Below are 132325 nucleotides of genomic sequence, written 5' to 3'. Positions count from 1 at the left end.
TGTCGAAACTGTGCCTGCGTGAATTCAGGGTGTCTAGGGCCTAGTCAGGTGACCACGTATGTCACCTTTAGCCCTCTTCACCCGGACAACTGTATGTTGTCTAAATTTCAATAAAGTCAAAGTCAAAGATTTTTTATAGCTTCGTAGCGTGAATGTCACCCACGCTGCTTCTGGTGATGACTGCGAGGACTGCAGGAGACAGGAGGAAATGGACGCACCTAATTGCGATGCATGTTCATATGTCGTTGTGTTTTCTGATGTGTTCTTGCCACATCTGCTGAGCTGTTTGGTTTAGATGTGTTCCTACTGCATCTGGTGAGCGGGATGTAAAAGGTTATTCATCTGGGAGGCATTGTGCCATCGTTGGCTGCACCGACAACCAATCGAAAGAGGAAGTTGCTCTACAAGAGCCCTGTGATCAACGCTTGTGGAGACACAATTTGTGGTAACCATTCAAGGTTAGCGTTTGACGAAGGTCTGGGGACAGGATGGGCTGGACTATATTAAGGGATGTACATGCGTATGCAGAAGCAACTCAAACAATTGCCTATGACTTCATAAGTGGGGTGCATAATAGGGCGAGGGACTCGAAACCTGCAGGATGGAGAGAGCAGTCCCTTGTATGCAAGATTGCAGGCTCCCTGCTGCATGCAGTGTATTATTTGGCTCGCATGTTAATGGCAGCATGGTCTGGGGATTGCGAACACTTTCTCACCGTCTTTAAAGAAGGTTGCGTTGCCTTTAGCAGCCACGTATAAATGCATTTATGCTTTTGGGCAATAACACCTAGATAAGAGGAAACAGGCTTGTGCTTTCTTTCGACAGCTGAGCATATATTGCACTGTATGCATGACTGCTATGGCTTCTGTTTGGTGACTGCACGCCAGTTTTGCTGTGTATGTTAGACAAGCACCAGCTAAGTGACGCATGACACACATATGCATAGCGTAACATAAGCGTATATCCAAAACCCAGCACGAAAGCAGGAAGTGGCAGCACGGCAAGGACTAAAAAGCGAGTGGTGAGGGCTGAAATGAAAATAATGTTGGCAGAAAAGGTGTTCTGTAGTCATCCGCAATAAACTATGGGGATGAAATCTATTGATAAACAGGCCACTTGCAAAGAAAGGGAAAGATGCCAAGGCTCGGGTTGGAGTGCGCAGAGCGTTGTAGAAGAATGTGAAGTGGGGAGAGTTGAGCAGAAATCAACACGAAAAGATTTTGCTATTTTGCACCAGAACGACACCTATGACAATGCGCATATAGGGATGGTTGATTCATTTTTTTACTCGATTAACTATTAATCATTAATAATTTAGCCTTTCATCGATTAATTGCTTTCGATGCAGGGTTTTTCATCGATTAATTGATTAATCAAAATTTTGCTGGGCAATTTATAATGGCTGAAACAAAGTTATCTAGTTTTGTATTTAATGTTCGAGAGGTGGAACCAAGTTAGAAATACAAGTGTAGAAAGTTCGATAAAGAAAAATCATTAATTTGTTAAATAGTAAATATAGTTGGCACTAGTGGCCGTTGAAAACATAGACAATGGATGTATGTTATAAAACGGCACTTAGAGCATACATGACACTAGTGAATTCATGTGCAGTGCAGTTAAACAGGAAATTAAAAAAAAATGGTAAAAGTGAAATCGACTGAAATATGCAAGAATTTGCAGTATGCAGCGGGGAAAAGAAGGTTACTGATTTAGGATTTTAAGCCACGTGCTCTCTTCTACAGAGTGGAGGTCAATTGCCTAGGATGTTTGGGTGAAACCGACACCTTCTTTAAATGGTCACACAACCAGCATGCGAGAACAGACTCTCAGAAGCTATAAATTTGCTGGAATCGACATGAACACAATCGCTATGTCAAATGCATGCTCCAAACTGGCGCGAATATGCTGCGTCACGTCTTTAGTGGACTGAGAGTGACACCACCATCAACTACAGGGTTTATGCCTTGAATGGGGCTCTTGCATTGCCCAGGGGGCGCTGCGAAAAAGGTGCTAAAAAGCGCCCTCTGCGCTAAAATGGGTCGTACCAAGCTCGGTCGTCTGCTTCGGAGAGCACGTTTACACTATGGACCCGCCACTTTCGGTTGTGTTGTTTCACGGCCTGCAGCGAATATAGGGCGCCGAAGATTTTTTTCAGGGGTGGCACGCTGCGTAAAGGCAAGAAAGAATGCAGTGCCGAATACGTGTGGGCCGTTCAAGAATTGGGCGGCGAAGCTTTAGCACCGTGTCAATCGCAAGCGAAGCGAGTCGCGTACGAAGTGGAACTTCAGGTAAGGTTTGCACGCTAGCTGCTAGATTCAGGCGCACAAACGCGAGGAAATGCTTGCTATAAATGAATCCACAGCGGCGATGAGCAGACATCATGTGTACGGAACTGCTCGAGCACACGACGGCACGCGCCGCGATGTACGAACTGCTCGAGCGCACGATCGTACGCGCCGCGACGGCAGCGGTCTTTCGACATGCCGCGAAACGGCGGGCCTCCTGCAATCTTTGTTGACTGCATGCCGGTAAACAAGTAGTTATGCCTGCGTTGTAGTAGCGGCCATCTGTCCTTTTTAGTAACTGGTAATAACTGATGCAATGCATATGAGCTCGCTCGTACGCCGCTCGCTTGATGTCGGTTTTAATGACAGCGCTCGAACATCGATGTGCTGCAATCAATACTGCCTGGCTGCGTTGCCTCAACGTGCTGGCTTGAGATCAAGGTTGAGCGCATTTAACTCTCTTAACCTGTGCTGCTCGTAGTGGAGTAGTGAATTGTCATCGAATGAGCCCGACCATTTGTACTCATTTTCACACACCTGGTCCCTTCACCAGTTCACATCGGTCGAATTGTTAATTGTCGCTGTGGCCGGTTCTCGAATCGTGAATTACCAGCCATGCCTGCTGCTATGTCGGTCTGCTGTCGGGACGGTAGGTGCAAAAGACCGAACATTAGAACGCAGATAATCAAGCAAGCTACAAGACAGGCGAAGCAGTCAGCATGGCGCGAAGTTTCGCTTACTCAGCGCGACGAACTGCAGCTATGCAGCGCGCCCTACGCTCCACTTCGTGAGGCCTTGAAGGAAAACGGCAGAATATGATGTTGGGATTCAGGCCTTCTTGTTCATGGCAGCCCACGACGCAGAAGTAATGACGGTGACGCCTTCTCGAGGCTGGGCTAGGTCTCTCCGGATCGGCGCCACCGATTCCGTCTGCTCCCAGCATTGCGTCCCACGGCACACGGAGAGCCCGTTTTCGTTAAACTATAGGCTGCGGCGAGCTCGCAGCGTGGTCGGAATGGTCTGCGAGAAGTGACGAGCCTTTTCGCACTCGCAACAGGGCAGAAAAAAGTGCGAATCGACGCAAAACTCGGCCTAGAAACGTGCTTCGCCACAGCCAGGGCTCAATACGACCCAAGCTGGTACGACCCAGATGTCGTTTCCCGCGCTGCCACCAGGCGCCGCTACTATACCTCAAACTCCAGCGCAAGACGCCCATTGCGAGGGCATCTCAAGCCTCCCACTTCGGGTAGCATGTGCGGTGTGAGGGAAGAGAGAGCATGCGCTCGGTTTGGCATCACTTGATACTCGGAAAAGCAGTCGCCCTACCCACGGTGTGCACTACCACAGCAACGTTGGCCACAGTCGCCGCACTTCTCGTGCGCCGCCATTCTAGTACGATTTCAAAATTTTCGCGCCACTCATGTCAAACTCTCGTAAACGATTGATCAAACATGTCCAATCGAGTAAGTCGATTATATGAAAGGTGGACATCGATGAAGATTAATTGTTTTGAAGGATACCGTTAATCGATTAATTGTTCATTTATATTACCAATAAACACGCGAAATGACTATGTAAAAAAAAAAGAAGAAAATTACAATGTTACTTGACTATTGGGCCATAGAGAAAGTGATTGGGTCGTGGCTGTCACATGAGAAATGCGACACTCTTTATTGGCTCTTGCTGCTTGGACCGCCAAATTGGACCGACAAAGTTTGTTCTTTATTCTATGGGACCGGACCGCCGTCAAACCATATCTATGGTCAAACATTGTGTTAAGAGGTCTTCATTTTAGTGCGGGATGCCGGGGCCGAAGTTCAGAACTGTGCACAAATACGGCAAGAAACGCAAGAAAGCGCTCCTGAATTTTCGGAAGAAAGTGCCACAAATATCCGCAAACGTCGCAACGAATGAAACCGTTGCTACACCAGACTCCGACGTCGTCGAGGCCGCTGTGGAAGCTCGGCAGCATCGAAACGGACTGCTGGATCCGGATCCCGGCAGTGGTGACGGTGGTGATGCCGACCGAGTGCAGGCTGACGAGGAAAATGTCGCTAGTTCGTCGTTAGTACGTTCAAGCGACGGCAACACGCGTAACGGCGATGCGCACCCTCCGGCGACGGAGTACATGATCGTTCACTTGGAAGCTATCAGCCGGCTTCTTGCAATGACAGTATGCCGGACGTGCAGGGGTAACCTCTCGGTCGCCAGAGGTGAGCGGGAATACGGCCTCGCCGCGAAATTGTGCATTGTATGCAGCAACTGTGGACTCACGGACATAAGCGAGTGGAGCTCCCCGCGGGTTGCAGGTACGAATGCGTGCAACCCCTTTGAAGTTAACGTTCTGGCTTCTCGTGCCGCGAAAAGCGTGGGACTAGGTCCAACAGCACTAAATAACATGCTCTCAACTATGGGGATATGTCGCAAAAAAGAAGGCCGTCGCAAAAAAGAACGCTGTCATAAGACCCACTAAGAAGACGCGTCTTTAAATTGAACCCTAGCTGCTGCCGGTTGCTGGCATTGTGCTTTCCGATTGCGTCTTGGCAACCCGGCCAAGTAACATCACAATTTCGTTCAGTGAGTACACAATGCGCGGGGTACAAAGCGAATAGAAGCCCACTTCATTGAACACATGTGTGATACTGTGCTTTATGAAACATCCAGTTGGTAGTTCTGAACTTAGTGTCACACATTCCTTCCCCCATCTTCTTTGGCTTCTGGATTGGATTGGCGCGGCTCGCTACGTGCTTGCGCGCGCTTTTCCGAGCGCAGATTGGTGTGCGCCTGGTTTCTGCACTAGGCTGTTATGCGATCGCTTTTTCGAGCGCAGATTGATGTGAGCCTGGTTTCTGCACTAGGCTTTTGCACGATCGCCTGCTTTTTGCACTGGGCTTTCAAAAGAAGTGAGCGTCGCTTACTGCGGAAGTGCAGCGCCGCGGGCCTACCGTGTATGGAAGCGCGCAGCAATGCCGGGAAACATTCATACAAAAGCAAAGGGTCAGAAAAGTGCGCTTTATTTTCCATTACTATGTCACAGTGGGTAGCGCCGTGCGATCGCTTCAAATAAACGCAGAAACGAGTCCTTGCAGCGCATGTGCCCATTAATCGATGCCCACCATAGCCATATCAGGTGCGACTCGAGAAGCTGTGGAGTCACCCTGTAGCCGGCGGAGTCGAGGTAGCGCTTCACCTTCTGCCAGTAGCTTTCGATTTTCTGGGTGTGAGCGCCCGTGATTGGGTCTACAAAGTTCATGCTGTGGTTAACAGCCTCCCATTGCAAATTCAGTCTTGCTCCGTTATCCCCCACCAAGTTCGGGATGCAGTTGTATGGGGCCCATTCATCACTGTGGATGGTGGTTCCCGGTTCAACGTTGGCTGCAATAATGGGGCCTAGCGTCGCCGCGTCTCGTCGGTCGACCTTGAATAGTCGGAGCTCCCCGGTGGTCACGCAGATCATGCCGAATACCCATGGTCCACGATCTGCAATGCCGCCGTAATTTTGGCGGTTCGGCGGAACGTTGTCGCCCGTCATCAGGCGGCCTCGATTGTATTTTCGCTTGCCGCGAAGGAGGCATTCATCAATTTGCACAATCCTCCCGGGGCCACCGAGTGGGGGTCGCGCCATGCAGCTCGTCCCGCACGACCTCACGAGTGTAGTTCCTCCAGTCGGCGATGACATGGTCCGACAGATTAAGCAAGTCGCCGGTCATCTCCTTCATGAGCCACGTGCCTATGTTTTTGCTCACGCAGTACGTGAGCCAAATCACTTGCCGCCTGCAGTAAGCGACGCTCACTTCGCCTTTTGAAAGCCCAGTGCAAAAAGCAGGCGATCGTGCAAAAGCCTAGTGCAGAAACCAGGCTCACATCAATCTGCGCTCGAAAAAGCGATCGCATAACAGCCTAGTGCAGAAACCAGGCGCACACCAATCTGCGCTCGGAAAAGCGCGCGCAAGCACGTAGCGAGCCGCGCCAATCCAATCCAGAAGCCAAAGAAGAAGGGGGAAGGAATGTGTGACACTAAGTTCAGAACTACCCATCCAGTTTGTTGCCAATTTTCCTTGTGCCCACGTGTGGGCCTGTTCTGTATAAATATGTTTATAGTGCCCCGATAAACCATCACTTGCAACCTGGTATTCGTTCTCCATTTCATGTTGTCTTTGTCATTAATCCACCAAAGGATTGCGTGTTGGCTACGAATTTCCAACTAGCCAAGTGCATATGTTGAAGCTGTGCTCACTGCCTTTCAGCGTTCGCTTTGCTGCCATGGCTTGTACGCAATTATGCTGTGTGGTTGCGAGCACCTAACTTTATACCATTCAAAAGGAAGCAGTGCATGTGCATGGACTTGTAAAGGGTACAAAATATTACCCCACATAGCATGCTTAAGGATGTGTTGGCAGAGGTTTGTGCAACCTTGCGCAGTTTTGGAACCTTGTGCTAAGTTTGGAACCTAATTGGAAAACATTAGCTGACAGGGCTTAATCGCAAAGCTCACTGACTTCTGTGTGATGGGTTCTCATCTTTGATGTCAAAAACATTAAAGGAAAACAAAAAAGCTGCTGGTGGCTACTTACCATGTGACATCAGCAGAGGAGGCCAGATTGCACCGTCTGGCTGTCTATAGTGAACTCTGTAGTGGGGGGGGGGGGGGGGGTGCAAATGTAATGGTGCGGCTGCAGAGTGCCTGCCCAAACATCATTACAACCTCCCAGACCTTGTTGGCCAGGCACTGTTACCTGTATGCTGGCACCTTGCGTTCAAGGACTGTTTGAGTCAGTGCCAGCCTGAGAACACAAACTGCAAATTTTCCTGCCACTCTGTAATTTGGTCATCAAGTGCCGAAATAAGGGTACACAGCAATGACTGTCATTGAAACTTCAGCTATTGCTAAAGCCATTGTCTGCTGAATGTCTACTTCGAAGGAGACCTCTGGGTGTGGATATGCTAAATAAACGTAATTCTTAGAGTTTGAGAGAAGTTTTTTGTTGTTTGTTGCTGGGTGAAGAACATTTAAGAGACACTTTTTTTTACAGGATGGATAAATAATGTCACAAATATTTGATGCGACTTAGAACTTGGCAGCTCATATTGTGACCTGGTGGACCAACACATTATTGGATCATGGCGATATAACAACTGAGCATGCATGCATTTCTCACTACGAACACTGCTTTTCCCTTGTGAATCTTTATTTTGCATTTTACTTGTTCACAATTTTCCGGTAACCCACCTGTGGTGCCACGGAAAGTGAGTTTCTAGTCAAAGGTAAAAACGGGCGCTCCCCTATGGGAGCCGAAAGGTCTTGTTTTCTTTTATTTTAATGTTTTTGGTTGAGGTCCATTTTTACCTTTGACTATGAGCATCTCTGACCAGACAAGTTCTCGTTGAACTCTCAATTTCAAAGTGAATTTCTTATTAAATGTTTCTTAGTGCGAGCAATCTTTTTCAAACTCTCAGTTAAGTACTGGCATTCGCCTTTAATGAGACAATAGATTGGCTGAAGTAGTTGTCAGCATTGACCAACGGACCTATCAATTGTAGTGCTTCATGTTGGGTCTGGGTAATGAAAATCATTTTGATGCACTGCATTCTATCGTGAAGAAAATGGTCTGATGACTGGACAAGAAAGGAGGCAGTCACGGATGCAGTGCTGTTTTCTTCTGATGACTGCTCTCCACTTTTGTAACCTTTGTATTTTACTTTAGCACACTAGCATTCCGGAGATTGAAGATCAGTGTCACCTTCTAACAGTGGCTCTGTTCATGCAGGCAACAGTTTGCTTAGGTTTTAAAAATTCTGCACCCTCATGCCTGTGTTTCTCACTTTGAATCACATTTGAGTTCTTTATTCATACAGTGTGACCTACATCCAACACATATTTTAAAAAAATATATATTTTGTTTATAAAGTACTGTAGGGACGAAGTCCAAGCAGGCAGGGTACTATGAAGTATGAAAAATAAAACACTGTAGCACAATGTTTTTTAAGAGCTGTGATCATGAAACTGTGTATTAGACATGCTAACATGTGAAGCACAAAAAACATGGATACTAAGATGCACAGAGTTAACAGAACGTTTAGGAAAGATGCTTATTATTCTCTTGGAGGAAGCTGATTGCAAGTCATTCAATGTTCACAGAAAGATTACTTGTATGAGTTAGTTATAACAAAAACTGGTGTTCAAGAACAAGGATGGTGGTTTCTTGTTTGCCTAGATACTAATGGTGACACATATAAGGTCAGGCCTAGTGAATGTTTCTTGTAAGGAAGTTGCAATAGTAACTCCAATGTAAATCTTTTTCTTTGATCTTCAAGTAATTATTTCTCACTGTTCTTTTTTTGGAAATTCACATTGGTGAATCTGACCGAGAGCGCTTGTAGACGCAGTCGAACCCAGATATATAGAATCTGAAGGAGATCACAAAAAAGTTAAATATATAGGTAATTCGATATATAAAATAAAAATATTATACAAACATTTTCAAGGGGATTTTATAGCTGTTCGTTCTACACAGTAATATGTGTTTAATAATAATAATAATATGTGGGTTCGATAGATCCATGGTTGGCTGTAGATCTAATTCATTTGCATTGAATGGTGAACCACTTAAAACTTTTTATATTATCCGCACAGTATACAGGTCCTATGTATGCTAGAATGGCACATTTGTGTTTCACCCGTATAATTGAAAAATAGGTAAGAAGTTTAACGCTAGAAAATGTGGTTTCTAAAGTGCCTATGTCTAAATATAGAGAGCTTACGGTACGCAAATGAATGAAATGCTGTTCACATAGTAAGTTCCATGATAAATTGGTAGTTCTTAAGTACTTGTAAGTAGAAACTGTAAGCAGAGATAGGGAGCCAAGGAAGTAAGTATATGAGGACATTTTTTCTTGTAAAAGGGAGAATGACACATTTGTCATGTATATTCAGAATCACATATCCCATTGACCACGTCGGTTCGCAATGATATTCAGGTTAATGTTTTTAACTAGGTCATGTACTGATTGTTGATACAAGTTGTTTCTCCATATAAAATGTAATTGTTGGTAGACAGTTGAAAATTGGACAGATGAATTACTTTTGACAATAAGAAAATGTGCCCCAGAAGACAATGATTCAAACCAGGTGCACTTAGGAAAAGTTGGCAGCAGTTTAGTATATTTATTCGTTGGCAGTGTTAATGCTGATATATATATATATAGTGGGTGCCATATACAAGGTCGGACCTGAGGGGTGAGGGGCAGTGGTGTATGCCATGCAGTGCACAATATCTAGCTGTCAAAAGTTGCCACTTGGGCAGAAAACAATCTTCTTGCAAAAAGTGTGCAGATGTAGTGTCGGCGTATTCTGCTGAACTTGCATCTTACTGCTTCTGAAAAGGACAAAAGGAAATATTTATGTAGTTGAAGGTAAACCATGTTTACATGTACTTAGAAATGTGAAATAAACGTACTGCTTTCTATTCCCTGAGACATTGAGGCTAAGACGTGCCTCTGCATTATGCCGATGAAGTTTATCAGGACAAAATTATTATCGGTGCTGACTTATTGCGGTGTCATATGGTCACTTTTGATTGCCACTGGGCCCAATATGGATAGAATTTCTCTATCGCGATTGACAATGATCGCTGCTACATGGCACAGGCACTTACTAAGGGGAGGAGCCGGGGCCCAAGCCCCCTCAGAAGTTTTCGTGGGGGGGGGGGGGGGGGGTGGCTCTGCCCCCTGCCTCGGCATATTTATATTTATTTAAAGGTACATCACAGGCTCCAGTTGGACCATCGAGTAATGGGGGATTATACAAAATTTTTTAATTATTATTTCCACTGTGAACATAACATACTTAACTATATGCACAGGACAAAACACTCTTATATTTTTTAAGGAGAAGTGGGTGGCCAATTATCAATTACTTCTAATGGTATGGATTGCCTGTGCCTAGGGAATGAATATGTTGCTGTGTGTTCACCTCGCTTCGAATTCCTTTGCTTGTTTTTTGGCCCTATAAAAACCTGCAGACATCAGTGACTGGCATGTGAAATGCACATGAATGATATGTGTCTCAGTATTGTTTCTGTTTCCAGTAGGCAATGCTAACAACTCGTGAAAAAAAAAAGAAACTCTTCTAATAATTCTCAGCATTTATTAGGGATGGAAGCATCGCCACTTGCATGCACAGGTCATAAATATATAAAATTCACTCGGTAACCGAAATGACACCAAGCTGGATTCACTTGAAATCAGAATCCATAGCAGTCATGCGTAGCAACACTTATACTGGGACTCGCAGTAAAAAGAAGAGGCTGCAGTTTTGCCAGAAAGGCGAAGCCGGGTTAGTGACAGGGAAGCATAAGACAGTTACACGAATAAAAAATCTTACTATGTAAGGGCTGCAGCTGTGTAAGGGCCACCTTCCCAATTAACTTGGCAGCCAATACATTTTTAAAAATCCAACTGAGAAGTAATCGCACTTGGTGCGAGGAAAATATTTCTTAATTGTATCTTTGTGTATTAAAACTTTCACAGCATGTTACATGGCCTTTTTCAATGATGTGCATTTGTTCAAATGTGCACAAAACACATACATACCCCTAACATGTTTAGCTGAATCCGCTTGTTGCATGGCTCCTCCGAGAGAATGTGAAAGTGAACTGTCTCCTACTATGAGGCCTTGTAAATACTCATATAAGGCTGTCACTTCAGGGAACCATTCTTCGAGGTCACATGACATTTATTCAAGTGCAACTAGAGTGCAGTTTCACAAGAAATTTTCACAAACCGGACAGTAAGAACAATGGAAGCAAGAAGTTTACAAACTTATAGCTGTGCACCAAGAACAGATATCACAATTCTGTAAACTACATCCGTTAGAGCATCCAAAGCAAACAAATTGTATATATCAATTTATATCTTACGTGAATTTGTTACAATGTTTACGTAGGTGTTGCAAAAATCCTACTCCCATATTAGTGGTAAATTTGAGATTAATATGTGTCATACTGCAATTCTGTCCGCCTTACACTTCGTTTACATGCCCACGTCTGACGGAGAGGCTACTCGTGATCTGGTAAGCCGTGGAGTTCCTCAGGGAGGAGTTCTTAGCCCAACCTTATATAATGGGGCGCTGATTGGCCTGGTAAGTGAACTTCCAGCTCACATCCACATCGGTGCATACGCTGATGACATCTGCATCTGGGCTTCTGGTTCAACATGCCCATATACAACTGCGTGTGAGATCACAACGTGCTGTGTCATCTGTTTCACTATACCTACAGCATCAGGGTTTGCTCGTAGCTGCTGAAAAGCGTGGTTGCATTCACACGCAAATATGCCTGCCGCTACTCAATCTCCGTTAATGGTGTTGTGATACCTTATGTCTCCCACCACAGATTCCTGGGCATGGTCGAGGCATGTTAACATGCTGAAGCAAAAACTTGCTCTTTTTATGCCATGTTCTTCGCTTCGTAGCAGGCATGAAGTGCGGCCCCATGGAGAGCTCCTTACTGCGACTTTATCAGTCTTTATTCATAGGCTACAACATTTGGTACAGCCTCCCGATACTGTCAAACTTGAGCATTTACCGCTTGCGGACATTAGAGGGGGCGTTCAAGCACAGGCACTCAAAATATGCCTTGGCTTGCCACGGCGGGTCTCTAACAAAGGCACAGTTGAGGAAGCCTGCGTCTGGCCATTATCGGTATGCATGTCCCACAAACCACTTTGTGTGTATTTACACTTACTCACATGACACTATCGCCATCCAATGACGTCGATTCTGCATGAGCGGCCAGACTGCAGTTTCACAAGTGCACTCCACCGCCATCTACCCCACACAACATCAGGCTATGCCCTTCCATATCACTCCCTCAAACCACTGTGGGTGATGATTCAACCTTCAGTGTGCCTGCATGCCCCCAGCATACTAAAGAAATCATTGGTTCCCGTTAGCGGACTGCAGCAACTTGCTCTTGCATAAATCTGGTCAGAATACCAGACCTATGTTCATGAGTACACTGCACTGACAGATCCACGTCACAAAAGGCATCGACAGCAGCTGTGGTGATATCCGCTGAGTTGAAGTTTCGTTTTAGACCATAATTCTACATCAACCCCTGCAAAGCGTGTGGCCATTAGGGAAGCGATTCGTCACATCTGCTGGGAATGACCTCAAGAGTGGTGCATCTTCACGGACTCGAAACGTGCTACAAATTTGGAAATGCTTCCTGTGCCACGCTGCCTATCAGGCTCTGGCACTGCAGATCACCGAGCTCCTTTCATGCGCTAAAGAAAAAGACCACTGAATAATGTTCCGATGGATACTGGGACACTGTGGGCTCAATGGTAATGAGATGGCTAATTCTGAAGCAAGGCGTGCGCTCAGCAATGGCCTGCGAACTGTTGTACTGTTCCCTAGACCGGACCTCACATGCCTGCTGTCGGAATTAATGAGGAGTGCGATGAGAAGATACTGGGCCCCGCCAGATGCTCGCCATGTCCGCCTTAAAAGGCTGGATCCCACTATGCATTTTTCTTTTCCTCATGGAATTCTATGCCCTCATGCCTGCCTGATACACAGACTACGTTTAGGCGTCGCTTTCACGTGCAGGTACTTGCAGATCATTGGACATGGCGGACTCTCTGGGCTGTTCAGCGTGTGGCGTTCTTGAGACTATAGACCATGTGCGCATATAGTATGCCCTGTGCATGCGTGCGAAAGACACTTGCAGCTACCTTGAGGCATTTAGACAGAAGACCACGATCGGTGGACCTCCTGCTAGGCACATGGCCAGAGAGTTGGCAGACGATAGAGGCAATGCATGCTTTTTCACGTTTCTTAGGTGAAACAGGCCTGGACTCGCGCTTGTGATGGTAGAACTTATGCGATGTGTTCTTTCATGTCGTTGCTCCCATCATCATACCCCATTGTGACCCTCTTTCTTCTCCTTTTCCCCTTCCCTTGTAGCAGGCCAGAGAGTCCACTTTCTGGCTGACCTCTGTGCCTTTTCCAATCAATAAGCTTATTCTTGTACGCTTTAGACGTGCTATTAGATGCAATTTACACAATCGTGATATAATTTTTCATTGCCAAGTTACAAAGTTGCAATCTTGATAGTTGCATTTTCTGAAAATTGGCGATTTTCAACAATTTTTATTAAAGAATGGGTAGCATAAATCGAATAATTGCTGCCGTTATAGTCACTAGCTTTTCACGAATTCTTTTAAACATAACAAATCTAAACAAATTTGGTGCAGTAGTTGCCGAGAAAAACGATTTCTCTTTTTCAGTATTTTTAGATAAGAGCCCTCGAGCTAGAAAGACCCGAGCTATACTTGCTTTAAAGTGGTGCCACGTAACCACGGGCTGTATCTTGCTGCAGGGCAAGATCAGAATAACTATTCTGTGACGGGGAACTGGATCAGTACCTGCAATTAATTCCCAACGTCGTACCTGAATAGTAACCATATAATTGCTGGTCCAGAGAGAATTAGCTGTGCGTCATGTGGCTGATGGCCTGCTATGACCACAGAACTATACATATCTGCACGGTAACTGGCCCATATGTGGACTTCTGCCGCCTGCCAAAAGGAAACGGTACATGGCTTGCAACTCCACTGCTTTGACTTGGTGTTCTCTAGGGGCAGGTCAGCTAATTTGACGGTGCGGCATTGCCTCTGTCGCAGTGAACGAAAGTTACGCAATGCAATGTTGCGAAACTGGGTGGATACGCGCGGCTGTTGTTGGTACGTACGTGCACTGAAACAAAGACCGAGATGCGTGGGCATCCACATGCAGCTCACATTTAATGGACGAACGTGGTGTATGCGAGAAAAACACATGCACTTCTTAATTTATCCTTACTGTGCGCATTTCATTACTGCATGTTTTGTTTCCACATAGTGCACGCAACTAAGAACGAAAACCGTGATGTGCAAGACGGAAACTGGGCGAGTTTCTTTTAGCTTATTTGATTCAGCCAAGTTTCTCTGCGCCTTCTGCACCTAGGTTCGCCGAGGTACAGCGATGCACCCTGCACCTCCGTGCTCGATTGAACGGGGTGCAAGGCAAGGTGCCGCCGCGGTGCAGTGCGCCCTTGAGCCCTGCAGCATAGAGTTCAATTCCCTTTCTCTATGCCTGCAGTGAGTAAGCAGTGAGTGGGTGCAGCCCGGCATGCCGAAACTGGCACCACCTGCGCCTTTTCATTTGTGGTGCCGAGGTATTTTTTGAATCGAAGTGTCATTGATGATGTAGAACGGCGAAGCGAAGCAAGTAAACAACTGAAACAATATTAGATCATCAACAAGATTGAACAAGTTTATAAACAACAAGCAAGAGCTTCAAGGGGCGTCGTGACTTCACTGGCTTCAGTGCATGCTTCACTGAAATGCTTTTGTTGTTTCAGTCAGCCTCAGTGCAATGAGCATCAATCGATTATGATGTTTGATGCCAATCGGACGTGCTAAAGTGTGTATTCAACTACAGAATTCGTGTTCGGCTTTTGACAATGGCTAGAGAAGACTTTGCCTCCAGCTTTAAAGTTCCAGTCACGCCTAGAGCGTACGACGCGATACAAAACGTTGACGTTGATAGCTTGGCTGCTCTGCCAGAATGGGAGCTGCGGCCTCTACTTCCATGTCTCGTTCGCATGGCGTTGTGTTCCCCTCTGGACCAGCGAAAAGATTGGGGACAGAAGAAGAAAACTGTGCTGAAGATACTCTCCGGCATAGAGCTCGTCAATTCACTGGTAGCCCTGTTGTCTATCGATTTCCACGCGCTCGAGCTCGATGTGAAGAAGGAACAACAGCTTCGGTAAAACTGCGCGCGTACTCTCTGTTGCTCGTTTGAGTTCAGGGTCGTGTAATACAATTCCCCTCCCACCCTTCTTTTTTTTCTTTTCCAGATTGAAACTTGGACCCCACTCCGGGGACAGCATATTGGTATCGTCACTCCAAAATTCCTTGGCACTCGAATTCGAAAGGAGTGACGCTGCCAGGAAGTTGCGATTGGTGCTCAGCGAACTTTTGGCTTTCATTGCTCAAGTGAGAAGTGTTGCCCGCTCATTGGTCACTCAACCCTGCCGCCGTCGACTTGTCGAGCCTGTTCATTCAAATTGAAAAACCGCCGCAACTGAACGTAGTGGCCTTGGGAGCAATTCAGACATTTGACGTCTGGATTCGGCTGCGACAGAACTGATGGGCCTTGACAATTTTATCAACTACAACGCACGTTCGCCATTAAGACCCCTTGTCTGACTCGGATATTAGTTGTACCTATTTTTGCCTGTGTGAGATAGTTGTCTAATGTTTTGCATAGATCCACAGTATTGACCAGAAAACTGGTGACTAACTTGACTGACATCATCTTGTATTTATGCAGTCTTCCATAATGCATGAAAGAAAAAAAGATAGTAGGTTTACTTCTCCACATAACTAGGAAAATTTTATTGTTAGTCTATGCCACATATGCATTGTACTTAAAAGCCACCGTGCTCGTTCGTTAGCTATATACAGTCGACATCTGTTAATTCAACCCCTGTAGACCATGCAGATTTGGTTTGAATTATCCTAATCTCTAGTCAGGAGGAACGTTTAAAATGCACGGGTACCTCTGAGTATTGAATGAACTGAAATAAATTGTACTACACTTCAAAACCTACAGTGCCATCTACTAACTTCAGTGCTCACATTACTAGGTCAAGGATAGCCGAACTGAAATGGGCACGAAGTCGTCGGACCTGTTTGACAATGATGTCTATCTGGATGAAGTTGCAGACGTCATGTGCATTGCTCATGCAGGTAAGTGCTCTGATGTTCGACGTGTAGTCAAATGTGGTAATGACAAAGCAGCACGAACACCTTCATTATATCCACTGTTTGGTAGAAGCACATATCCTCACATTCCGATATTGACGAGAAACATTTCAGATTTGCTTCAGTATGTCCAATGATTTGTTGCATCCATGATTGCTATATTGAGGTTTGACTGTACTTGGCAAGCATGCTGAGCAGGCATAGCGTGCGGAGGCGTGGTAACAGCATGTTTTATGAGCAGCATTCTGAAGTAATGCTGATGTTTTCAGGCAATATTTGCTTGCAAATTAGGCTTTGGAATACTAGGGGCATCAGTCTTGCTGTGAGCAGAGTCCTGGTAAGATAGGAAAGACAACAATGAGAGACTCGTGAAGTGCCCTCCATGCTACTTGTGATGTCACAAGATTCGGACAGTGTCTTCTTGGGACTTTAGTCGGTGTGTTCATAGGTAAAAAAGAATTACATCGCATTCTAAGCGAATGAAACATGCAACATTGTTGTTATTTTATTACTTTTTCTGAACAACCGACCTAGACATGTGAAAGTACTTCCAAATTTTTGATGTAATATCTAATGTACCAGCACTGTGATGCGAGAACAAAAGTCAAAAAGAAAAAAAACTTTGCCTTACACTTTCTCTTCTGGTAACCAACCTTTTCTTGCCAAATCAATTCAAAGAAGAATACTTTGCGTAATAAACACAGTGTTGCTTATTAGTATCCACTCAACGAAGCAAAGCGCTTGCGTTGTTTCAACCTCCCCTGGCCTGTGCCATTTCTTTCAGCAAGGCTGTGTTCACATGTCGTGACTGCATATTTCTTTGATGCACCATTAACTGAAAAAAAAAATGCAATTTCTTTCAGAGCTCCCAGGAATCCTGCATATTCAGGACATTGCAGAGACGCTAATTCACCTCAGGAATGGGCCAGACCTCCTCTGCCGACTCATTGCCAATGCTCCGGACAGCTTTTCTGAGGGTGAGCAAGCAGTATCTCTCATACGCATGCATTCAGCTAGTGCATTGTTGAGATATCTCAACAATGCACTGACAGTGTTATGGGCATCGCACCCTGATGGTGCGCGAGATGAGACCGAAGGAAAACCGTGGTCGCTTGCCTGCGCCCATTAAAAAGAAAAAGAACGATTAGATTGTTTTAGCTTGAGGTTTACTGTGTATTCCACTTAGACCAGTGTTGTGCACCATGATGCGGTACGCACACAGCTGCTCAGCGAGAACGCGGGTGTGTGTGTGGACAGTGCTTATGCCAGCAGCAGCAGTAGCTAGGGCAGCAGAACGCTGTTTTGGCCGAGCGGATTGAGTGGAACGTGACTTTGCGTCCATTTGGTTTTGTCGTTCTTGCAGCCAAACACACTGCACGTCTCTGGAGGCCTCCTAACCCTCTACGTGCAGGACGTGCATGCACTGTCAATACCAGTGCTGCATGACAGTGCGAATGCACTGCGATTGTTTGTATAATTCCTATTGCAATAAAAAAAAAGGGAAAGAAAAGGAGGCAGCACTTGTGATTTAAACATAGTTTGAACACTTGGCTCTAATATGGGAGAAGGCCGACGGGCGGGGCTGGGGGGGGGGGGGGGGGCAATGTTGCTTGCACTCGCTGGTTGAGGCAGTGGTTCAGAGCTCCTGCTCTGCTGTGGGATGGATAACCCACCCTTTTACACCATCGAGAAAATAGGCTACCCCTCTACTCTTAATTTGCTTCTTTCTCTGCTGCTACTATATCCTTTCAAAGAATACTTGCAGTGAAGTATTCCCTGGAGGTGGTGCTCTAAAACTACCGGTTTGTACAGTCATATCGTGATATAAAGAACAAGGATGAAACGAATTATCAGATATAATGAAGGAAATCTAAAATGTTTCTTTCCTTTATCAGCATGTCATGAATATATATATGCTTATAACAAATATCGGATATAACAAAGGTATTTTCGTGTTCTGCAACTTTGTTATGACGTGTTTAGACTCAAGAAAAATTTCAGTGTGCTCTGCTTAGGGGCCTTTCAAAGATTAACTAAAGAAATTTTTTTGGCCATGTCATGGAGCAGTTCTATATACTATCTCTCTTTCCACACAAGATATAGTTGTACAGAAGTGTACAAAGTACCTCAAATAAGCTTTAAACACAGCATTAGAGCCAAAACAACTAACCAGTCAGCCTACCACAGTGGACTGACTGGTTAGTTGTTCATTACGACACTGCTGGTAATGTTATGACGTGCACATTCGAGAAACAGGAGCACTTGCAACAATCCTTATACAGTGTGTTCATGCACACCAGATTCAAAACATTCATGTGTGACATCACTTGTAGGGAAACAAAACCCATCCTTTAAGAAGGTTACATTGCTACTGAAACTATTATGCCCAGAAACAGGTTAACCTTTAACATATTTTAGTAGCGTCCGCTGTTGGGCTAGTTGGTACATACAGGGCTTTTAGAAATGGTTTTAGGTGCAAAATAAGACACGGACAGTAGAATGACAGACACGGGCTGACATCTGTCTGTGTCTGTTGTTCTCTTGTCCGTGCCTTACTTTTTGCGCCTAAAACCATTTCTTTGACATTTTGTTTCACAGCGATAATAGTTTTCCAGACGTCGTTCAGATGCAGAATCACAAGGTGTCAGTGCCCGCACTTCTGTGCCTGTGGTGACACGTTTGACAAGAGCACTACGTGGTAAGAATTAATCCTGAGTGCTCCGCTGCAGCGTCCTCATGACCAACTGCGCAGTTTTGGGACGTTAAGCTTCTCAATTAATTACGTTACTAACAAGCACAGAACTGCCAGTGTAGGTCATCCATTTTGAGGGGACATACAGAGAGTGCACACACTAGTCTTTACATTTAATTTGTGGACGAACTGTATCTAAACCCTCACTTGCGCTGTTTTATGCAGGATCCACGTGCCTGTGCGAAAAACACATTGCAAATTATTGTTAATTCTTGTGTCTATAAATCTAAAGTTGCCCGTTAGCTGTTCGAACAGGGAATAAACGAGAGTAGAACAAACTTTTCTGATTAGTGCGCCACTGATGTGACTTATTGAAATTACCATTACCCTAGTATTGTTAAGCACAGGAGGTGTAGGAGATGAGTGTGCTCCCTCATTTTCCTTGTAGTGTGCCTTGCCCTGATCTCCAATGGTGACAAGCAGGACGAGGACACAGCAGGTGGCTGTGTGCGCATGCAGGCGCTGCATCTGCTGTGCAGGATGAACCCAGCGCAATCACTGGTAGTGCGAGCCAAAGCGGTGAGTGCCCTGTCGAGATCCTCCTGTTTCATGCGTGTCAAATGTTAGGTCTGAATAAAGGCCAGCTGCAGCAAACTTTTTTCTTTGCCTGAATTGGTTATTAACCCTTTAACCCTCACTCCCAAGCTGTACTCGTCATGGAAGGTTGTACCAGTATTGCCAACTACTGGTCACACTTGTGCAGCCTGATGTTGTGCTGCTCCCACTGCCAAAGAGGAGTTGCGGTCGGTTATTAGATTCGGTTTCAATTTTCAACACGAGAGCACTGTAGAAGTCTGGAAAAAGGAACTAATCAAGAATCAAGCATTATATCTTCAGAATCGGAAATGGAGGGGCATATAAAAAATTATGACTACATGCAAAAATTTGGGAAATTTCATGTGTTCCTTCAGAATTGGTTTGGGAGGGTAAAGAAGTAGTGTAAGCCATTGAGGCAATAGATGCAGGGCTTGTAATTATACAGTATCCTTATTACAGCCTTTAAATAGAACTCAAACAGATGACGCTTGCACCTGGTGTTTAGCGTACATAATGGAAATCCCAGCACATTGCCTCTGTGAATTTCAGTGTGCTGCTGGCACCGCCTAATCTGAAGAGGTCACACCAAGGAGCTGTGGTGGTTCTCGACACACTGAGTCGTGCCTCACTGGATGGTGAGCGCTAATGGGGGTGCTATTTTTTTTTCCGTTTTGGTATCATAAACACCTACTTCTGTGAGCTCTTTGTTATTCAGCAACTCCTATTTCAAACATAAAATTTTGCATGGAGGCTACTCTGTATCTGTGCTATCGGAAACTAAATTTTTTACGTACTCCAACATTTTGTTGGCTTTGTTGGTCGACCTGACAGTTACGCTCAATGGTACATTCTTATGTACTATCAGCGTCAAATGAAACGTGAACAGTGGAGCGCATGGCCCAAGCATAAGTGAAGGCGTAGTGCGTGCCATCCAGTCATCACCATTGACAAGCGCGCACATCCGGTTTGGCCGCACGGCGCTCGTTTGGGAGTCAAACAAACGGCCAAACGCGCACGGCACGTTCATGCGGGCCACTGTCGCGGCTGCCAGTGATACCGCACTGTGCGAACTTGCTGATTGAAAGAATGAATGTGGTCCACAAGCGGCAAACCGCATGAGCGAATTTATAATGACGGTGCAAACTTTACTATGCACACCGCATTTTGCGCCGATAGCACTTAAGGTTTCGGCGAACTGCGCGACAATACTCGCCACAAGCTGCAATATTTTAGCTTCTCTTTCATTTTTATTTTCTCCCTTTGAAATGTAAGAACCAGAACAGAAGCGAAAACATCATGCGGTGCGGCCAAACCGGATGTGCGTGCCTGTCAGTGATGATGACTGGACGGCGCGCACTATACCTTCACTTACGCTTGGGCCACGCGCTCCGCTATTCACGTTTCATTTGATGCTGATAGTACCTCCGAAGTGCTATCTTAGTTCTTCTTCAAAGTTGTGTCAAGGACATTTCAGCCATATTTGTAGCGTCACCGCAGGTCATTGCTGTTTGCCGTTGTTGTCGGCTATCATCATTATATCTGTGAAATGAGGTGAAATGGGAAGGTCGTAGATTGCTGTTTTGTGTTGTTGCCGTAGGCCGTTGAAGCCCCTTGGTAGCTATCATTAACACGTCAACATCATTGCAAACAAATAAAATACTAGATACAAAAGTTTGAGGATACCATCTCAACTGGTTTCAAACCTCCACCACCGGAACATAGTAGAACTGCAAAGGCAAAGTGGACATTGGGCCTCATTGATCTGTCGTCTCGGACTGTCCAGAACTGTCCGACACGCTGCATATGTAACGCTCATCGACTGAATGGACTGCCTCGAGCATCTCGGGATTGTTGGGGAAGGATAATCCAGGTGGCCCACTACGGCATGTGAGACACTCGGGAACCAGCATCAAGGGGCAAGAAATGTATAGTTAAATCCAGAGAGGACGCAGTGCAGCACAGGAGACAAAAGAGGAAAAGCAAAAGCCTTGGTTTTTCTAAGCGGATTGTTTGCATCGTAAGGTGACATAGCGGGAAGCACTTGTTCTGTTGCCTTCTTGCTTCTGTGGTGAATTGCGCGCTAAATAAGGCTTTTCCTCGACAAAAGTATAGCACCAAGTGCAGCTGCGTCCAACATTTAGCAGTGTCCAACAGTTTGCTGGCTGTCATGGCCGCATCTCTGCACTTGGGACAGAACTGCAAATTTTTCCTAGCATGCATCTCTTTAAACTGGCTCAAAAGAGACATGCGCAATATATTAGGCTAGTGCAATGTAGTGTTACCCTTTTGAAACTCCTCTTGCACATTTGTTTGATAGGGTGCTGCAACTATGGCTCTCATTGGGCTGTGGATTAACCCTGTGATGCCCAATGTTTAATTTATGATACCCTATGTTTGATTTCTCAAAAATTTTATTTAAGCATGGGAAACTTAACATGTATCCTCTAGTTGTATCTTTAATGTATGGAACGAGTTTTCAGTTGGGACAGTTTGGCAAGCTAATTAGTCCTTAATAATGTACTAACTGAGCTTTAACTTAAATAACATTTCATTGCTTTTCTCTCTCTCTCTCCTTTTTTTTTGTGTGTGTGTGCACATGTACTCTCTGTGACCAGAAATAGAGTAAACAAACTGCTCTAATTTTGTTCATGTAGAACTGTGTTTGGGTATTACAGGGTGAAAATGGGAAGGTGTGGTTTTTAATGGTGTACTTATTTCTGGCACTGCTTGTTCAAAGGTTTCCAGAAAATATTCTGTGAATGACCCAACCTTCGTGCTCTGTGTGGTTGGGCCCTTGCAGGTGGAGTTGTGCCGAATGCCCGGCCTGGCCGTCCTGCTGAGCCTGGACCACTGCCGCAGCACAGAGCAGAATGACGAGTTCACTTCAGCTGGAGAATTAGTGGCTTTTGTAAGCGGTCTGTTGCTGGGCAGCGACGACAAAGTTCGCACCTGGTTTGCCCAGTATGTGCGAAGTTGCCAGAAAGTGAGTAAATTTTTGTTTTTACTGCCTGAGGGGAAAAAAAGGAAGAACACGGGAACTTATTGTGGCAGCCTGATGTTTTGTTGTTTTTTGTTGCACTTGTACTCTGTTTCACATATAGTAAACAATGCTACTAAGGCTAGAGAGACTTCTCTCAGTGCTCTCATTCAAAACCTTTCTCAATGCTTTCTTACTTGCTTTCTTTAGCGATTTTGAATCAAACATTCTCTAAATGTGCTATGTGCAATGTCTGAAAAACCTTACTTTTTCAAAAAATGCCCGTGTAAGAAAGCAAACAGTCTCTAAAATTTCTGAATGCTTAAATTTGTGCTAGCACAGCAGTGAAATGTGTAGCAGCACTTCAACGTTGTTCTCTAGTCCTCCTGGCCACTCAGCGAGGCCCGTCCATAGCTCTCTGCACACTAGACAATAAGGTCAAATTAAAGGCACCTTCCAACAAACCACAGGACCCATTTTATAGAGGCTACCTGGCTAACCAACATGCTTCATGGGATTGATCCCACAACAAAGGCATCAGGACCATGGTGTAAGACAACCTCTTTGGGTGTGGACAGAGACTGCCTTGCAGATCTGGCTGATAGTGTCCCCTGGTTCTTTGCAAAATGTTGCCGCAAGATTACTCTCTGATCATAGTTTTGTGGCCTGAGAGGCTGAGCTGCTTTCCTTGGGGAAATGTGCACTGTTATAGCATCGTTTTCTAACAAACTGCACACAGCCACTCGGCGGAAATGCCAGCGCGCATGCGCACAACGCTCAGTGGTACGTCGAACCAAGGTTTGTACAAATCTTACCCTCGCTGTGCTGCCGAGTGGATTGACCGCACCATGACTGCACATCTGTTTTTCCACATCTGCAGATTTGGCACGCTGTTTCCGCACCTAAAGAAATATATCTCATACTGTGATCATGACCTGGTCAGTGATGTATGACCTGTTAATGCAGTCAGCTCTCATTAAAATGAAACTGGTTGTAAAAAAAACTAATGGTCATCATGAAGTAATCGTGATTTCCCTTGAAACTCTGGCAGAAGTGCATGCATTTAAAATCTCACTTTAGCGAAGTCTCTACAGAATGGATATAATAAATATTTACTGGCTGTTTTGCAATGATTAGGCTGAAATCTGGTGGTGCTAGGGGCCGCTAGTAACTTATCCGAATGCCGAGTCGGCGGCCATGCCAGTGCTGCACCAGTGCCGCCTCGCTGCTGCAACACAGCAATGCAGCCGACACTAACTCTCTGCTGTGCTTTGTGCGCATGTCGTCGCCTCAGACGAAGCTGCACTGCTTTTGTTTCCATAATTGGCCACTCAATGTGATGAATGATAACAGTGTCTTTTCGAGTGACCCGTCCCTGTAATAATGACAGTGCAGTGACATCCAAGTCAAGTTCAAGGCAATGCTAAAGGGAGGAAAGAATGATAGGTAAACATGGATCGAGGCGAAATACAGCATCTGCCTTCTGTTTCTCGGCAATCATTCAGCTTGCTTGTGTTTGGTGAATCATTCAGCTTGCTTGTGTTTGGTGAACGTGCTGACAGAGGGCTGCAGGTCTGATGAGCGAGTTGCACAAATTTGTGGCTGCTGTTTAACGTTACAGTGATGCTTTCCGTTTCTAAAGTGAGTAGCTTTCTTTGGCTCTTTCACCCGTTTTTCGTGGTTGGTGTTTGGATGTTCGAATTTCACTGCTGATACAAAGGAGCCAACGCTAACAGTGCGTGTGCTTGCGCAACCAAGTTGTGTGGCGCGTTTGTTGCCTAACACTCTTTAAGACGCATGTGCTATCCAGCTGTACTACCGTACCAATGTGCCGTTTAATGGCTCTGTTCTCCATAAAATTATGCATCGAAACAAACATTTCCTAAATATCATCATTGCAGCAAATATATGCCTTCAAGCATACCAACCCTTTAATAATGCAAATAGCTTTTTTGAAGCATTCAGTTATTTGCTTATGTTGACAGTCATTATTGATGATTTCTGCACAAATTTTTCAGAAAGGAGAATCAGGCAAGGGCAGCACCCTGCAGGCCCTGCGGGAGGAGCTGCTGTCACGGCTGCAGGGGCTGCTCCTAACCAGCCTCGAGCAGCACGACCTGCCCGACTGCCGGGTGGTGCAGGCCAATGCCCTTCTGCGCCTCTTCTGCGCCCTAAGGGGCATCGCTGCCCTCAAGTCAGTTGCGCCTTTTTTGTCAGCTTTTGCTTTGTAGTTTGACGTGGAATTCTCAAATTGGGCCAACTCCAAAGCTCCTCTTAAAAACTCTCGGTTCCAACGTGCCTAGTTTAGTTGACTGGTGGAGACCTTGTCCCCCCCAAGTCAGCAACAAACCAAAAGTTTGTCTCTGTGCATATTACCCTATGGTATACAGTAAAGTGCCGGGAATGGAAAATGCATAGCCAAGGGTCCGACAAAAGCTTGTCTGGTTAGGTAACATGTCACAAAAAGGGAAAAATTCGGGTAACTGACCAACTGAAAAAAAAAAATTATTTGACATACTGGAACACCTGTGATTGCCTTGTTCACATCAAATAATAATTTTTCACTTGGTTGGCGACCTTAAATTCTCCTTTTTGCAAAATAGAGAATCCAACAGCATTGGTTGAAAGTACCTCTTTTGTTGCTTACTTCGCAATGAGTTGATAGTGATGATGACAACCTTAGCATACTACAGCTATAGATTGGAGGCGGTTATAACTATGTTTAATTCTGGTTGTAGTCCACTATGATTCCACAAAAATTCCAGTAAGAACTTCTTTATACATAATCTCGAGAGAGTGCGCGGCACTTGTCCGATAATATGATGCCAAGCCATATCACCCTTGGTGCATGTGGTCACACTGATTCGTGCCTCATGGTGCAGGTTCACAGAGGACGAGATAGTGGTGCTGATGCAGCTGCTGACGTCACACCCTCCCCCCAGCGCAGCAGGCATCCGATTTGTGTCCCTTGGGCTGTGCATGCTGTTGGCCTGCCCGTCCCTGGTCTCCAGCCAGGAGCACGAGCGCCAGGCCACCCAGTGGATACGCTGGCTCATGAAGGAGGAAAGCTACTTTGGCAGGTTGGTCTGCACTTGTTGTGTCATCGCTACGCAGCGAAACCTCAACTTACTTAACTTGATGGAACCTGAGAGTTATTGCATTAAACCGCGTACTTTGTTGCTAATCAAAAACCCCTAAAACACTCATGGGAAGAGCATATTTATTCGAGAGCAAGGAGAAATGCAGTTTTTATTTGCATATGCGATTATCGTAGGCTAGTCCACTGAGCGCGCCTTTTGTTTATGGGAGCAGCAAACCCTCTTAAATAGGCCAGTGGCGTCATTCACCTTAATTGAAATCTGACATACCAATATTTTCTCTTTGTCTTTCCCCAAAACTTGATGAAATGTTGAGTTCACTTTGTTGCTTCATGGGTTGTGAAAGATTTGTGAGTGTGTGTTGGAAAATAGAAAGCACTTTGTTAAACTGAAAATTTCATAGAATTGGGTTTCATAATATAGAGGTTTGACTGTACAGGCAGTTCTCAAGCTGCAAGTTTTTTGCTGGCATTTTGCTTTGTCCAAGCTGTGTAATGTGTGTTTTTATATTTCTGAGCTCCAGGAAAGTGAATGTCATCAAATAATTTTAAAATGCGTTTTACTGCATGCCGTTCGTATATGCGCATAATTATAATCAGCATCATTCAGTTAGCAACAACATTTCAGATATAACCAGAGATTTTTACTCTTCTTTTCTTCCAGTTTCACACTTCAAAACGCAGTAAGCACAACCTTCAGGTAACAGCTTTGCGGGAAAGCCGGCTGTCGTTTCCTTAAGCATTGATTGTAGTGTTATTGTCTACAGTTATTCGATCTAATTCAAATTAATTATGTACGTTTGTCTAGCCTCTATCAGATAAGTGAAAGCCAACTGGAGTGCCTCCTCTGTCATCACTGGAAGAGCCGGTTTGAGACCTTTATTCATTTATTTTGCTTGCAGGACGAGTGGTGTGAGTGCTTCCTTTGGAGAGATGCTACTGCTGATAGCGATCCACTTCCACAGCAACCAGCTGACGCCCATAGCCGACCTGGTGTGCTCCACACTGGGCATGAAGATACCCATTCGACCCAACAGCCTGTCCAAGATGAAGACCATCTTTACCCAAGAGCTCTTCACGGACCAGGCGAGTTATGCAAGCTGCCTAGATTGGTGCATGAGCACAGTGATGTCACAGGGTTTATGCAGGTTAATATCACAAGTTTATTAGGTCATTACAGGGATAACCTATAAAAAGAAAGTACGAAAGAAAGGAGAACAAAATCTTTGAAGATATCTAAGAGTCTGATAAGATGCTGCAAATATTGCAGTGCCTGTAGTATGGATTTGTTCTGGACTGCTGGATTTTCTTGTGTATAGTTTGCTATAGTCTAACATTTTCTTCCGCTAAAACCACCTTACCCGTAAGTGCCTTGTGCTCAGTACTACCGTGTGCTGCGTACTTTCCAATGATGGGATTCTGTTTTGTCATGCTCAGGTGGTTACAGCGCATGCAGTCAAAGTCGCAGTGACTCCGAACCTGAACGCTAACACTGCTGGCTTCCTTCCTGTCCACTGCATCTACCAGCTGCTCAAGAGCAGGGCGTTCACCAAGCACAAGGCAAGTACAGCACATTGTGTGGTTTAATTTTCAGAGTCATACCCTTAAGTGAGTACATTAGGGAGTGTAAAAGGGCATAACTGGCTGTGCCCAAAGATGTGGTGGTGTACATTTTACGTGTCTTTGTGTCCTTGTCCTTTTCGTGCCATTGCATCAATATTAATGAAAATCTATGTTAGCATGGCTATCTCCAAGTTTGCATTCTGCGCTCAGAGAACATGCATGCTGTAGACTGTGTGGTCCGAGCAGCTACACACTACAGTGACTCAGTGGCTTTCGACTGCAGGGGAGAAGGTCATGGTTTCGATTATTAGTTTTGGCAGCCGCATTCTGATATGGGCAGAATACAAAAACCATTTGCGTATCTGTATTTTTCGGACTTACATATTTTGGGACTACAAACACCAGGTGTTCAAGATTAGTCCAGGACCTTCCACTGCAGCATCTTTCATAAATTCAGTAAGGCTGTGGGATGCTAGACCCAATGAATCAATCAGTCACTAATCTATGATTGAAAAATCTGAAAGGGAAAGCCTAGTATAGGTTTACGCAGAAGGCTTGCCTGGAGTGGTGCATGGCATTGCTTACATGAGGCACTATTTTGCAAACTGGCTTGCTCGTTCAGTAATGGCATGCACAAATATGTGCATATATACAATTGACAGGAGTCAACTGTATGTATTTGTGTGTCGGAGGGGACAGACAAACACAAATATATACAGTCGACTCCTGTTAATTGGACTCTTGTGATACAGCAAGTGTTGGTCTAATTATCTAATTATTGGTTGGATTAATAAATGACACCAATATCAACGGATTCAAATCTTTTTATTGCTTGAAGTAGCCTGTTGTCTTCAACAGACTGTCAGTACTGTAATGCAATAAATACAAGATTTATTCATAAGGTAATGAGACTGCCTGCCGCATGACACTGCAATCGCCAGTAGCGTGTTCCCTTGAAGTGGGATTTGTGGTGGGAGTTCTAAGCTAAGTAACGCACCGGACGGCAGTCGCATTTCGGCTATGACACAGTGAAGTTCAAGAGAACAAAGAAAGAAGCCCAAGAGAAGCCTGAAAGGTCACTGTCTTTGAAGATGTTCCCGCCATAGAATGGGCTGTCACAGAGTCTCTGAATGAGGTTACGGCAGCTGACTTCCAAGGAGCCTTTGCTTCATGGGAACCACATTGGCAGCGATGCATTGACGCCCAAGGAAACTATTTTGGAGAATTTTAATAATATGTACCGATCGGTTCAACAAATTCTTTTTACCAGACCCAGTCTCATTACCATACGGACAAACTCTGCCCATATGTCCTCAACACTATTGTCGGCACCGACAAAATACTAAAAAAAAAGACGTCGCCCAGGCCACAGTGCAAGTTGTCATCATCACTGCTGTGCAGGTTGCTGCCGTCACTGCTGTGACCTAGGGAATCAGTTAGCTCGTCTGCTGAATTTTTTGTGTTTTCAGGCTTTCAGTAACTGCTTCGCACAAGACGGGGTACCACGGAGTTGAACCGAAGCAACATGCTTTCTTGTTAAAACTAAATGAGTTTTCCTTCCATCCCAACTATTGTTTCTTGCCAGGACTTTCCAGTACGTGTGAATTAAGCGGAACGTCAAATTAACAGGAGTCGACTGCATGAGGAAAAGGGTTTTGCCATTGAGTTCATTGCTGATCAGGGTAAAAAAATTATACGTTCCTGTCCCGACTTGGGCCTCGCCTACGATTTCGGCCCGAGGAGCTGCCCGCTTGGGATCTCCAATGGCTTAAAACGCCTCAGGACCTCAATAATGTTCTTTACTGACTGACTGACTGACTGACTTGCTGTGAATTCGAATGCATGCCAACGTGCTGTTTCATTGTGGCTGCAGGTGCGCATCAAGGACTGGGTGTTCAAGCAAATCTGTGCCAGTACGGCCCCTCTGCACCCAATCCTTCCGGCCTTGGTCGAGGTGTACGTCAACTCAGTCATTGTGCCCAGCTGCAAGAGCTCTGCCCAGGAGATGACCAATGAGCCGCTGTCTCAGGAAGAGATTGCATCTATGTTCGGCACTTCTCTTCAGGATGGCACGGGCCCCAATGGTGGCAAGCCAGGTGTGTTTGTGTGTGTGTTGCACGTGCTTGTGCCGTACTCGTTGCGCATGTGCATCTTTTGTGTGTGTATGTGCGTGGATGTTCCATCAGTGTTGATTGAAATGCAAACAGGAAATGACTTATCAGAACACCTGTTATGCATAATTACACCCAAGTGCAATGTGTGATCGACCGATAGGCAGTTTCTAGGCATGTGACTCAGTCTCAAGTGTATGTTTTGGAGTTGCTATTAAGGCACTTTCATGAATGTAAGTGAACTTGGAAACTGAACAAAGCGTTGGAGCAGTTTCCGAATTGTTGGTGTTTGAATTTATCCTGAGAGTGGTACTACATGCATGTCTATCTTGGTGTGTTGCGTGAAGTGTTGCACTGCTGGCTGTGGATGTCATTTAATGTGGCGTGATTTGAGGGTGCCTACCAAAACTGAGGGAAGCATCATTAGTTGTGCAGCTGCTATCTTAAATCAGCATGTATGCTTTACAAATAGCACGCAACCTGCCCACATTCGAAGGGTGTGGCAGTAGTGAAAATGTTGAATTGAATGTGGACATTCTAAAAAAAGAAAGAAACGGACTTCGAATATTGAATTGATTATGGAATATTTTATCACTTCTAAACAAAGTAAAGTATAAAAAAGCTCCTGTGTAGTTGGTTCGGCAACAAAAGCCATATTTACATTATTTTGTACATATAATGTCTTATATAATGCACCTAATTTTCGTGGACTTAAAATAAATAGATAAAAGTGCGTCTGAATGTAACATACACCTGAATTACCGTATTTACTCGCGTAAAATTGCACTTGCTTAATGATTGCACCGCTGAATGTTATCTTCAAAATTAGATTTTTTTCCTTTCCCGCGTAATGGTTGTACCCCGAACTTGCCACAGTGATATGTCGTTTGCCAAGTCTAGCTAATGATGATTGCACTTACCATTTGTCGAATGCTGTCGAATGCTACGCGAACGACTCTTCCAAGACATACCAAGTGGTCTGCAGGCACTGAACATTCTTTAAGCTGATGTCCCATTTCATTCCTTTCATCACTTTCCGCACTTCCATGAAAAAAAAGCTACAACCAAACTTGCATTGGCTATATTATTTGTAGGCTTTATGACAATTGTGGTCAACAACAACAACAAAAAAGGCGCTTTTCGATTCTTCTCGTCTGCAATCGTGGGCACGCAACAAGTCGCGAGTGGAAACGATAGTAGGTAGCGACGTTTACACCGATACGTTAGAAGTGTACCCTATTCATACGACGAGGCTTGTAACACAGCTAAGATATTCGCCCACCTATAGCGGAAGCATGCCATATTAAGATAGTAGAGAAGACAAATGCTGCAGTTTCCGCAGCGTGCTGAAATGGCCTACTTTCACTTCAAATGCCTTTCTCCACTTCGATAAAAAGGGGTTCAGGGCTCCTTTAAAGCAAAACCAAATGACTGACCAGAATAACTCTGAGGGTTATGTTAGCTGGTGTGCATAAAGGTAATGGCCATTAAATTTGGCTCCATGGTGGCGCAGTCCGTATGTTTTCGTTAGGCACGTTAATCATTTATAACATAATAAAAGACTGTGCACATTCGTAGACCAGTATTTGTGAATGTGCAGAAAAGCTGCCACTGGTTCTTAGAATGCACGTTTCACTTTCGTGTTATGACCAATTCCCTTGAAAGAGAAATCAACCAATTATTTTTCGCACGTGACCAATGCCCGTAACGTTGCCAGCAAGCCAGAATTCCGGTCTACCAAACTTGGAGTATGGCTGACATAGTGTATTTGAAATTACAGTAGTTCAGTTTGCCATTGTATCTTAAAGGGACAGTAAAGAGTAATATAAAGTTGAGCTCGATTGGCAACTTTGAGTTATTGAATACCACAATGTTGCTCTTACATGAGCCAAGGCTTAGTAAGTCAAGAAATAAAGAACGAAAGACAGGTGGCAACTGCATGTTTCAATTCCACCACTATATCTTAGTGGTGTCTTAGATATTGATTTCGTCTTGAGGCTAGTTAATAGATGCTTAATAAACAAGGAATACATTGCATTCTAATGGAACCAAAGACTCAACCCAGTGACTTTCAATAACTTTTCTACTCAAAAAGCGACCCACTTTAATGACTTGGCGGCTATGGCATTATGCTGCTAAGCACAATGTCTTGAGAAGAAATCCTGGCTTTGGCAGCCGTATTTCATTTGGGGCGAAATGCAAAAATGCCCGTGTCCCGTGCATTGGGGGCACGTTAAAAACTTCCTGGTGGTCGAAATTAATGTGGAGTCCCATACTCCGGCATGTCTCATAATCGAATCGTGGTTTTGGCACGTAAAACCCCAGGATTCAATTCAACTTAAAAAGCAGCCCAAACAGACAACATTGAAAAAAATACATGTGCTGAAATCATTGCCAATGATTGTCAATTTATGTGAATAGCCAAATGCTACAAGAAAGCTCCTCGATTTATTGAAAAAAATGATGCACTTCAAGGTGCATATTTCTTACAGCAAGGATATTTAGGTAGCGTTTGCTGTTTCAGTGTTTAATTCCATAGAGAACAGAGCTGTTAACTGTCACATCTGCGGCAGTACTATAGATGGGCATCACATGCATCTCAAAGAGCTGTGATAGTGATTGGCGTTCGGTAGTGAACGCACCTTGCAACTTGGTTTCGCAAGCACGCGTGCCCCTTTGCATCGAGAGGATGGCCACTGCTGTAGCTTAGTGGCAAAGCATTGCTCGCGTAAAGCAAAAGATGCCGGGGGTTTGACTTCCATCAGCTGCAAGTTGTCCTTTCATCTGCCTTCATTTCCCTTCTGCTTATTAATATTACATTTAAACAGAGTCTCAAATTTAATTCCCCCCATGCTTTCTCTGGCTTCATTTTCTGTTGGCTTCATGTGGTCGTAACTAACAAAAATAGGAGCCCCTCAGCTTCCCTTATTCTTCTCTCTCAAGCTATTGCAATGGCGGACAGGCACCACCGTATAGGCATGCCGTATGGGCATGAAATTCAAAATGAGGAACTTTGCCTTTCATTTTCTCTGCTAATTACCAACCCGTTTCTGCCAGAAAATATGGGGATCGGGTGTTGCAATGATTGTTCACCAGACGAAACTGATTTATGGTTGCCTTTTATTCTTTCTTTAACTTGATGTGCCTGCCCAAGTCAATGTTATTTATTTCTTCTGACTTCCATTGCAGGTTTGAGCTCCCGAGATGCCAATGGTGACATGACGGTACCTCAGCTGCTGCTGCTGTACTACCTACTGCTGTACGAGGACACCCGGCTCAACAACATGAAGGCGATTGTGTCCTCTGGTCGCAAGGTGTGTTTGATTTCCCGAGAAAGTGAAGCCCATGAGTATTTTTCTTGCGGCATTTGATAGGTGATATAGCCTTTATTTAAGCGTGTGAATATAAAGGAATAACCCTCCTAAGGTGCCAATTAATGCTGTCCATCGAAAATTTAGTTTCAACACATTTCTTGCATCTTCAAAGTCATGTAATGCGTGCAGTTACGGAATAGTAAAGAATTTCCAGTTCTTCAGTGAGTTTTGCTAAGCTTACAGAATATGGACTCGAGGGGAGCAAGATTCATACATCAGATATGAGAACATCAAATATTTGATGTTTAGCATATTTGGAAAACATGTCTCCAGCCACTTGAAAGATATTCCTGATGTCAAATATTGTGGAAAAAAAATTATAAAGAAAGTAAACTCGTTGCATGACAGCATACTGACACTGGAAGTAAAGATCCAGCAATTTAAATTTTCAGTTAAAACGCTTTACGCATATTATGGAGACTTGCAGCAATGGTCTAGTCTGAAATGTTCTAAGATGTATGAATCACATTTTGAACATTACTATATTCATCTGTGCTTTCTTTATTGGTGCACTATCTTGGCATGTACACCTGTGCACACAGCACCTGAAGCGGACAATTAAAAAAAAAGGGATGGCACTCCTCTATTTAATTTAGATTTCAGTAAGAAAAACCAAATAACAAAAGCAATAGATCGCTGACCGATCACATGTGCGTGAGACATTGTACAGTAAAACCTCGTTAATTCGAATTTCATGGGACTGAAAGAATGTCCACATTAACAGAATGTTGAATTATTGAGGGTATCAAGAAATCAAGACACTGTCAAGTTTGTTAGGCCTAACTTGGGCTTTCCGCACCTCACAACTTCCACACCGCTGCCCGCTACTGCGCACACACACACACCTGCTCACGCACTATGAAGGGATGTCATCACAACCTGCGTCTTCCGCCACCATGCCCAGGAGGAACCACATACTCCACTCCTACTCCAGTGCACAGTGGGGATGGGCGAGTTCTTTGTGGAATTGCCCTTAGGGCAAAATGTTCAAAATCTGCATTCATTCATTACGTCTGGCCATGCAGGTGAAGCGGTACGGGGCCGAACTGTTGTCCCAGCTGCCCATCCGATATTTGGTGATGCGGGCACAACGGGAGGAATGCTATGCGGGCCTCTTCCCACCGCTGCTGCGCCTGCTGGCTTCGCATCATCCGCATCTCTGCATGGTGGACGATTGGCTCCGCGGCGAAAGTGCTGCTGCAGTCACTGCCCTGCCGCACCGCCGCTTCGGCCCACGGTTGGGGCCAAGGGCACCGTGCACCGTGCCCAGCCTTGCGCAGGGTAAGTTGGTCTCGCATCACCTTGCCTCTTTGCCTTAATACCCGTTGTGGTGGCTCACTGGAAATGGCCTCGTGCTGCTGAGCAAGAGGTCATGGGTTTGATACCTGGTTCCTGTGGCCACACCACGATGGGTGTGGGATGCAGAAACGCTCATGTGCTTAGATATAGGTGCCTGTTAAAAGAACCCCAGATAGAAACTAGCCCAAAGCCCCCCCCCCGGATGGAATGAATTAGGAAGCAAGAAAACCACAGTTCTTTTAGTGCCAATATGGAAAAGTGAAAGCACTTGAACCTCTCAGAAGTGCTTTGGGCATTTCTCTGACATGACAAAGGATAGTTGGTGTATTGATGAGCACTGCTTTGCTTTGTGACCCCGCAAAACGTAAAATGCAGAGGTGCACTTTCCAATTTAGGCTGAAACTGTGCAGAGTGTAAGGAGCATAGTGTAATCAGTACATTTCCTCTGTGTTTGGATTATGCCACCTTGTAATTTCAAGCATCATAGTGTTGCAGTTTCCAGATGAAATAACTGTGTGTCTCGTTGAATGTTGCGCAGCCTTCAGCCGCCTGCACAAGTGCCCCATCGACCTGATGTCCCAGCTGGACCGACTGAACACGATGCCCTTGCCCCAGCTGTGGCCCTATGCCCAACCACTAGTCTCCAACCTGCCTCTCCTCCTAGAGGAAGGATGCCCACGACAGGTGAGTCTATCTTGTCTCATTTGTTCTAATGGTTCTGCTTATTAAGTAGCCTGTGTTTAGGCCAGAGTTCGTCAGTGCAAGATCTGAGGAGTCTATATCTGTTTTGTACTTAGCAGGCAATGCTGTGAAAGCTACGCAAGTAGTGCCGTTCACAGAAGTGTCACTCTGCATGTTTTACAGTGCAGCAATTTTGGATCCACAAAACTTTATTACGTACAGTGGAACCCCGGTTATACGTCCCCCGGTTTTGCGATGACCCGGGTTTTACAACAGATTAGCTCAGTCCCGGCGAAGTCCCCATAGAAGCAATGCATTAAAAATCCCGGTTATCCGATGCAGCCTGACCCTCATTATACGACGACCCTCACGAAGCGCGGGACGGAACGGCGGACGAAAGAAAAGTGTCGGTCTCTTTCCTCGCTCCCTCTCTCTACTTCATCTATCCACAATCACTTTCTCCCTCTCTTCTCAGCGGCATCGCCTCTCGTCGCATTGGGGAAGCGTTTCTCTCCTTCCAGTTTCTCAGCAGCAGATAGCCGACAAGATAGCGTGAAGAGGCCTAGGTTATCGCACGTGTTCTTCATCGTAATCCTAGCGACCAGCGTTCAGCAGAGGTCTTGAGTTGTGTTAGCAATGCGAAGCACGACGTCCCGAAAACGGACAGTTCTGTCACTCGGCGATAAGCTGAATATTATCGAGGAAGCGGAAAAGCGGCATGGAGCCATGAAAGCCAGCATTGCCCGGGACCTTAAGATCCCCGAATGTTTGCTTAAGATGATCCTGGCAAACAAAGCGGTGATATTGCAGAATGCCAACAAATTCAAGCTCAAGCGGAAAGCGGCAAAAGAAGGACAGGATGAGAAGTCAGAAAAAGTTCTTGTCAAGTGGCTGCATCAAGCACGGAGCCCTGCGATCAACATTGACGGCGCCATTCTAAAAGAAAAGGCGGACCTTGTGGCATTGCGTCTGAGCATTGACGACTTTCAGGCATCGAACGGGTGGCTGGATCGCTTTAAGAAACGAAACAGGATTGTGTACAGCCGCTCCTGCGGAGAAAGCACTTCTGTGGACGTTTTGACGGTGAACGAGTGGATGGAGTCGCTGCCGGAGATGAATGCTGCATACAAGCCCTGTGACATTTTCAATGCTGATAAGAGCGGTATTTTTGACCATATGCAGCCCGTGCAAACCCTTGCGTTTAAGGGTGACAGCTGTCATGGTGGCAAGCGTAGTAAAGAGTGTGTGACAGCACTATTCTGTGCTAACGAGGATGGTTCTGAGAGGCTGCCCGTGCTCGTTGTTGGAAAGTTTGCAAAGCCACAGTGCTTTAAGAACTTGAAGACGCTGCCGTGCAGCTACAACTTCAGCAAAAAGGCGTGGATGATGTCTTCACTCTTCAGCAATTTTTTGCAGCAGCTGGATAACAAAATGGGTGCTAAGGCGAAGAAAATATTGCTTTTCATGGACAACGCACCGTGCCACCCACCGATACATCCAGCCTGAGGAACATAAAGGTTTTTTTTCTGCCCAACTGCACAAGCCGGTTGCAGCTGCTGGATGCCGGCATTATTAAGTGTGTCAAGCAAGGGTACCGGAAATGGTTAGTGCAGCGTCGGCTGGCAGCTATGGAGTGCAACGAGTCGGAAAAAAAGATTGCTGTGTTCGATGCCATGCATTTTATTGCCAGTTCATGGAACGCACTGTCGCAAAGCACAATCGCTAACTCATTCAAGCATTGTGGCTTTAAGCGAGAGACTGCCTCCTCTGCTGGGGATGCAACAACTTCAATGCCGCTTGAGGCTGATGCAGGCTTCGCCGCCGCCGATTTCAATTTTTTTAAACCTCACCACAACCTTCGCCGAGTACGTGGAGGCTGACAACAACATCGCGATCTGCGGCATTCGCGGTAGTGGGCAGTGGAGTGCCCTAAAGGTTCGTTTGAATAAAGCATGACTGGTTCCTGCACTGCAGCATTAATTCTTATCGCATTTACTTTTTTGGTAATTTGGGTTTCCAAGCCCTGCAAAGTATGTTAGTAGTTTACATTGCAGTTTCTCATAAATCCGTCACGTGAAATAAGTAGTATCTTTATAGGCATAATTTATGTTCGGATTTTATGACACCCGCATTTTACAACGCTTTTTCGCGGTCTCGAGAAAATCGTATAATTGGTGTTCCACTGTATTACTGTAATAACTTCTGGGTGTAAGATTACATCAAATCACGCATTATTTCTGCAAATTTGTGCTTTTCAATATGCAACATGCTTTGTTTTGGTCATGAGTGCAACCAGTATGCTGTTGTGGCCTGTCACAGAAATGTGTCACTCTGCTTCTTTGGTGGTAAGAAGGTTGACATCTGTGATTTCTTCTGTGGAATCAAGACGTCATACTTTGGGACGTAACGGTATGTCATGATGTTACATTAGTTACATGATGCATACCTTTATCTTTATTTCATATGTGATGAACTACTTTTCGGTTGCAAAATATGAGCACTGAGAGAAGTTTCTCTAGCCTTCGTAGCATTGCCTGCTATGTATGAAACAAAGCTCAGTCAACTTCTGTTAATTTGATCCTGGTGGGAGCGACGAAATTGGTCGAATTAACCGGCAGGTCTAATTAGACTAGAGGCAGAAAAAGTGTCGAAACACACAACTGACAAATTTGGCAGTATTAGCCCCAATTCTAACGTACCCCAGAATCCAACCCCCACCCCCACTTTTTATGGATTCAAAGTAGAAAACTAATGTATAAAGGCCATTAGAGCTCCTAAACAAATTAGAAATCGAACACGCACGTTTGCTGACTTTGTTCACAAATATAGGTTGATAGCTCATTCTGGCTGTAGCTCACATTCATTGTTAGCTGTCATTATCACTTTATAATCTTCCTTGGGCATGCCGAAAATAGGTGGTTTCAACTGGAGATGGTGTGTGCTTGACGCATTCACTGTACCCTAAACATTGCCAAGAAGGACGCTGCCGTTATTGAAGTCACCAGCTGTGGTCACCATTAGGGTCCGGCACATACGTGGTGACCTCAGCCAAGTTCAAACTATTCGGCGGAGGCTACGTTCAGGGTCAAAATATTGCAAGTTTGGGCCCATAGAAATGTACGGGAAACCAAAAAATTGAGTTAACTGGAGTTTAATGGAGGCCTTTCGTATAGGTAGCCAGAGAATAACATCTTGAGCCTCGTGGGATGCGCACACCTCTCTCCACCTCTCTGTGCCTCTTAAACTTATCAAATCTAATGAAGCAGTTTCCATGCTCATTACTGGTAGCGTCCACGTTATGTGTACTCATGCTTGTATTACGAAGCTTAGCATTTCTGAAATGCATGTTGTGAAAGCAGTTTCTTGAGAGCTGTGATTATTGCTGTAGGTTATTTCCAAGTTTTATTTGAACTTGCTTTTGTGATTTGCTGTCTCGGCTTGCCCTCAGGTGATGGAGCGAGCAAAACAGGTGTGGTGGCGACTGAACGAAGTGTTCCCTCGTCGTCTCTGGGTGCTGACAGCCAACGCTCTGCGGCTACCTTGCCGCATGCGACCTCTTACCTTAGACGACCTTGTGCTGGACCCTCTGCATGTCCTGCGATGTGACACTCGTGTCTTCAGGTGAGTGGGTTAATAAAATGTGAACTTTACAGCATGTCGCTATTTGCCAACACTCCCATCTTTGCACTTTGAAAATCATTTTGAAGTCACAAATATTGATGAAAGTAAGGCTGGAAACTACGGAGGGCAATGTATTGCAACACGCTTCCAGCATTCACAAGCCATGCCAGCTGCTCTTTCATAAGTGAAACACTGTTGCCTACCAATAATTCGTCGCCGACCAATAATTCGGACATTTTCGCAGCACTGCCACTGGTCCCATAAACTTAATGCATAAGAACGAATGAAATTTTAGATACCTTACAGTGTGCTCTTCGATACTTTAGGCTATGCTTGCACGACTGCATGCCAATTTGGCCACAGATCCGACCAGAAAGAGCAGTAGTTTTGTTTTGATACATTACTGGCATGGTCGTTGGCCATATTATCAGTGCCTTCACGAAACTGAAACTGCAGTGGACTCTTTAAACAGAACCTCAAGGGACCAGGGAAATTGGTACCATTTATCAGGAGCTCCATTTGCTGAGCGACAAAGCTGAATACAATTGCATGAATACAAAACCAACCAACCATGAGCATGGTGTTCCGTTGAAGAGGCAGTTCAGCTTAAGCGACTCTGTTCATCGCGATTCCACTGTAATGAAGCCTAGTCAATCCAGTAGTCACCGGAAGTGCCCACAGCATGGGACAAGCCAAGCCATCCCACTGAGTTCTAAAGACTGCATCTGCGATTTATTGTGCGAGTTCTGCGCTTCCAGAATTTTATTTACGTTTTAAGTACCGCATTTACCCTAATCTAGCTCGCACCTTTTTTCAGAGAAAATGGGTCTGAAGATTGCCTGTGCGTCACAATTGGATATGAAAGCAAAACTATGTTAGTGGCACTAGGAACAGCCTACCGTCCGAGCAGTCAGCTGCCCTGTCATCGCCAACACAAAATAGCTACAGAGCAAAATTTTGAGAAAGTTGCTGTTGGTTCATTTTGTGCTTGATTACGATCTAGAGTGGTATTCTTGTTCGATTATTTTCGGGGATGCTATCACTTTCGCGAGATTGCGTACTTCTTGGCACTGAATGCGATGTCGTAATAGGTCGCCAGCATTTCTGGTGCTGTGCCGAGCTCGCTATCACTGCACAGTACCAGGAACGCTGTCGGCCACATACTTCGATGAGTCCTATTACTTTCACGATGTGATAGCAGTATCTAAAGTGATTACTCAAGAATACAACACCTATATGCTTGATATTTGTGGCTAGTGACTCGCAAGTGGTGACAACAACGTGCTGCTTTCATTATGGCAGCTCATTAAAAAAAAATTTCCATCTGTGAAAGTAAATTCTGCCACGGCCGCTGGATAAAAAGAAAGGATGCAGCCTGCCACGTGAGGCGGGCGTCAATGGGAGCGAATGTCTCAGCCACAGTTGCATTCTTGGCTACTTGGCTGGTCCGAATGGCACTAAGTCCCAGTGATGGGACGCGTTGGTTTATGCTGGAAATGTTACACACGGCATTCGAAGCACGTTCCTCATGCATTTTCTATGGCGATCCCAGATTCGGAGCCACCAGTCCCTGATTGTGGCTCCGAGGCGGATCACAGTGTTTTTGATGCACGTGGCAGGCTGCACCTTTTTTTTTAACCAGCGGCCGTGATCCTGCGCATCTCGTTTTTTCTGATCGCCAATGTGGAGGGGCATGCCATATATTTTTTTTTAAATCGGCAGCAGGTTAAACGAGTGCCCTGTGGCGCACTTGCTATCAGGATCAGACGCGATTGGAATTGAATTTTTCAGTCGCAATTGGCTCCTTTGCTCAACCTACAGGAGGGAGCCAATCACAGTCGAGAATTTTGATCCACTTTGCGCTTGATCCAGTAGATGGATTGAGTGCGAAAGTTCGATCTGGTCTGTGACCGATATGTCTGATCTGGTCCACGAAAGTGGCCATGTGACACCGGTATTATGTTCAGGTTCACTTTTATTTTCTTACTTTAAAGGGGCCCTCAATCACTTTTTATCGAAGTTGAGAAACGAATTTTAATTTAAAGTAAACTATTTCAGAAATACTTTCCCTTAAAATGTACTTCAGTGCGTTCGGCAGAAGCAGAGTTGCGGGCAATCAAAAAGCGTGTCTGATGCCGTTCGCGGTGCTCCTGTTTTTTCTTCAGTGCATGCATGTGGTCTGACCTTATGTTTTGCGTGGTTCGAGGCTATTTGAGTGTTCAAAACTACTTGAATTTAGTGGCACCTGACCGCTACGACACTGATAAGTAGGGCGGCCGAAGCTTAATTCCTACGTGGGCGGCCACAGCCAAATGTGAGTAGCTGATAGTCGGCTTCTTTCAGGAGTACATAATTCTTATTAAAATTCGAAAGCCCATTTTTGCTTACTTCAGCCTACATATTAAACTGCATCAATAAATATACACAGTAACACTATAGTGTTACTATAGCAGCCACTAGCAGCTGCATACGGGAATCGGCTATATTATAAAATAAAGCATACAGAAGAGAGTGAGGAGCAGGCTTCTGTCAAAAAGAGAGCATTTCAGAAAAAGGTGACTTTGCGCTCTGCTTACAAGCTCCACGTGCCATGCACGACTGCAAAATTTGGCTGAGATGTTCGCAGCAGTGTACGCTATCCGTGGACTGTGTTTTTTCAGCAAGCTGTGCTTCAGGAGCCCCTTTAAGTTTGCGAAAATTCGTTGCATGCTACAATCGAGTAAATACGGTAGCAGCACAGTCCCGGGTGACTTCATTGATTGCTTGTGCAAATTTATCGGTATCGTCAAGCAGCTTCAAGCGGTGCAAAATCCACCTGCTATATCTGTGCCGACGAGGGCGGTGAGTAAGTGGGGGGAGGTGCCGAGCAATGACTGCTGTGAAAAAACCTGCAAAGATGCTGCTATTGCAGTGCGGTTTACTTCTACAGTTGACTTCCCTTTAATTTACTCGTTCTTATTTCAGGCACACCGCAAATGTGCTTTAGTAAGGAGCAGCAAGAAGTAAACACCCAGTTCCTAAATGCTGCTCAAAGGCTGCAATGTGCAAAGTCCCTCTGTTACATTGGGATGTTAAACCCAATAAATAAATAAATAAATAAATAAATAAATAAATAAATAAATAAATAAATAAATAAAATCTGTGAATTCGGAACCATGTTCCCTTGTTGTGCAGGTGTGCCCCTGTACTGGAGTTGGTGCTGCACATGCTTCGGGCCCTGCTGGCAGCGTCACGCACACATCTCAGCCACCACCAGCTCGAGCACCCGATCTTGTCAACTCCCTCTGGTGCTGCACAGCTTCCACCCGCCACCACGCTGCCTGCGTCTGCGGTGGCAGGGGGAACGGCGGCACCACCGGGGCTCGACAAGGGCTGCTCAGAGGCGGAGAAAGACCGGGAGGAACTGCGGCTGGCCCTGGTGGCTGCTCAGGAGAGCGCTGCCGTCCAGATCCTGCTCGAGTGCTGCCTGCCTACCGATGCCGAGAAGGTAAGGGGAGAGGGTTTGTTATCACTTGGCAACAAGGGGCAAGTAAAGTTTGTTCTTTCTTCCTGAACTTGATCAAGTCACTTCAAGGTGATAATCAGCACTGATGAAGCGGGAGGCACGTTGGAGGTAACAAACTTGGAGATACAGTATATTGCAGTGAAAATATTTACGCAGTCAAATGCAGAGTTTGCAGAAGAACAGTGATGAAAAACATGCAACAGTGCTTTACTCTTCTACATTTTCCTAAGTTAGAGCCTAGGACAGCTGTCCCTATATACAACCAACCCCGTCTCACTGTTTGATCGCCAAGTGGTTACGGCCCAGACAAGCGTTATATCGTACGAAGTCTTAAAAGGCCAAACTAGGCTCACGCCCATGCGCATTGGATTCGCTGTGCCTCGTGAGTAACGGCGGTTCGAACCTACAAGATACATGCCAGCGGGTACCCACATGGCTCACTATTTTTGCCTTGGCAGACATTGTTTTTTACTTCTGGACGCAGCCAAAGACTGATTTAACTTGAGACAATATCTGTGCTCACATCGCGCTTTGATGTGTATAATATATACTGCACCATTTGTGCAGTATACCATTTGTGCGCCGGCAAGTGTACATTTAGTTTGGCCTTTACTGATTTATCACTTTAGCTTAGACTGAAAGGAATGGGTTCCAGGCAGTCTTCAATTACACTTCAGTAAACAGTAAAAAAAGGGGAGGCGGCAACGGCTGGCCTGCCTCAACATTCCCCTATCCAGTGAGGTTGCAGTTGAATTTAAAGCACCTACTGGGTTATGCCTAATCGTGTTAGCAGAGTTGTTAGTCTTTAGGCAAGTGTTTGGCACTCTTTCCCATCACCGCTCTCACTCTCCTATTTCCATGCTTTTAGTGATTCCTTGCTGCATGGTTGCCTCTAATTTCTGTCATGTTTCTGCATAATTTGTTCTCAGGCCCGCTCTCATAGAATACCAGAAGTGACACGCGCACCGGCAGTTAACAAGCACTCCGTCAAAGGAGTGCTTTTTTTGAATCCTATGCTGTCCCTACGCTGGCCTTTATGAGCTTTCGACGGCTCGGCTGTTCACCCTTTGGGGAATTGTTGGCACTGCCTTAGCGCAGGTCGTAGACAGCTTGATAAGTCCTCGTCATTGTGGGTCCTTTGCCGTAGGCGTTTAGACCTGACAAAATGGTGTGCGCAATCACCCCCCACCTTTGGTGAAGATGTCATCGCTTCCACATTCATAAGTAGGGATTTGTAGGTAATTACCCCTGCAATTGAGCGATTCATGCACAGTCAATTACCGTGCTGATGGAGAACTGAGAAACTGCTTGTATACTTAGTGCATCACACCACCTTTTCTGCATGTTTGAAAGATGAGCGGCTTAACAGGTTTGACACGCTAGTGCAGACTTAGAAACGATGCATCTATTGCTCCTTTGATACAACAGTGCCAACAAGCTGATGTGCAGTGTACAGTGTAGACACGCTGAGGAATCGAGGGTGTTCAACTTGTCAGGCAGGGATACTGGGCGAATGTTCACCAATGCTTGGTGCCATGCTCCTCAGCTCAACGTGAAGCCTTTCGTGTGAAGTCCCTCAGAGTGCATTAATAGGCGCCACGGTTGGTTCGCACATACCTACGCCCAAGTAGAGCGAGTAACTTCCTCTCCTGCCCGAGCTGTCGATCTCGTCAGATGGTGCTAGCACAGGAGCATGCATACCATCCCTTGCAGCTGCATAAACTACAACTCCCACTGCTGCATGTGTATGCTGCAGGAAAGCCAGGAAACGTGGGAGTTGTGCTGGGAAGAGGAAGATAAGGGGACGCAAAGTTATTGTCCCCGCGAAGGTTAGGGCTACAGGTACTCTGTAGTGTGAGTGCAGTGCTTGCATTTAATCTTCATTGGGGCATGACGAACCTTCTGGAATAAAGCAAAGCAGTCTTACAAGTCCATCTTACCTGTTAAATGTGCTGACTCCGCCCCACTTCTCAAGTCACTCTTTGAAGTCTTCCCTTTGTGGTACGTTGAATGTGTGTAGACCTCGCTGATGGCTGCTTATAACCCAGGTTAAGGAGAGAGGTCGAGTAGGGACAGGGGTGGCAGTTGTGCCATGCTGGTCATTGTGCAATGTGGCAGCAGTCAGTGGGGTTATGGACAAGCTTTACGTTTGCAAACAAGTTGGCGTAGTACTGGCAAAAAGCGCAGATGACTTTGTTCACACTCTGCTCCAAGCAACAATTTTTGTAAGATAACTTGTGAAAACGTTGCCTCATGTATTAACCTTGCCTGCTAGGAAAAATATTTTTGGTGCCAGCTGTACATATCGAGTGCCTGCTTTGACTCCTTGCTGTGCAATGAATCTTTCGCAGAGTGCCAGTGATGGCTTCCTGACAGACCTTCGGGAAGTGCGTACTCTCGTCTGCACACACCTGCACCAAATGTTCATCGCCGATCCCAACTTGGTTCGACTAGTCCATTTCCAGGTTTGTGGGCATTGCGAAGCATGCTTGATGTTACCTGCACTATTATTATTTTATTCTTTTTCTATTGTACCATTATAATTGTTAGGCTCATTACACTGAAACCTTGCTACGGTGAAGACGCATTTGACTAAAATGTCGTCAATATCCTATATTCATTCTTGTATCGTCTGATTGTATAATAGTGCCCCCTTATGTAATGTACTCTTAGCTTTTATGGGGTTCAAATACATTTTTAAAGATAATGCAGCTCCTACGCACTGGCAAAATCAGTTCAAGCGAAGCTTTGATAATGTATCCATTCGTTATATCCATTATTTCGTTGTATCCCATTTTGTCATAATGAGATTTGACTGTATATCCTGGACAACTCGCCAACAAAAAAAAAAGGTACGAGAGACGTTCCGAAACTAAGCTTTATCATTTTTTTCAACGAGAGGATGGTACACCAGGTGAAGCAAACAATTGCCATAAGAATCTATGCCTGTTGCTGCTTCAACGATGGAATGAGCGTCAGTGGAGGAGGAATGATGCTTGCGCAGAGGACCGAAGAAGAGAGAGTAGCAGCAGACTCACGTGGCAACCAAATAGCAGCCATATCATAGGCAGCCAAGGAGTAGCAGCCAAATTACATGACGGTGCCTCCAACGAGCATTTCTCTAACCCCCCCATAGAGGAAAAAAAAACGAAGAAAAAAAATACCATGGTGGAAATTTACGCGCAGCTGCATGCAGGCGCGCCTCACTGATTACTTCTTTTAATGACGGGTGTCCACTCTTTTGGACATGCCCGATAATTCGCACACTTTCACAGCACCACCCTGTACCCCATAAAGTCAATAGAGAGTTTTAAAATAGGGGCCCCAATAATTTGGGCCCCAAAGAGCTTTGCAGGTGTTAGCATTGGGGCACACAGGTTTGAGGAGTTTTAGAATTGGGCATTGCGTTTCCGGACAGTGTCTTGCGCTGACAGTGCCACTACGGTGTCAAAGAAATATTAGAAATAATTAAATTATATATACCATTTTATAGTAAGAGTAGTAATTCTGACTTTCTTTTTTTCGTGTTTAATTACAATTTAGAGGTTATTCTGTAAGCAGCAAATAATTAGTTGCACTTAGTTTTGAGTAACCAACTTTGCATGCCTTCACCAGCCAAGCTAAGCCGTATTGGGCCTACGAGCCATAAGATCCACAATCGAATTCGAAATCAGCGGCATCTAATGAATCAATATTCATAACACACGCTAGTTGATAGAAAGTGTTAACTGCAATCACCTCTGCTAGCTTGCGACTTCACGCGTTACCACGAATCGAACCCAGTTTGGTGCTAGGTTAGAGCCGTCGCTTTGATGGGTGCCGCCATGTTTGCTTACACAAACCTTTGGGGCTCCCGTTAAATCAGCGAAACAGCGTGGCCGTCGCAAAACGCAAACACAGTTCGCGTCTCGCGCCTGTGCAGTGGCTTCGACGCGATTTCTTTGGGGCCCCGAACGTTTGGGGCCCCTATTCTAAAACTCTCTAATGTATAAGAACGTCTAAAATTTCGGACGCAAAAAACTTCCGCCGTATGACTTTCCGGACATTTTTTTCATGACCGCAGGTCGGAACGGCATTAATCGAAGCCACGAACACCGCCATTTTGATTATCTCGCCGCCTCGAGCCGGCCCTCTCGCACGCAGATCCGCAGGCAGCCGTAGCCACAGCGTGGCAACGCTAGGCCTTGTCACTTCGACGTTCGCTACCGAGCTTCTTGTTGTTCGGTGCCATATTTCTGATTGAAACATCTCGCCGCTATTAGCGATGGCGCCGGCTCCGCCTTTGTAATACTCTCCGATGGCTTGGGAGCGCAGAAAGCATGGCGCGTTGCATAATGCCGGATTCCGAAAGTCAGCTTTGCCCCAGTACAGCTGTGTTATACAGTGTAGCATGCCAACCGTTAGAAGGGGCAATTGTCACGGGACATGGCATGTTTCCTTTAATTATACACGCGTGCACCCGTCGTCTCCTATCACAGTACGAGTACCGATACGTCTAATAAGTGTACTGGCAGGCCTTTAGAGCTATTTCGGACGTGCCTGTGGCGATTTTCCTTGGGAACAGTAAAAGGCATGCATTAATTTTTTTCGGACCGCCCAACTTTTCGGACGTCGGGAGTCCGTCAGACTCCGTAGGGAGTCCGAAAAATCGGACGTTGACTGATACGTGTAAATAAATCTTCTGGAACTTCCCACCCATGTGTTAGCTCAGTGCACATGCGACACTGCAGGTTTGTCGTCCATTGAATTAGCTTCCTTTAATTCGAACTTGATTCAAACACATTTCCTTGCCCTTTCTAGTTCGCCCCGGCCACGGCGGCCGCATTTCGATGGGAGGCGAAATGCGAAAACACCCGTGTACTTAGATTTAGGTGCACGTTAAAGAACCCCAGGTGGTCAAAATTTCCGGAGTCCTCCACTACGGCATGCCTCATAATCAGAAAGTGGTTTTGGCACGTAAAACCCCATAATTTAATTTTAATTTTCTAGTTCGAGTTATCGAGATTCGACTGTATCTGAGTTCATTGCATTGAGGTTTGACTGTAATTGGACTATCTTTAAAATAAACCTCAAGGGCCCAAGGAAATTGGTTCTGTTTAGCAGGAGTTCCATTTGCTGAGACATTGCAGAGAGAAATTGCATGAATAGAAAATTCACCAACCATGAGTATGGTGTTCCATTTAAAAAGCAGTTCCGTTTAATCAATTTCCATTATCGAGATTCCAATGCATTACCAAACCTAACCTAAGTGAAAAGGCAACATTTTGTTATGGAATGAGTGAACAGTGGAAAATATTTGTTGCTGAACTTGCACCTTTGGTTTATATTGAAATGGTACTGGTGTAGAGCATTCTGCCCTTTTTATCTTTGTCGTCTTTGTCTACGTTAACGCAGTTTATGGAGTTCTGTAATTTAATGTGGATGCAAAATAATGTCGTTGAGTAACTCAGGCTTGTTGCTTCATTGTAGTTCTGGTTCCATTGAGACCATTCAGCTGCTGACTTTGGTGATCAGCTTTATAAAAAAAAAATTGAAAGAATTGTAATTGCAGTATAAAAGAATTGTAAGCAGGGTGTCCACCAACCGGGAAAACCGGGAATTCTCAGGGATGTTGAGTAGTCTGGAAATACTGAGGGAAAACTCGGGGTATTTGTGCTTCTACCAGGGAAAATTAGCTGTAATTTTATTGAAAGTGAACGAAAGTCGCTGTAATGCTGGCTCGAGTAGGAGAGAGGAATCGCAACGAATTGTCTTTGACGTCGTGTCATCGGCTGGAGGAGTTGCCAGTGTACAGTCAGCGGCCGACTTTCCGGATGCCCGATAATTCGGACGGCTTCGCGACACCACCACGTACCCCATAGAACGTCTCTGGAAACGTTTCTGAAATTTTGGACGCAAGAACACTTCGCCGTGCGATTTTCCGGACTTTTTGCCGTGACCGAAGGTCCGAAACGGCATTAATCAATGCCACCACCGCTGCCGTTTTGATTGTCTCGCCGCCTCGAACCGGCGCTCTCCCAAGCAGATCCGATGGCAGCCGTAGCCACCACCGCCGCATTGCTAGGCCTAGCTGCTTCAACGTTCGCTATTAAGGGGGGATGCGGGGCTAAAATACCGATTTTCGGAAAAAAAATGTGTTTTAAAGCTTGAGTTGTTTTGGATTGCTGGTTTAATGAAGAATATTCTCACCAGGTTTGGTTGTTATCGGAGAAGTAGAAAAGAAGAAAACGAATTTTTTTAACGACGCGGTGGGGCGTATTTGCCGTCGAAGGCGTCTGTGAACGCTCTTTTCAAGACGCAGCCACGGTGCGGGCAAAAAACCGAACGTGAAGTGAATGCCTGTGATAGAAAGTTTGTTTTTCGCGCTGTTTAGTGACGGAATACTTTCCATCGAGACTATGCAAGGCAACTATCGAAGAACTAAAAAAGAAAGGCATATTACTGGCCGCAGAAACCGAAACAGGAGCTCGAACCGAAGCAGTGGGTGGCAAACCGAAACAGAAGCTCGGATTGGCGGAAATGTGCCACGTGACCACCCAACGCTGTTTTCGCGCCATTTGGAGTCGTTCCTGCTTTGGTTGCGCTCGACGCTTGCTATGTGTTGCTATATCTTCCTTCTGTGAGCTTATTGCGATCATCGGGTGGCCGGTGGTGTGACCCGAAGATGCCCGCAACGAAGGCTTCGACACGGAAAAGCTTTGGGAAGCGAAAACGCACGACGAAAGCGAGAGGCCTAAACAGCACTGGGCAACCGCCAGCAAGTGAGCGTCTGCCTGTGCGTTCGCCAAGCCCAAGCCTGCTGCCGGCGGCTGATGCGAACCCTACAAGCTCCGATGGTAGTTCGTCACCTATGGAAATGTCTACTGGTTCTGCTGATGGTGGTGAGTGCCAATTGACGACATTTGAAAGGAAGGTCGCGCTACTTTGCCAGGGTCCTGCCGACGAAAGCGAGGAAACGCCGGAGCCCAGCGGCTACCGTTTTGTAAAAGTTACATCGCTTCTGTGCCCGCATTGTCACGGACAGTCGTTGGACTTGGAAGAAATCGGTGCGGGTGTCAATCTGGAGTTTGTCGTGATGTGTAGATGGTGTGGTGAAGTCAAGAAGGCCGCGCATGCTCCACCTGTGAAGTCCAGTCGGCAGCCTGAGCTTTCATTGCGCCTCGTGGTTGCAAGCCGTAACTGCGGCATGAACTACAAAACCATGGCAAACTTTTTTGCGGGTATGGACGCGCCAATGCCCATGCACCACAAACATGAGGGTGCACGTGGCATCAAGAGAGTATTTGACAAGCTGGAACTAGAACATGGAGTCCAGACGATGAAGCACGTCCAACAAGCAACCCATCAAAGCATTGCCCGAGCGAAGGCAAGGGCGATGGACAGCTCTAAAGTTGAGAAAAAGAAAAGAGGGCTTGAAGCAATTGCCACAGAACAGCGTCGCGTTGAAGATGAGGGCCCGACCTATGGAGCAGGGCACTTCGATTAATTATTTTTTACCACAAAATAAAATAGCATGTTCTCAAATCTTTGAACTCATTTTTCTGAGTTTGCACTTTCTGGGGAAACAAAACCGTTAGGAAAACAATCATTTCTAAACTACATTGCCAAAAGATGCTTTCAAGGTGGTTTCTGGACTGAAATTTTCTCAGGAACAAGATAAGATACTTTTTAGGGTGCTAAATAGTTTCTAACAGAAAATATTTTGAGATGTCTGACATGTAATGACAACAAAAAAATTGAACTTTGTTTTTAGATTGATGACATTTTTACAGAAATTGCATAAAAAGCATGCGAGCGGTCTTATCTTGCACTATGAACCATCTAGAAGATATCTAATTACAAACAGTTGATATATCTCCATTATTTTTGAAATGATAGTTTTCCTAAGCTGAGACACATGATTGCTGAATATGAGAGCTATAACTTTTTGTCTGTTTGAGCTAGCGCATTGAAACTTTGAATATATTCTAATGAGCAGATTATAAACAGTCGCTGAAAATTTGATAAAAATTGATGCAGTAGTTCAAAAGTTGACTCTTGAGCCTAGCATCCCCCCTTAAGCTTCTTGCCGTTCGGTGCCGTGTTTTTTATTGAAAGAATTGCCGCTGTCAGCAATGGCACCGACTCCGCCTTTGTGGTCATCGCGATTCCATGGCTTCGACGCTCGGAAAGCACAATGCGTTGGATAAAGCCGGTTTCCGAAAGTTAGTTTTGCCTCAGTACAATTGTGCCATGCGGTGAAGCATACGCAAATGTATTGCGGAGAAGCATAACGAGTGTGGGAAGGGGCAATTCTTACGGGACACATTATGTTGAGACAAAGCGCAAAGAAAACACGAGGACAAGAGAATAAAACGAAGACGCAGCGCTAGTTATGTAGTACCAAGTAGCCCACCAGTCTGTTCTCTTGAACACATTATGTAGTATTCCTTAATTATACATGCATGCACCCGTCATCTCCTGTCCCAGTCGGAGCACCGATATGCCTAATAAGTGTACTGGCAGGCCTTCAGGGCTTTTTCGGATGTGCCTGTGGCGATTTAAGCACATAAGGGCAATAAAAGACATGCATTCTTTTTTTCGAATTGCCTGATTTTTCGGACGTTGACTGTACAACTGACCAAGAGAATGCTTGAAATGGTCCGTGGGGCAAACGCGCGGTGGAAGGAGGATGAGAGCACAAAGGACCTACACATTCAGGAATGGACAGGAAAGGAAGTGTGCCATCGCTTCTTTCAAGAAGCTTGAGCTCAAAAAACAAAGTGGTGGCTGATGCCGAGATGCAGGTGACCTTCACCCAAACCAAATAAACACTTAAAAGCAGTGAAACGCAACATTGAGGTGTTTTGTACGGGCTGAGAGTATGCCAGGACAGTTGAGGTTGACTTTCTAGCTGCTGAGAGAGAATATCACTTGTTACAAGCTTAATGCCTCATACCAATGAGCTTTCTATAAGTTGATAGAAATAGCTCATAATTGAATATGTTTGCTTCTGTATGCATCTCCCTTTTATTCATATTTGAGAATTCGCGATCAAATTGCAATGGGTTTGACCATTCTTTTAAAGATATTTTATTCGCTGTGCATCTAACACCTGCCTTCTGTTTTCTTTTGGAGCAAAATAAACGCTGCTCCTTACTATTCAAACTGGATTAAGTCGTTTCTTTAACGTGTTGCTAGAGAGTGACAGCATTGGGCAACATGGTGGCAGCCCATCTTTACATAAAACAAATTTCTGGGTCACTCAGGGAATATTGCAAGGGCACTCAGGGAAAACCTGGAAAACTCAGGGAATTAGGAAATATCCACTTGGTAGACATCCTGGTAAGGCATTGAGCAGAACATAGGCCTCCAGGCAGCTTCATTTCTTTCTTTATGCAGATATATTTTGTAAACTTGACTATGAATGGTTACTTACACCCTTACTGACAAACTGACCACAACATGGTGAGTTCAGTGCAACTTGCATGCTTTCTTTTATTTTCAGGTGAGCAAGAACATATCATTGGCTAAATGTGTTGTGACCACTTTTATAATTCATGAAGAGTTTAGATTTTCTCTTCTGTCAACTTTCCTGACAGAGTTTAGATTTTCTCTTCTGTCTACTTTCCTGACGGTGTGGGTTGGTTTTATTCATGCTGACCATGCTGCATGAAAGTGCAAGAGGTGCCAATGTGACTGGGAATATCTAATCAATAGTCAACCAACGATTGCTGCAGGAGTGTAGTTTGGATCACTACTTGCTAGTGTTCTTGAAGTTGTCGTCATGTTCGGGAAAGCACCACCGATACTCTAATTTCAGTCCAAGAATCGACTACAGTAAACCATGTGTTCCCTTTAGTAATTGACTGCACGTCTTTGGCATGACGTGATAATCGGTGTGTACGAAATGTGGCTCTGCTGGTGCTTGTACCATCCTGACATGCTGCACTGTTCTGGTCTCCCTGCAGGGCTATCCCAGTGAGCTCTTGCCGGTGTCTGTGTCGCTGATCCCATCAATGCACATCTGCTTGGATTTCATTCCAGAACTGCTGAGTCAGCCTCATTTGGAGAAACAGGTAGAGCGTGCTGTGTATGACTGTACATCTTCACTCTGCTGGTACAGCATCTTAAATACTTGGTGCAATCTTTTGCTAAATGTCTATGACTGCTAAGCAGGCTTGTTGGCTTAAAATATTAGGCTGAAGAGTGTAGCTGTCCCACGGCATGTAACAAAAAATGTACCTTTAAACTGACACTGCAAGTGGCCAACTGGAAAAGACATATGAAAATACAGGCATAGTTTAGTGCAGGCTGTACAGCAGTCATTTCAGTTACTGCGAGCCTTCACAATGTGTGGAACAGCAAAATTAAATGCCGCAGGCTTGTTTGCCTTGCACCTCATTCTCTCTGTGGTATGTGCACATTTCCAAGCGTGGACGTTAGAGAGAGGACTCTTAGTTTGAATATGGCTGTATCAGTGATGATCTTGCTGTATTGCCACAAACAATGCCGCCGCCGCAGAGAAACTACTCGCGTAGGCATTTCAAATCTGAGGCTTTTGCTTCTGTTCTTGTCAGCTGATACATTTTCTTCTTATGTTTTATTTTCAGGTTTTTGCTATTGAATTGGCATCTTACCTTTGTCTACAATATTCCATCGCCAAGTCACTCAGCATTGCTCGCTTGTGCATCAACGTAACGCACACACTACTAGGAGGTGAGCTTTTTTGTTCATCATCTGGCTTAGCGTTGTGGTAATCATTGACTGACATTCAATAAGGGCTGTGTCCAATGTGTGGGGCTAAAAGCTCACATAGGTTACCGGAAGTGTCTTTTTTTCTCTGTGATGTTTTACCCCATGCATATGAATAACCAGAGGTTTGTGCATTGACTTGGAACATCTTGCTCATAGCCAGGATGAAGCATAGTAAATTACACAATAAATTGTTTCGGTAAAAATTCTCTACTTTAGGCACAGCTGCTCTGTTTGGGTACAGAGGCCCACAATTACAAGGTGTCTGTGGTGCAGTGACCGTCAACCTTTAGCATAATCAACACGATTGGGCGAGTTGGTATGAATTTATTTCTGAAGGTGCTGTAGACCCAGACAGAAAAGAAGGCACCTTTGTTTTTCGTCTTTTTCTTGGTATTCTTCTTCTGCTAAAAAATTTGTCAGTTATGAACTGTGATGTTATGACCAGCATCGTTAACAAGAATGCAGAACGGATGCATGTGGAAATGTAGTGTCTGAGTTTGCATTGGCTACTGTATACTGTATTGTCACTCTTATAACAAATGCCCACATTTAACCCTTGAGAAGGAAAAAACAACCAAATGTAAACTCGAGCAGATAGCCACGTACAGCAACAGTTGCTTTTCTAAAAGAAACCTGGCACCATTGTCACCAAAGAGCTTTGTCAAGCGTCTCCTCCACTTTATATACTTAAATTTCCTGAAGTTCTGACATAGTTAATACGCACAGTACTGTGCTTATTTGAGAAACAGCAAAAATACAGTATGTGGCCGGTCGAGAAATTCAGTTACTGCCTTCTGTTTTGTAACTACCGTATTTACTCAAATCTAACGCACACTTTTTTCCGATGAAACGGGTCCAAAAATTGTGTGCACGTTAGAATTCAGTACGACCCTACATCTGTGTTACCGTATCGCCATCGACATTTCAAAATGGCCGCCTCGTACATGCTTTGAGCCTGGCTGCTGTAGCTTTCTCCATGTGCTGTAGTATGTGTGCCTAGGCAATGCTTCCTTTGGCTTAGGTTAGTGCACCATCCGTGTTCTCGTTTTCCGCATTTGCTCTATCAGCATAAGAGTGCCGACCGCAAGGATATGCCGAGTTCATCACGATGCCGCAATTAAAAGGAAAGCGATCACGTATGCGGAGACGGACGGAAATCGGGCCATATCATGGGCGTTCGGAGTTCGCGAGACTTGTGTGCAGGAGTGGCGCAAACAGGAGAGGCGTTCTACACCGGTGGATGCTACATACGGCGCTACCACGCGGCCCCTACATTGAAAGTGATCTGTGGCAAAAACGAGAACCTACGCATCTAGGCGCACTGCGCTGTGTTCTCGTCACTTAGTTTGTGTCGAAGCGAGAGGCCGCACAAAGGTCAATCCCCTCGCTCCTGCTGCTGCACTTCCTCATTCCAGCCTGGCACTTAAAGCGTTTAAAGAGTGTCCGCGGTCATTGAGTGAGACGTATTCATGCTTGTGTGAGAGTGAGACCATGCTTGTTAATTTAGTTTGTAAGCGAATGTTTAAAAGTTTATATGCGGCTGGTAAAACTACTACCCTTACCCTTCGTATAGCTGTCTACTAATTTGCTATCGAAATCGATGCTTCACCTTTTGCGTGAAACTGCAACATTTTTATTTATTGGAACTTTAGTACGTTGGGAGTAAATCTTTGTTTTTTCTAAATGAGAGAAATTTGTATTTTTGTATGAAAGAATGAGGTGCGCAGTGCTGTAAAGGACTTTTCTTTCCTTAGGTCAAAGGCAAATGGGTGCGCGTTACAATCGAGGACGTGTTAGAATCGATTAAATACGGTAGGAATTACAGAGGAGTTTGCTTATTGTGTAATGACTACCTCTTATTGCCAACCCATTATTGCCAAGCAACCTTTGCAACTCCACAGCAAATGATCATTCCCTTCTAGCGCAGCGTGGCTCCATGACATTATGGAGCACATTGCCGTTAAACTGCACCCGAATGTGAAATTCCTGTGAAGCATGCATCCTCGCTTCAACTTAAGCTTTCTGAACTCCTGGCACAGGTGATGTGCAAAAGATTACTGTGCATAGTAATCCGGAAACCCTCAGAAATATTGTATTTGGCAGGTTGTCAGTCGCTGTATTCCTTTGGGGAATTCTACGCACTGCAGAGGAGCTCACTGTGCAGTCAATATCCCTTACAGCCTGACAGACCTTTTTGTGACCCCACAGCGAGTGACCATTCCCTCCTCCTGTTACCCCCACCCCCAGTGCTTCCCAGCTATCAGCGGCCCCTGCTGTTTCTGCCCGCGCTGCCTGCCCTGGTGCGCATGTGCCAAGCCTTCCCTCCACTGGCCGAGGATGTGGCCGTGCTGCTGCTGCAGCTGGGCCGTGTCTGCCTTTCCCAAGAATGCACCACGGCACCACCTCAGCTGGGTGAGTAGTCCTGCTGGGGCCACTACTCATACAGTCTGGTGGTGGGGGTAACAGGCAGTCTATATACAAAACATTGATAATCATGCACTCTTTCTTGTAGTTAGCCTATCACGTTAATGACAATTGTAACTCCTTACCCAGAAGTCTCACTTGACATGAAAGTACATTGATAATTATTATCCAACATTTGTTACAAGCGTACACATTGTTATCGACAGAAAATTTTAGATTTTCTTAGTCACATATAGTAGTTATGTTGTATCGAGGTTTAATTGTATTTATTTGGACAGGAGTTGAGGGCCAGTTGATAAAGGCATAAAGCACTTCAGGAGTCAGGTGGCAGGTGAAATATGTAAGTTTGCTCGCATGGACATTACACATTGTCATGTTGTAGTAACAAAGAACCAAACATTACTAAAAGAGCGAGTTATGATTCTATAGAAGACAGAGAGAGAAATTTATTTAGAGAAAGGTGGAGAGGTCGTACTGAGCGGTAACTTGCTCTGGCCTGCTACTCTGCACTAATTTCAGTAGGCTTGTATGAAACTGTGGTGCTTAGCCTCTTCAAACCCAAAGACAGCCAAAGGACATATACCTAATTGCTTTTCAAGTTAGTTCTTATTACCGACTGTTACATTACTTACATGGAAAATTTATTTTTGTTTAAATACTACTCTTAGATGTGAAAGGCAGCATCTTCATGTACATGGAGAAAGCAAACGTCTTCTCGTGTTCCTTGTGATAAGAAGCATCATTCTTTGTTTAGGTACACAAATTAATGTGTAACTATGTGTGGTAGGTATGTATGTTGTTGCTCTATCCTGGATTTTTGTGTCAACTGGTGGTATTGAAAGCACACTTTACAGGTGCTTTCCCTCGTCTAGATCAAATGAGCATCAATTTCGATAAAAGCAACAAAAGTACCTCATGCATTCCACCATATGAGGGATAAATATGTTACATAATTGCTTTTGAATTAACATTCCGAAAGATTGAAGGTAATGCGTGTTATGTTGCATGAAGTTAAGGTCCTTCCTGTACAGACTTGATGAGGAGGCAAGCAGTGGCTTGCAAGAGAGAAATGAAAAAGAGCAAATACAAAGCACATAGTATCAAGTGTTACTAAACTGCCAGGAATACTTTGTGAACTTCACTAAACAACCACTGCTTTTGACGCTGAAAGCAGGTTCTGCCATTCTCTTTCTTTTCTTTCTTTCTTTTTTTTTGCTATTAGATTTAATGAGGTTTCTGTGCACTTCTCTTTCACTTTCATTCGACTTGTGATTAGTTTTGGTGCATTCCTTGATGCAGGTTTCTCAGCCAATCAGCTGGAGAAGTCAGCAGTTAACGTAGATGAGAAGGAGGTTCTTGAAGGTCGTGTTCCGAGCAACAGCGCCCTCTGCAGTGCAATCCAGAAGTCCTTTGCAGACTTGTGTGACAATGCAGTGCTCAACCGGACTATCTACTAGATCGGCTACGGTGGTCGAATTGTTTGGCACAGTTGCATGTTGTGTGGTTGCTGGAATCACCAATGTGCCTCCTGCTTTGTACAGGCCTAATGGAGCGTTCATCCAACTTGCTGAACTGGCTGCAAACATCGTGTACATTGTTGAGAGACGTGTCTCGGAATGCAGGCATTTGCCAGAGGACCCACCTAAGGTCGGCGCGCTCTTTTTTAACTGCTCTAAGGGGTATGTGATATTTACTGTGGATCACATCATTGTCTAACAACATCACATTCTTTTTATGCGGCTATTGTATATAGGACTCCACTTCGTGTGGGCAAGAACTTGTGTAGTAATTTTTTTTTTTACTTTAGTCATGTTCATTTTTCCTGATGTAGTTGTTGTCCACTGTTGCTCTTAAAGCCGCCTTGTGAATTATTTGTGGCACGTTGCCTAATTTATATCATTAAAAAAATGGAGTGTTCGATTTTATGTTGTTTCTTTCTGTCACATGTTTTGCGAAGTTTTGATGTGCCTAAGGTGTGGTGTATGTCTTCATTGGCTCAACATTTCTTTAACACCTTTATCATTTCAATAATCTGCTAGTGATCTGCAACATTGTTATTAAATGTCACTTCAAGTGTTAACGAAGAGTCTGCAGCACATTCCGTGCCTCTGCCTGGTCTTGCATCTGTGTTTTCAATTAGCATACCTGCCACCTCCTGAATTTTCGGTCAAGCCTATGAATATTGGCACCGCCTGTGTTAAGGCTTTACAAATGTTGCCATAAGTTCTAAAAAAAAAATTCTGTTTGAAAATGTTTTGCTCATCAAGCTCCGTACCTTCCGTTGCATCTTGTCTTTTGATGGTGAAAGGATGCAAAAGGGACACTTGCTTTAAGCAAGCTTGTGAAAACAAGTTCCTGAAGCAGATGAAATTGACAGTAGCTAAGTTTCTCAAAAAGTCACTGTTACCTAAAAAGTTGCAGTTTCACCTAAAGTGGTAAAGCACTAATAATGATGAGAAAGTATTAAACAACCATAAAGTAAAGATCATTGTTATATTGCCATATAAATTGTAGTAATTAATTTAAGAAGCATAGTGTTTTACTCGATGCTGTGAACATTTGCTGGCACAATGCTGGTGTGATGAAGAGCACGAACAGAGGGGAACGAATGCTTCGTGCTGTCTCTTGCTTCAACACTTCGCCGAAACTTGACATTATGCAACCTCCAACAGTAAACACGCGGAAAGACAGCGCACTTGAGTCTACCAACCATCTCAGCTCGCCAAGCCTTTCATGGCCTCCGAGATCGCGCGTGCTCGCATGTTTGTGCGCGAGTTCTTGGAAGCCATGAGCCTTGGCAGATTACTTCCAAAGTACGGTGCATGGGTCACGTATGCACTCATCTGCATAGACAGCCATCCACAGCCACTGCCAGGCCAAAGGAGGAAGTGCGCGCTCCCCTCCCCCTAGCTTTAAGCGCTTGAGCACGTGAACTGCAATAGTGGGCGCGTGGGAGGACAGTGCGCATCAAGCCACCATCCTTCTCGGCTCACTCTCGCAAGGTTTCCGTTACACCCACAGCATATGGCACACGGCACAATCTTATCAGACTTGAACGTTATACGTAACCCACGGCGACGGTGAAAATTCGCCTGGAGTGGCCATATAATTGGTATTGCAATAAAACAGTTTGGTGCTTCTCATTTGTATTTGCTGTTCCAAGTGTGCTGGTGATCACTATGCTGCGTCTTAAGGGGGGACGCTGCTTTTTGCATCGTGAAAAATGGCCAAAAAATCGACTTCATTGAAAATAAAATTATCAGTTTCTATAACTCTTTTTTTATCTGATTCCAAAATATCATCACTGAAAACCACGTAGAAGTGCCCTAAAATGTGTTGTATCAGTCAAGGTGGCGAAAAATTTTGCAGAAATTGCGAAGAACAGCGTTTTTCAAGCCACAGTGTCTCCGGAACGGTGCCTCTGAGCGCCGCCATCTTGGTCTCGTCGGAAAGCGCATTTGTTGGTCTTCAAATTTGCCGCTTCAGATATCTCCTCCATACAGAAACAAGCGCACAAGAAAGCAAATGAGTGAAGGTTATGTCAGAGTCTGTGATTGACTGTGCCCGCCAGGCGACTCCGGCACGGTTCGCCACTGGTCTGCAGCTCGCATCGTGTGCTTGGCTGTTTGCACCTCCGGATGTCTGGACAGTCTCCACTCTCTGTAATGTCGACCGTAATGTCTCGAGACATGCCCCGAGATCAATGTTTTATATCACCGTCGCTTACCTTGCTTGAGCGGAGAAGTAAAATGATGAAGCAGTGAAGAATTATAGGAATTACAGTGCAGCATAGCCAATGATCCAGATGCTGCACTGTAAATAAACAATTTTGTGAAAGCCACCACAGCAGGAAGTTTGTTTGCAGACTTTTTTTTTGTCAGTGTGTAATGGTACTTAACAAAACATGTATACTTTAAATTTCGTGGTAGTCGCAACTGCTGGTGAGTTTCACATTCTCCCGTCACGTGTTGTCGCGAAGTGCCGATAACGCGCACGCGGCGTAGGCTCTGCGACTCTGTTCGTTTAGAATGTGCTGCGCAAAATCTGCGCACAGGGTTGCGCTGCACATTCCAAGCAAGCGCACGCGCAAAGTTGGCAAGCATGCGTGATAATTGCTGGCTGTTCGCCCGTGGACCTTAGCTACACTTCACGCATGCGGCCCTAAGTCCAGCCTGTACATGTGACCTTACTCCGGATCCCTGGTATATATATAGTGTACAGGTAAGAACACGTCAAGGGTGAGATTTTCGTGACGAATTGCCGTTCGCAACCCCCGCCATCTCTGCCTATAACCACCGCTGCTTCATCTAAATTCGATGAACAAAGTTGCGGTTTGGTGCCTAGTTGAAAAAACTATCTTCGCGGAGGCCGTACTGCACTCGTGAAGCCGAGACACTGTCTCAGTTGTGAAAATGACGGCACGCACGACTGCCTGAATTGCGGCAACTTTGTTCTCGGCAGGCATGTTTGTGACCTGCCGTCTGAAAAATCGAACAACACACCGTGCAGCATCCAAAATTTCATTTCTACGAAAACATTACATAATATTTAAACATAGCTGTTTTGAAATAAAAGGACGATCCCTATGGAGACGTGCAGTATACATCAGCGGCACCTGCCAAGGGATGAAGGCAGATGTGTGGCAATTAGTTGCCAATTAACAAAAACCAGTTAACATTCAAACTTTTAGTTTCAGCAGGCTCATTGTAATTGGGGAAATTTTAGCAATCTCTCCGTGCAAGTCGTATAAACTTTTGGGACCAAAAATTGAGGGGCCATACCACTCTGTGACGATGGATGACCAGCGAAGCTGTTCGCAGAGAGACAGACAAGGGTAAATGTATTTATTTTCATCATTTGCTTATGGCAGTGACGATAGCTTTGCGATATATGCTGATTGGTTAGGTTACAACAGAGTCTTCATCAAAGTTAAATCTATACACGACCGTTGTTGAGTAGTTGAGTGGCTTGGATTGGTGTGGCACTTCAAACCAAACTTTTCTAGCACAAATTAGGTGACCCATTTCTTGTATGGTTTTGAAATGGTCACATTGAAGTCTGCAACGATGATCGCAGGTCATTACGACTAACCCATGCACAAAGTGTGTGGTCATGAACTTCTCAATATCACACTTCAATGTGCCTGGAGATATATGCACAGTAAATATCACAATTTCGTCTTTTGTTTGTATGGCACAGACATCTGTCCGCACAGTTGCTGGCATTATCCTCTTGCGAGTTTAGAGGAGAAATATACATACGTTTTGTCGTTTGCGCATACGGCAACGTCTCTTGCTTGTGAGTCCATGTGCTGTTCACAAACGACTTGAAACTTACGGGGTTTTGAGCCACTGCATTTTTTGCTTGCTTAGGGTGGTATGAGACATTCCTTAGCAGAGTATAAACCATTGATGACAGTTTTCAACATGCTGTTCTCTATGTTGTATGCGTGATTAGAAAGAATGCATAAGCACTGTTTGCTTCATATTGCAGAGTACTTGTGGTCTCTGCCTACGGGGCTAAGAGCCAATGCATCTTTTTGCTTGCTTATGGGGGTATTAGCCATTGAAAAATACACAGAAACTTGCCATATACAGCTTCGCTGTAAAAGACATGCGATTACCAGCGGAACTGTGGCACGACGAATTTCAGTTGTTAGAGCTTGCAAAACTGAACCTGGGAGGCCGCAGCGGGTGTAAAGCTGCGCCCTTCGAAGTGACATTCTGCTTGCATCAGCCAGCGCGCTGTGACAACAAAGAGCAGAGAGCTACAGCTCGCTGGATGCCTGCCGCTGGGTTACATAAGCAGAACGTCACTTCGAGGGGCGCGGCTTCACTCGCTGCAGCCTCCCAGTTTCGGCTTCACGCACTCTGATAGCTGAGGTTTGTCGTGCCACAGTTCCGCAGGTAATCGCATTCTTTCGAACCCAAAAGTTTATACAGCATGTAATTTCCTAATTACGATTAGCCCAGTCAAATCATAAGTTTGCAAATAAATAGATTTTTCTTAATAACTGATTACCACCTACCACCCGTCAGTCCATGGTCAACACTGACGGCATGTATCTGAAGGAACTGTCCATTTATTTGAAAACATTTACTATTAAATATTATTTAAAGCCTTCATACAGACACCTGATATATTGGTGCACTATGGAGTAGAGGTGCTGCCACTTTGAAGTCCGAACATTTTGGTGATTTTAGATGCTTGTGTTTTGTGTTTATAGTATAAGTGGCATTGCAAATTGCATAATGTCTTTATGGTTGCTTCCAAGTGCCTATCATATGCGTTATCGCCCTTTCTTTTGTTCATCATGCCATAAACCTGTCTGGCTTCCTGAAATTCCTGGATATTTAACTAAACATGGCTTCGTGTAATGGTTGTTTGCAAAGGGTCTACAGCCACATGCCACATGAGAAAAAGCAAGGAATCACGTACAGGAATCTGGTGATTAATTGCAGTACAGCGCTCTCTATTTTTTTCTTAAACATTTATTTAAAAAAGGGCATCTTAGGAGGATCCTGCACTGACACTTTGTATTGTATGCAAGAAAGGTCGGGATGCTCAAGGCACAATACACTGTCTGCACAGCAAATGCTATGTGATCAGCAAATGTCTATGGTATTATCACGTCAAGCATGCTATGTCAAGATGCACTATTCGTCCGGCATCTTTTGAGATGTCTGTAAATGAAGTCCATTGTCCACATTACGCACACCAAGAAAGAGCCAATGCTGATCATGTGAAGTAGTCCATCATACGACCCGATTTCGTCCTTGTAGTAACCTGAGGAAAAGAAGAAAAACGTCCGCAAAGAAATTGTGCATCCAGTCCTGGTGATGACGGTACAGCCACTCTTAAAGAGAACACTTGGTAATAAAGCAAATATAACTGAAGCACTTCCGTACTTGTCGCAAAAAATATTTGATGGCTGAAATGATGCTTTAGGCTGACCTTGATGTGTTAAAATTGGTTTTCATGCCTTCATGCAACAGTTTTGTGCTCACAAAAAAAAAAAAAAAACCAAGTAACTGTGGGAGACCAACTATCTTTCTTTTCCCCCTTTGGCTTCATTTCGTACCTCAAGATAGGATTGCGGGATCAAGGACCACAACACAATGTATAACACACAGCCATGAAACTGGGAATCTAATGCCTCTGATGCGTGGTGTGTGTGCAGGCCACGATATTTCGAGCACAATGCAACTTCTGTGCACATCACTGTACGAAGGAACACACTGCAACGGGCTGGCCTTATGTCGTGTTTACCTTGATGAAGTCTATAGTTGTATTCTGCTGTTAGAAATTAGTCTATGTGAACCATGTAGAACCACGTACAAAGCACATTCAAAAACTCCTTCAAAATTATGATGAGAAAACGCTCTCGCGGGAGTCAGCGAGCTTTAGCATATCCGTAAGCGTGTTGGCCATTGTGGAAATACAGTTAACTCGAAAGGTGGAAGGTAGCACCCTTCATATGCGCACCTATGAAGGTTGTCTGCGCCAGCTCAACACAGTGTCGGCAACAGTGCTGATAGCGCTATTTTGTGGCCTAGAGTTTAATCATAGAGGTCACGGAGCTCTTGATGATAATGGTGACCAACCATATTCTACTGAGCTACTATTGGCGACTCCAAGTAAATGCGCGCTACCTAGCGGCCACGCTCAGAAACAGCCGATCCAGTTTCAGATTTGAAGCGAAAGAGGATGTCCTATCATGCGCTGGAGTTACTGTACTAGCTCCCTCTAGGGATGGAGCCAATACAGTAACATTAGCATGCGCTGAATGACTCGTAGTTCTCAAATCGTCGTGATGCCGCCACGCACAAGCCCGAAAATGAAAAAAGGCCGATGTTGAAAGACTTTTGTTGTGTACTATTACGCATATCATCGCAGTGGAAAAAAGGCAATGTATGATTTCATCATTTCTAGGAAGCAGATGATGCGCATCGGAGAGCAACTTGGATAAGAAACTTCCACGTTGGAAACGGGTGACTGATACTATACCCGTAACATAGGAGAGTGTGGGTGTCGGCCAGTTGGTTATTCCATGATTTTGGGAACTTACCGCTAGAAAACATGGGACTTGAAGGAAGGGACAACACGAAGTGGTACTGACAACTGATGATCTAATGAAAGGAACGTCAAGCTTCAAAGTTGTGCAGCATCGTGGAAAGAGGAAGCAAGGGCTTGGCCTCCTGTGAAATCAAGCTTATAGATTCGAATGTGCCTTGCACGACATGTGTCATATATAAAATTCCACTAAAACGCGGCAGACATTACATTGGACAAACTGGTAGGTGCGTTAACATTTGCTTGCATGAGCATGAGCATTCCTTGGGGGCTGCTGGAGGGTCGAACTTGGCTATTTATTGCCGCAGTTGCTTGGGCTACTCACCTTTTCTTTTCAAAGACTGAGGTAATCGGCAGAAAAAAGTGGCCATGCGACGCTTTAAGTATGGTAATTGCCTTAGCTCGCCGTCAGTTGTGGTTTCTCAGAAATAACTTTTGTTTCTTTCCATGTGATACACACGTGTTTGGTGCCCAAGTCTGTTTGCATTTATCTTAGTTTTTGTGTCGCACCCCTGTTTAAGGTCGCTGTGTGTATTTATTGGTTTTTGCGTTGCTTTTCGGGTGCACACGTGTGTCTGATCTATATAAGGTCGGCGTTCGTTTCATTAAATCATTAGTTGCCAGTACCGCTTCGTGTTGTCCCTTTCTTCAAGTCCCATGTTTTCTTGCGGTAACTTCCAAACACCACTATACCAGTATCAATACACTTCACTCGTATAGACTTCTTTATTCCCTGCGAGTGGAACATTGCTTTCCTTTTGTTTAATTTAGATATCTTGCTGGCGTTTCAAACGGCAGAGTGTACTTTGTTTAGGCATACGCTTTGATAAATTATAGTGATGTACGCCTAAGCTTCATTTGATTTTTGTTCATTCATAGTCTTCTGCCCCAGGTTTAGTGGTACTAGTGCTTTAAGCAGCAGGAATATTCTCGCTAATGTACTTTTGTCAGCAGGCACGATAGCAGGAATTGTAACTGCCGCGGAAGGTCTGAAGTTGGTCAAGACACGTTATGCCGCGAAGCGACATATCGTTTTCATATTATGCTTTAGTCTATAGCGGTACAAGCAGATGGTGCTGTGTTCACATTCAACTCGGTGAGTTGCCGGAGTATTTGCGTGCAAGAAATTTCGAAGCAAATGCAAACAGCGCTCTTCCAACTTTGAAGCATTCGACCTGCCTGCGCACAGCGCCGCTACTTTGCTTTCTGACACTGTGCACAGAGTTAAATTCAGTTACATCTGGTTCAATTCATTTCTAAGTCATGTATTCACACTGATAACTCGCTTTGCCAAAAGAAAACCCTCGCAAAATTTCAGAAACCCGTTGGAGGAAATTCAACATGGTTCAGTTGGTTGTTATTCACGTTTCATCGGGTTTGAGAACTTCTACAGGCGGCAGGTGTCAGCTGTGTATCAGCTAAATATAAAAAAAAGGTGCACCCAGACTCACAAACGGAACTCTTGTTTTTATCCCAACACACATTGAGCAGATAACTTTACTGTTTTTAGCCTTGTTCTATCCGTGCAGAACATCCGTATTTAGCTTCTGAAAGCACGACAGACGTTGCTGCCTATACATTGGGGGATGCTATATGTGGTATACTGCAACACGAGTATATGTGCGCAGTTGATTATGAAGGTCGAAAGCAGTCGGGTATTGTACCGGTAGCAGTGGAGCTACCACACGAACAAGTGCTCGCACCTTTCGGAGGCCAGCAACGCATAAACACTTCCTTTCCTTTTCGAATCTCAGGCCCGTTTGAAAAGCTCTGTGTTTAATATAATGTGATGCGGCTTGCTGGGCAGGCCGGACGTTTGCGCGCACACCACGACTATTTCCGCAATTTCGTCACTCAGATCTTTGAGACTGATCAAAATTAGGTGATCGGCAGCAAGGCCTTTTTCCGCTTCCACGAAACACCTCGATTCGACGCCGCAGAAGAGAAATGCGACCGCCGCAACAAGCGAAAGAGCCGCCGTGAACCAGCTCAAGTAGCAGATTCTAGAGTTGCCAATTGCTGTATGGAGAAAAATTAGCGTTCCATAAACCGTATATGTACTGCTGCACGCTTACCGGTGATCTTGGGGCACGCCATGTAAGCGAGACCCATCCCGAACCGGGTGATGCCTGACGAAAGTCCCAAGTTCTCCACTCCCAGCTGGTCGGCGAGCACGGGCACGAACAGCACGGCCACAGTGCCGTTGGTGCTGCCCAGCAACGCGCACATGAGCACTGCCACCGCATAGCGGTCGGGTCGCATGCTGGGCATCGCGACGCACAGCGCGCCCGTGAGCATCGCGCTGGCGCTCAACAGCACGCGCCGGTCGCAGAAGGCCCGGTCCGACAGCGCGCCGGCCGCGAGACGGGCGCAGGCGTCGCCGATGGCGGACACCGAGAGAAACACTGCGCCGTCGCGGCGCGTGAAGCCCTTTTCGATCGCGAAGTCGACGAGGATCATCAGAACTAGCAGTATGTAGACCGAGAAGGCGCACGTCACGGCCACCATGTAGAAGACGGGCGCCCGAAGGAAGCTCCAGTACGACGAGCGCCCGGCATCGCCGCTTGCCTCCAGAGCGTTTTGACGGGCCGACGTCTGGCGACAGAGTCCTTTGACCGCGGCGTCGACAGCGACGGCTTCGGGACATCCGTCGGCGATGGTGACTTCCGGCTCGGACACAGACCACGGTGGTGCGACGGCACTATTGTTGCCGGTGCTACCAACTTCGCCATCTTGAATCTTGACTTCCGGCTCGGACACAAACCACGGTGGTGCGACGGCACTGTTGTTGCCGGTGCTACCAACTTCGCCATCTTGAATCTTGTAGGCGCCGTCCAAGCGCGAGTACGGAGTGTCGGCGCCGCCGCTTTGTTTCCTCTTGAGCAAGCGGAAAGAAATGCGCCCGAACTTTATGGGTTTAGGACAGGGAGGAAGCTCGCGCGTTGTCGCCGGGCTGTTTGCGGCAGCTGGAGCACGTCCGTCGGAGGTTTCGCGGGTAGACACTCCGACGATGGCCGCTTGGTTGTCGGGTGAAGACGCGTTCACGTAAGAGCCGAAATCCTCGCTGCTTTGCAAAATCGACGTGCACTTGAGCGAAGGTTTCAGTCGCACGTCCCTGGACTTGTTGCCGTTGTGTTCGTCGTTGGCGGACGTGCCGGCTTCGATGACGGCCTTGTAGGTACCATCAATCGTCGCCACTGTAACGGAAAAGAAGGGAGCCAGCTGCTGCAGCCGCTGCATATATCTACGTTTAAGTGTACACGTAACACATGCGCGCAAACAAAGCATACGTGTGTGCTGTCTGCACGCGTTTTTTACTTTGGGCGACTCAGCTAATCATGCGTCCACGACGTCGCAATTCTGGCAATCGATAGGCCATGTGACGCTCCATACGCTGGTTCTGGACAGACCACGAGGAGGAGGAAGCAGGTGTAGACGGAAAGTCAGGGAGGTTAGCCAGTTCTCAGACCGGTTGGCTATACCCTGTGTTGGGGAAAAGTGGCGAGGGGCAAAATAGATAATGAAAAGTAGATATTAGATGTTGGATTGCCCAACATTTTGACGAGACACAGAAGAGAAACACACCACAGAGCGCTGTCACGAGAAGGGTACGGTCAACAGGAAGGCAATTAAAAGAACCCATTGAAGTGGAGACGAAACTTGCCAAGGTTGAAGACTGGACGTCTTGGCATTAGAGGTTGGATTGGACCTCTAATATGCTGTACCAACACGCCCAGTCTTCAACATTTGCAAGAAAATAGATTTTCCAAAAAAATAATCAAGAAAAAGAAAGAAGAGCGAGAAAAGAAAATAGAATAAGGAAAGGACAATACGGCACTACTTAAAGTCTCTTCCCAAGACCAATTCTCCGAAAGAAGCGCAACAACGCTGTGGTGGCTACCATAACAACGCCTTTCAGGCGGGGCAGACGCACACAGACAACACATAAAAAAATTAATCTTTTGGACTGTAACAAGTATCTGTACTGAACATTTAACGTCGTGCTCCAGCTATTCCGATTATTACCGAAGTTTCAGCCAGACAATACATAGGAGGTGTAAGTGCGCGTGTCTGACTAGCGATGTGTAGAGGCTTATTTTAGATATTATTCGTTGGGACATTGGCCCTGCTGATTGGCACCCATTACGGGCGTGGCCCTTTGCGCATGCGCAACTGCTTCGCAGGCTCGTATCGCGGCCGCAGAACCGGAACAGGTCTCTCACTCTCCTAATTTCCGCGCACCCCTTTGTTGTCGTTTTGTTTCGATGAAGGCACGATCGATCATCAGGTCTTAACCTTGTGATAACGTGCCAAGACCATGAACCTTGTAACTTGTTCATGGTCCTGGCACGTAAAACCCCAGAATTTAATTATTTTCTTAGTTACATGTTCATATGCGTTGCAACTTACTAGATCTTTGGATGGTCGTTCTCGAGCGCAGTGAAATGTTCAGCTAAGCTGTACTGTAGAAAAAAAAAAACGAAGAGTATACGAAAGGCGTGAATGTGACTCCATAAACGGAGCATACTTGCTTTTCAAATATATAAATCTTTCTTGAGAGTACTTTGCACTTCACTGGTGCATGGGAAAAAAAAAATAACGACGTCACTCGCAGAAAGAGAGCAATTTAATTCTTAAGTTGAAAAGGTGCTCTCGAAAAGCATTCGGCTTGCTCAGTCCGCGAAATTGATTTTCACAGTGCGTGCACTGTGGGATTTTTGGCCAGGGTGCCTTCCGAGTCTTGTGCTGCCGTCACGCAGCTTCGGCAAGCTGCATATGATAAGGGTAGAGTTCTGAAGCTTGTGCCTTCCACCACGCTCAGGGACATGTTTTTTAGCAGTGTTGCGGCCAAGCCCTCGCAAACGTTCTCGCTCTCTCTCGTTCTGAAAAGGTGATAGGCGTTCGACCGAGGTATCGGGGCGAGCTCCACCACTGGAAAAGCTGGCGCCACCGTCGGCGTGACGTGGCACGAAGGTTCACATGGACACAGCGGCCACGTCGGCTGCTTCGGAAGCGCCGAAACGAGCTGAAAACGACATTTTAGGGTCCCAGCTGCGCTGCGGTTCTGATTAAGTGGTGAGGCTCTACCGCCTTGGGTGTTGGCTTGACAACATTTGAAAGTACTATAATAGGTAGTGGCTACCTTTGGAGGCGTGCAGCATGGTAGGCTACTGCTCGGTGCCGCAGTGCCTGACGCACGCAACGGAGCCCGGTGTCAGCCTTATTCACACGTATGACAAGCTGCGTGAAGCTTGGCTCGCGAAGCTTAGAACTGCAGACAGCCGTCGGCTGCAATTCGGGTATGCATCAAGCACAGACGCAAGCAAGATTGCTGCTTCGGCGCCAGGACTGCTTTGTTCGGTGAGCAGCAGAAAACGCGTACTGAGAAACTCGCCTGCATCCGCTGCTCGGCTAATGTCATGACGATTTGGTCTATGAACTTGTTGATGCTAGATACTGGCAAGTTCACTGGAACGGAACATTAAAAGAAGGCATGACATATGGTCATGTTTGTGTTATGAATTAATGTACTAGCTTACGAAAAAGAAGCAGAGGGAAATCGCACGCTGAGAAGAACATACAGTGCGACGCGACTTGAGAAATAATACTGAAATGTCCAAGAATTTAGACGACATAAATGAAAGGTTCAATCGTCGTGACCGCACATCACAGTGGCCGTATGCGTCGGAGTCTCTATACCGAAATTATTTTTGAACAGTTCTGATAGCGTTCACGCAACAATGGTTGCTAGTGTGCTGTCAAATGCGCATATATGCTGCGGCCTAAAGCTCACGGCACGGTGCGAAAATGCGCTCACAGCAAAAGCAAGACATTGTGCGCGGACATACATGGAGACGCGCAGACGGTCGCTGCGAAACCGTGCGATCGCTGCATTGAGGCTTCATTCTGCTATGCTCCATTCGGTTATGCAGACAGCCCACTATAAGAACATATTTCACATGATTTTTTCTCAGCGTTTGCCTACCTTTCACGCAAGAAGCCGGTTTGGGATACTCCATCGCGGCGACCGCGCGCAGTGGCGTTCACTGTATACGTATTCGGTAAAGAGATAGTGTCTGTAAACGATTCTGTGCTTCAGTTTGCCCAATATTATTGTTTTGACAGTAAAAAAACTTCCCTCGTTTTGAGAGTACTTACAGAAAGGTCCAGGAGGGCTGCGGCGTAGTGTTTTTATTGAGTGCCGTAAGCGAAACCTATGAGGAGCGCGCCGCGTGATCCCTCATACTACACAAGGGAGGCGCTTCCGACAGATGGCGACTCCGTAACTCCTCGCCCCCAATAGCCGATATGCTCTGGTAGAGTGGACGAGAGCCGTTATATAGCCTGCCTCTTAAACTGAAAACGGCTCCGGATTTGGCTGCTGCTGTAAAACGGACTGGAGACACCAACCGAAGTCATTATATAGTCATGTAGTCCTACAGTCCGCTAAATTTGGCACGAAGCTTTTGCAAAGTATAAGGCTGGCATGTTTCGGGGGTTTTCGTCCGTTAGCACCGAAATTTGCTGTAGACTGTATTGCCGTTTGTAGATGAAAGCCCCGGCGGTTTTCGGTTGCGTCTAAAACCTGCGCAAGTATAAGAATGTCGCCTGTAAGTGCTAAAATTTTATCAAGGGCGGGCCAACAAATTTTACGCTTCTGTGGACTCGTCCAGGCACGAGAACCTCTCAGAATGCGAGTTTGTGGCCTCCGCAGTGACAGGGCATCTGACGTATCACATGAGTACAACAGGACTAGCTCTTACTGCAAAACCTTACCGTAGCCAAGCTTGAGTATGAACGAACGAAAGAAAGAGAAATGAGGTAAGTGTAAGATTAAAATCTGGTTTGCGTTGCTCTATTGTTTGATGTCTCGATGGAATATTGGCATTCGAACAACGCATGTGTGCGAATGTTCGTGATTTATCCGAACACGAAATGAATACGCTTTGCCCATTCGACTCATATTTGATTTAATGATTCAACTTCTTCCGATATTCATCTTTCGAAAAACGAACACGTATTCGAAACAATGGCTCTTACACCCTATAACGACGTATCTGCGAAGGGAAAGAACTCTGCTGTGTTGCTAAATGGCCATAAGTTCGCGTTCGGTTCCTTGTGCGAAGACACTTTTCCTCAAATTTTCGTATTCGACTAAAAAAATTTCGCTACTAAAACACGTCTGCTTCAAACACTAAAACTTTTTAATTTCTTTTATTTTGTTTTCATCAAAGCAGACTGTTGCCGCCCTTGTCTGTGTTCTAGCGTGCGCCAATATTGTCTTACAGACTGACATAAGCTGACGCTACCAGTCAACTTCACATTTTTTTTTTATGCTAGATGTAAAGCGGCTCACCAACTAAGCGTCCTCGCAAATATTAGTCTTCTATAGCCGTCACGATCGGCGCATGTATGCGTGTGAAACGGCAATGCGAGTTCGGGTAATTTGGTAACTCCCGTCAATTAGAAGATTTAAACTCTGTGAATGCAGCAAACAATTTTGAATCGTAAGTAAAGCGTCAATATAGCACATTTGCGATCGTCATGCAATCATAAACTGTTTCCTGATACGAAAATCAAGGAATTTGTACTTCTTCCGCTCCCAGGTACAAATGTGGCGGAGTAATTACGGATCTCACATTTTTATTGTGTTGAGTAAACGTCTGTATACTATACTGTAAAAGTTACGCAGGCTGTTTAATCGCTGCAGTCTTTGTCTTGCTGCTTGCCAAAGCTTGTGGTCATATTTTAAGAGCAACAATTCATTCAATGCGTTAGTAGTGCGTGAGTCGTTTGCATGCGCCTCATAACGCAGCAACCTCAATATTTTGTGTTGATTACCACCGCATCATTCTCATTACAAAAAAAAAGAAGAAAGCAAACATGGGTCATAGCATTTCGCTCAAATGGAAGAAAAGCGAAAATTGCCGAAAATTTTTCTCGTAGAGATAATCTCTGGGAAATAAAACTGGCGCTTTGTAAATAAAAGTTGTTAAAATCTGGCGCTTAGGCGGGGCTCCGTCGTTCCGAGACAAAAAAATCCCGATAAGATTTCATTCGTACAATACAGCGGCCGAAAAAGAAAAGAACCTAATTTTGTTTGATCAAAGGAGGAAGGAGTTCTGAGATTTTATTTAGTAATATCAACCAAAGGCTCCCTCATGGAGAAAGGAAAAGTAGGCCGGATTTTTTTGAGAGGGAGAAAACAGAGCATGGCATGGAAGGGGAAAACGCCGAGTTCTTTCTTCTTTTTGAAGCAACAACCGAAGAGTGGGGCAAGAAAGTACGTCGAAGTTTCATGAAATATTAAAAATTCACCGACGATTACGATACTGCCTAATGCGAGATTTGAGCGCTGCTTTATACGTGTTTTTATTTCGCGATATATTGGCTGGCGCGGACAATCTGCATCGTGGGGCACGTTGTAAACGGAGAGAAATGTGGCCCGACTGTCTTGCTAATCGTGACGCGTTGGGAGCGATTCACAGCAGCCGCCGCAGACAGACCTCCGCTCATGCAGTGCTTTATTTCCATACAGATGGCGCTACTTTGGCGCCATCTCGTAGGCATCGTCGCCGCACAGGCCGTTGGGCGCGGTACTCCGCTTTTCTTCTCACGCTTTCGCCGTACCCTCCTGCTCCACTTTCCGCCTCATGGTTCCACTGCACCCTCCTCACCCGCTTTCCTCCTCGAGCTCTCTTCGCTATCGCCGCCTTTCATCCGCGGTCCGCGTTCGCTCTTTCATCCTGTCGCTGCGCTCGTTCGCTCGGTTACGATGACGCCGAGGAACGGCGCCGACGCTCGCCGCAGAAACGGGCGCCGCTGCGCTCTAAAAGAGTGCAGAAACCATGGATGATGTCAATATAAGCGAACAGGCGTGCGCTTCTAGAAAGCTGTTCGCTTTATAAAAGACTGATGTGCTTGAAGGCGTATACCTGGGGCAGTGAAAATATTTAGGTAAAGCTTCTCTTCTTTCTTGCAATGATATCGAAGGAAACAAGGCCGATAACCAGCACATCTATAGCGGTAGTATAGGGGGGTATATATAGAGAAGTTCGTTCGTCATGTGTGTGTCTCCAGCGACCCGAGCCAACGCCTCCTAGATAGCGCAAGGCCGGTGCACTTCGATCTGTGACGTCATGCTACCTTGCCCGACTGCCATAGTATCTAATGGGGACGCTCCCGATCGAGCCGCGGTGATTTTGACGTCATCGCCTTCGTCACGCTGGGCTTGGTAATAGAAATTTCGGTCCAAGTAGCATGATGTCACACATCGGAGTGCAAAGGCCTTGTGCTACCTAGGAGGCGTTGCCCGAGCGCCAGCGTGGGTAGCCACTAGTTGCTATCCTCCTCTCCCGCCTCCGCCACATAGAGAGAGGGCGGCGGGAGAAGAGGAGGACTGTCTTCCCGAGCGTTGCATATGAAGGACACGGGGCTGTAAATACGCCGTAAATACGCAGCCTGCCTGCCGCTCTCGGATATGTGTACTCTGACCGCGATAAACTTATTTCTCTCTCCTTTCCTCTTTACGTGCCCTTCCTCTTCCCCGAGAGAGCCTCTTCCTCTCTACAATGACTGTCTCACAGCATGTTACGCGTAAACTTTCAGGCGCTCCAAAGCTCTCGCATGACAGCACGTGCGTCACAAACTACGCAACTCAGTTGCGCGACAACACGAGTACTTTGCATCAGTGCCTTTGTGTAGGCGGTGAAGGTCCGGCTGCCATGAAAACAGGCGAAAGAGCCAAAGAAAGTTGTAACTTCGTCGCGCGAAAACAAAGACGAGACAGAAGCGAAACATGTTCATCTGCATCATCATTTACTTCCGCGCTACGAAGTAACATCTTGGAGTACCAACCTGCCCGATCCTTAACACTGTTAAGCCAAAGGAAGCTATTCATTTTACCAGAAATAAAAGAAAACATGAGTGTACCTTGTGTCGAACGCTCCAGATTCGCTGCTGATCCCCGCCGCTGCTCTCCGTCGCCGGATGTGTTAGCTGGAGCTGTCGCGGGCGAAATCTTGGCGGGCGCGGATTCCGAGGCCTCCCAGGGTGGCGTCTTGAAAATGATGCACACTGAGAGGGCGTTGAGCATAAGACCGCCGGTGATGAGGAAGGCGCCCCTGAAGCCGTACTCCTGCGCGGCATTGGGAGGGACCGCACGAAGGCGAAATTGTCGAACGAGATCAGGTTGACTAGTTCCGATTATTCTATGCGGGACTTACGAAGCCAGGGTGAAGACACACAGACGTTCCGGAACCCACACGGGTTTCTTGGCTGCACTTGCTCGGACTAGAGTGTAACTAAGGAACCTGGACGGGCTCCGAAGGGTCTCTGCGTTTTCACCTTGACTTGCTTAGTGACACAGCTTCATCATTCACCATGGTACCTCACCAGACGAATTTTCTTCAAACCCAAGGTAACGATGAGTTGATGCGTAGTAAGCTGTTGAGTGAGAAGAAACTGGCATTTTCGCGGAACTTTCTTTAATGCGATTGGAAGTCTTGGGATACTTCAGGCATTTACCGGTGTCTATATCGGGGTCCTTAACGGCTTTTCCTCTAACTTGAGTCACTGGATAGTTCATGGTCTAATGGGTAGAGCATCGGAATGCTGTGCTGGGAGAACCAGGTTCGAATACAACCGTCGGATTAACGGGGTCGATGAATATGTAACTCTGTGTGTGTGCCGCGCTTCAATTGAACCATTTCGACCCCAACTTGGGTCACTGCAGGTATGTGGCACTGGCTATGTGCCGCACTTCAATAAGAAATAAAGAAAGAACTCGCAGTTTTGCACGAAAGGCGAAGCGTCGATTGGGATAGCAAATTAGTGGACGACTGTACGAAGTAAGGATAGTAATTTTATCGGCCGGATAAACTTGGGAACATAGGCAGACTATCTAAATTAACAAACACGGTGTCACGCGTTCAAAAGCAAACATGAACACATCTGACTCGGTGACAGCGGAAACTCGCAGTAAAAACGCTGGCTTGAGGAAACGCGGCAGCAGCATCGAGCGAAGCGTCATTCGTGCTGTCATAGCTTGAACGAAAAGTGAGCGCCGAGTACACACAGCACGCACAAAGCTACGAGTCGCAGACGCACCTAGACTTTGCCCTCAACGCAGTAAGCTCTCAACATACGGTCGAGTGACCGCGCGTAGCCGCTACATGCACCTTTGTAGCCGGAGTAGAACGCCGCCCCTTCTCTCCCCTCCTCCCAGTGCGTCGCAACGTTGGGGTGACTCTCGCAAGACGGGAGACGGCGCGCGTCCTGCCTGCTTTCGTATATTTCGCGCGTTCACTCGAACATACAGCGTACGGCGCGCGGCGACGGTGTTATCGCCCTTTGACTTTACACGGAAGCTCACGGTGACGGCGACGGTGACAGCAGAACTGCGTTTGGAGTATCCACGTAATTGCTCTCGCAATAAAACGTCGAAGTCTGCGGATTCCACGCGCTGTAGGAACCGGTTAAAGCGGAACTTTCATTGGTGTTTGTAAAGAGCGCTTTTTCTGCTTAGCGATCATTTACAAGTAGAGACCACACGACCCAGTTGTGCACATTTTCACTGGGAACCGCGTCGCTCAACGTAAACTCTTTTCATCCGTTGGTACAGAGATGGAGAGAAAGAAAAGAGAAAACTTTGAGGTGCGAGGAAGGCAGAGAGAACGGCCGGAGGAGAAATTGTCTGTGGCTTGCTACGCTAACACAAGTTGGATAGGGGAAGCGGGCAGCCAGTGCGCTGCGACAGTGAGGAGCAAAGAGCAGTGGCGTAGCAACAGGGGGGGCCGGGGGGCCGTGGACCCCGGGTGCAAGGGGCCAATGGGGGGGGGGGTGTCATACACGTCTGAAGACCCCTCTTTCCGCCGGCTACACCCGGGGGGGGGGGGGTGACAGAAGACCTATGGGCCCCGGGTGCCAGACGACCTAGCTACGCCACTGGCAAAGAGCCCAGCGCTCTCTGGCTGCCCGCTGCTGGGTGACGTAACAGTGCGCCGCCTCGAGGGGCGCGTCTTTGCGCTCGCCGCAGCCTCCCAGTTTCTGTTTCGCGCCCTCTGATTTCGTCGTGCCACAATTCCGGGGGTATTCTCGATTTTCTAGATCCAAAGATCGATATGGCTTGAACCGAGAGATCACTTCAGTTTCCCAATTACGATGAACGCGCTGATAACAGTTTAAAAGTGTTCATTGGCGACTAATTAACATGTATCACCCATTACCTCATGGTCGCCACCACTTGCGGTACGTCTCTGAAGGGACCATCTTTCTATGTCAAAACGACTATTTTTAAATATTACTTAAAATCTTCTTAGAAAGACCTTAGAAACACAGTGAAACATTTACACTAGTCATGGACATGCGTGGTCATCCGATCGTCAGCCTATACTAAACTGCCAATCTTCAATTACATACCATTCTCGCGCCAGCCGACTCCATCCTATTCGACAAACTTCAAAACCACATTGCACCACCTTTGTCGTCCTCGACTGCGCATCGATACCTTTCAGTGGCGCTCATTTCTACTAAGACACCGCCGTTTGTCTTCTATAAGCACTACGTGACCTGCCCAATCCTGCTGCTGCCGCTTAACCTCAAAGGTCTGTGAAATAACAGCTATGGGCATTCGATCTCTAATCCATGCTGCCAAATTAACCCAAGTGTATAAACTATTTCGTGCAAGGCGCCTCGACAGAGTTTCGCGAGCCACTCCAGCTTGTTTTCTCCGAAGTGACGTGCAGAATCCTGTAGTCTCATGTCACAATTGTTGGAGCTTTCTGACGTTCCCAAGGAAGATGGCGGAGGGTCGCTTGACTATCAGGGAGCTATGGTATGCGAGTCCGAAGTCTGCATGCTGCCCTATGCGTCTCCGCGGATGCTGGGAAAATTGGAGGTACTACAGGAGACTGTCACACGCCCATGAACATACATGTAAGGGACTTGTTGGAGCTAGTCATCGACATGCATAGGTCGATGTCTATAGGCTTAATTGCGGAAAATTGGGAGGAGCGAAAGGAAAAAAAAATGCGTGGTTACGAATTGTCCTGTGTGGCTCCGCGGCTGCATCACGCAGTGCTTGTGGGCAGGCCGTCTAACTTCAGGCACACGGAACGAGTTCTTCGAGGGTGCATTTTGTGATATACTAACCGATAAAAGACATAGACAGCGACCGTGCGCCTCGCACCAGTGTGCACTTTGACTCGGCACGCAGGTCGAGGAACGGCGAGGTGCAGGACGGCGCCTGGACATTTGAGATTGATGAAGTAGACGGCAAATGTTAAGCGAGGCATAGTGGCCACAGATGTTTCTGTTTACAGAAAAGTTATCTACGCACTGAAATCCAAAAGGCATTTGCTACGACCACTCTACACAAAGAACAGTGGACTTGCATGCGTGCTCAGCTCAAAGACACTGTTCTCATTCGTCGTGTGACACGCTACCTTCTGCGCAGCCAGGGTGGACTTTAATTGCAAGAAAACTATTTCAGCTGCATAGAGAGAAGCTTCACCGCCACCCAGGCGGGTTCAAGAGTTTTCGAACTTGACTAGAACAACTGCGCGCGCCAGCACGATGGAAAACATTGAGGCCAACAAGTCCCACCCATGCAGCTGAGACCCGCTCCTCTTTTGTTGATTTCCAAAGCCACAACACAACACATCAGGGACACAACACACAGCACACATAGAGTGCACACAAGAGAGCGAGAGCTGATACCAGGCAAGGCTCTGTCAAGAGTAGTGCCCACGCATTACGAAAGCTTTCTGTCAAACTTGAGGTATATTGAAAAAACATACAAGCAAACATGAGCAACCACTACACGTGAAAACATATACAGGAATCCGACGAGAACTCAATGGCCAACGTCTTTCTCACATGCGCACACAGACACTGCGATGCAGGTGCAACAATGAGAGGAAAAGAAAGGGCAAACATAATGAATTAGAGAACAAGAACACAAAATATACGTCGGAAACCCTCTGAGAACATGCACGTGTATGTACATCAATGCTTGTCTACTGCGACAAAAACGGGAATCTCACTATATGTACATTGACGAAACACGCACATATATTATGCAGTATCTAGAAACCCATGCAAACACAGTAAAGCAAAATTCCTCAACAGGTGAAGTGGAAAAATGCTTCTCAGAAAAAAGAATTCCTAGCACAATGTTTGCCAATACAGACGCTGTTCAAAAACAAAAAGCAACAGAGAAGTGGGAAAAAAGTAATGACAGCAAAAGGGAACTCAAACATTTGTTCCTGGTTCCTGCACTTTAGCATCTCCCAAATATTTACAACCGTGGCAAAAGTTGCACAATTTGACAGTGGTTTGAAGCAGGTTACAAAGGAGAAACAAATAATCTCTGAAATGCCCCCGTACGTGTGATGAAACTAAGGAAGAGAGGCATGCTGGAATGTCGATCCCAGAATCTGTGCACATGCAAACCTGTACTTCTCTACACCCCTAAACACTTGAAGATGGTTTTGCCTGGCAAGATAAGAATATGGAATGATTTTCTGTAAGTGCCACACTTGTGTGGATTTCCACACTGCATGTAGAGTGGCATTGGTCACTTGTTGACTAGAGGCTCAGAGGGAAAAAACGGCGAAGTACATAAAAAAAAGTTGCCATCTAAGCAACCATGCCAAATAAAAGCACTAACACCGGATGCAGCAAGATACTGAATTCTCAGACAGCAGTGCGTAGAAAAAAACTGTTCGAAGAGAGCCTGTCAGGCTAGCAAACAATGAAGGGCAAATAAAAAGAAAAAAGATTCGCAACATTCATCAGACAAGTTAATTTGAGGTGCAACAAGGCATTGTCAACCATACCTTTTCATTACACGACCATGTGGCATCCAACAAAGCTGCCCCCTGTATGCACATTAATGAACAACCAGAAGATGGCTAGAATCCCAAAGTCAGCTATGTCTTTGTGGCAAAGAACCTTTCGTTGTCCAGTTTGACAAACTCAGACATCTCAAAAAGAAAACCGTAGAAAAATAAGGCAAAGAACAGAAAAGCCATAACAAAACGAAGTTTCAACAACGTGGACTCAAACCATATCTGAGTGACCTTGTCACACAGCCCTCTGCATGCTGCAACTCTTCAAGGGGGATGCATGAGCAGGCAAGATGTATAGGAATGAGGACGCGCCTGAACAAAGGAAAGCAAAGCTGGGCCTTGCCATCTACATGAGAGCGGGTGGACGTTTATGACCAGAAAACCCGAAAGAGAAAGGGGATGGCACGAGAGAGAGAGATGGAGTCCTCGCAAGTGATGAGAACGTAAATATCGTCGTTGAGGTGCGCCCACTTTGGATTGCCCCTGTTCACGTCCTTCATTTTTCTTGTCCTGCAGTCCTCCCTCGTCGGTGCTCCAGAAAAGAGTGGAATGTCACGCATACCGATACGACCTAGGGCAAATAAACCCGGTTAATTCCCCGTTCACTTCAGGCTTCTACAATTAATTCGGTGAAATTCACATTACAACCTCAAAACTTTCACAAATTTCGGCTGTGGACAGAGGAATGCATAGGAGTTGAAAAGATTAAGATCTGAAATGTCATTTTTCAGGGGCCAGGATAACTTCGAACGAAGTCGACCCGATGCATGCAAGGGACGACCAACACGCATCACGTGTCAATATACGGATCACGAACGAATGTTTTCAGGCATGTGACCGGAGCGTCATGGAGAAAAATATAGGACATTTGTTTTATGCAGTAGACCTTAACGTTTTGCAACGGGCTTTCAACCTATTTGATGAGGTACAGGTACGCTTGTTTTTTACTTTCTGTTCATCTCATATAATCGAGAGGGAGTACTGTACGCAAGTGGGCCTCTGCTCGCGAGTAATGCCTTACCTGCAGCAGGAGGTGCAGGATCTGTGGGAAAGCGAACGCGGCCAATGTGCCGCCCGTGTAGTAGATGCCGTTGGCCGAGCCTCGGTATCGCTTGAAGTACTTGCCGATGATCACGTCGTTGGTAGACATCCCGATGCCGTTGCCGATACCTGCAACGACGGGAGATTGAGATCCCGTGAAGATGTTTCGCGTATACGCACGACGTATACGTGAAAGGTGTTGAAAGTGGTATACTGAGGCTACAGATTTAAATAATGTAAATTTAGTTTGAAGGAACGGGGCGGGACGTGAAATCGAAGCAATGTAATTGAACATTGTTGGGCCAGTTGGTTAGGCGGCATAGTTAACTTAATCTTAGTGGTAACAAAAACAGATGTGAAGAAGGACAGACCAGACGCTATAAATGTCAGACGAACATCTGAATAAGAAGTTTGGCTTAAACAATAAAGACATACAAAGAGAGAAAGAGGCTTTAATTAAAGATACTATTAGGCGAATGAATGAATCAATCAGTGATTACGGAGGAACGTGGTCTAAATGCGCAACGTAAGACCGAGGTTGTATAGAGGCACCTAGCTACGGCACAGTTCTTAGACATGGATAGAAGCATACTCTCCTTGGTAATGCAGGAGGCGTTATGCCACCTTGGTGGCTTCTTTGTATCTGGGGGCAACCCAGACATCCCAAGACATGACGGGCAGGACCTCCATAGGTGCATACACTGCTCTTCAATGACAGTGTGTGCTATCGCGCTCAATGTGATCTACAACGCGCTAGCGCGTGGTAAAGCGCGCTCCCAGGTAGGATGGAGGCGCCAATCAGCGCGGTGTTCTTGACCTAAAGCGAGATAGTTACGCTGTTGTTGCTTCGAGAATCGCTCCTTCTCTCGCCCTCTCCCAGAGTTTCATGTGCCAACTCTTGGTCTTATGAAAACGGTCAGGACAGACGGTGGCCGCTTTGTGTACGGGGAAATACCGCAGAGAAAGAGCGAGTTCCCAGCGCCGTTTATATTTCGATTCCATTTAGAAAGAGAGAAATGGTAAATTAGGCGTCGAGCAGTACTACAGAAATCTCTGTGACGGCGCGACGAGGGGTGATAATTTCAAACGTTCAATTCTGAGGTGACCGCAGTTCTCAATTTAAGAAGCATAAATGACGTACAGCTCGCACAAAGGGAACCAACCACGTACCCGCCTGTGGCGACCATTTTCGCGGGACAAATATTCCCTCAAGCCTGGGATAACTTGGGAGAGAGGGCGAAATCAGGCGCGAAGGGGCGATGTTCGAAACAAGAACAGCAGAACCCTCTCCCTTTATGTCCGGAACACGGCGCCAATCGGGGCTGCTATCCAACCTGGGAGATTGCCTGGCCACGCGCTCGTGCGTTATAGCTCATACGGAGCGTGTAAGTACCGATCTCACGTCTGTGCGGAACATATCATATTCCTCTTAATTTAATAAGTTATGTGCGATTAAAAAGCTGATGCCGTTCACGGATGATTATCGAATTCATTCGGACTCACAGTAGGCGTAAGATAACAGCACGGGGGTGATATTTAACAAAATTTTTCTCGTTGATATGACACTGTATTGTTCTAGTTGAATGCCGTTCGCTAGTTACATATAACGGTGCCGGCAGTTTATCGCAGTTGTCCGTGCCAATTCTCTTTTAAAAATGGTTTAATTGGCCGAGGAAAACTCCTCTGCCCTTAATCATAGCCAAAGGTAAAATGGACGCCTACCACAAGCAAATAAACTAACATGATGTTTCGGCCGTTATTGTCCCAAGTTTGTCAAATAGGCTCCATACGGGTACCGAAACGTATTGTTATTAATGTTTGTAGTCACCGTTCCTTTTACGCTTGACTCTTTAAAAATGTGTTATATGATCGACTACAGGGACTCACTGATCACAAAATTTTTTTTCTGCAAAGGAAACAATCGCTCATGACATTTATAGATGCGCAAGAGAGGCGTTGATGTAGCCATCATGAGAGTCTCCCATCAATAATGGTGTCTCTATCTTACGGAAGGAACTGGAAGGTGTCTCTATCTTTCGGAATCCAAAGTACACTACAGAAAAAGCGGAATTGTTTTTGGAACGAAGCCAAGGACAGAAACTAGAAGCTATATATCTGCTTCAGCAGTCAGGAACTGAGGCCCCGAAAACTGGAGTGGCTCGGTGGCAAAGTTTCCAATAGCAGATACGCATGAGGTCTAGATACAGGCAAGGCCACTTGACAAATGCCAGTACTGTTTCTAGCATCGGCAAGGTTCTAAGTCCTCGTCTGTAGGACAGGAACTTATCGACGGCACACCCGGGGACAACGCGTTCCGGCAGTAGAAACGAACATACTTACGCCAGACTCCGCGTAGGTATGTTCGTGGGTAAAGGCACTGGTGCAAACATGACAAACCGTTTGCACCAGTATTAGCGTCGACAAAATCCCGTGTACGCGTTTACAGGTCAAGAAATTATCAACGACATACCTGGTGACAACTCCTTTACGCAACGCTCGGTGTAAGTATTACGACAGCCGGTCGATCAAAACGCACAACCTTGCGCGTTTTGACCGAGCGGCTGTTGTAATACAAATGAACGGGTTCTTCGAGAACCCCGAAGTGGACAAGTCCAGCTGCAGAAACGTTGCCTCATGACCTGCGGCGTTGACTCCGTAGCTAGTTCTGCGTACTTCTGCTGTTGAACACGACGTCGTGGGTTCATTTCCCATCCGCGTTTCGATTAGGGAAAATATAAAAAACGCTCGCATTCAGAGGCAGGCGATCAAAGTTATTCCGGAGACTTCCACTACACGGCATCCTTCATGATCGCCGCGTATGTTGATTTAGGGCATCTTACCTTCAATATTTTTTTTTACTCCTTCACTGCTGTTTTGCCTTTGTTGGTTTTACGCTTCTGCCCTGTTGCGACGAACGCATAGTGACCGTGCTTGCTCGCCTTGAAAAGTGAAACGCTTACCGCTGCAGATTCCAAGCAGCAGGAAGACGGCCGTCATGTCCCCGGCGAAGGCGCAGCCTATCGCACTCACGGCCGTCACGAAGCTTCCCGTGAAAGACAACGCCATCAGCGGTACATGCTTTGTGAGGAAGCCGACGAGAGGACCTGCAGAATCACGCAGTGCATGCAACACACCTTCAGTTCCATTCCGCTTTTCGGAATTCAGAATTCAGGAATGATTCCGAGTAGTTTATGGAGCTTACTACAGAACAGCAGAAACAATGCAATAGATGCACTGCAAAAGAAAATAATTTACAGCGCAACCGACTCGCTTATCAACATATTTCTGTTAATTTTTTTTCTCGTCTACTGCACGGTATTAAAGCGACATCAAAGGCTAAAACCATATAAGTTTGGACTTTTGAAGTAGTTTTCAAAACTTTATGTTCATCGATTTGTCAAGAAAGGCGAAGCATCGATTGCGATAGCAAATCAGTGAACATCTATAGGAAGTGCGGATTATCGAAGCAGGCTTTATCGGCCGTATGAACTTGGAAACATTAGCTTACTAACTGAATTAACAAGCATGGTGTCAGCGGGCACAATCAAACATGAACACGTCACACGATGAGCAGGGACACGCTCTCAAAACGCTGGTGTGAGCAAGCGCGGCAGCAGCAGGGAGCGAACTGTCCTTCGTGCGGTCTATCACTTCAACGCAAGAGCGGCGAGAACACAGCGCGAACAAAGGTATGAGCTCCCTGCAGATCGCTTTCGAGATACGGTACGCGTGACCGCGCGCCGCCATGCAGAGTACGCACTTGTTGGCGGGGTCGAGTGTGGAGGAGGAAGCGAAGGAAACAGCATGACCAGTTCATGCATAGGGTGAGTTGCTTTGAGCTGCAGGGAAATGAAGGAGTCGGCAACAGAGAAGTGAAGATGTCGGCTATAGAGAAGTTATGAATTCGGCAACAGATGCAGCAGAGTGCGGAGAAGGAAGTGAAGGGAGCAAAATGGAACCAGAGCGTGCATTGAGTGAGTTGCGTTGAGCTCAGGGAAATGAAGAAGTCGGCAACAGAGAAGTGAAGATATGGGCGATAGAGAAGTTATGAATTCGGCAACAGATACAGCCGAGTGTGGAGAAGGAAGTGAAGGGAGCAAAATGGGACCAGAGCGTGCATTGAGTGAGTTGCGTTGAGCTCAGGGAAATGAAGGAGTCGGCAATAGAGAAGTGAAGATGTCGGCTATAGAGAAGTTATGAATTCGGCAACAGATGCACCCGAGTGCGGAGAAGGAAGTGAAGGGAGCAAAATGGGACCAGAGCGTGCATTGAGTGAGTTGCGTTGAGCTCAGGGAAATGAAGGAGTCGGCAATAGAGAAGTGAAGATGTCGGCTATAGAGAAGTTATGAATTCGGCAACAGATGCACCCGAGTGCGGAGAAGGAAGTGAAGGGAGCAAAATGGGACCAGAGCGTGCATTGAGCGAGCTGCGTTGAGCTCAGGGAAGTGAAGGAGTCAGCAACAGATGCAGCCGAGTGTGGAGAAGGAAGCGAAGGAAACAGAGTATGACCAGTTCATGCATAGGGTGAGTTGCGTTCAGCTGCAGGGAAATGAAGAAGTCGGCAACAGAGAAGTGAAGATGTCGGCTATAGAGAAGTTATGAATTCGGCAACATATGCAGCAGAGTGCAGAGAAGGAAATGAAGGGAGCAAAATGGGACCAGAGCGTGCATTGAGTGAGTTGCGTTGAGCTCAGGGAAATGAAGAAGTCGGAAACAGAGAAGTGAAGATGCGGGCGATAGAGAAGTTATGAATTCGGCAACAGATGCAGCCGAGTGCGGAGAAGGAAGTGAAGGGAGCAAAATGGGACCAGAGCGTGCATTGAGCGAGTTGCGTTGAGCTCAGGGAAATGGAGTCAGCAACAGACGCAGCCGAGTGTAGAGAAGGAAGCCAAGGAAACAGAGTATGACCAGTTCATGCATAGGGTGAGTTGCGTTGAGCTGCAGGGAAATGAAGAAGTCGGCAACAGAGAAGTGAAGTTGTCGGCTATAGAGAAGTTATGAATTCGGCAACATATGCAGCAGAGTGCGGAGAAGGAAGTGAAGGAAGCAAAATGGGACCAGAGCCTGTATTGAGTGAGTTGCGTTGAGCTCAGGGAAATGAAGGAGTCGACAATAGAGAAGTGAAGATGTCGGCTATAGCCAGTGGCGTAGCAACAGGAGGGGCCGGGGGGCCGTGGGCCCCGGGTGCACGGGACCAGTAGGGGGGGGGGGGGTGTCATATACGTCTGAAGACAGCCGAAAATTGTCGATATCCTCGCCTTCCTCGACTACACCCGGGGGGGGGGGTGACAGAAGAGCTAAGGGCCCCGGGTGCCGGACGACCTAGCTACGCCACTGGCTATAGAGAAGTTATGAATTCGGCAACAGATGCACCAGAGTGCGGAGAAGGAGGTGAAGGGAGCAAAATGGGACCAGAGCGTGCATTGAGCGAGTTGCGTTGAGCTCAGGTAAATGAAGGAGTCAGAAAAAGATGCAGCCGAGTGTGGAGAAGGAAGCGAAGAAAACAGATTATGACCAGTTCATGCGTAGGGTGAGTTACGTTGAACCACAGGGAAATGAAGAAGTCGGCAACAGAGAAGTGAAGTTGTCGGCTATAGAGAAGTTATGAATTCGGCAACAGGTGCAGCCGAGTATGGAGAAGGAAGTGAAGGGAGCAAAATGGGACCAGAGCGTGCATTGAGCTACAGAAAATGAAGGAGTCAGCAACAGATGCAGCTGAGTGCGGAGAAGGAAGTGAAGGGAGCCAAACATGACCAGATCATACATTGAGCGATCGAGTTGCGTTGAGCTACAGGGAAGTAAAGTTGGCAACAGAAAGTTGAAGAAGTCGGCTACAGGAAGTGATGAATAAGTCAGTGACAGAAGATTCCGCGCGAAGAATGTTCAGCCTTCGTTGCTTGAGCCCAGGAGCCGTCGCATGCTGTTGAACAGTTGGGACGGGCGACGATCTCCAAGCTCTTCTGAGGCTAACAGGGGCTGGAGACGCCCGTTATCAGGTGCAGTGATGCAGTCCAATATACTCTGCTAGAGTTGCTGGTTCGGGGCATCCCTCAAATGTGCAGCGATGACGTCCACCACCTCGTGTCTTTAGCGTCTGCGCCTAGCGGCGTCGGTGAAGACATGAAGACGTGAAGACATTTCACTAAGCACGAAAGAAAGATCACCTTATCACTGATTCACACATATGCATGGGATGCGCCGATTATTATAATTTCTTTTTTAAGTTCGCGCCCGGAACCTCACTACTGGTCCGTCAACTTGCTGTACGTGAAGAATTTTAGAACGGTTTTCATGTGCTCAGGCCCTTGTAGAGAAGTTCTCGGAGCTTGTTACGTTGAATTTTTTTCGAGTGCAACGCAGTCCATCTTTTACGTTAAGCTCGCGAGTAGGCGCTACCAACAAAAAATAGATGTGACGTAGCGGTGAGCAATTGCGTTAACTACGAACGCTACCGCAACCAGTCCTCCACTTCTACGTCTTTTCCCCATAGCTTCAAGATTCTTCTCATGGTAACAGTGTTCATTTTGCTATCGGAAATGCGCTAAGTATCAACGGAGACTCCACGAAGGTTTCCTTTCTTAACGCTATAGCGTTGAAAGGGCGTAAATGTTTGTGCAGCTCTCCTGAAAACTGTGCTGCTGACCAGCGTATACTATAGCCATAAAGGATCGCGTGGTCTCGAACAAGCTTGAATCAAAGTTTAGATAGATACCTCTCCCGCCACTTCCACCAACGAGCATTGATTGCGCTTACTTGAATGTTACCTGACAAACTTGCCAGCTCTTCTTCTACTTTGGCATATACGCACCATCACGCAACTGCCCGTCGTTTCACTACGCCTCGAAACACGGTGCAAGATACATAGTATATATCTTACGCCGGGCTCTCGAGTGTCATGAGAAAACGCTACGGCAGTCACGTAGTGAACCCCGTATACGACAAATTCACCACCGTTGCCTATGCTTCCTCGCTTGGCTGCGGCTATTATTAATCCGCCGTTCGTCTATATGGACCATGGATGTGATCGCGACAATTCCGACAAAAGCTTCGACAGTCACTCTACTTTTCTAAAGATCATTTGGCTGTCCTTATAGTATCGACCAGGGGCACTCTTTAGGTTTTTCTTCAAGACAAGTTCACCAGAGGGATATGGGTTGAAGCGGTGGTATTTCAAGTTGGTTTGGTCTTGCAGTATGAACTTCAGAAATATTCCAGCCCCCTTTCTGGGCCATGAAAAGAATTGTAGAGGACAACTCGAGCTAATGCAACAACGGGCATACAACGGCAGCGACGGGTGACGAAAATAAGCGAAGTAAGAACGACCGTCAACAACGGCGCGACGGTGATGTCGATGATGGCACGGCGATAACAACAACGTCGTGGACTCGCGGGATTCAATCCTAAGTGGGAACAAATAGCGGCATTTTTAAAGAAAACATGGCTTTCTTTGCTGCTTTGCCCCGTTTTCTTAGTTGGTCGGTGAACGGTGGTCGATGGCTGGTGGTCGGACTGGGAAAGGAAAACGCTCGTTTATTCGCTGGTTCATTTGCTCGTTCGTTCGCTTGCTCGCTCCCTCGTTCTTTAGTTCGTTCCGGTTATTCGCTTGCATTGACAGTAACTGTCAATTATTTCTGCACAGTCTATCTTTTTTTTATAGTGGCTCCCTCTGGAAAGAAAACATGGTGATGACAACCGTGACTATGATGCACTTGTGACAGACGGCGCGAACTCTGCGTGAAGTATATATTAGCTGCTAGTCTTTGCACAGAGATGACTTACCGATCAGCCAGGCGATGCTGGTGCCGACGCTGAGCACCCAGCTGCTTTGTTCACGTGTGGCGCCGAACGCGTGGACTAGGGCGACGTAGGTGACTCCCGTGGAGCGACGAAGGAGGCTACTCCAGAGCAGGTTCCACCCGCAGGCGACAGCCACCAGCCAGGATCGCATGTCGTCAGGTTCAGCCGGCGGCGGCCGCCCTTTCCGCTCGTGCTGCTCTTGAGACTGTCGCAGCTGCTGACTCCCCTGGCTTCCCTCCATGTCTTTATAGGTAGCCCGCGTGCAAGTCTCCGAGGTAGGAAACAGCTTCTAGAGTTGATGGCTGGCAGTCATCTTCTTATTCGGTCGGTGGTCATGCCGGCCGAGAATTTTTGTACAGCCATCTGCGAGAGCCCGGCATGCAGGAGAAACCAGTAAACTCGATGCTCTTAAGTGAGATTTGCTTGCTCGCGCTGTAACGGTAAGAGAAACGTGCGTTGTCTTATTGGTCACCTGCCTCAACCGGAGCTCGTCTTCCGAATGAATTAAAACTGAACACTTTGATACATGTGTTCGCTTTGAGTTTTAAAGCCGTTGCATGCACAATTCTTTTGTTTCCTATACAACGAATATCAGCCACACGCAGCCTGTACATACATACCCGCCTCGCTGCCAACTTGTTCAACGCATTATGCCCCCAACGTAACATTAGTATCATTGAAGCGCTGTTGCTGGACGATGAAATACGATGTGCCCACGTATATTTCCCCAAAAGTCAAAATTCTTACGGTGAGAGACGTCGGCGTAATTGTCTTCAAATGAATTGGCAACTTCGTGTCTTCCCAGTGCCTTGGTGCGCGTCGTCTGCGGCTTAGTACGGCTCTTCCTTTCTCACGTCTGCCACGTGAATACGCGCAACGCAGGCCTTATCTCTCATCGGATTCTTTAAAGCATTTTGTCGCGAAACAGAACAGGAGATAGCTAGAGTGCCACTGCAGGATAAGCTGATTAAACTGACGTGCAACCAAAGTTACTTGTGCGGAAGCAGTGGATAAAGCAGACTCGTACCTGTTTGTGGCGACAATCTCCCACAATTTGTAAGCAATCAGCTGTCTTGTTTGTGCAGCATGTTTTGGTGATTTGTCATTTACTTTTGTCTGCGTTCACAGGGCTGCGAGTGCAAATAATCTTTGTTGTGAGGGATACGGTATATTTGTTTCTATTCATCACAGTTATGTACACCTCGCTGTTGCTCAAAAACAGAGACATTTTTGAAGTTTCAAGTCTATTGTTTCAGGCAATATAATCGTATGGCCCATGAGCCAGGAGTGAAGGGAAAACTAGCCTCCTCACGGGCCATCGTCTTGTAGGGCATGGAGGAAGCAGTGACTCACAATAAGCTAGACAATGATTAAACATTCGCATACATATCAAACAGGCGCATTACAAAAAGTCGCACGTAAGAAACTTCAGAACATTGAATAATTGTTTAGCGGGGCACACGCACAATCATCATCATCATCATCATCATCATCATCATCATCACAACAACAACAACAACAACAACAACAATAATAATAATAATAATAATAATAATAATAATAATAATAATAATAATAATAATAATAATAATAATAATAATAATAATCCCATTCATGTCAAGTGCAGGACGAAGGCCTCTCCCTTCGATCTCCAATTACCCCCGTCTTGCGACAACTGATTCCAACTAGCACCTGCAAATTTCCTAATTTCGTCGCACCACCTAGTCTTCTGCCGTCCTCTACTGCATTTCCCTTGTCTTGGTACCCATTCTGTCACCCTAATGGTCCAAGGATTATTTAATCTGCGCATTACATGACCTGCCCAGCGCCATTTTTTTCTCTTAATGTCTATTAGGATATCGTCTATACCCGTTTGCACTCTGATCCAAACCGCTCTCTTCCGGTCTCTTGAAGTTATGCCTAGAATTCTTCGTTCCATCGCACTTTGCGCGGTTCTTAACTTGCTCTCAAGCTTCTTTGTCAGTCTCCAAGTCTCCGCGCCATATGTCAGCACCGGTAAAATTCACTGATTGTATACTTTTCTTTTCAATGATAACGGTAAGCTCCCAGTCAGGAGCATTATGTCTCCTCCATCGTTGATTAAATCGACTGTTGTTCCATCCTCTCCTGGCACTTTTCCCCGTTTCATGCCTTGCAAGGCCCTTCTGACCTCATCTCTAGATATAGGAGGAGTTTCTGTAAATTGTTCATTATTGTTTCGAATAGAATACTTCTGAGTCCTCTGGGTACTGTACAGGTCAGTATAGAATTCTTCCGCTGCTTTTATTATACCTTCGAGATTGCTGATGGTGTTGCCCTGCTTATCTTTTAGTGCATACATCTTGGTTTGTCCTATGCCAAGTTTCCTTCTCACTTATATCACGCTGCGTCCATTTTTTACAGCTTCTTCAGTCTTTCTGACGTTGTAATTTCTAATATCGCTTATTTTCGCGCTGTTGATCAGTTTTTACAGTTCCGCGAATTCTATCTTATCTGTTGAGTTGGACACTTTCATTCTTTGTCGTTTCTTTATTAGGTCCCTTGTTACTTGGGAGAGCTTGCCTACTGGTTGCTTTGGTGCCTTGCCTTCCACTTCAATTGCTGCCTGTGAAGCAAGCCTCGTTACGGTTTCATTCATTACCTCTATGTCATCATCATCTCTCTGTTCTAAGGCTACATATTTGTTTGCAAGTACCAGCCTAATTTTGTCTCCTTTTACCCTTACTGCCTCTAAGTAGACCTGTTTTTTTTTACCAATTTTACTCTTTATCTGTTCAAATTGAGGTGAATCCTGGCCCTCACTAACCTATGATGACTGCACTTTACCCTACCTATCACTTCTACATCCTGCACTATGCTGGGATGGGAAGAAACTATGAAAACAATTTCATTTCTTGTTTCACCATTAGGGCTTTTCCAGGTCTACTTTCTGTTGCTACACTTCCTGAAAAAGGTGTTCATTATTCAAAGCTTATTCCTTTCTGCGAATTCTACCAACATCCCTCCTCTAGCGTTTGTCGAATCGACACCGTAGTTGCCAATTGCCTGTTTATCCGCCTGCTTTTCCCCCACTTTTGCATTGAAGTCATCCATTACTACTGTATACCACGTTTGCACTTTTCTCATCACTAATTCAACATCTTCATAAAGCTGATCTACTTCCTCATCGTCGTGACTGGACGTTGGAGCGTAGGTTTGTACCAACTTTAATCTATACCTTCCCCTTATTGAGTTTGATTACGACTATCGCTACCCTCTCGTTGATGCCGTAAAATTGGTCAACGTTGCCCGCTATGTCCTTATGGATTAGGAATCCTATTCCGTATTGCCTCTTATCCAGGACACCTCTATAGCAGAGGACATGGCCGTTATTCAGCAATGTGTAAGCCTCACCAGTCCTTCTAATCTCACTAAGACCGATAATATCCCAAACAATGTCTGATAGTTCTTCGAAGAGTCCTGCTAAGCTAGCCTCACTCGAGAGGGTTCAGGTGTTAAACATTGCAAGGGTCAATTTCCATTGGCGGCCTGTCCGGGCCTAGAGATTCTTAGCACCCTCTGCTGCGTTGCAAGTCTGAGCGCCGCCTTGGTCAGGTGCTCCGCAGCCGCTGGGGGCTGAGGGCCATTGGTTCATTGAGGAGATCATTAGGGAGGTTGCCGCCGACTAATGCACCAGGGAGGCCGATTCCTGTTCTGGTGAGGGAGTGTCTTTGTTCAAGCTTAGTGGGCCTACCTAATTTGGTTGTACCTGTATTAGTATAGCCCCACTCGTTCTTGGCATCTTTCGCCTGTGTCAGGCGTCACTCCAAGCCTGTTCGAGGTTGAACTGTCGCAGTGATGGTTGTCACCTACCAGGAACATGTACTGAATTTGATAGCAATACACTTCCAAGCACTGCCATCTTTAATGCCTGTTGCGATTTGTTTCAGTTTCACTTTGTTGTTTTTGCCCGAGAGGTAGGATTTACATCGTAGATATATCACTGCACATTCATCGATATCTGTGTGTGTTTGGAATAAAAGGTACATTTTCTGTCCAGGCTCAGGACTGTGAGTATCATTGTGCGTCAAACAGCACAATGGCGACGAGGGTTTGAAGGCTATGCCGTTTTGACATCATTCCCCGACCTCTCCCCACAAATAATCTTCCTTGCCACTGTTATCAGGATCAGCCCTCCGCGAGCTGCGCTGGTCTGCCTCGCCGCCTTTCCTACCGCAGTCTAGCTGTGCCTCGAGAAGAAGACACCACATGTTTGAAAATTGCCTTCTAGCTTCTGGAGCTGCTGACTTTTCGCCAGAGTGACACAAGGCCATTCTTATACACTGTCTGGGCAATGGCTGGCCCTGGGCAATGCCTGGGCCAGCAATGCTGCAACTATCATTGTCAGGCGCGGCCACCGCACTGAATGTGTCCTACGCGGTCATCGCTGCGTTGGCGCACCAGCTCACAACGAGCAATCTCATCGTGGAATGTCACTGGTTGCACTGCCGCTGGCAAATCACAGGCTATTCTGTTGCTGACTTTGTTACTGGGTTACAAGAACTTGCATCGTCGAACTCCTTTATGTCATAGGACGGTGCTGTCGGAGACCAGTTTGTAGCCGGAGTTCCTTCAAACCGTATACGCAAACAATTACTGGAGGGTTCAGCGCTTTCGTTCACGAATGCAGGCCAGGGTGCACTAAAGTTCGCGCAGGCGGGTGTGGAACTTAATATATGCTGCCTGTTTCAATGCATCATCACACGCACAATATGACGCCTAAAAGTTTTGTTGTGTTGCTTCTCGTATGTGCTGTCTATGTAGTTCTACATAGGGCTCTACAAATAAGCCTATTTTTCGCGTGAAAACAACTCAGGAGCTTTTAATAGGATTCAGTTTAAATGATTCTGCAAGAAGGGAATAAAGCTCGGTAAGTACAGGGTTTCCGCGTTCACGGAGTGACATTAAGGCTTTTAGGACGCTTAGTGACTAGAGATAATGGTTTCTTGAAGTTTTAATTTCCCCATATGTTTTACAGCCGACAATAGTACATAGGCCTCCGCAGTAAAGACACTTGTTTCCAGGGGAAAGGCATAGGTTTAAGAGAAGGTCGGTACGATTGCTGCATAAAACACGCCAGCATGTGAATTAGAAGCGTCAGTGTAAAACTCTATGCACGAGTACTTCGATTGAAGTCTTAGGAAATACATTCGAATATGTGCCACTAGGGCGTGTTTTGTCATCTCTACGAATGATGTATCTCATTCCAGGAGCTGCCACTGTCACGGCGGCAGTGGCTTCGCTGGGAACGTCAGCTCGAGAATTGGAACTCCCATTTCTCTAGAAAGCTTTCTTACGCGCAAAGAGAATGGTTCTCTAGCTGCCTGTCGGTCATTAAACTGGATTACAGATCTCACGACATTTATGGCTATATAAGAAGGGTGGTCGCGGTTTGCTTTCACTTTCAGAAAGTACATGAAACTGGAGTACGACATCTGAGTATGAAGCGACCACTCATTACCTTCAGCGTAGAGGCTTTCTACAGGACTTGTCCTGAAGGCACCGGCCGCCAAGCGGATATCTAGGTGGTGAACAGGGTCAAGCATCTTCAAGGCTCACTACAGTATACACTATGGCCCCATACACTATGGCCCCATAGTCTAAGTGTGTACGTATGAGACTTTTGTACACGTTCATCACATACTTCCTGTCGCTGCCCCATGTTGTATCTGATAAAATTTTAAGAAGGTTCATTGTTTTTAGACATTGCTCTTTGAGAGGTTCTAAGTATAGAATGAAGCTTAGTTTCGAGTCTAATATATGACACCTAAACATTTGTGTTTTGTGGCATCTGGTGTGTGCTGTCTGTGCAGTTCTACATTGGGCTTTGTAAATAAGCCTCTTTTTCATCTGAAAAGGACACAGAAGCTTTCAAGAGAATTCAATTCAGTGACCATTCAGTGACCATTTCAGTGACCATTTACACACTTTGTTCAAGCCAAGCTGGACATGTCTCTCACAAATAGGAAGGTTACATGACTTGAAACTTAATTGTACGTTGTCTACGTATACCGAATAAAACATACCCGGTATAGATAAGCACAAGGAATTAATTTTGACGATAAAAACGGTACAGATTAATACCACACTTTGTGGTCCCCAATTTCTTACGTAAATGGCCTGGACAGACTATTGCCAGCCAAAATACGATATGTACGGTGTGATAAGCAACTTTCAATTACATTAAGCATATTGCCTCGAGTACCCAGTTCCGAGAGGTCTCGCAAAATCTCATATCTCTAAGTTGTGTCATATGCCTTTTCCATATGTCTAAGAAAACAGAAGCAAAGAACTGCTTATGCATAAAGACGTAGTTAATGTTTGCCTCAATGCGCACGAGATGGTCAGTATAGTAGACTGACCCTCTCTGAAGCAGCAGTGATAAGGGTCAAGCATTCTTTCGATTGAAGGAAATGTGAAAGATGATTTAGCATTTTTCCGGAGAGTTCGCATAAGCAACTCGTAAGTGCTATTGGACGGTACTTGAGACGTCGGATGGGTCTTTGCCCTGATTCAAGACCAGGACTATGATAGCTTCTTTCCATGAGGGTAAATGGTATCCAGCAGCCCAAATATAGTTGAAAAGTACCCGCCGTGATTGCTCAATGGCTATGGTGTTGGACTGCTGAGCACCAGGTAGTACGATCGATTCCCGGCCATGGCGCCCGCATTTCGATGGGGGTGAAATGCGGAAACACCCGCGTGCTTAGATTTAGGTGCACGTTAAAGATACCTAGGTGGTCGAAATTTCCGAAGTCGTTCATTACGGCGTGCCTCATAATCAGAAAATGGTTTTGGCACGTAAAACACCATAATTTTTAGAGTTGAAAACTGCCAGAAATGTCGTGTGTGTGTCAGTGTGTAGGTATTTAATCATGTCATATATGATTTTGCCAACTCTCGGTGTAGAGCTCACACATACACCCAAGGCGGCTCTAAGCTCGGCAATATTAAAACGACCGTTGTACGGTAGGCTTGGTTTGCATTTACGGTTTTACAGCGAAGCTGTTAAGGGCTACCTCCCCCAGGCTCGTGTCTGTGTGTAGACACAAAATTATCATCATCAGGATCGGCTCCAGCGTCGTCGTCTCCTTCCAGAGCTGGCTCGTTAGCGCCTTTCGGTGCTACCGCGTGATCGCGCCACTGCTCCCGCGTTCGTCGTCGTCATTAAATAAATAAATAAACAAAAAATAAATAAATAAACAAAAACTTAACCAATTTTACAGCGAAGCTGTTAAGGGCTACTTCCCCCAGGATCGTGTCCATGTGTAGACACAAAACTCCCCTTAAGTGGGCCGATTCTGAATAGTGTAATACCAAGCTGACCCACGGCGGAGGTGAGCAGGCGTTAAGCGCTCCCCATACGTGAGCCGTTCTCGAAGACAGCGCAATGCCGGGCTGACTGGCGGCGGAGGTGCATTTCGTAATTAAGGGGCCCAGATACACAGTTTCGCTAGTCATCCTTCTTCACAGAGTGGAATGGCACTTAGCTTCATTGGCTAAGTTCTGCTGCTTGCTTGTGTTTAAGAATTGATTCCGAGTAGTTTATGGAGCTGGATACACGCACGAAATGCATGCCAAGGAATTCATGCCTGAGAGTAACCTCTGCCAGCTTGCTCTCCTAGCCTGCTGCCTCGTGCGCCGTCCTTGTGACTTCGTATGTTTAAATGCAGTGAGATTTCGGGCCATTGGATATTGGCGCAGTGTGCTCCATGCCTTATTTTGTCTCTCTCGTGCCTCACTGCTGGCTTCATTCCACCAAGAAACATGTCTCTTACATGATTGGCTGTTTGTTTGTGGAATGAACTTTGTGGCTGCATCAATAACAGAAGCATTAAATTATCGCCACATGGTAGTGACGGTCAAGAACACAGTGGCAAAACTGCATGATGAAACTAACCCTTTATTGGGCGAACCTGTGCCCAGAAAGAACAGGCTACACTCAAAGCACAACGATAGCGGTGAACACAGTCAGGGATTGCCGAAAATCTGATCAGTGGGTCAAGCGCGTCGGCTTTTATACGTGAGACATCGAACATTCCAGAGTAATCTCTGGTACCCGCGTGTCTTCCAGAAAGCACTACACTATTCGTGTCGCGCACACGATCGATTACACAAGGTTGGGATACTACAGACTGCGGATAGAGCCATCGATAACATTCCAGAGACTTCTGAGGCTTCCGTTACTTGCGGGTGCATCCTGTTCTTAGCAATAAAATTTGTTAGACGGAGAAAAGTAGTCAGCCAAGAAAGATAAACAAGTAGACGTGTCAATATGCTTCAGCGTTATCTACGCTAAAATCGCGTATAAAATCTAGCCATAAGCAAATAGATTCCTTAAAGCGCTTCCAGTCAGCCGAGACAAGTTTTCAGCGAGGAAAATGCGGAGGAATGTCGTGTTGTGTTAGTAAGTTCAGAGTCGACGGGAAGTGGCCACTCCCCAAACGGATTTTCTATTACATTGCACTACAAGTAAGAAAAAAGTAAGGAAGATCCAAGAGCTAAATCTATCGATGAATATGAATTATGTGCAATATTATAGCAGGTAGGTTCTTTCCTATTAAATAGGAACACGCCAGACGTCACAAGAAAGGTTTCGATCAGTCGACTGCTGGAATCACTCCGCGAGTCTCCCCAAAGAGTGTTATGAGCATTAAGAGAGCGATCAGGTAGAATGGGGGGATAATAGATCTATACATAGTTAATTTTTGGCGGCCATGCCAGCCACCCACCATCGAGCTCAACAAGGGTACGCTACAAGATGCGAAGGAAACGCAGGCGCCAACTGTAGAGACGCGGCCACTGCTAGCGGGAACACTGGAGCTCGTGGCATCGCCAAGGTGTATGTAAACTGGTAGTGAAGCTTCCATAGAAGCCCACACGTCAAGAAAATGGCGGCTCGTCGCAACAGTCGCCATCTACCTATCGTGGGGAAAACTAACAGCAAGCAAAATAAAATTGACGTCACAGCCAAGAATGGCAGTGACGTCACGATTTTATGCTGCTTGGTGCGAATGTTTAATTTCTATAGCGTCCGGCATTTCGACCGCTACGCTAAAGTTATTTTTCTTTTGAGGCTGAGGAGAGCTTGTGACTCGCCTCAGCTGAAACGTCAGCGTGTCCTTTAACTATAGGAGTGGCGTATGTCCTAATGAGAACATAATTAGGTTGTTATTGACGGCTATTGCTCCAGTAGCTTCCTTAGGAAAGTGAGCGAATAGGATAAATGACACTGCCACAGAGGTTTCAAAAGCAACTTCACTTTTATTCGTCTAGAACAATGCAACCAATATAATTGACCAAACAAAACATGTTTGAATGCATGGAAAGTATTATGGCAAGCAGACAGTCGTAATGTACCCGCCGTGGTTGCTTAGTGGCTATGGTGTTGGACTGCTAAGCACGAGGTCGCGGGATCGAATCCCGGCCACGGCGGCCGCATTCCGATAGGGGCGAAAACACCCGTGTACTTAGATTTACGTGCACGTTAAAGAACCCCAGGTGGTCCAAATTTCCGGAGTCCCCCACTACGGCGTGCCTCATAATCAGAAAGTGGTTTTGGCACGTAAAACCCCATAATTTAATTTTTTTAACAGTCGTAATGTATAGCAACATATGCGGATATTTTATTTAATGCGAGGGTAAATGCATCGGGGCATACAAGGGTATGGAGTGGGGGTGAATAAGGATGATCAAATGAATAAAAAAAAATTTGCGGATCTAGTTAACTCCAATAGGGACCGATAATGTGGTCCCTACATCCACGCAGTGTAATCGCTAGGATTATGCGGCGAAAGTTCTTCTGCTGCGAGGTGTCGGAGCCTCGTCGGTTTCAGTGCAGGGCAAACGTACAGCAGGTGGTGATTGTCGGCTCCAGCATTTGGCGACTGGCAGAGTGCACACTCAGGGCGAGGATATAACTGGCGAAAGTGCGGCCACTTCCAAATCACGGCAGGAGTGAGGGCAACCCCGACCCGGATCCTCCGAAGCGCAACCTCCTCTCTACGGGTAAGACCGCGGGGGTTTACCGCACACGGAGGTATGAGAGCACGTGTGCGGCGCCGGAAGTGCTCCTTTCTTGTTAAAAGAAGGGTGGCATCATCTAGATGAAAGAGCTGAAGCAGTGACGATGGAGAGGTCGCTCGATGGTTCGCAGAATCCGCACGGCTTTGAAAGCTTAGAAGGTCGCGTGGGATCCAGTCCATAGATGTTGGCTGCGGGATGCGTGCCGCTAGAAGATGGATCTGTTGACATATTACAGGGCTGCGACTGACGCGTCGCAAAACCATGTCACCTGGAGGGCATCACTGCGGATGACGACGCGGGCTGTGGGGACCATGGGAAAGGCGGCCACAGAGCACAACACTTCTCGAACAGCAAAGAGCTCAGCACAAAAGGAGAAAGGAGGCTCTTGGATTTGAAACCGGGACGTCTTATTAAGGGCAGGTGCGCAAGGGCAATGAAGTGCGTTTCGCAGTCCTTAATGCTTGCATCAACGTAAAGCACGATGGAGCCAAGCGACAGGTGGGCGTCTTAAGCTATAATTCGGTCACGAAGAGATGCTGCCACGTGAACTGTTGTCGGGCGACGTGTATCAGTTGGCTTGTTATCGCTCAGCTGTACGAAACTCCAGTACAGAAGAACTGGCGACGGTGGTGGTAGAAGGGAGCACGAGAAAACGGAAGCCCTGAGAGCACACGTTGCGTGTGAAAGGCTTGCCATATGCCTGTGAGCATCACGACGCTGCTGCTGCACCAGCTCATCTAGTGTGTTCAGCTGTGCATTTTTTTGGAGAGCCACGATCGGGGTGATGCGAGGATGGCAAGTGACGACCCTCATTGCCTCGGGATTAACAGCCTGAAAGCGATGCCATTGTGCCCTCCTTAAATACTAGAATTGGGCTTGATAAACAAGGCGTGGCTGCACTACCGCGTTCACCAACTGTCGCGCAACATATGAGCGGGCGCCGCCCTTTTTAGGATCAATGCGTCTAAACAGACCCAATGTCTGAACCGCCTGCTTTTTAGCGCTGGAGATCTAAACTGTTCCGGTTCCCGACTCGTGGACCGTAAGACCCAGAATTTTTATAGTTTAACATAGTTCACCTATCTGGAACCACACTTCAACAAAGACGAATGGGTGTTGCAGAGAGCTTACGCCAGCCCCAGCGATAGGCGACTGACCTGTAAGCAGATTAGCCGACGGAAAGCTTAAGGCTGACCGAAGAAGCTTAAGTCGACGTAATATCTAAAGCTGATTGAAGGGCAGTGACTTGAGTCTGCAGATCCCGATGAGTGCTCTAAACCGCGAAGTCATCAGCGTACAAGGACTTTATGTCGGGTACATCGCGTAAGCGCCATGCAAGCGGGATGAAAGCAATATTGAATAATGTGGGTGACAATACCGATCCCTGGGGTACGCCGCGAAGAGGGACAAATGGACCGATGGCGTCACCACTGAGGCCAATAGCAAAGTGTCGGTCTTCAAGGAAAAATTTGACAAAATTGCATACTGTAGGGGGCAAATGCAGCATGTCAATTGAAGCCCAAATGGCAGCATGACTGATGTTATCATACGCCTTTTCGACGTCCATAGCTAAACGGCGGGCCTGCGACGGATGAAGACCGATGATGGTAGGGTAGTGGTCACTACCACAGCAGTCGGGCTCCAGGTGCCAAGTGGGAGTGCCGGGACTCGACCACCACGTATGATCCGGTGCGTATGTTGTACGCCGAGCTTGGGGCACAGCCCGCGCTGCTGAATCTGGATGGTTCAGCAGTACAAACGCATCCGCGAAGGCGTCCCGCAACGCCTACCCCGAGGGCTAGAAGTGGGGTACCTCCAGTCGTGGTGACGGACGTTGAAATCATCACCAACTAAAATAGGACACGCTGGGTGTTGTGGACGGTGATTCAGTAACCAGCCCAGAATAATGCATGAAGAAGAGCCACTGGCTGGTCTTACGTAGTATGACACTACAACAACAGTTGCCTTGGGTAACTTCACAGCTACTGTCACTACCTCCTGATATGGGTTACACCAGTTTTCAAGAGAAAGGCAGACCTGAGGATAGCGCGTATCAACATACACTGCCGTCTTTCCTGGAGGAGCAGCTGTGTGCACACGACGGTCACTCATCGAAGGAGACACGTATTCACTGAAGTCCGGAATGGCAGGCAAGGCGTTGGTCTCCTGTAGTAAGAGGGCCCTCACCTGCAGCTTGTTCATACGAAGACGGGATTTAAGCTCCCCCATTTTCGTGGAGAGACCTCTACAGTTCCACTACAGCACACCACAAACACCTGTACCCGCCATTTTGATTACGAGTCCAGGCGATGTAAAATGACAGATGTCAGCTAGGTTGGATAACTGGCTGACAATGAACCTCAGAAGCGATGCTGCAGAGTTATCTGGCAACGGAGCAGAAGACCTGGTAGAATCTGCGAAAGATATAGCAGGGCGTGACAGAGACGATGATGCCGCGGAATTGATAGTTGTAGTGGTGTGAGATTCCATTGCACGTCGGCGACGCGCATGTAGTTCACGGTGTTGTCGGAGCTTGGAAACCTCCGCTAAAAGGCGGGAAATTTGATCGTCAACTGCTGCCATATCATCACGCGGATATTCCGGCACGCTCTGATACTGTGTAACCAGCGGTTGACGTCGTTCTTCACGAACTTTGTCAGTCTGTTGGGAATAGGGTGCAGGCGGTTCGGGCTCGGAAAGCTCTGGCCATGCAGTCGTCATCATCCCACTGGAGCGCCGGAAACCTGTTAGATGTCGACAGTGGTTGTGTAGCAGCATGCTGAGGCTATTGCTTATGAATCTCGCGACGAACCTTCTGAGTGGCCTTTTGCTTTGTGGGACAAGTTGGAGAAGTGATATCGTGGTTGTCGGTCTTGCAAAGTCCACATCGGTAAGACACTGTGCCAGCTAGCACAGCTTCATCTGGCGCTGTAACGGACAGGATCGGCGCATGTGGCCAGGTCGGAAACAGTTGTAACAATAGACGACACTGTGTTTATATGGCTGGGGTCGTAGAATGCAGCCATAGTAGTACAGGCGGGCGGAGGGAGTCGGTGGGCCCTGCAAGGTGACGATGCAAGAGCGCCCCTTTCCCATGTAACGCGCTTAAATTACACGGTGAGTAGGACAGTAGTGCTCACACTGGAGAGCAGTCTGTTCCTCGCCAACGTCAACGTTGTAAACGACACAGCGCTGTAAGTCCGAGCCCTTTAGCAGGTACACCTGTACCGGCACGGTGACTTCGCTTGTGATCGAGAGACGCGGAAGCGTTTGCAAACTCTCGACAGCAGTCAATGTCGGGAACCACACAGCGATGGTATTTGACTTCTTCCTGGCCGTGAAGCCGCGGAAGCCTGTAGTGCCAAGACAAGCGTCTAGATTCGCCTGAATAATCCTGTTCAGAATCTCCGCGAGGCTTGTGGGGGCCAGAGCTTTAATGGTTGCTTTATAGCGAACCGAGCCCGGTGTCGACACAACTGGGTGGTCAGTCGTTAGACAGGAACGCTTGCCTTGGGAGCCGCTGTTCGCCGAAGACGAATATGGCACAGATTGTCTCGAAGGACGTTTCTGAAAACCACGGGGAGCCTTCGGCACAGATGGTAGCGCAGAAGAAAAGTTCCTAGGGGTATTCGGTTCATCATGCACAATTGGAGCCCCATTCCCAATCGGTGACTGAGAAGCCATCGCCGGGCTCCGTCCTGTGGGCAGATCACTCACGGTCTGATGCACCTTTTGGGAAGGCGGCGGGTGGGCTGTAGGTGAAGGACTGGAGCACGAAAAAGGAGCCAGGCTCAGGCGTCAATTGTGCCGCCGGTAATTCCGTCGTGACGAGCGGCGCCAGCGAATCTGCCGACGCCAGCGCGTCACCGGAGGCACTAGGCCTAGTCCCGGTGCACAATTCAGCTGCAGGGCCGATGGAGTGACACTCGCTGAATGCCAGGAAATCAGACTGCGCATGAGCATCCGGAGCGTCCTCGGATGGCTTGTGGTCTAATCTCCTGAAGTACGGAACGCATTTACGCGGACGGCGAGAGTTTTCACATGAGCGATGAGCAGTCACCTTAGCAGGGACACTTCGTTGTCGGCCGTCTGCATATGCGGATCTTTTCACAGAATCTTACGTAATTCCTTGCGACACCATCTATTCATATGCAACAGTTATCAGACAAGTCAACATTGCCCCATATTATCATTTAGTAAACATTCGATTACTAATCCTGCTGCCAGTCGGACACTCAGAGCCTGCGTTACGGAGAGTAAACGAACATATCGCGACGCTTCATCACGGAGCTTTCCGCATTCACCGTCACGACGAGACAAGCGCGTTGGATACCGCAGCGTGAACTTGCATGGTAACGGAAAACCTGCACTCACACGTTTCGCCAATGCATGCTGTGCGCCAGGTCACGCAAAGTTGGAATTGGAGTGCACGCCACACTTTGAACAAACACGCAAGGAAATAAAAAAACTCGGATGACTCGGATGACCGCATTCAAGTGTGCAACGCCATTCCGCACGACATAGTAGATGGTTCGCACAGCCTTGCCAAGTCTTGCGCCAGATTCGCTGGTTGGTAGGGGTCACTGAGAATAAGCTAATAAATTGATAAATAGAAAAAATTAACATTTGTTGTTATAGCACAGCAAAAATACTTGAAACGGGATGTTTACTCGTACAACTAGAGTGTACTAGATTCGGAGAGTGGGTCCAACGAGGGCTCCGCGCTGAGGCATTTTTTATTGAAAATCCAGAGGGCGCCACCATCGCCTTCTTCTGGAAGCCACGCCCCCGCGCACGGCGGAGGCCGCGGCGGCGCCGGTCGAAGAGCGTGCCCCCCCCCCCCCCCCCCCCCAAAAAAAAAAGCACGGCCGCGGTCGAGCGCAGCGTTGTAGTTGCGTTCGAGAATGGCCGTGCCTGGATTAGCTGGAGTCACGTAGTCAGATGGATCGCGTTTGGAGTTTGCTTTCCTTACCTTATGCGCGTGTTTCACTGTGTCATGAGAAAACGAAATTCATAGCTGATATTCCGAAGAAATGAGGACCATGTGCCGTAATGGGATGAGTTTACTGTGTGGCATAATTAGGTATTAAATAAAGATTGGTAAACCTTTGTTTTCTTCCTTTCTCAAGGCGATATATTGAATGCTAACAAAATTTCCCCGATGCCCTAATAACGGCAGCGATTTAAGATTTAGGGAGCCTATATGGGTCACATTATTCTTTACGTGCAGCACATTTTTTTTGTAGGTTAATTGTGGGTTTTGAAAATATTTACGGAATAGCATTTTTCTTCCCTATTTTTGTGCGTCATATACGCCTGAGATGTAGTTGGTTTTCCAGAGCCCCTGGGTGAATAAAGCAAAACACATTGTTTATATAGGAAGCATGTTATCGGTTGTCTATGTCTTCGAGCTCGCGCAGGTTTCCATTGACACATGCCTCCAATCTGAATGACCGTTCAACTGAGAGCGGGAGCGTTCTCTTTGTTGACCGGCCTTCATCTGTTGCGTATGAGGTCGTTCTATTTCGCGTGGGCTGCTCGGGTGTAGGCTGCTCGTAGAGATAATCCTGAAAATACGGCAAAGGATTGCGGGTACCGCAACAGACCGAAGCGCAGGCTTTCCACGCTGTGTAGATACTTCCTGGCCTTCAATGATATGCACATAATGCCTCAGTATGTACTTTGCATCAAAGTGCAGCTCACAAATGGAGTCCGTGCGGTGAAGAATGAGCTCCTGCACGCGTCGCCGTTCTTCATCTTAAAGGGACACTAAAGTGAAAAATGATTTCTTTTGCATCAGTAAATTACCTTTCTACAACACCAAAAACACCACTCTTACAACGATAAGACGTTTGGTAAGCCAGAAAAAGCGCAAAAACGAAATATAGGTGGCGACGCCTACTTAAGTCCCCGCACCTGGTGGCTGTGACGTCATGGATTTTTATGGCATTTTCTAGGGCCTACTAAATATATATAGCGGTACAGATTGACTACATTGTATTCTAACGGAACCAAATATTAAACATGGCAAGTTTCGGGAACCTTTACTCAGCCAACGCTGCCCAAATGCGAAAACATACTTTGGTATCCCTGACGTCACGCTGGCGTACTGGCGCTGGGGTCTCGGCGCGAAATTAAAATACTTATACTTGGACCTTGATTTTCTAATCTAATAATCAAACTATCTTTTTGAAATGACCACCTGCAGGGTTCTGAAACAATGCTTTATTAGTCCAAACTGATTTATTGTTTCGCTTTAGTGTCCCTTTAAGGACTCCGAAGAGCAAGAGCTTGGCCGGACCTTTCAATCTACTGTATACATTGATGCAACCCACTACACAACAGTAGTACTTTCGCCGAAGTGTGCTCATCCTCTCAGTCTTCGAACACTGCCAAGTCGCCGAGTTACCAGACAAACCATAACACATATGCGAGGGCCGTCTGCGCGCGTAGATATCGTGCAGACGGCATCGTTTGACGGAAGCGAGGAACCTCAATTCATGGCAAAGCAGTAATTATATTACATTCTTTTTTTAGATTCCTGGTACACAAATCAATTAGAGAGAAAATGACGAAATAAACACAAGCACGACAGCGTGTTCAGGAGACGGCGGCGCGTCGAGCAGACGACAGCTGGGCGCTGCCGTAACCACCGTCGGTAGGTGTGGTTCCGCCGGGCCGTCGAGGCACCGGATTGGCCGGAACGTCAGAAGAAGGCGACTGCAGCGCCACCACAAATTTCAATGTTTTTTGCTTTACTCTCGACGCTTGTCGGGGCCTCCGCTGGACCCATAGAGTTTCTCACTATAACACCTAGAGGATAATCTGGCGCCACCGTCTATGCGAGTTTCTTAAGGGGGCACCGTGCCGTCATGGGAATGACGGTATATGTGTCTGCGAGGCTCGTGTTGGCTGGTGTTGCAAGAGGCTTCGTCTAAAACGTGGATATGGCTACACAAATAACGCGTTCTCAAAGTAGAATCTTCATAAAATGTTTCCATTCACGCATATTACATCTTTACTCACCAACAATGCATGACCAAGCGAAGAAAAGCAAGAACAGACGACCAACTGTTTCAAAGCGAGCGCGAACCTTGTCGTCTGTCCTCCAACTTTAGCGGCTCGCTGATACTTTTTACGTAACATGTAGTCGTACACACAATAACAAGTTCTCATAGTTAAACAAAACATGTTTTCGCGTAATAATAAAGCTAAAACAGCTTTTCACGTGCTGTTTTAGTAGAAAATGAATCATTGTTACAGACAGAACGGTACTTGCCAAGCGCGTCTTCAAGGTGTTCTGTCTCTACGAGAACGATGCCAATCCGAAGTCGCAATATACCGGCATTCCCATGCATACCACAGCGCAGCAGCGCCAGATTTCCCTCTAGGTAATGTAGTGAGAAACTCTATGGCTGGACCCACTCCCCCATTCTAGTACACTCTAATCCATAGAGTTTCACACTATGTAGTGAGAAACTCTATGCTCTAATCGTGCATCACTAACTGATATCTCTGGCGATGGGTTTTGGCACGCTTTTCGTTCCAAGCTTCGGGACCTATTTAGATGAACCTTAGATGGATGGATGGATGGATGGATGGATGGATGTTATGAGGGTCCCCTTTGGAACGGGCGGTAAGTAGCGCCACCAAGCCCTTGCTATTATACTGCCTAATGGCCTACCTAGGTTAAAAAAGAACACTATGAACTCCCACAACCAAAATTTCTGATCCCCTATTGCGAACTGTGCTTTTGTACGTATCTGTTCTTTGTCGTTTCCCTACTTTTCTTCCGCCAATTCTCCAATCGCCTCTTACTAATCCCTATTGCGGATATGCTTACTTTTCCATTGCTCTCGCTGAACCCAAGGGCTACAGGGAGGCCAGTGGTGCCTAAATCGACCGCTGGGCAGACGTCTCCACGAAGCACCACCACAGGAGCCTCGTGTAGCCTTGGCAGACGACTCACCACAGCAGAGGACTCGCAGGGCTTTTTGCCAATCGCATTTATTGCGCCTGCGCCGCAAGAGTTAATGAGGCGCCGGGGGACGCCACGGCTCCCGTGTTCCCACTAGCAGTGTACACGCTAGTGGGAACACGGACGCGCCTGTACATAGCCGCTATAATTTAATAGACCCTATAGAACCTATAACCTAATGTAACCTAATAACCTAATGAACTGCATCAGGTTAACCCTTGCTGCCTGGACAGTTGGAAGTAGAACGAAATGAGTAGGAAATATTGAAAGTGAGAGAGAAAGACGAAGACTGGAGAGGAGAACAGGAAAATTCAACTATCGATTTTCCCCGCAAGGGTCAGTCCGGAGGCGCCGTCTACGTGAAGCCGAGGTCAAAGGAGTGTGTTGCCGACGCAGAGGGGCCTTAAAGGTCAAAACCCTCAGCATCGGATCAAACCCTAGAATCCCCTTTTACCCAGACATGGCTAAGCCACGGGCAGATAGGCGCGGGAAGGTCCAAGCCTCGTGTGCTCGGGTACGTGGTGTCGCAACACACCAAGCGCCTGCTGATGCAGACGCCCTTGCGGGCGATGGCAACAGTAGTGAATCGCCTGAAGACGAACAAGAAATGTTTATGACAACGGCGGGAATATAGGTCTCCGACGCTATGCAGCCACACGTTGCATCACTGTCGCGTTTCGACACGAAGCGTGCGTCAATCTCCACGACATAGGGTCGGCCGTACTTGCAACTTTCAGCCGGAGGAAGTGCGCGCAAGAAAATTAGCAACTTTCACTAAGCACATCTTGAATTCCTGTTAAATCAGTGTTTTATTTTTGCTGGATGTGCTTATACCCTGCTCTGTATGAGGCGTTACGGCACCAGATCTTTACAACGAAGTGACCTGCACATACCGAAATACTTTAAACGTCCTGAGCGCTTCGTTATAAAGGCGTTTGGCTGTCACTGATTTCAAGTAAGTACTTTCGCTGTAAGGATTCCCCCTCTCAGGCATGCATTAATTCTACACATTAATTCTTACATCTAAATGCGCTCGGGAAAGTGGGAGATACGAGTAAACTTCTAAGGGATCCTTATTGCTTTCCCGAAGCTTGCCTCTTGCCTTTCCCGAGCAAGTCTCTTGGTCGTCATATTTGTTTAATTTTAGGCGCAACGACCACCGTCTTATGCACCGTCTTATGCACAATGTTCTAATACAGTTCCTTGCATAAATATGGGTGCTGGTGCACAATACTGGAACTTCTGCTGAATATCCTGCGCACTACCCGAGTTCGCTAGCGAGGAGGACTCGATAGTCATGCAATGCCATATTTACAACGTCACACTTTTGTCTCATTAGCTGTTCTGCACAACGCTATATATCTTATAGCAACTGGTCGACGACACTCACCAGGAAAATACGCAAGACGTAGTTCTTGGTTGAAGAACAAATTGGGCTCTTGTGCACTACGCGCGAGATCTTTCTGCGCAGGATCGGTTCGCCGGTGAATGCCACGCATTTCCGAAGCACCGCCACTTGCGACGTGCACCCGAGTTCGAGCCAGCTGCCTTGCTTCGGCAAACGTGGCGTCCTGACGCCTTCGCTCTCGGATTTCAACTTTCTACAAGTCGGGTAAGCGCGTGAACCGCGAACCGAGAAATAAAAAAAAGAATACAAAGGGAGAGGGGTGTTTCCATGACCCGCCATCTCGCCACCAGAACACTATATATAATACTTAAGCTGGCGCTCTCCCGCGTCAGTAGTCTTACTCGCATTCGTTTGAGCACTGCGCTTATGCTTTTTCTTTTCTCGTTTGTGCGCTGCTTGTTCATTCGGGATCAAACCTATGGCAATCTCCCAAGTATTTGGTTGTTTTTTATCTCTCCATCGTAAATCTGGATAATTGCAACCACAGCGACGAGCTTGGGGCGGCCGTGATCTCATGGCCGTTATCGTTTGGTTCAGAAACAGTCACGAATTACGCACGAGGAAGCGAAAAGAAAGTAGCAGACGACTCTCCGTGGCCCATGCCCCTTTCCCCTCATTTTAGGCTTCCCTCGTGCAATCTTTCGACGCTTAATTTCTCTTTCTTGTTTGCTGATTTTGTAGGCCTTAACAAGTTCTCGCTGAGGCAATTCTTTTTTGGCGCCAGTCTCCAGCGCGGCACAGCAGCCAGAGAGACAGAGACAGAGAGAGAAAGAAAGAGAGAGGGAGGGAGAGAGCGCTCGCGCGCGTGCGTGCGTGTGCGTGTGTGTGTGTGAAGAGCGAACACGTGACATCACATGACGTTGTGCTAATGGTCGTTTGGTCAAACTGCACGTGGCTGCCTGCCACGGCTCAAGGTCACCTCAATCGTCACGGGATCGCAAGGATAGCAGTCTGCCAGGTCTTTCACCGCGCAACTGACACTAGCGTATATACGCTTGCCTAGAATACTTCCTTGTATATAGAGATGTAAAATTGCCTGAAATTTTCGAAACGTGCACGAGAAAAAAAAAAAGAAAATATGAAAGCATTTTCCGGAAATTGCGGGAACAGTAGAAAACTATCCTAACTTTTCTTAGCATACCGAAGTAGAATAAAAGCATATGAGGGTGCATGCAAGGATATCTTTCTAAAATCTTTCGCAAAATGTGAAGATTCTATAGCAAATACTGCACTTATTTATTGGCTCGGAGGTTCCTGCTAGAGCCTTCGGAATTCTAACCTACCGGCCATGGAAGCTGAGCACCTTATTCTATTAGAAAGCGGAGGCTGGAGCAATTCCTGTACACCTCAGTAACTTACGCTTTTCAGATTGCGGAGAGAGCTTGTTCGCCACGAGGTCAAGCAGATAACACGCAATGGTAAAAAAAAGAAAAGAAAACAGAACCTATCTCAAACATGTGGGCGCTTTCAGACGCGCACATGAAACGGTGGGGAACGAACAGCCAGAAATATATAGATTCTCTACTGCAACCCGCTCGAAATCAGTTAAAGACGGCAAAATATTTTTTTTTATATTTAAAAGTACGATGCTACCACAATATCCTAGACGTACGACATGCGAATTTCTGTATATGCGTGTCGGTATACGGCCCGGAAGGAGGTGCGCATCTTCTCGTTCAAGGCTGCCCAGTTTAGAGAAAAAGCGCGACTGCCGCTCGGTTTCAGAGGTTCTCGATGGGAGTGGCATCGTTGCGGTACAAATGTGCACGCCTTGTTCAAAATACTTGTGCTTCTTAGTGTGACTCGCTTCTGATATCGATGAGGGTGGCTATAGGGGCTTGTTGGTACGGCATCTCTTACTTCCTCTTCTGATAAAATATGCGCCGGTTTCAAGCAGCTTCCACTTTACAGAGAGTTTCTTGTATCAGTTTTGAGGGCACGTAATTAATTTCTAGGAGGCTCATTACACCTTGTCCAAACGGTGCATGCAGCGCATGCAGTGTTTATACTGGAAGCGGGGGTAGAAATGTATTCCAAGCTGTCCAAACGTTTCGTTTCTGACTTAAATCAAGGTTATAGTGTCTTTTGTTCTTGATTTTTTATTTGGCAATCACTTCGAAGCAGTGGCTTGTCATGTTCCGACTCAGTAACGTTCCTCGGTGCGGTCGCTGATGGTTTATTTCCCGGCTAATATCGCTCACGGATGTGATAAGTTGTGGTAGATTTGGTCTTGCCTCACATAATTAAGGCTTGAAACGGAGATATTTTACACTTTGTAATAGCTTGTAGCAAATACGCATTATCGCTAGCCATTCGCTTGCTCCTTAGCACCGTCACAACACTTTCAGCTTCGTTCATTCATGTGCTGTTGGTGCCATCGTCACCGGGCGTGCTTCAGCGCGTTCATTTCGTTCACTTATTCTCGATACGTGGGCGACAGAGCGGACACAAGTACGAGTGTGTGTTGGGGTGAAATCTGGTGTAGATAACGTGCGAAAAACTTACTATGCCAAGAAACGGCGCTACTCATTAGTCACTGTGTAACGAGGGTTACTCACTATTGCCGACGTGACGGGGTTGAAGTCATTTCTCTGGAGGTTAGCGATACAACGTTATAGAGGATGAGTGAATTCTTTTTAACCTCGAGGAAAGACGAGCATCGTCAAGGGCCGGCAACACAGGCAGCACTTGTGTACGTATCAGCGGTCCCTGAACTTGGACACACAGATTCATTCCATTCTTCTATATGCAAGCCACTATTCTATTGCCAGTCACGCTATTCGCGTACTACAGTCACTATTCTTGCAGCACAGGTCTTCCCTCTTCCGTTCTTCCGCATACTGCAGTATGAATTGAGCACCGTGCCTCAGCGATTACCCAGTTGCAGTGTCGCTATTTGGTCATACTTGGCCCCTGTGCCATAAAACAACAAATTCCTCATCATCCTCCAGTTGCATTTTTCTGACAGCTGATCGCACAGAAGCAAGGCAGAAGCGCTAATGGCTCCGGATCTGTACGCTTTTGCACGCTTTCGCCTAAGGCAACGCGCTGCGCCTCGCCGGTAGCGCCATCTCGTTCATCGGGTGCAAACTTATCCGCGAAAGGGGTCCACACAGCCCTCGTCGCTCACCAAGATGTACCAGGGCAGCAACGAGTGGGAAAATGACGATTATTACTGAAGAAAACGGAGGGAAAAGTTGCTTCACTCGAATTTTCCGCCTATATGTACCTCAGCCCGAGTAGGTTAGCGTGATGTCAAGGATATCAAAATATATCCCCGTATTTCGACGTGCTCGTACCTCAAGATGGCGGTGCGATGACGTCATTCAAACCATCCTTATCTACCGATAAACAATCAGGGTTGTCGCTTTCTAAATCCATGACGTAACGTGCAAGGTGCCGGGGAACCTCAGCGCGGCGTCGCCATCAGCATTTCTTTTCTGCGTCTTTTCTGGGCTACGTGCCAAAGACCTCCCGTAACGATCAAAATAATCCTTTTGCTATCCTGGACGTGTACTTTGCTCATATAACTTAATTTACCATTCCTCATTAGTGCCGGTTTGATCGTGGGCTGGCGGCTAGCTGTTCGATGATTATAATGTCGATTACATCTCGCAGAATTTTTCGGCCTTAGGGCTGGGTGTTGAAGAGCAAAATGTTACATACAAAAGTTCGACTCTGTAATGATATATTTGATATTTGCCGTGCTGCACACAATGCAAACAATAAATCCATAACATATGACAAGAAGCGTTTAGGGAGCCTCGTGTGATTCAAGCACCACTCATTTGATAACGCGCCACAGCGCTAAGCAACCCACAGACACGTCTAGTACTTCGGCATCGTCTACAGTGTCGTTGCGATGCCGGGCAGCCTGGTCGCAGTTATCCTACAAAGTGCTTTTTTTTTTTCGTAGCTTGGTCGCTTAGCCGTTTGAACTCGCGGTCATGAGAGAGCGACCAGAAGCAGAAGTTATGAAATATCTTGAAAAAACATTTCATAGCGAGGACTTCGGTGCAGCGCCAGCGCAACCAAAGCTGCAGGTCTCCCAGCAATGCATATTATACGGCATAGCGCTCGCATCTATTTCTGTAGCGACAACCCGCATACGAATTACTACTTCCGTGCAGCGACGTGGCACGGCGGATGCAAATGGAGACCGCTTCGAGCGCTCGCTCCCCCACCGCCGTCTCCGGCGTGGTCTAGTGGCTAGGATATCTGGCTTTCACCCAGAAGGCCCGGGTTCGATTCCCGGCGTCGGAAGCGTTTCGGTCTCATGGTGTAATGGTTAGCACTCTGGACTCTGAATCCAGCGATCCGAGTTCAAATCTCGGTGAGACCTGTTTTTTTTTATTTGTTTCAATGTAGCGTTGTATATTTTTTACCTTCCTGCCTGCTTCTTCTTTTTCGCCTAGTTTTTCATTGACATCTTACGCTCCGCCCGCACTGTTGATTACGTTATTAGTGACTCTGTATATGAGTTACAGCAACAAGGACCACATCTACGTGACTTTTTTTTTTTTTCAAAGATAACTTGTATGTCTTTCGCAACCGCCAGCCATGCCTTTCGTTTCTCTTCCTTGCATGCTCGGTTACTCCCAATTAATGACGTTGACCCGCTACGGAGGATTGAACAAGAAACAGGCGGTATAGCAGGAAACCAGAGGATAAAAGCTTTAAGGTAAGCGGACGTAAGAGAAATAATAAGAAATGCATAAGAACTCCAGAGGAAACTTGCAATATTAAAGCAAAAGGTTCTTCACAATTTCCCAAGAAAGATAGAAATATTTCGAACATTCAAAGTATTTCGTTAAATAATTAGGAATTTCGAGATTTAGTAAATGTACGGACAATTTTAGGAAGTTATTACCGCAATCTTCCTGTGCCGCGGAAAATTGGGCGACGCAAAAATTTCACGTGCGTGAATCGCCCGACAGAAAGCATAACCGGCCAACACGAAAAACTCGGTTGACGGAGCCAATATGTTATAGCTATCATTTTCTTTTGCTTGAACTCCGGTGGCTGATTAGATAGATAAGCTCACTATAGACTCAGGGTCATTGCAGATACGACTGAGACGCGACGGTGCACGGTCAAACCTGCCCTCGTATATACGCCTCTCTCTCGGATACAAAGCACCATCCTTTTGTGTTCGCTTCCCCACAAAACTCAACGTATCGTCTTTGCTAAGCTGAGTTTGATACACCTCAAATTTCTTATTTAAAGCAAACCAATAATATCGTTTTTCATGCGCTGAAGCGAGTTCTCCGTCGTAAATACCTATATAGTTCAGCTAGTGACAAATAGGTTATTATTTCTCACATGACATGTGAGTGAGTGAGTGAAGAAACATTTATTGTAGGTCCGGCGAGGACGCGAACTCGTCGCGCACCCGGCTAGTCCCACGTCGGGACCGGCAGGTCTAGCCCACCGGCCCGGTCGCGGGCACGCCGGACAGCCAGGATTTGCTGTTCCAGAGCGGGGCTACGCAGAAGCGAGTCCCACTCCTCCTTGATGAACTTAGGGTATGTTGACCCGCACTCCCACAGCATGTGCGCTAGAGTAGAGGTCTGCCCGCAGGAGGGGCAGGCGTCGTCGCGATACACGTCCGGGTAAGCCTCGTGGAGAACGGACAGACACGGATACGTACTAGTCTGCAGAAGCCTAAGAGAAACGGCTTGCGCCCTATTCAACCTGGGGTGAGGGGGTGGAAAGACCCTTCTAGACATGTAGAAGAATTTAATAATCTCGTTATGAGTAGCGGGAGCATCCCTGTGGCCGTAGGGAGGAGGGGAGTCGGTGCTTCTTGCAGAGGAAGCGCGGTCGGTGAGGTCACGCGCAGCCTCGTGAGCAGACTCATTCAGGTTCTGGGGGGCACCCTCGACCGACCCTACGTGAGCTGGAAACCAGTGGATTGAATGATGCGTGAGCGCATATCGATTCGAGTTGCTAAGAAGACGAGCAGCTTGCTTGGCGATGCAACCCTTCTGAAAAGCCCTAACTGCCGTTTTGGAATCGCTATATATCTCGGACCCACGACCGTCTAGCAGGGCGAGGGCGATGGCGGCTTGCTCGGCGACTCCGGGGTCTGAAGTGCGAATGGAGGCGCAATTAGAAATCTTGCCGCTGGAGTCGACCACAACGATGGCAAAGGTCTTCCCATCGCTGTACTCCGCGGCGTCGACGAAGCTTGCTCTAATGTCTCGTTGCTTTATCTGTTTGAGGATGGCTGCTGCTCTGGCCTTGCGTCTGCCCTCGTTATGGACGGGATGGACGTTTCGAGGCACAGGGGCCACTTCGAACTTGTCTCGAATGCACCTAGGGATCGGGGTACTGACCATCGGGAATCCCGCAGGGTGGTAACCCAACTCTTCGAGGATGTGTTTACCTGCCGCTGTGGTGCTCAGGCGAGTGAGTTGCGCACGTTCTTGGGCCTCGGCAATCTCCTCGGCAGTGTTATGCACCCCCAGCTTGAGGAGATCCTCGGTATGGGTCCTGATGGGTAGCCCGAGAGCCCTCTTGACCACTTTGCGGATGAGAGCGTTGAGCTTGTCTCGCTCCGCTCTGAGCCAGTTGTGCATAGAAATTGTGTACGTAAAGTGACATAGCACGAAGGCATTGATAAGCCTGAGGAGATTGTTTTCCTTCATTCCTCGGTGCCGGTTTGCTATTCTGCGAACGAGGCGGAAAGCGTTGTCCGTCTTTGCGATGATCTTGCGGAGAGCCGTTCCGTTCCCGCCGTTGAATTCGACAAACATGCCGAGGACCCGAATAACGTCGACCCTGGGTATCACCCCCCCGTCACAAGTACTAAGACTGATGCTGCTTTCGGAAACTGGCTTCCAATCTTTGGGTCTGCCTCCCTTCTCTTTTCTGTAAAGCAGAAGCTCCGACTTGGCGGGGGAGCATCGAAGTCCGGTGGGGCGGAGATACTCCTCGATCACATCGATCGCCTCCTGCATGGATTCTTCGACTCTGCCCTCGCAGCCGCCGGGGCACCATAAGGTGATGTCGTCGGCGTATATGGTGTGCTTGACGCCCTCTACGCGTGCCAACCTCTCGGAAAGACCAATCATACAGATGTTGAACAGGGCGGGTGAGATGACGGCGCCCTGAGGAGTGCCCCGCCCTCCGAGGGGCACATCGTTGGAGCGGAAGTCCCCAATGCGAAGCTTGGCCTTCCTGTCCGTTAGGAAAGAGCTGACGTAGCTATGGAATCTGTAACCGAGACCCAGGTCTGAAATGGTCTTTACGATGAAGCTGTGGAGCACGTTGTCGAAAGCTTTCTCGAGGTCCAGACCGAGCAAAGCCTTGACGTCTCTGGAACGGCCATCCACAATCTGATGCTTTATTAGCTTCATTGCATCCTGCGTCGAGAGTCCGGCGCGGAAGCCGATCATGTTGTAGGTGTAAACCTCGTTGTCTTCGAGGTACCCGTTGACCCTGTTGAGGACGACGCGCTCCATGACCTTGCCGACGCAGGAGGTTAGAGAAATCGGCCTGAGGTTCTCGATGTTCGGGCCCTTGCCGGGCTTGGGAATGAGCACCGTACAGGCCATCTTCCACTCTGCAGGAACAACGCCGCTATTCCAGCACTCGTTGATTTTGTCGGTCAGGAAGACGATCGACGTGTCCTCGAGGTTTCTCAACATTCTGTTGGTGACTCCGTCTGGACCAGGCGCAGACTTGCGGTTGAGTGCGAAGATGGCCTGTCTGACCTCGGCAACGGAGAAGTCTTCGTCGAGCTCGGGGCGTGGAGGGCCTCGGTAGTCCGGGAGTTGGGTCACTGGATCTCCATCGCGACAGACGGGCAAGTACTTCTGTACGAGTTTTGAGACGAGCTCATCAACCGTGTGAGACCTGGTGGCTTCGTGAAGGGCCCGGGCCAACGTATGCCGCTGATTTGACTTTGAACCGCTTTCGTCGAGAAGGTGCTTCAGCATACCCCAGGATTTGCCGTTGCGCATCTGTCCGTCGACGGATTCGCAGAGCTCGTCCCACTGCTGCTGGCATAGCGCCTTGCAGTGTTCATCGATGACCTTGTTGAGCTCTGAGATCTTTTTTCGGAGTCTGCGATTGAGCCTTTGGCCCTTCCATCGGCGGAGCAGGGCGTTTTTGGCCTCGATCAGGTGGGCAAGTCTGCTGTCCATCCGCTCGACGTCGAGATCGGTTTCTACTTTCTTGGTAGCCGCGGAAGCGTCGTTCCGGACGCCTTCGCACCATTCTTCGAGGGTGGCGGGTGCCCTGTCTTTGCCGGGTTCTTCGCGAATCTTGCGAAAGCGGTCCCAATCGATGAACGTGAATTCCTTGATCCTACTCCGAGACACCTTGAAGTTGGTCTCGAGAATGTAGTGGTCGCTGCCGAACTCCATGGCGGTGTTCTCCCAGCCCACGTCCTCAACGTTCCTGACGAACGAGAGGTCGGGTGTCGAGTCCCGGGTGACGGAGTTGCCGATGCGCGTAGGAAAATTCTTGTCAGTGACCAGAGTGAGGTCCATCTCGTTGGCGTCTTGCCACAGGTTGCGCCCCTTGGTAGTGTCGTAGACGTAACCCCAGATGCCGTACGGTGCGTTGAAGTCACCGACGACTACTAAGGGTCGAGGGCCGGCCAAGTCGGTCGCTTTCTTGAGGATGGTCTTGAACTGCTGGCGCGAGTCCCTGGGGCTGCTGTAGATATTGAGGACGAACACGCTGTTTCTGCGCTGATTCTGCTGTGGTACGTTGAGCAGGATCTCAACCATGACGTATTCAATTCTACCACTTGCCAGCTTGAGGTCGTGGGTGAGATGAGTCAGCCTTTTATCAATCAAGGTGCAAATCCCTCGCCCCCCGGGCAGGCCCGACACGGCCCTGTAGCCCTGGAGCGAGGCGGCGCAGACTAATGTTTCCTGGAGAGCAATGATTTGAGGTTTGACAGCGAAAGACCCGAAGAACTGCTGCAGAGGGGCTTTTTTGTTAGAATACCCCCTGCAGTTCCATTGCCAAATGCGAAAACTCTCTTTGGACCTATCCATTATGGCGGACCGGATGGACTACCACCTAATGGGGCAGTTAGGGCTGTGCAAAGACTGGGGCCTCCTGTCGCCGCCCTGGTTGGATATTGAAGTCTAGCTTCCTTTAGTATGGCGGGAACGGTGAGCGGTTGGACGACGGAGGCGGATGAAGCCATTCGCGCCTCAATGGCATCTATGCGATCAGTGAGAGCTCCGAGGCCCTTGTTGGGGTCTCCGAGTGCAACCTGAATTTGACGAACGTTATCGGTGAGACAACTGACGCTAGCAGTGACCTGTCTGAGGCCATCTGCCAGCCCAATGAGAGTTTGCTTAATCTCGCTGACTTCTGCGGACAACGCTCCCGATTCACCTGTTTGTTTTACTACTGCTCTGCGTTTGGTGGACGTCGCAGTACCGTCTACTGGGGCTGGGATTGGAGTCTCTGTGGCCCTGCCTGGCGCACCGTTATCCGACACATTCGAAACGAGTTTCCGAATCTCTGCCATTTCGTTAACTAGCCTCTTGATCGTGCTCTTGAGATCGTCGTTCTCTTTGCGTAAGCGAGTGACTTCCGCGTCCCTAGCTCGCTCTGGGTGTTGGTCGTTACGAGGTGCCTGAACAGCTTCTACATTGGCACCGGGCTTGGGACGTGCCAGATCGGCCCAAAGGAGGGTCGGCTGCTTCCCCAAATATGTGGAGGCGGGCTGAGGTCCAGATGCTGGCTGGGTTCTGCAACCCGGGCCGCCCCTGGAACCGGATCTCGATCTGGATCGGACTCGGCATCTTGACATCGACCTGGCCCTGGAGGCGGAGCGGCTCCTGATGTGACCCCTGGAGCGGCCACGAGACCTGGATCTCCCCCTGGACCGGGAGCGGCTGCGACCGTGTTGGCGTTCACGCGATGCTTGCCGGGCTTGATTCGCGCCTTCCATGGGCGGGAAATGTTCGGCGTTGAGGGCGCGGGAGCGTTCCCCCCGTCTGCGTCTGACGAGATATGGCGTCTGAAATCGTCGCTTGCACTCCTTGGCGGCGGTAAGGTGGTCGCCACCGCACAGCTTGCATTTGGGATCGCAGCTATGCTGGGCGTCGGGGTTTGCTTCTCCGCATCCTCTGCAGATGGCATCGTTCGGCGAAGGGCAGACGTCGGAGCGGTGTCCGAGCCTGCCGCAGCTATAACACACGTCCATTTGCTTGCGAAATAAAGTGCACCTGACAATAGTGCCGCCGTAGGAGACAAAATTTGGCACTCGGTACCCCTCGAACAGGACCACCACGGTGCCGGTGTTCTTGATTCTTTTGGCGCCCAGCGCCGTGGGATTTCTCGGGTTTACAAGTTTTTTGTCGATCACCGCGGGCCCGTCGCTAAGGGAGACGCCTCGGATGACGCCCTTGCACGTGTAGTGGGGGGCGGCCTCGTAAGCGCTCACCTCGAAACGTTGACCGGCGACGGAGATGCCCTCGACGCCGACGTAGCGTGCAGCGTTGTCCCTGTTTGGTGTGCTGATCACCATTATGTTTTGTTGAAAGTTAGGACACATTGTGTCCGTGTCTCGCGACGCCGAATCGAGCCCGGCAGCCTGCCATATGGCGTCGGCGACTGCGGTAGGTCCACACTTGCTGATACACAGGCCTCCCCTGGGCCGCACGACGATCTTTGCCTCTTCCTTGGGCATCGGAGGCATCCTGGCTCCTCGAATTATCTTGCCTTTAATGCCCGCGAGGTCGGCGCTACGCCGAGCGTGGGAACTGGTGTTATGCTGAACGTCGGCCGCACTGGCATTGGCCGCGTTTCTCGTGCTCCTTGAAGAACGTCTGGCGGCAACGAGCTGCCACCCTGAGTCTTTAGTGAAGTCCTCGGGGGATAAAAACTCCCCTTCCACCTCACACTCCATCACAAAGTCCGTGGAAAAAGCCTCCGCCGAGAAGAGGTGGGCTAGCGATGCCTTGCCTCGCGAACCCTAACACGGTCAGGCTCAGCACACAGTCATGGCGTAGTCGAAAGAAAAACGGCAAGAAATGTCACAAAAGTCCACCCACCCACAAAAGTCGGGTATCAGCGTGTTCCTCTTGACTTCACGGATCCGAAAATGTAGAAAGTTCAGGGGTACACACTCGAAAAACATACGAAAATGTTGGCAAAAAGCGGGAGCCGAGCGAACCACGTCAAATGTGGCTGAAACCCACTGCCACCCCCTCACATGACATGTCTTTTTCTTCCTGTTACGTATGTAATCTCCACGGCCATAAATAAATATCAACAAGTTGGTCTTTCTTTCTTGAAGTAGGATGGAGGGTGCTTGGGTTTTGTGAGGTGACATTCTTAACGAAGAAACATATTTTGCCTGAGTATTCACCCGTCATTGGTAAAGCATGCAGCGCAAATGAAGTCTTCACTGGCGCTGGGCTGGGCAAAGATGTTTTGCAGTTGTATCATGATACGATAAAAGATACTCGGACAACAAACATTTCATGTACTGATATGGCTCAAGCATGAACGAACAACCAAGATAGAACGCAACGTCAATTAAAGTGCAAAATACTACAAAAAAGTCTGACAGTACAATAATATTATATACAACAATCACAATATAATGTATTACACAACGCAATCATTAGCGAGGGTCAAGTCACGCTGCTTTCGAAAAATGACCGTATGCTATGCGATACGACATCATTAAAAAGATTATTCCATTCAAGGACAGTCCTAGGAAAAAAGTGTTATAAGAAATAATCTGAGAAGTTAAAGGTGTTATCATTTTACTGTGTTGCTTGCGAGAAGCGTAACGCGAAGAGTACGCAAGAATATTTGACGTGTTAAAATTTAGATGTCCATTCAAGAACTGGAAGAACAATTTTATGCGACCAATACGGTTTCTCTCCACAATAGATTGCAGGCCACTTGTCGACATCTCAGTGACTGACTTCCGACAGTAAGAGTTGTAGATAAATGGCAAGGCTTTCTTTTGCACATTTTCCGGTTCACTAATATTACACCTAGTGAAAGGATCCAATATGACCACTGCATATTCCACAATTGGACGAAAAAGTGTTTTACATGCTAGCATGCGAACAGGTGGAGTAGAATAACGAGCGTGCTTTAGAAAACAAGGCTTTACTACGAAGGCAGGTTCCCGTAATTGCGTATATATATATTTGCTTCCACGTTAGATGATTCGTTATCCCCAATCTAAAATACTTGAATTTTGAAACTTGGGATAGGGAGACGTTATTAGTTCCGTACGAATGGCATAAATGGCTTTTATTCAGTCTCATCTTCATATAGACTGTTATATGGTAATTAATTTCCATTTGTAATTCCTGGCGCCGAGTAATCCCATGACCAAATTTATTATACAGCCTAATCTGATCCTCACCTGAAGATATTTTCGTGTACAACAGACACTCATCAGAATACGAATTCACATTTACAAAAAAATCGGTGAAAAAAATATAATTATTAAAGAACGGAAACAAAAGCGATTCAAGGATGGAGCCCTGGGAAACGCCAGAATAAATAGGGTCTTTACAAAAGCGGGTTAATTAAGGCAAAGAAATGGTTATCAATATAAAGGTAGGCTCGTGTCCATAATAGCAATCTAACATTCTTTAGAATATATTACAATTTATGGAGTAATGTTTTATACGAAACTACATCAAAAGCCATTTGAAAGTCCATAATAATGACCTCTACCTGCTTTCCTTCGTTTAATGCTGTAGCGAAATTGCAGATGGTTTCCAGAAGTTGTGTGCTGGTTGAATATACACGTCGAAACCAATTCTGTGCAGTTGTTAGCACATTGTGTACTTCAAGAAATTAAACAATGTGTTTATGAACTATGTGCTCTAAAATTTTGCAGGCTGTTGAGGTTAACGAAATTAGTCGGTAATCTTCAAATTATATTTTGCAATCTGTTTTAAGTAGAGGATTAATTTTGGAAATCATCCAGTTTTCAGGTAACGCACCTTCATTCAGAGATCTAGTGTACGACTTATTTAAAAAATTATTAAATTAAATTATTTAATTATTATTAAATAATATATATCTATATATTATAAATATAATAATAATTAATAATTAATATTAATAATACTAAAATAAAATAAAATAATAATAATATAAATTATTAATAATATAACATAATTATAATAATATATTATAAATAATATATTATTTATTCATGATTAAAATTAAATTATTTCGCACACCATTCTGCGTACCGTTTTAGGAAAGCAACGGTATTTTTTATATCCACATTAAGCAGCAATTTAAAAGCACCTTCATCAGAAAAGTTGAAATCTTACTGTAGATAGACTTACGTTAAAGGACGGAATATAGTCGTTATCCTTCATTTAAGCAGTATTAAAATGGTTAATAAAGGCTGTAGAAACAGCAGCGTCGTCCCTAACTTTCCTTTCCATTTAAAAGAAATACGTAGGTAGAGTAGGTGCCTGGACTGACCTCTCTCCAAAATTTGTTTGGTCAGGTTTTAATAAATGCCGGTAATTTGTCATTGTAATATTTTTCTTTGCCCCGAGGACTTGTCTTATTTTTTCGCACATGTCACCAATCTGTGTTTTGAAAATAGGAGTGCTCGCCTTGTACCACTTTTCTTTAACCACTTCAACTTTCGCCTCAGCTGTGAAGTTTCTTTCTCTTTTATCCAAGGATTCTGATTTTCAACGTTTTTAGATATCGAAGGGATCAATCGCTGTACACAACTTCGAACTGTACCTTTGAAACAGAGCTACACATCAACAGTACACTTACTTGTATTGAAATTATCATATTGAAAGGCCATGCAGAGTATCAATTATTGATTCTTCATCTGCATTAGAAAAATTAGGACCATGTGTCATCGCCCACTGCTTTTTAAGTGCAAGTCTGTGATGATTATATTCTTTAGAGCTTGACAGAAAACGCGTCCAAAGTGTTGCCTTTCGGTGTTTCCGATAACGGACAAGGCTGACTGCAAGCCACAGGCAAAGATAACTTTATCATTAAAAAATACCACTCCCTTATTAACACGGGCTAGGAATTACAAAGCAAAGAAATTACAATGACAGTTTTACCACGAGACACACTGATAAGTTCAAGAGCAAAGATAGAGTTCACTAAGTTACCTGTAGTGGCAACAAAACAACCAGACGTCGTGTGCAAGTAAGGTTTTCACCGGTTATAGGCGGTGATGGCGGTCCGGGTTTTATAAGTGCCCGCTTAGTGGACATGTCTATTTCATCTGCTGCTAAAGTGCTGATTAGCTGAAGGCACCCGTCTCCTTCTGACACGCCCCTCAGCCCAGCCAAGCAGAACTTCAGCAGCAGAACAAAGTGGCATGTCCACTAGGTAGATACTTACAGAATAAACCCCCCTCCCCAGGAGTCCATTTCGGCATAGCAGCACCAAAATGAAGCATGAGGTCCGAAGAAGGGAGCTGGTGACGCAGGTGAGGAAGGGAGCCGGCGTGACGACGTGCGCAACCGACGCCTTGCCGTTGAGAAGTCGTCAGCGCCCGACGCCTCGAACTTCCCCGGCAGGCCCGCTGTGGTCGAGTGGAAGACGTGCGGATCCAGGTTCACTCGCCTTGCACCTCACTCCTCCGCGCCTCGGAGCGGAGAACGCTCGCTGTCGTGCAAACCGCAGCCTGCTGTAGCAAGACGCCCGGTCATCGGCAAGAGCAGAGCCGGCCAGGTAGAGGCCTCGTGAGCCCGACACCAAGCAACCCGTCAAGCTCACACCTTAGCACCCTATAGCCGCCTTCACCTGTTCCAACCGCCGACGTTTCTTCTCCTCCCCCTCCTCTCTTCTCTTTTCGTTTTCATCCCGTGTGCCTCGCCGATTGGTACTTGTTTTTGTGTGGTTTTTTTTCGTTGTGATGCTTGGCGCGCTTGTGCCAAAGTCACGCAGCGCGTTGTCGTCTTCTTCTATTTCTCCCTGCCTTCTGGCGCACCATGCCCGCGTCATCTCGCGTACTCCACACATAAGTCCCTCCTTTCATTGCTGCTTTCTTTTTCATTAAAAGAAAAGAAAACCACACTACCTGGCCGAGTATCAGAAGTTTCAATCAAAATCCACTTTATTTTTTCTTCATAGCAAGAAAGGAGGAGCTGCACAGAAATTACGGCACTGAGCATCTTGAAGGAAGCCGCTGCCCCCTTCTTTGGCAGCAATGGGGAGCTTGAAATCAAAACAAGCTTAGTATAGGTATCTAGTGACCATCAAAAGGCAAGCTTCATTACATAAACACAAATATGAGTGCATAAATATTTATATAGATACACTTGCATTACCAGTTAAATAGAACCACAGCACATTATATATTAGCCAATATGGGATCCCTTATACACATTACCTAAACGTTTTTACAATCACTTTAATGTTCTGTTAGATGAAAGGCGGAAAAATAAAAGAAAAGGAAGTATGGAAATGACACCCAGGGCTTGACGGAATCTAGCCTGGTCGTGGAGGAGCATGATGAAAATAACATCGACCAAGAACTAAAAAAAACATCGAATGAAAAAAAAAAGGTACTGGTTGCCACGCGAGAGCCTTGATCACAATCATTGTCACCTTGAAACGCGACGATTGTTTGTAATAAAAACGTGCTTTAATTTATCACTAAATCTTTCTTTCTTTTAGATCTTGGTCGGCATTCACTTTTCTTCATCACGAAGTATGGAAATAATTGTGAAGCAGGAAAGTATATCAGCATAGGATGGAAGACATGTTCTATTAAAGTAATGCAAGGAGAAACAATAAAATAGGAGCAAGGGCGGAAACTGTAAATCAAAAGAATATATTTTTATTTATTCACATTACCTTACAGGCCCCTTGAAGGGCATTGAGGAAGGGGGGTAACAGTAATTACATAACAAAAATAGGAAAGTGCAACGTCGTTATAGAACATTAACACGCAACGAATTCAGGCTATCACGGAATGTTTCACGATTGAAGATGGATGCAATGCAATCCGGGAGACTGTTCCAATGTGCAATAGCTCTTGGTAGTGGCGATGAGTTAAATGCCGGCGTTTGAACACGAATGCGCATGAAACTAAATGCGTTATGAATGCGACGAGATGTGCGCACAGAGACATGAAGCGGCAAACAGTGAAAGTTATTACTATAGATGTACCTCTGAAACAGACATGAAAGAGCAATGACGCGACGATCATCTAATGACTGAAATGCAAGGTCTTGTTTTATTCGGGTAATGCTCGAATGATAGTCGTAGTTGCCAGAGATGAATCTGGCTGCCCTGTTTTGAACGGCCTCCCACATAGGGATTAGATAATCTTCATATGGTACCCAAAGCTAAGTTCTATTTTCAATGTTTTTAGGATATACTCATTTTGAGCTAAAAGCACTAGCTTGGCAGGCTTGCTTTTTCTTAATCTTAATACCTATACGCTCCCAAGTGCTACCTGCTGCCTGTAGTCAATGTGGCAAATTTCTCTGTACAATAAATTCCAAATTTGAAGATATCTACTTGCCCCCAATTCCTAATTATTTTCGTTGATATTTACTTATGCTTGCCAAATTATGTGACATCTAGAAACAATTTGCAAGCCATATTATACTATTCGCCTAATGCACCTAAGCAAAGCTTGTAACTGTGCAACACGCTTTGTCATTGCATGAAAAATTCGTAGTGGAATGACTATGCTACATTAGAAGTGCATCGAACCAAGTGCTATCCCACAACAAAGAGAGAACATTAATTGCAATAAGTTATATCTTGTCATCGATGTAATTCCAAATTGTTTTGGTACACAGCTTTTCATGTACCAGCAGATTTGCTTAGGAAGCGAAATGGCATGCACCGAGGTCGACTTGGCTCGCCGGTGTGATTCACCAGGGAACAGTGAAAAGTACTGCTCACACTGTCTACCTTGCACACAGGTTAAACAAATCTTGCACTGTGAGCAAGTACAAGCTAGACAGGCAAGTAACAAATAACGTAAATAATTCAACCCACTGCTTCCAAGTTCTAAATGGCATGCTTTTTCATAGTCGGCTGCAGCGCGAAGCAGTACTTCAATGGAGAAGGAGGGTTTGGTGAAGAGCCTGGAATACTTGAAAAAACAGGGCATCACAGTGCTTCACATAAGAGCATCATATCACTTTACCCTAAACAGAGGTAAAGTTGAATCTTTAGGATTATATAGGCAAGTGGTTTGCAGTGGGCATACAGTAGCTTGCATGTACGGCGTGCTAATCTTCATCATTTATTTAGTACTAATCTATGCCCTAATTGAAGCAACCAAACACAACGCAAAAAACTATATCTGCAGTCACTGAAATGTCAACAGTGGAATGAATGGGGAGCGCATGGTTTTTCGGGAACAAGCGAAAAGAGAAAAATCTCGAAGCTGTATGATATACTTCGATTTTTCACAAAGACCACTAGTGACACATTGCAGTTGGTTGTACATGTCCATGCCCTTTGGTCCTTAATAGTTTGTAAAAAAACCATGTACTCCACTGGTCGCAATTTTAATGATTGCAGATGGTACCTTACTTATTTACTTTTACTTACTTATTTATTTTATTTATTTACTTATTTACTTACTTATTTACTAGGCTTGTTGCTAATGTTTACACACCTGACGAATGCCTGCACATCTGATTCAGTAATATGTTTCTTGGGGTTATTATCCAACCCACATAAAGAACCTTGTTGCGACATGATTTATTTAACTACGTATTCATGTATTTATTTATATGCCACGTTCACAAGCTCGTTCAAGCTGTAATGATCAGGTGTGAGGTCAGCTCCTACCGTAGCAGCCTTGCCAGCAGCTCATATGGGCCACGCCTGCACGTGACAGATGCTTATGAAAAGTCAGCTAAAGAGAAATCACTGCTACACGACAATCGCGTTTTTCCGCTACAGCTTAGTAATCTTTAAGGAAATTGCTGCCTCTTTTTGCTTTTTCCAGAACAACTGCCTCCCTTGGCAACATTATTATGTAGGCATAGCTCGCTCTCCTCCTCACTCATTGAGGGAAGGAGGAGGAGAATAAGCTGGTGTGCCCAGTAAGTGCAGGTAAATATGCTTAAAAAGCGAGGAGGAAAGATAAAAAGAAAACAATGAATGTTCTTTATTCATTAAAGAGAGAGAACAGGTAGGCAAACTGATACCGGTTTAGAAGCAAGGCCGACAAGAAACGTGAGCGGATACAAAGATGAAAGCAGTTGCTGACAATACCGCAGGCCCTTCTTCCGCATAAGAAGGAATAAGAAGTTGTGCTGGTTGGACACGTGGAAAGAAAAACAGAAGGAATGAAAAAAGAGAAAATGGAAATTGTTAAAAGGAACTATTCTAACAAGGAGTGTTCGGTTAGGAGTAAAAGTACAAATGCACATCTTCGTGAACGCTGAGGGATTGATCAAGTAATAAATAAGTTAAACAATACATTTATACTGGGGAAGGCAGATGATTAGCGAGCCATTGCTTGTGAGAAAACATATTATGAGGAATGAAATAGAAAAAAATTTGATGTAATAAATTGGATGGGGGTGGATCATCAGGTCTGGTCTAACCAGTTGCAAGACGATGAAAAATTACGTCTGCTTGTTACATTCATGCCATTCGTGTAATGATTGGACTGCAGATCTCCATTTGGAACATTGATGCCTGTTAGTTGCAGCGTATTGAACTTCTAAATGATATGTCATTCTCTATATTGTCGCTGAGCCCCGCAGCTGTAGCAAACAGGCGGCTTGCGATTTTCACTGAAGTTGGGCACACATATCCAAAGCGTGTTGTGGACGGAAGACGCACGTCAATGCTGTGTGTCGTGTCAACGTTCAAAACTCGTAGGCTGTGGCTGGACTATGGTGCTCTGAGCATGGGTGATGTCGTAAACGGGATGGTCCCTGTAGGCAGGTCGTGGCCAGGCTGCCGGTGCCTCGCAGTCGCGCTCTTCAACGGAGCATTGACGGCACACGCGATTGACACCTAGGCCTTGGAAACGAGCCGGCTCATCTGTGATAACTCGTCGTACCAAAGCCGCAAGGTCGTCAGAGGCAGATGCGTCCACACTTGTTACGTTGGTCACGTTGTCCAGCCAACGAAACTAGGAAAAAATGCAGCGTGTTTTAAGAGCCTCTAATGTAACACAGTGACTCCTTAAGTCGGAAGGGGTAGTGAGGCCGTCCTTAGAGATAAAATAAATATATATATCTTATATATATATAAAATAAATATATAATGTGACTTGCAGTCACAATTACGCAAATCTTCAGGACTTCCTCGTTGTAGGTAGTGCACGTCTCTCCCGGCAATTGCGCTCATCGTGAAAGTGTCTGCTCAGCCCTTCTTCGAAAGCGAATCACCAAAGCATTTCGTTATCTCTTTGACGAAGCTGTGCCAAGTTTTCAGCGAGCCCTCGCTATCGTCGAACCACATCAGGGCAGTTCCGGCAGGGAAAAATACAACGTTAGAAAGCTGTGCAGACGCACTCCATTCGTTATGGCGGCTCACCCTCTGGTAGGGTCTCAAGCAGACTTCGACGTCCTCATTCGCTTTGCCTGATAATTCGCGTGCTTCTCGATGAGGTGTCCAGTAGCCAGCTTGCCTTGGGCGAATGCTTTCTTCTGCGGTTTCCTCGCGAACGTCGCCTCCGTCCGAATCACCCATGGCAGCCTCTCCTGGTGGTAGCCTTGCCAACCATTTACTGCCTCAAAGGGGCAGTATAGCTCAGTTGTCCAGTGTGACCCACCCAGCACGTCCACCAAAATCTCTGCCTCTGCACCTCTATCTATCTACCTCTGCGTGAACGAAAGTGTGACTGTAGGACATGAAGTTTAAGCTCGTTGAAATTGTGACTTGGCAGGCAAAAATGCTGTGCCACTGCTTTCGGAGGTTTCTTTCGGAGTCTAAGAAACCTCCAAAAGCCGACGCACAGCATTTTAACCTGCCAAGTCACAATTTCAAAGATCTTAAACTCGTTTCACGTTGTGTGGTTGCTGGAATCACCAATGTACATTCTGCTTTGTACAGGCTGAATAGAATCATTCATCTAACTTATTGAACTGGCGGAGCACATTGTGTACATTGTTGAGGGACATGTATCTCAGAATCCAGGCATTTCCAATAGGGCGCACCCAAGGTCGGCATGCCATTCTTTAACTGTTCTAAGGGGTACATGATATTCACTGTGGATCACATCATTTCTCAACAACATCACATTCTTTTTATGCGTCTATTGTATACAGGACTCCATTTTGTGTGGGTAAGAACTGAAAGAGTGATTTTTTTTTTACTTTAGTCATGTTCGTGTTTCCTGATGCAGTTCTTCTTGTCCGCTGTCACTCTTGAAGCCGCCTTGTGAATTGGGCTCGGTATGTTGTCTAACTTATATTATTAAAGAAATGGATGTTCAATTTTATGTTTCTTGTAGCATGCTTTTCGAAGTTTTTATGTGCCTAAGGTCTGGCGTACGTATTCATTGCCTCAACATTTCTTTAACACCTTCATCATTTCAAAAAGCTGCCAGTGATTTTTGCAGCATTGTAGCAACATTGCACCCTGTGCTTCTGACAGATGTTGCATCTGCGTTTTTAATTACCCTACCTGCCACCACCTGAATTTTTGGTCAAGATTATGAATATTGGCACAGCAACCACTGAGCAACCACGGCGACCCGCCGTGGTTGCTCAGTGGCTGTGGTGTTGCACTGCTGAGCACGAGGTCGCGGGATCGAATCCCAACCACGGCGGCCACATTTCGATGGGGGCGAAATTCAAAAACGCCCGTGTGCTTTGGTTTAGGTACATGTTAAACAACCCCAAGTGGCCGAAATTTCCCGGGTCCTCCACTACGGCGTGCCTCCTATCAGAAAGTGGTTGAGGTACGTAAAACCCCATAATTTATCTTTTTTTAATATTGGCACCACCTGTGTTAAGGCTTTACAAATGTTGCGTTAAGTTCTGCAAAAAATAATTCTGTTTGAAAATGTTTTGCTCATCGGGCTCCGTACCTTCTGTTCCAGGTCTTGCCTTCTGATGGTGAAAGGATGCAAAAGGGACACTTGCTTTACGTAAGCTTGTGCAAACAAGTTCGTGAAGCAGATGAAATCGACAACAGCTAAGTTGCTGAAAAAGTCACTGTTACCTAAAAAGTTGCAGTTTCACCAAAGTGGCAAAGCACTAATAACGATGAAAAAGTATTAAACAACTGCGAAGTAAAGTTCATTATTTTATTGCCATATATATAGCAGTAAAAATTTGCTTAAGAAGTTAAGAAGCGTGGTGTTTTACTCGATACTGCGAACATTTGCTAGCACAATGCTGGCGTGATGAAGAGCACATACAGACGGGAACGAATGCTCCGTGCTGCCTCTTGCTTCAATGCTTCACCTAAACTTGACATTAGGCAACCTCCAGCAGTGAACACGCGGGAAGACAGCGCGCTTGAACCTGCCAGCCATCTCAGCTCGCCGAGCCTTTCATGGACTCCGAGATCGCGCGTGCTCGCATGTTTGCGCACGAGGTCTTGGAAGCCATGAGCCTTGGCAGATTACTTCCAAGGTACGGTGCATGGGTAACCTATGCACTCATCTGCTTAGACAGCCATCCACAGCCACTGCCAGGCCAAATGAGGAAGCGCGCGCTCCCCTCCCTCTACCTTTACGCGCTTGAGCACGTGAACTCCAATAGTGGGCGCGTGGGAGGACAGTGCGAATCAAGCCACCATCCTTCTCGGCTCACTCTCGCAAGGTTTCCGTTGCACCCACAGCATATGGCACACAGGGCACGATCGTATCAGACTTGAACTTTACACGTAACCCACGGCGGCGGTGAAAATTCGCCTGGAGTGTCCATATAATTGCTATCGCAATAAAATTATTTTTTTTTTCCTTCTCAGTTGTATTTACTGTTTCAAGTGTTCTGCTGCTCACTGTGCTGCGTCTTAAGAGGGGAGGCTACTTTTGCATCGTGAAAAATGGTCAAAAAATCGATTTCATTGTAAATCACATGTTCAGTTTCTATACCTCTTTTTTATTTGATTCTGAAATATCCTCACCGAAAACCACGTAGAAGTGCCCTAAGCTTTGTTGTCTCAGCCAAGGTGGCGAAACATTTTGCAGAAGTTGCGAAAGAACAGCGTTTTTCAAGCCACAATGTCTCCGGAACAACGCCTCTGAGCGCTGCTATCCTGGTCTCGTCGCAAAGCCCACTTGTCGTTCTTCAAATTTGCCGCGTAAGATATCTTCTCCCTACAGGAACAAGCATACAAAAAGGAAATGAGTGAAGGTTATGCCGGAGTCTGCGATTGGCCGCGCCCGCCAAGCGACTCCAGTGCGGTTGGCCACTGGTCCGGTGCTCGCGTCGTCTGCTCGGCTGTTTGCACCTCGGGAAATGTGGACAGTCTCCACTCCCCGTAATGTCGGCCGTAATGTCCGTAATGTCTCGAGACATGCCCCAAGATTGATGTTTTATTTCACCGTCGCTTACCTTGCTGTGGAGAAGTAAAATGATGAAGCCGTGAAGAATTATAGGCTTTTACAGTAAAGCATTGCCAACGATCGCGATGCTGCGCTGTAAATAAATAATTTTGTGATAGCCACCACAGCATAAAGCTTGTTTGCATACTTTTTTCTGTCAGTGTGAAAGTGTACTTAACAAAATACCTATACTTTAAATTTCGTGACAGTCACAACTGCTGGTGAGTTTCACATTCTCCCGTCGCGCGTCGTCGCGAAGTGCCGATAATGTGCACGGGGCATAGCCTCTGAAACTGTGTTCGTTTAGAATATGCAGCGCAACATTTGCGCGTGAGCTTGCGCCGCACCTTCCAAGCAAGTGCACATGCGAAGTTGGCACGCGTGCACGATAATTGCCGGCTGATCGCCCGCGGACCCAAGCTCCACTTCACGCACGCGGCCCTAAGTCCAGCCCTACACATTACCTTACTCTGGATCCTTGTTATATGTCATCATTGTCGTCAGCCTATTCATGTCCACTGCAGAACCAATGCCTCTCCCTGCGATCTCGGATTGCCCTTGTCCTGCACCAACTGATTTCAACTATCACCCGAAAATTTCCTCATTTCGTCGCACCACCTAGTCTGCTGCCGTCCTCCACTGCGCTTCCCTTCTCTTGGTACCCGTTATGTCAATCTAATAGTCCAACAGTTATCCAATTTGCGCACTACATGACCTGCCCAGTGCCATCTTTTTATCTCTTATTGTCTATTAGACTATCGTCTATACCCGTTTTCTCTCTGGTCCAAACCGCTATCTTTCTGTCTCTTAATGTTACGCCTAGCATTCTTCGTTCCATCGCTCTTTGTGCGGTCCTTAACTTGTTCTCAAGCTTCTTTCTTAGTCTTCAAGTCTCTGTCCCATATGTCAGCACCGGTATAATGCACTGATGATACACCTTCATTTTCAATGATAACGGTAAGCTTCGAGTCAGGAGCTGACAATCTCTGCCGTATGTGATTCAACCCGTTTTTATTCTTCTGTGAATTTCCTTCTCATGGTCAGGGTTCCCTGTGATTAGTTGACTTAGGTAAACGTACTCCTTCACAGACACTAGAGGCTGACTTGTGTTCTTGAATTCTTGTTCTCTTGCCCGATTATTTATCATTATCTTTGTCTTCTGCAAAATAATATTCAGCCCTACTCTTAGACTCTCCCTGTTCAGATTCTCAATCATTTGTTGTAACTCGTCCACAGTGTTGTTGAATAGACCAATGTGAGGTATACGCCGTCGATCCTTACTCCCAAAGCTTCCGAGTTTAATAGCTTGAATATTTCTTCCAAGCACGCAGCGAATAGCATTGGAGAGACTGTGTCTCCTTGTCTGACCCCTTTCTTGATAGGTATCTTCCTACTTTTCTTGTGTAGATTAAAAGTAGCGGTGGCATCTCTTTAGATATTTTCCAGGGTATTTACGTAAGCGGTCTGTACACCTTGATTACGCAATACCTCTGACTGCTGGTATCTCTACTGAATCAAATGCTTTTTCGTAATCTATGAGAGCCATATAGAGAGGCGTATTGTACTCTGCGGATTTCTCGATAACCTGATTAATGCCGTCGATGTGATCAATTGTAGATTATCCTTTCCTGAAGGCAGCCTGTTCGCTTGGTTGACTAAAGTCCACTGTTGCCCTTATTATGTTGGAGATTATTTTGGTAAATATTTTATATAATGCTGGGAGTAAGCTAATGGGCCTATAATTTTTCTGTTCTTTAACGTCTCCCTTACTATGGATTAGTATAATGCTTGCATTCTTCCAGCTTTCTGGCACTCTTGCAGTCGATAGACACTTTGTATAGAGAGCCGCCAGTTTTCCTAGCATTATGTGTCCCTCATCTTTGATTAAATCGAGTGTTATTCCATCCTCTCCAGCCGCTTTTCCCCGTTTCATGCCTTCAAGGCCCTTCTGACCTCATCTCTAGTTATAGAAGGAGTTTCTGTATACTGTTCATTATTGTTTTGAATAAAGTACTCCTGGTCCTCTGGGTACTGTACTGGTCAGTATAGAATTCTCCCGCTACTTTTATTATACCTTCGAGATTGCTGATGATATTACACTGCCTATCTTTCAGTGGACACATCTTGGTTTGTCCTATGGCAAATTTCCTTCTCGCTAATTTCAGGCTGCGCCAATTTTTACGGTTTTGTATCTCTCACGTTGTAATTTCTAGTATCGCTTATTTTCGCTTTGTTGACAGTTTTGACGGTTCCGCGAATTCTATCTTATCTCTTGAGTTGGACACTTTCATTCTTTGTCGTTTCTTTATTAGGTCCTTTGTTACTTGGGAGAGCTTGGTACTGGTTGCCTTGGTGCCTTGCCTCCCACTTCAATTGCTACCTTTGTAGCCAGCCTCGTTACGGTTTCATTCATTACCTTTATGTCATCATCATCATCATCTCTCTGTTCTAAGGCTGCATATTTGTTTGCAAGTACCAGCCTAAATTTGTCTGCTTTTACCTTTTACTGCCTCTAAGTTGACCTGTTTTTTCTTGACCAATTTTGCTCTTATTCTGTTAAAGTTGAGATTAATTCTAACCCTCGGTTATTTAGGCCACTGTACTTTACCCTACCCATCAATTCTACATCCTGCACTATGCTGCGACCGACATAAAGTATGAAATCAATTTAATTTCTTGTTTCACCATTAGCGCTTTTCCAGGTCCACTTTCTGTTGCTACGTTTCCTGAAAAAGGTGTTCATTATTCGCAGCTTATTCCTTTATGCGAATTGTACTAACCTCTCTCCACTAGAGTGTTTAGAATCGACACCGTAGTGGCCAATTACCTGTTCATCTGCCTGCTTTTTCCCCACTTTTGCATTGAAGTCACCCATTACTACTGTATACCGAGTTTGCACGTTTCTCGTCGCTAATTCAACATCTTCATAAAACTGATCTACTTCCTCGTCATCGTGACTGGATGTTGCAGCGTAGGCTTGTACTACCTTTAATATATGCCTCCTATTAAGTTTGATTGCGACTACTGCTACCCTCTCGTTAATTCTGTAGAATTCGTCGATGCTGCCCGCTATGTCCTTACGGATTAGGAATCCTACCCTGTATTGCTTCTTATCAGGGTGACCTCTATAGCAGAGGGCATGGCCGTTATTTAGCAATGTGTAAGCCTGACCAGTTCTTGCAATCTCATTAAGGCCGATAATATCCCAAACAATGCCTGATAATTCCTCCAAAATTCCTGCTAAGGTAGCCTCGCTAGAGAGGGTTCGGGTGCTAAATGTTGCAAGGGTCTGTTTTCATTCGCGACCTGTCCGGGCCCAGAGATCCCTGGCACCCTCTGCTGCGTTACAGGTCTGACCACTGCCTTGGTCAGCTGCTCGGCAGCTGCTGGGGACAGAGGGTCATTGGTTAACTGTAGATATCATCAAAGAGGTTACAGTATACAGCATGCAGTATACAAGTAAGAATATGACAAGGGAGAGATTTTCGCGACGAATTGCCGTTCGCAACCCCCGTGTAAGGTCGAGAAGCTTCAAGTTCCAACGGTGAAGCGAGGACGGAGAACGAACGAAACTTTACTCCCCGCCATCTTGGCCTATGACCACCGCTGCTTCATCTAAATTCGGCGACCAAAGTTGCGGTTTGGTGCCGAGTCGACAAAACTTTCTCTTGGCGGAAGACGTACGGTACTTGTGAAACCGATACACGCTTCAATTGTGAAAATGACGGCACGAACAACAGCCTGAATTGTGGTAACTTTGTTCTCGACAGGCACCTTTGCGACATGCCGTCCGAAAACTCGAGCGACACACCGTGCAGCATCCAAAATTTCGGTAGCCGTTATGTACCGGGCGTTTCTACGAAGACTTTAAGTATTATTTAAACATAGCCAT

General features: G+C 46.3%; 2 protein-coding genes and 2 non-coding genes across 4 annotated transcripts; 3 read left to right on the top strand and 1 right to left on the bottom strand.

Annotated features, from left to right (window-relative positions):
* The first annotated feature begins 14442 nt into the window (after positions 1-14442).
* IntS2 (integrator complex subunit 2) lies at positions 14443-56698 on the top strand. The gene is made up of 21 exons (XM_070533897.1): positions 14443-15096; positions 15188-15326; positions 15980-16082; positions 16961-17074; positions 19238-19368; positions 22187-22369; positions 24382-24557; positions 25246-25443; positions 26363-26546; positions 26898-27020; positions 28897-29119; positions 32324-32448; positions 33534-33789; positions 34346-34491; positions 37937-38109; positions 41284-41596; positions 43966-44079; positions 51565-51672; positions 52207-52312; positions 54599-54763; positions 56075-56698. The coding sequence occupies exons 1-21, from the start codon at positions 14792-14794 to the stop codon at positions 56230-56232; spliced, it is 3543 nt and encodes a 1180-aa protein (XP_070389998.1). The 5' UTR covers positions 14443-14791; the 3' UTR covers positions 56233-56698.
* Positions 56699-60318: 3620 nt separating this feature from the next.
* Positions 60319-101135, bottom strand: LOC139056065 (uncharacterized). The gene is made up of 7 exons (XM_070533896.1): positions 100978-101135; positions 86521-86901; positions 81702-81845; positions 78722-78870; positions 72782-72986; positions 64924-66045; positions 60319-61561 (listed from the first exon to the last, which is right to left on the bottom strand). Exons 2-7 carry the CDS (start codon positions 86777-86779, stop codon positions 61422-61424), a joined length of 2019 nt encoding a protein of 672 aa, XP_070389997.1. The 5' UTR covers positions 86780-86901; positions 100978-101135; the 3' UTR covers positions 60319-61421.
* A 9045-nt stretch (positions 101136-110180) lies between these two features.
* Positions 110181-110252, top strand: TRNAE-UUC (transfer RNA glutamic acid (anticodon UUC)). The gene has a single exon. It is a non-coding gene; the product is annotated as a tRNA-Glu (tRNA).
* Positions 110253-110259: 7 nt separating this feature from the next.
* On the top strand, positions 110260-110331 carry TRNAQ-CUG (transfer RNA glutamine (anticodon CUG)). Its single transcript has one exon. It is a non-coding gene; the product is annotated as a tRNA-Gln (tRNA).
* The last annotated feature ends 21994 nt before the right edge of the window (positions 110332-132325 follow it).

This window comes from Dermacentor albipictus, chromosome 2 (assembly GCF_038994185.2).
Source record: "Dermacentor albipictus isolate Rhodes 1998 colony chromosome 2, USDA_Dalb.pri_finalv2, whole genome shotgun sequence".
NCBI lineage: Eukaryota > Metazoa > Arthropoda > Arachnida > Ixodida > Ixodidae > Dermacentor > Dermacentor albipictus.
This window is presented reverse-complemented; position numbering and strand designations above follow the sequence as displayed.

Coding starts and splice junctions, on each gene's coding strand:
- IntS2 (XM_070533897.1), top strand. CDS start 14,792: ATGGCTAGAGAAGACTTTGCCTCCAGCTTTAAAGTTCCAGTCACGCCT. Junction 24,558..25,245: donor AGGGGCATCGCTGCCCTCAA/GTCAGTTGCGCC, acceptor CTCATGGTGCAG/GTTCACAGAGGACGAGATAG. Junction 52,313..54,598: donor AACGCACACACTACTAGGAG/GTGAGCTTTTTT, acceptor CCCCACCCCCAG/TGCTTCCCAGCTATCAGCGG.
- LOC139056065 (XM_070533896.1), bottom strand. CDS start 86,779: ATGGAGGGAAGCCAGGGGAGTCAGCAGCTGCGACAGTCTCAAGAGCAG. Junction 81,846..86,520: donor CAGCATCGCCTGGCTGATCG/GTAAGTCATCTC, acceptor GTGATTCTGCAG/GTCCTCTCGTCGGCTTCCTC. Junction 72,987..78,721: donor TCCTGCACCTCCTGCTGCAG/GTAAGGCATTAC, acceptor AATGCCGCGCAG/GAGTACGGCTTCAGGGGCGC.